Source organism: Gymnogyps californianus, chromosome 3, assembly GCF_018139145.2.
Source record: "Gymnogyps californianus isolate 813 chromosome 3, ASM1813914v2, whole genome shotgun sequence".
NCBI lineage: Eukaryota > Metazoa > Chordata > Aves > Accipitriformes > Cathartidae > Gymnogyps > Gymnogyps californianus.
In genome coordinates, this window is record NC_059473.1 from 69,271,811 (window position 1) to 69,415,989 (window position 144,179).

The 144,179-nt window shown below is 41.7% G+C and overlaps 2 protein-coding genes across 2 annotated transcripts in view; both read right to left on the minus strand.

Moving 5' to 3' along the window:
- Nucleotides 1-1,657: 1,657 nt before the first annotated feature.
- Nucleotides 1,658-65,859, minus strand: RNF217 (ring finger protein 217). The gene is made up of 6 exons (XM_050894373.1): nt 65,233-65,859; nt 31,198-31,431; nt 23,313-23,477; nt 15,721-15,922; nt 4,968-5,039; nt 1,658-2,776 (listed from the first exon to the last, which is right to left on the minus strand). The coding sequence occupies exons 1-6, from the start codon at nt 65,857-65,859 to the stop codon at nt 2,703-2,705; spliced, it is 1,374 nt and encodes a 457-aa protein (XP_050750330.1). The 3' UTR covers nt 1,658-2,702.
- Nucleotides 65,860-128,750: 62,891 nt separating this feature from the next.
- NKAIN2 (sodium/potassium transporting ATPase interacting 2) overlaps nt 128,751-144,179 on the minus strand; it is a 475,734-nt gene continuing 460,305 nt past the window's right edge. Inside the window, exons 6-7 of the mRNA XM_050894206.1 lie at nt 134,446-134,527; nt 128,751-129,043 (exon numbers count right to left, since the gene is read on the minus strand). Of these exons, the coding sequence (XP_050750163.1) occupies nt 129,034-129,043; nt 134,446-134,527 (92 nt within the window). The 3' untranslated portion in view covers nt 128,751-129,033. The remainder of the gene's footprint in view (nt 129,044-134,445; nt 134,528-144,179) is intronic.

Genomic DNA, 144,179 nt, shown 5'->3' on the forward strand with positions numbered 1-144,179 from the left:
AAGCAAGATTAGACTCTCATCTTTACAAGGTCAAAGATGCCTCATTTTGCTATGTGTAGAAAATGAAGAACCATTTCCCTTTGATTTAATCTGTTCCGATAAAATCAAAATGGCCTACATGAAATGATAATGTCGGAGTTGAGATGTGTGCTCCTTTCCTCCACCAACAATGACATGCCTTCTGAATATAAATAAGTGCAGATCTATTATCTTCCCTTTTATGCTCTTTATTCTAGCATCTTAATTTCAGATCTTACTGAACTCCCATCAGAAACTGAAAACAGCAAACATGGCAGAGTGAAAACAGCTACAAAGACTCTAAGAATCTCTCACATATTTATAAAGAACCAGGAAAATAAAGGAAATTAATCCACTGTATAGTTAATTACAGATAATCTCAAGTACTAAAATATGCTCAAGTGGAATAGTTTGACACCATATTACAGACTGCATTGCAAACCCAAATCTATCTATCTATATATCTCACTCTGAGGTCTGAAGGTTTTTCTAAATAATACAAAAATATCTTCATTATTTGACATTTAAAGAAAGGAATAAAAATCCCTGAGTAAGCCAAAGACAACTAATATGTATAGCCTCTGAAAACACTCAAAAACAAGACTGATTTTAAGGCAGCTTCCAACCTCAGACAGAACACAAATAGAAAACTGATGTGTCACAGAAGAAGAAATCTAATTAACAGGTGGATTTGCATTGACAATAGGCTTTGAACTTTACTTCTAAATGTCATTGCTTCCCCACTTAATTTGCAAATCTTAGGACAACAGGGTCAACATGCCCTTAAATTCAAATGGAAATATTGAGTACTTGTTGACTACTATGGTGTGCTTGTACACACTGTTTCAACAAGAAAAAACCCAAGAAAACAAAACCAGAAGCTGGCAGAAAACAGGCATACTAGCCAACTATGGTAAGCTGATATTTGTGTTTCCAGGTAAACAAAATTAATCAGTTTCTTCCACTGAGGCTTTGAAGTCAAAGTGAGTATCTTATAACAGTATTATGTTGGTGGGGCAGAATACTATTTACTTAAAAATTACAACTAGATTCAGAGTTAATAACAATTTTCAAAGACAGCGGTGCAAAGTACATCCTCTCAAATGATATGCTATTTGTGGGCCTAAATTTTGAAGTCTGTAGACTCTTTAGGACACTGCCCATCTCCCTGCTTCCCCCTCTCCCCATATATATACAAATATATATATGTGTATCTTCAAACACACACACTGAAAAAAAAAGTACCTTCACAGTACAAATCCAATCTTTTCTTAAAGATCAGCTTGTATTTTTAAAGTATAAAGTAGATATTTCTCTTATTCAGTTCCTTTCTTTATTGTTTCAGTGTTCTGCTTACACAAATTTATTTTATTCTATTTTTTCTTTTACGTTATATTTGTATGATAAATTTGGATTATAACTAAAAGTGAAAAAATTCTCAGTAGCTGATTCCTAACGCTGAATTACATTGCTCTTGTGGCGATGCGCTGAGAAAGAGGTCTGGTAGCAAACAGTGGTACTCTGAAGTTAGGAAAAAAAGAGCAAGGATAGCTATTCTCTTCAGATCACGCCACGAGGAGAAACACTGGAAGCAAAGAATAAGAATGAAATGGTCTCCTAAGAATTTATGACCCCTCCCCTTACTCCAAATTCACAGATTTTCCTCATGAGGCATCAGTGGATGCTCTAAGACTTATGTAGCCTACTTAAAACAAACAAACAAAACATGCTATTTAGGTTATAAAATTTCATCAAGTCAATCTTCACACAACTAGTGTGTAGCATGTGTATTATATGCCAAGTCAGAACAGAAGAGCAGGTTTCCAGCTTCCCTGCAAACACACTTCAGGGATATCCTGGGACAGAACAGGCCAGTGACACTTCTTGTTATCTAAACCCTTCAAATTTTTTTCTGTACTGGAAGAGTTTCAAAATGCTGTAGTCTTCTAACAAATCTGTCACCCCCCCAATCAATATTAATAGAGTGTCACAAATCAAATACTGAAGTGAAACCAATCAGCGTATTTGTAAGTATCACAGAGCTTCAATACTAAGGCTATTTCCCTCTGAGGCACTGCAGTTTGGCAGTGGCAATCTACACTCTTGCCCACTAGCAGGAGGACTCAGAAGATAACCAGCTGTCGTGCTCTGGCATGTGACGGGGTTTCGGTATGCTGAACAGAATGCTGTGTGATGGAAGTTATTTACAGAAGTAGTTTTTAATACCAAAAGTAGTATGCTCAGTATACAGTAAGAGTCCAAACACTTCTAAGCATTTCCCCCTTAAAGGCCGACACTGAAGTTAAAACGGAGCACACGTTAGCAGTTAAATGCTTTCTTCACAGGCCAAATCGGTAGTAGAGTTGTGGCTACAATACAGACTTTGATTGTCTAGTTCAGAAACTTAGACTCAAAAAACCCTCCAAAGTAATAATTAAAAAAACCAAAACCCAAAACATTTTAAAAGCAGCAGTCAGGGGGCCCATCTTGTTCAGAGTGCACCAGAGCAAAGAGGCTTTCTGGTCTGCAGTAGTGTTTTCGGCTGAGGGAAGATGGCAGGAGATGCCCCATTCTTCTTCCAGGGTGGTGGCTTTGATGCTGTTACCAGCACTGTATTGCTCTGTTGCACAAAGCGCGTATAGCCCTTGCAGGACCAGCTCAGTTCAGGTGAGTAAGGTCCATCCTTACCAGGGCATACCTGTCCGTGACCTTTTCCTCTGCTTTTTACAAAGGCAATAGATAGGAAACACAAACAAACCTGCCAAAAGAAGAAAATAAGAAAACTTTAATTAAATGCAATCCTTTGTGCGTGCATTGTGTTCTTTCAATGTATGTAGAGTATTCAGATGCAGCTTTCCATGTCTCGAGAATTTAGAAGAGGCATTTGGACAAGCAGAAAAAAATATTAGCCTGCAACAGTCTCTTCAGTAACGAGTTAAGCTACACTTTGTTTACTTTACAACAAATTCCTGCTAACCCTACTCCCATCTCTGACAAATTAATTCCCAAACCATGCTGTTTTGTATAAGATACAAACTTAAAAGTCTTAAAAGCACTTTAGCAATCCTTAGATCTAAATCCAAGGCTGATTTGATTAAACTAGTTTTCAACCAGTTTCACATGCAATAGAGGCAGCATGTTATAGATTTACTTTTTTTTTTTAAATATTATTTATTTTTACAAGCATCCTCATCTATTGTGAAGTAATACCAAATGTTTATCGTTGCCTGGGCAGGGAACTATTTATTCTTAAAAGTCTTTTGAGAGAAAGGAAGCTGTAACAAGAAAAATAAATAAATAAATGAGATTCATTCAAGTGAAAAATAGTTTGTCATAAGAGGTACTCTTTCAAACCCGAATGAGAAGCATCTCCCCCTTTCTCTTGCCACCAGCTGACTGAAATGGTGAAAGATTTCCTTTTCAGACACCACTACAGTAACAATATATAACAAAAGACTACTACAGTCACCAGGGTCCTTGCTTTGCTCAATAGCCTTGTGAATGGTGTAAAATGGTTTTCAGCTATGATACTGAGATTACTTTAACAGTTGTGTTGGCAGTAAATATTGCTGTAATTACCTCAAAACCAAAACTTTCCTATAAATAATCAATGTTTTTGGAACTGCTCATACTGCTGCTCTTGATCGTATCTTATCCAGCCATACCTAAGATGGGACTTCAATGGCATACTGGGTATTACTGCAATTATTGCTATTGTATTACTGCAAAACCCTCTTAATTTTTAATATAAGCAAAAGAGTGGTTTTTTTTTCCAGCATAGATTATACCAGATTGCTGAGTAAAATAAGCTTTACTGGCATTAAGAAGTCTTTATTGCCTACATTTTTGGCATAAAAATGCCACTAAAAAAATAAATGTTTAAGATAGGTATCTATATATATATATAGATACCTATCTTCAGTGAATCCAACTCAGAATATTGATACAGGAAAAAGATATGTATTCTTAGCCTAAATACTGAAATTAACAGCAATATTCCTTATTTGGCCAGATGTAGTCTAGAAAAGCTGTAATGGTATTTTGGTTATATGCTGATTGGTTATGTACAATCTTATTAATGTAACTATCCTGGTACGTTTTGGCTTTATTATATCAAAATGAAGGTGCCACATCCCAACATGCCTCAGGGCTGGCCATACACTGCAAATTTTCAACGGAGTAAGTAGTTTGGTGAAGAGTTGTGAAGCAGCATGATCCCCGATTGACATATTACTGCCAACATAAATAGTGGATATGCACTTACATGAGCAAAATTATACATTTATCGTTACGGCTCATTTCATTTCTGCGGCAGAATTGAGCTAAGTCACGCAAAGAGCAGGTTTGCTAGAATAACTACATCCACATTAATACAATCACATTAACAGAGCTTTGATACTGTATCAAATGAGTTCACAGTACCGTTTTTTTGTGATGGAATCCAATTTGGCAGCCTATGCACTGAATCAGATTTTGAGATTGACTCATCCCAATTTGCTGCTTTGTTGTTGTTGTTGTTGTTGCATCTCCAAGCTGGAGGGCTCTTGGGACTATGCCTAGTGCCCCAAAAATCTTGTTATGCACGTGGCCAAGATCTCCGAATTGTGATCCACTGGGGTCATTAAAGGGAGGGTCTAGGTCAGCCAGCCCCCAGGACTATGTTTAAATTACTCTGGCCTTTTTACTAGTTTAACTATACTAGTTAAAGATTTTGGTTCAGAAAACCAAATAATTGGGAAAAAAATAGTAAAGCTAACAGGCATAAAATGCAAGTAAGAAAAAAAAGATTCTAAAGACAATTTTTTTAGAAAAAAGGAATGTGCTTTATACTAAAATGATATCTATGAAATTTGTACCTTGTGTCCATCTTTGACGTGAAAATACTGAGATGTCATACAGAAAGTCACTGCAAAATCAGAATTAGACTCATTCACATATGTAACTCTTACCTATTACAACAGCTATGGCTCCCAATGCCAGTCCCAGAACCAGTATTAGGGGTGTAATGAGTAGTTTTCCAGCTGAAATGCAAAATTCATTAAACAATTCAAAGTAGGCATTTTATTTTTCCCTTTCCAACCATCCATAAATATTTCAATATCAGACTCCCAAAAGCTGGTTCATTTTTTTAAATACTTCACCAGGATTCCTATTTGTAAATTCATCCTACAAATCCACCTAGGAGCTATCACCACTCAGCCAGCTCCCTGCGCACATTTCTCTCTGCCCTCTTCACCCACCACAACTCTCAGAGCACAGCTTATTTTGTACATTAACAGTTAGCTTGCATTTACTTCTGTTTCCATTCTGAAATCCCTCAGGCATCGACAGGAACGTGGTAGCTATAAAGCTACTATCATTTGGCTTCTCCGGAATCCTACTGCACAGCAACCACCCTGGAAAGATGCCAAGCAAACCAGCATCTCGGAGAGTTTAGGTTAGCTCAAGGTGATGAGACCATCACCTCTAAATATGCTTCTGCTCGCTTTAAAAGGTGAAGTCCTCATGTACAGTTGTGATTTAGGTCTAAATCAAGCCACAGCCAAGTCTATTTTGGATCAACATTTAAAAGGATACGTTGCTGCTCTTACATGAGTAAGGCAGAGAGGTTGTGCAGCACACCGGTTAGAGCATAAGACTAAGAACAAATAAAGCGTGCTCATATTCTGTACTTCTGATGAGTTCGTGATCTGTAGAAATGCATGGAGGGAAGGCAGGGCTCCTTCTGAAACACTGAAGTTGAAACTGAACTTTGAATCCAAGTTATCTTTCTTGCATTGCATGCTTTCAACTGAATGGCAGAATCTCCCTGGCTGTGTTGGCCAAGTGGTTGGATCAAAGATGTCACTTGTCTCAGCTGTTTGAAAACTCAGCAGGGCAGGCATTTTTACTGATACACCAGCAGTCTGATCAGGGATTTGAAATTACGCAATTCTTTAAGTTAAGCATGTGTTTGAAAGATCACCTCTAGAAAGGGAGGAAAGGTGAGTTCGTTACCTCTCTCTTCCCTGCCCTTCCCTCTCAAGTCACTTGTATCAGATTTCAGTAAATGGATTACTTCATTCAACAATGATGTAAACCTCTCCATAACCTGAGCCACTCATTTGGGCAGTCTAAAGGAAAAATGAGGTATTTTGGAAATATTTACAGCAGTTAAATGAATTGGTCCTTTTCATGCTCTGTTTTGATAGCTTTTAAATTTCATAGGAGTGTTGTGGGTGGGAAACATTAATTCCTAGAAGAAAAAAATTGGCAAATATTATTGGTATTACGCTAGTTGCTAGGCATCCTAATGGTAGACCTTCTTGCGACTCCACTGTGCTGCATTCTATACACACAGAAGTTGTCAAATAAATTATTCAAGTGTAGACAGGAGAAGGCACGTAGAGTGATGGAAAACCTCAAGAAAACTCCAAAAATGAGCAATTAAAAACATTTAAAAACATTACCAGAGCCTTTAACAATTTCAAAGTAAAGCTTATAAAAGATTATTTTAAGGCATGAACTCTCTTTACTTTTTTAATAATCATATAATTAGAATGTTAGAAAATTATGATGTTTGGTACCAAAATTATTAAAAACTTAAAGCACTGAACTAGTGACTAAGTACACAGAAACGGAGTCTGCAGAAAGGGCTAAGCTAGCTTTTGACTGGAGTAATTTTGCAGACACAGAATGGTTCCTAAGCTAGTTCAGTTTAAGAACTTGTTTACTTACATTTGACAAACTAACTCAGAGTTGAAATAAAGCATGAGTGAGTGTCTTCCTCCTTCTGCCTGTGAACATGAAGTTACTAGCACTGTGTAGTTCCAAGATCTTATAGGATAAAATGACCTTTCATCGTCATGGGACAATATCTTCTTTTGGTTATCAATGCATTCTTTCTAAAGGTTAAACTTTAAAACCAAAACAAAATACCTTTTCTCCTTATATATCTACCACATTTAAATCCTGTATCTTTCTTTACCTTTGTAAACTAAAATTAAGGAACAAGTTAACAGGAGGTGAACAAGACTTGCACAAGTTACCATCAGTAAGAGTACAAACAGCAGCAATCACTGCAAAGCAGCAGATGTGTACATTTTACTCCAATCATCTTCATCAGCATTCTATGAAAATTATAAAATGCTCCATTTTACATGTCTGAATTGAACATTACTTTATATCCAATTCCAGTTGGACACACATAATTTGTCATAGTGTGAAGGATTACGAGGCTCTTAATCATAGAGGGAATTGTGACACACCAAGAAATGCTGCTGAGACTAAGGACGTTTATTGCAGGCACTAAACTTCTCAAAGACCCACTGTCCTATGTCTGTTAGCTCTGAGACTGCTAGCAAAGAGAGCAAATGTAAAACTTGCCCCAGAGCTGAATAAAATCTTGGGTCATTAGTCCATGTGGTGAACTCAGCAGTAGGTTATGATAGCCAGTTTGGTAATGTTCAAAGCTAGTTTTTAAGGATAACTTAAAAAGAAATGGTTGTAAATAGAACAAGCCTCAAAAGTGAACCTTTTTACAATTCCACCCAAATTAATGGTAAACAATTTCTCTACGGAGTTACTCAGCATGAAGATTTAGACATCTGTGGTAATGTATATCGTGGTTTAACCCCAGCCAGCAACTAAGCCCCACACAGCCGCTCGCTCACTCCCCCACAGTGGGATGGGGGAGGGAATCAGAAGGGTAAAAGTGAGAAAACTCGTGGGTTGAGATGAAGAGTGTTTAACAGGTAAAGCAAAAGCTGCGCATGCAAGCAAAGCAAAATAAGGAATTCATTCACTACTTCCCATCAGCAGGCAGGTGTTCAGCCACCTGCAGGAAAGCAGGGCTCCATCACATGTAACAGTTACTTGGGAAGACAAACACCATCACTCCGAATGTCCCTCCCTTCCTTCTTCTTCCCCCAGCTTTATATACTGAGCATGATGTCATATGGTATGGAATAACCCTTTGGTCAGTTGGGGTCAGGTGTCCCAGCTGTGTCCCCTCCCAACTTCTTGTGCACCCCCAGCCTACTCGCTGCTGGGGTGGGGTGAGGAGCAGAAAAGGCCTTGACTCTGTGTAAGCACTGCTCAGCAATAACTAAAACATCTCTGCATTATCAACACTGTTTCCAGCAGAAATCCAAAACATAGTCCCATACCAGCTACTATGAAGAAAATTAACTCCATCCCAGCCAAAGCCAGCACATGTAATAACTGTATTCGCAGGTGTCTTGGAGAGGTTACATTACTTGTGATACAGAGAATGATGTTTTTCTGCAAAGTGAGGAAACATTTAGGGAAACACAAGGGAAAATTTTTCCCTTGCATAACTTTGGGTTTGGTTGTGGGTTTTAGGCTAATATATACAAAATCCCATAAATCCTTACAGAATTCTTTGCCATGTAAAAAATTAATATACTAGTTTTAGAAAACAAAATTTAATCACTAGCATATGAGAAATAAAAAATTTTGTCTTCCAAGTCTAAATACCTTTATATGTTTAAGCAAAAGAGCCACTAAAAGTATCTACTTACAAATCAAAATAGTCACATCTACGTAGATTTAAGTTCTAATACAAGTTTGCATCTGTTTTTAAAGAGTCCTATGAAGTGTATCTAGGCGACTTCTTACAAATCAGACCGACTTAAATGATAAAGTTGCTAATGAAGGCTGGATCCTAGAAATGCATGCTTCCTTCTGTGTGGCTCAAAGCCACGCATACGTAAAGTGAATCTTGCACTCTGTCTTGGGACAGGAGTACATGTCCGTCAGATCTGGAAACGTGCTGCTTTCAGAATCCTATTTGAAATGCTGTTTACCATGCAAAAAATTTCATTTGCTTTAATAGCATCATTACATGTTGTGTCCTGTTATGTATCCATGAAGTACCTAGCAACTGATTTTGAATATAGTTCACCCAACTGAATTCAGGTGGTACTTAAGTGGCACCTTAAGTACATTTAAGACAGCTGAACATGTTTTACCTTTCTGTGCAATTCATCACTAACTCCAGTTATAACCAAACATTCTGCCTTCAACAACTTAGCCAAACAATTACTATGAGAATGAAACCTCTAAGTCCACTGGGACTGAAGGATAAAAGCAATTTCACCTTACTGTACTGGTCATAGGACAAAGTTTCTCTAAAAAATATGCTGGCTAAAGAAGGGAAAGAAATGTCATCAAATTCAGAGACCACTTCTGCTCCCATGTTATTTTCTTCTCCCTGTGATTTCTATTACCTTTACAAAACCATTGGTTTATGAAGAAAAGTATGTTTAAATTTATGCTGCCATAAATGCTTTTCCCTTATTTTTATTACAGAACAGTTTGTGATTGTAGGCACAAACACTTGCTTCTCTACAGAAACCATGATAGCATGCCAGCCTGCCATGAAGTGTTCTTTCCTTTCTACACACCCCACCCACCCAGATTTGGTAGAAACAAGCCAAAAAACCTTCACTCACAGGGCTACAAAATCACCACATTTACTTAAGTAAGTATTTCTTCTCCATAGCAAGAAAGTAAAAAGAGTCACAGAAGAAATTGTATCTAGCAACATCTTACCAGTCTCCGACTGACAGCCAAGATAATGTTCTCTTCATTTCCACTACTTAGCTAACGAGTAGAGGCATTTTACTACAAGAAATCCAACCTTTATTTCTTGCTACATGTTACTAAAATTTAAAGACTATGCTTTTAATGGCCTATCTCTCTGCTACCATCTCCTCTTTCTAACGTCTTCTGCTGACTCTCAGAACAGAACCAAAACCCAGGCTTGTACAGTAACACCTACTGATGATAATGCTCCCCTTTTGCCTGATAAAGCCTTAACATATTTACATTTACAGTTCTAGCTACCACGACATCTCTGAGCCTAGGCATGATCCCTAACTGGAATTAAACACTTCTTGGTTTTCAACTTTATCTTAAATGATTAAGACTAGGAAGCTTCGGTTCAAAACAAGACAGAAAAAAAAAATCAAAGATCATGACAAAGAAGAATCTGATGGAGGGTCTATAAAAGAAAAATATGAGAAGGTAAGCAAGCTATTATTTACTCAATTTCATGATAACAGAAGTAACCAATGAAATTATCAGGAATCAATAAAACAGAGGAACGGAAGTACCTTCTCCACACAACACATAGTGGGCATCTGCTACAGGCCACCTGACCAGGAAGACTGAGAGGATGAGGCCCCTCTCTAGACAGATAGGAGCAGCCTCACATCCACAAGCCCTGGTCCTCATGGGGGACTTCAACCACCCCGGTATCCATTGGAGGGACAACACAGCAGGGCATAAGCAATCCAGGAGGTTCCTGGAATGCATTGATGACAACTTCCTTCTCCAAGTGAGAGAGGAGCCAACAAGGAGAGGTGCTATGCTGGACCTTGTTCTCACCAACAAGGAGGGGCTGGTGGGGAATGTGAAGCTCAAGGGCAGCCTTGGCTGCAGTGACTAGGAAATGGTGGAGTTCAGAAATGGTGGATTTTAAGGTCCTAAGGGCAGTGAGGAGGGTGCACAGCAAGCTCGCTGCCCTGGACTGCAGGAGAGCAGACTTTGGCCTCTTCAGGGATCTGCTTGCTAGAGCACCATGGGATAAAACCCTGGAGGGAAGAGGGGCCCAAGAAAGCTGGTTAATATTCAAGAATCACCTCCTCCAAGCTCAGGAGCACCACATCCCAACAAAGAGGAAGTCAGGCAAAAACACCAGGAGGCCTGCATGGGTGAACCAGGAGCTCCTGGACAAACTCCAACACAAAAAGGAAGCCTACAGAGGGTGGAAGCAAGGACAGGTAGCCTGGGAGGAATACAGAGAAATTGCCCAAGCAACCAGGGATCAGGTTAGGAAAGCCAAAGCCCTGACAGAATTAAACCTGGCCAGGGACATCAAGGGCAACAAGAAAAGCTTCTATAGGTACGTCGGCAATAAAAGGAAGACCAGGGAAAATGTGGGCCCTCTCTGGAAGGAAACTGGAGACCTGGTTACCCGGGATATGGAGAAGGCTGAGGTACTCAACGACTTTTTTGCCTCAGTCTTCACCAGCAAGTGCTCCAGCCACACCACCCAAGTTGCAGAAGGCAAAGGCAGGGACTGGGAGAATGAAGAACTGCCCACCATAGGAGAACATCAGGTTCGAGACCATCTAAGGACCCTGAAGGTGCACAAGTCCATGGGACCTGATGAGATGCATCTGTGGGTCCTGAGGGAACTGGTGGATGAAGTGGCTAAGCCACTATCCACCATATTTGAGAAGTCATGGCAGTCTGGGGAAGTTCCCACTGACTGGAAAAGGGGAAACATAACCCCCACTTCTAAAAAGGGAAAAAAGGAAGATGTGGGAACTACAGGCCAGTCAATCTCACCTCTGTGCCCAGCAAGATCATGGAGCGGATCCTCCTAGAAACTATGCTAGGGCACATGGAAAATAAGGAGGTGATTGGTGATAGCCACCATGGCTTCACTAAGGGCAAATCACGCCTGACAGATTTGGTGGCCTTCTATGACGGGGTTACAGCATTGGTGGATAAGGGAAGAGCAACGGACGTCATCTACCTGGACTTGTGTAAAGCATTTGACACTGTCCCGCACAACATCCTTGTCTCTAAATTGGAGAGATTTGACAGATGGAACACTTGGTGGATAAGGAATTGGCTGGATAGTCACACTCAAAGAGTTGCAGTCAACGGCTCAATGTCCAAATGGAGACCAATGACGAGTGGCATTCCTCAGGGGTCGGTATTGGGACTGGCGCCGTTTAACATCTTTGTCAGCAACATGGACAGTGGGATTGAGTGCACCCTCAGCAAGTTTACTGACAACACCAAGTTGTGTGGTGCAGTCAACACGCTGGAAGGAAGGGATGCCATCCAGAGGGACCTTGACAGGCTTGAGAGGTGGGCCCGTGCCAACCTCATGAAGTTCAACAAGGCCAAGTGCAAGGTCCCACACATGGGTCGGGGCAATCCCAAGCACAAATACAGGCTGGGTGATGAGTGGATTGAGAGCAGCCCTGTGGAGAAGGACTTGGGGGTATTAGTGGATGAAAAACTGAATATGAGCCAGCAAATGTGTGCTCACAGCCCAGAAAGCCAATCGCATCATGGGCTGCATCAAAAGAAATGCGACCAGCAGGTTGAGGGAGGTGATTCTCCCCCTCTACTCCACTCTCGTGAGACCCCACCTGGAGTACTGCGTTCAGCTCTGGGCCCCCAGCATAGGAAAGACATGGGCCTGCTCAAGTGGGTCCAGAGGAGGGCCACAAAGATGATCAGAGGGCTGGAGAACCTCCCTTATGAAGACAGGCTGAGAGAGTTGAGGTTGTTTAGCCTGGAGAAGAGAAGGTTCCGGAGAGACCTTATAGCAGCCTTCCAGCTGCTATAGGGGGCCTACAAGGGAGCTGGAGAGGGACTTTTTACAAGGGCATGTCGTGATAGGACAAGGGGTAATGGCTTTGAACTGAAAGAGAGGAGATTTAGATTAGATATAAGGAAGAAGTTCTTCACTGTGAGGGTGGTGAGGCACTGGAACATGTTTGCCCAGAGAGGTTGTGGATGCCCCCTCCCTGGAAGCGTTCAAGGCGAGGCTGGATGGGGCTTTGAGCAACCTGGTCTAGTGGAAGGTGTCCCTGCCCATGGCAGGGGGGCTGGAACTAGATGATCTTTAAGGTCCCTTCCAACCCAAACCATTCTATGATTCTAAATCCTACAGCCCCTACCAGAAATGTTGTGCAAGCCAAAACTTAAGAACTGTATAAATTGATGAAGGATACATCTACTGATAGTTATGAAGCAAAGGTTCAGATACAAACTTTAACTAAGGAAGTGTCTAAAACAATGATTACTGGAAATAGACAGGGAGCAAGATCTTATTTCTAATTGACAACTGTTGGGAACAGTGGACCTTCATACTCACCCAATTAACAGGCACAGATCAATTCTGTTGAAGTTTTACAAAGATAGCTGATCGTACCAAATTTCCACCATTCACGATGGTAGAATCCACAAACTGAACTGACACTGTATCACCGTTAGGGATTATACCGTCTCGAAAGAAAAATGTCACAAGATATAATCTTACAACAATATAATGCCTTCTTAAAAAAAACGTGTGCAAACCCACATGTGCGTTTGTGTGGGGAAAAAAGTACAAAAATCTAGGCTGGCTCACATATGCCAATCATAGCCAAAAATCTAATCCAATGGAGGAAATTCCATTTCAGCTCCAAGGAGCTGAATTCCTGAATTCTAATCTGATGTAAATTGTTGAAACTTTTATTTTTTTATTTCCATGTGCAAGTTCTGTTACGGCTCTGGAGTGTTTTGGTAGTTATTCATAAAGTGTATCAGGATCAATATTAAAATTTAGAGCTCTAGAGATGACAGAGATTTAAGGTCATGAGTATCAATGCAGAATTCTTTCAATCACTGTCAATTTGGGTGTTAACAAGCTATTGTAAAAATGAGGGCAATTACTACATGTGCTGGCACGTTCAGCTAGCTCTGTCTCTATTCAAATGATGACCGTTCCTGTGAGAAATAGCACTGTATGATGGAGGTAGTCCTGGAGAGATATTTTTAACAGAAAAGCCTATGAGAAATTTAAGCTGAGGCTTTGAGCTTTGCTAATCTTTCTTGGTTTACTAATTAAGGCAAACCACAAGTATACTTGCAAACAGGAAGTGAAAGTAAAATATACCTTCTCTATGCACGTTTTTGTAAATATGAACAAATATGAATTTTGTAAATATATATCTTCACCACTGAACTTTAACTCATGTATGCACTTCCACATTTCTTTACTGCCTCCAAGTCACTGTTTGCAATTAAACTAATTTTCTTTCTTACTAGTAAAAGCTGTTTCTCTTTAAAAGGAAGAGGTTGTGTATTATTGTTTCCTAAAACAGGGAAAATAGAAAATAATTTTAATAGTTACGTACATGCAGTACATACACCTGTATTTTGGACTTTGTATGTGGCATTAAAACATGCCAACTGCATATTTAGATACCTGACATGTAAACCATGGCAAAAATTAAGACAATAATAATGGTTTTTTTGCAGATCCATGTTGTGATAAAACCCACTTATTTTATATTTGTATCTCCATTGTACATAGGTGGTTTAATCTTGGAATAAAGTTACCCATGGTTCTGCATGTGAGCAGCACAGACTTGGTAATGTCTCTGAGCACAGTCCCTTGCTATCACGGATACTAATTCCACCAAATGTACCAAGATCCATTTTAAAACAGCTTACATTGTTTGCCATTGTGGCTTTTACTAAAAGCTCTTTGAAACCTTACTCAGTGCTTTGAAACGGTTCTTGAATTTTAAGCCTAAATTTATTCATCAACAGTTTATACCCACGTGCTCTAGTGCCAGCATTGTCTTTAATCTAGACTAGATCTTCTCATGCGTTGGAATTTATCTCTACAAAAATATATCAGAGTAGGCACATCCAATCATTTTGAATTTTCATCCACTTTCCTATTTATTTCTGTACCTTTAATTCCCCTCTCTCATAAAGTTTGTTCTAAAGCCTTGCAAGTTCCTGAGGTCAAACTAACGGGCCTGGATGACTTATTGTCATTTGTTAAACAAGCATTCCAGGTTTGCGAGTCTCCCACAACTTTGCAGAGCAGTAACCAGGCCTATGAGTTTGTGTGCCAACTCTTGTGTTACTCTAAAATGGAAATCACCTAGCTTTTTTACTGGAACATCTTTGGCTCAGGAGTATTGTTTTCACACCACAGGTCTGCTGACTTCTATTTCCACACGTTCAGTCTCTTACCTTTACCTCTACATTCAACATCACCAATTCACAAGCTCAAAGCATTTCCTCATCGTAGGTGAATTCCAAGTCATCTCCAATTTCTATGCTTTAATTCAAAGTACAAAAAGTCCTATTTTCCTTAATAGGTCCCCAGTTTTTGACAGTTAATGCAACCATTTCCCATAATGTTATAGATAGCTTTACATGCTGTAAACTCACTACAATGACTGAACTTAATGTATATGTAAGATACCACATAAGGTAATAATCTACTTTGTTATCTATTTTTCTTGTGCTTCTATAGGTTGAGACAGGTATACATCTGGTTCAAAACCAAGTTAGGAGTGCCTTTTTTTTTTTTAAATAAAAAGAGTCAAGCTTTTGGCATCATATTCCTGTGAAAGTAATTAATGTATATAGTTGTATTTTGTTTTAAGCTGGATTTTATCTGAATCAAAGCTAACAAGATTTAAAAGACGTTAAAAGATAAGTGTCTTCCTATTTAAATGGGCAAATCTGAGTGATCTGGTTTTTCAAACCCCGATCAGGTTCAAATCCAAACAACGCTTTATTCAAACGGATCCTTGACACAGAGTTTCATTTAAAAAAGGTTCCTGCTCTGATCCATTTCTCCTATATGTTTTTAGAACAATGACCACAGCCAGCAACACGCATATTGACAGTGTTTTTCCAGTTTGCTTATGTATTATTAAAAAAGGTTAGGAAACAGAAGCTATCAGAAGATACAATACTTATTCATACACAGTCCATCAAGAAAGGGAGTGCAAATGCTAGATATTTAAAAAACCACCTTTGACATAACCCAACAACAGGCTGCCCATCTGATACTTTAAACCAATAGTTTTTATTTAACTATTATTGCCCCCTCAATCACCTCACTGTACAGCTCTCCACAAGGAACATTGATCCACTCACCACAGACAGAGCCTCGCACTAATCTCCTTAAATGTGGTCTCTCGGGGAGGTAGCGGTATTTGCATCCAAAGATACTGAGGTTTGACGTGTGATCTCCAAAGAACCGGAGCTGGCGGTATCTCTCCCCACAACGGTAACAGAAATTAGTGTTACACTGTGAACAGGTCATGTGGTCACACCCTTCTGTTCTCTGGATGTGGATCTGTATGAGTGGAAGAAAAAAAACCCAAAAGATTATTTTTTTCCCCACTCCCTAAGCACAGGAAAGCAGGCACTACCCGGTGCAGTCCATGCATCAGATGAAGACACCGCAAGCAACCCCCTGCTTAACTCAGCATTTGCATTAATTAATACTGCAGCTGTCCTAAGACAATAATGGTTTTCTAAGGCATGTTTCAGAGAGTCAAATACAAGTTATAGTTGTTTCCAGATTTCCATACATAATTTTCTATATAATCCTCCTTCTTTATTTAAACACCCTTTGTATCAGATGAGAAATCTGAGTGATCCTTGCCCTTACTGAAAATTTGTTTTTATTACTGAAGTAGACACATTACCACCAAACTTTATTAAAAATAAAAGCAGCACAGTAAATATAGTTATGAACTCTGTTTGACCCCTCCACAGATGGGTTTCCCTCTTATGCCACCTGTGGCCCTACTCCCTTTCCCATTACCATCACAGATTGATTTGGCATTTTGTAATAAACACCAGAAAGGCTCTGCTGTTAGGCTGAATGACTTGGGAAGTATGGGAATTTTTTTTTTTTTTGGTAAAAAAAAGAAAGATTCCACAAACCGTATAAAAGAATTACGCCAAGCTTTCATAATGCCTGCCAAGTACAGCATGAAGCTGGGCTGCCTAAGTTCTACATCCATCTTTCTGCTAATTGCCTGCATAAATAGCTCCATTCCTGTATCCCCATGCACTCTTCTGCAAAACTGGTAAATTTACCTACTTTGCACAGATTTGGTAAGGCTTCAGTTTTAAAGTTCTGAGAGTCTTAGGAGAGAGGGTAGTCCTGGGGCTGAGCATTTCACTAAAGCAACTATGATTACACAGCTACTAAATCTTGCCAACTAAAAATATAGCTAACGGGGTTATAAACACACACTTTTCCTAGCTCACAAAATTGCTAAAGACTCCCCTGTCCCGAGACCATGCTCCACAGTAGAATGGCAGATAAAATTACTTAATAATTGAGGCTGGAAGTTACTCTCGGAGGTCATCTGTTTTAACTCCTAGCTCCAAGCTGGGCTAACTTCAAAGTCAGATCAGATTGCTCCAGGCCTCATCCCACTAGATTTTAAAAATTTCCAAGTATGGGTATGTCACAGTCTCTTTAAGCAACCTGTCCCATGCTTCACCACCCTCCCTCGGAATACTTTTTTCCCCCCTTACATCCAACTGGAATTTTATTTGTTGAAACTTGCGACAGATGAATGAAAGCCTCCTGAAATTCTTATCCATATCTACATGTATTTATTTTGCAAGGAAGTACAGGTAAAGACAAGGCATCACCACTCAGTGGCCCTGCAAGCACCAGAGATGCTGAAAGCTCAGGTACAACTGAAGCCTCTCACCTCAAGACAGGCTTGTTACTCCTGGGGTATCCAACATTCTTGAGAGGGTCAAGTGTGTTTGTTCTCTGGTGCTGATCAGGGTTCATCTGGGATCTGAGAAATCTTGCTCACCCGAACAGCTACTGAAACTGGCACTTTATACATGTAACAAAGTGATGTTTTCCACCCGCAACACTTCTGGTAAAAGATTCCAGGGCAGATGTAGTTAACAGTAGTTCCAGGTACACCTGCCAACATCCCTCTGCCAACACTAGTGATCTCAGAATTCATATTTCTACACTTTCAATTGCTTCTTTTACACATAAGAGGGGAAAGACATTCACAAGAGAGGGGATTGGGCCATAAAACATTACTTTCTAATGGGCAAGTATTCTAGTGGACTTGCATTCATGCCATAGAAGGGATGCAAATAGACTGACCAAGCAATTATCCCCCTCTACCCTGAGGAAACCTGCTGTATCACAAATGCCATGTCTTCCAGAAGCACCTGAAAAAAATACCATTGCTGATGAGCTTTATAAGCCACTTGACTTCAAAACTTTCACATTTAAGCACTGACTGCAGGGAAAGTGGAAAGAAAAGTCTGCCAAATATTTTACCAACTTAAGTATAACTTCTGAAGTTATACACTATTTTCTTCTAAAAGGGATATTGTCAGTTTGACTTTTGCTTTTACTTTTCAGGTTTTATATGAAAAAATGTTGACCCTGCTCATGGAGCCATAGTTTATTTAATTTAAATCCTAAGAGATTAAAATTCCTTAATTTCAGTTCAAGTTAATAGTGACTTAATGTATTTTAACAAATTAACTTTAAAATTTAATTTCAATTAGTTTTTCAGGGACTGAAATTCAGACAGCAACTATACAGAATTTTGTAATTTTAGAGGTACCTTTCCTTATCTGCTGATTCAGTGACATATCTCCATCTTAAAAATGTAAAGGAGGGAATTAGATCTTATGACACTAATGAGAATTAACTGGTTTTCTTTTCTTTTTGAATCAAGACTGTTGAATTCTCCTTTCTCTTCTCCAACCTACCAACCCAATCTATTAAGTTACCATCCATCCTAATTGAAAATCTGTACAAGCCTGGAGCCTATAAAAACCCTAGATGTAAACCAAAACTACTTCACATTTCAAAAATAAATTAATTTTCTTTGGTAGTAAGAACTTCAAGGAGCTGCTAGCAATAGCTTTATACATTCTGCCACCAACACCTTTCAGAAATATCCACCTCTTGGACACTGCCTGCCATCCTTCTACCCACACTTTCCTAGAAGCATCCCAGCTCCAGTTAGCGAGGCACCACTCCTAAATCACTTCTGAATCTACTTGTTTCTGCTCTAAATCCTCCAGACATACTGTCCTCTTAAAACATTAAGAAGTTGATAAAGGATTTATTTTCTTAGAGACTCATATTGCAGTTACATGTACTTTATCTTTGCTTTTCAAAAAGTAAAGTATTAAAAAATTTTTAGTGAATACTTTCCTGCACATATATAACTGTCTTCAAAAGCTGCAAATTTGGAACAACCGGTTGTACTTGCCTGTATTTTTTGTTGCAAAAAACTTTCCCTTTTTTAGTGAGGAGATACTTCATTAAAAAAAATGAAATAAAAAAACCCAAACACCTTAGATGCGGGGCTTGGACTCCCTATCATATGCACACAGACTGACAATGCCAGATGAACTCTGTATGATTCAGTCAGGCTGCTTTCAAGCTTAAGACATGACATCTCACCAGATCAACTTCAGCTCTGGTTCACATGGGCATGCCTCTCTCCCCTCAGGATAATCCACTGACAGAGATGGATTACAAATCTATAGGTTGGGAAAGCGATCACTGATGGGTCAGATATCACACGTGTGTTCCTGCTCCGCTGGCCATACCGCGGCATGCAGCAGGCAGCCGGGGGAATGCACGGGGCTGGGAATGTGGCTTGCTATAGTTAGCTGTGGCTGTGCAGGGTTTGGTGCCTTGTAACTGCAGGCTCCCCAGCAGCACGGTGGGGGTGGAGCAGACAAGGTAAGACCACGACAACTGCAAGCCCAGTTTCTGCCTCCAAGCATTCAGTCAGTGTTACTGGCTTCATCCTGCACCCAGAGCCTGCTCAAACCCAAAGACATACCCTCACCTTACGGGGAAAGGTTTCATCATTCAGAAACACAAGAACGGCTCCCAGAACAAGAGGGGTGAAAATTACACACCAACAGCAAAGCACACAGAGCTCAGAGTCTTACGGAAACAACTGAAGTAGCACAGTGGCTATTTCAGACCCTCACTTTACCCCCTCTGCATGTTACATGCCCTCTCACAGAAATGTTCCAGGGAAATCACTTCTGAGAGACCTGAGGATGAGAGCGGCCATTTCCTCTCCACTCCTGAAGAAAACTTGGTGCACAGCTTTATCTTTTCATATAGGCAGGAGAGCAAGGACTCTCCTCCCTCCAGAGGATGAGAAATAATTTGCAGAGCACCTTCAAAAACTACACCGAGTTATTTGGTAACGCTCATATTAATTAGAACAGTGAATCCAAAGATAAGTAGTACATACTCCTTGATCGGCATTGACATCCTTGTTTACTTAAATTTCTGCTGCTGTTCGAAGCTTTCTAAGCTAGAGCCACTGTTTGGTGTTTCCTCAGACAGTGTTGTTTTTGAAATCTGTGGTAAGATAACACCAACATGAAGTACTTCCTTGGTTTGCTGTACTGTAAAAACACTTGTAAAAACACTTGTGGAAAAAAGGCATTTTGCCGCAAACGTGTTGTTGCAAGAAACTGTAAAACATAAAACCCTAAAACAGTAATGGGGAAAGACAAATAAGGTTATAGATTTTATGAAAAGGCATCTAACAATATGTAGCAAATTTGCACTCATTAGCCAGCTCTCTCTAGAACAAGACCAGCACTTTTTGGACAAGTCTTGTTGAGAAAAATGGTCTACGCTGAGTTTCTCAAAATGGTGTATAATAAATTTGGAAAAGGCTCTATTAATAACAAAAATTATGTAAAAAAATATAGTTTTAAAAAGTAGCATTTTGTAGTATTTCCATACTGACATATAGTCACAACATGAATCTACAATTATGTATTTTGACAGCGTGTAACATTTTTATTTGCTTATGTAAGCATATCTTAGAGAGACCCGGTAAATATAAGCTATTCCTATTAGATGCACTAAAGCTGTGTCCACCTACAGGAAAAAGTAATCAAGTTTAAGCTTATGTAACAGTGCCCGCTAATATTCATATTACAAAGGATTATGTTCTTTCAAAGCACTTACCAACACCACTGAAAAATTTGTGAATACTTGCCCAGAGATCTGCCTATATATACACACACCCACCCCATAAGCGTGTTCCTGTTTTCTGACCTGCACACCCAGACAAGATAATGATTGTGCATTCTGCTTATCCATGGTACGGCTACTTAAAGAAAGAGTCTGTGTGTATATGTGTCTGTGTGTACATATAATTATCTCCAGAAGACATCTGTAAAATATGGTCACAGTTTACACTGTAATCAGTATCACACTTTGGAAGTTACCAGTAATTTTACAAGTTATCTCAGTAAAGAAATTCTACCTCTACTGAAGTTTCTACCTTTAATTTCTGTTAGCTTCAGTTTTAGCGTAAAGATTGAATACTAATATTTGACACTTACAATTTAATCTTGACTTTTCCTCAATCTGTTTGTCAATTTTGGCTGCTGCAAATTTTTAATCAAAACATGAAAGAGGCTCCTTAAGTAGAATATATGCACATATCAAAATAAAATATGTTGTCACCTGAAACATTGCCTATGTGGATCTAGAACAAGAATAAATCAAATATTATGTTACCAACTTTGTTCTGCCTGTCACTCTTTTCTCTATTTTATCTGGAAATATGATAGTCATCTGATTCAATGTTATTTTCTATAGAGGTTTTGGGGGGATGGCTGGAAAGAGAGGCAGAGAAAGTATTAGCTCCAGTCCCCCTGACTCCAAATTGTTAACTGTTGGTATGTTTATCCCTGTGTGCCCAGACATCTATTAATGCTTTGATGAAGAATGCTGCATAAGATGTATTTTTTATAACTACTCAATAACTGATTAAGAAAAAAGAAAAAGAACAGTACCACTAACCACTGGCTGAGTGGTTCTTTTGATTACTTGCTAGTTATAGATTTGATTTAAAAACAGACAAACAATATGTTGATACAAACATTTTGGACATTGTGGGCAGGAAGAATTTTTTTCACCTCTGAAGAAAAAATATCAGGAGTGGGGGTACCAATACAGTTTATAAAAAGGTTGAACTCCCTCTTCAATATTCACTTATAATACCACATTACCAGAAAGGACTTGTTAACAAAGGTTCTTTTTCTGTGCTAGTTTCATAACTTTCCATACTGCCTCCCGCCATGCAGGAGGTTTTATTTTCTTCTGATTAAGAAAAGAAACCTAAAGTCTTTTTCTAACTAATAGCCAAACTCATGCAACTTTAGGCTGCAAAATTAGTGTGTTAACCCGCATAAGTTTCAAGTGTCCAGTCTTTTCCTTTGAAGACAGTGAAAACCATTAGACATTTGGTGTTTTAAATTTAAAACTTAAGGATAAACGTGTTAGGATTAGTAGTTTTAGTTCGTTCCTCTTTCCAGCTAGCAGCCCTCTTCCCCCTGCTTTTCCACATTCATACTTTCTTGCTTGATGCATTTTCTTCTTTTTTTGGACAACTTATTTCAATAGTTACATTATTCGCATTGTCATAAAATCTGAATCTGGACACGAGTCAAAGAATTAAAAACAAAACACATACTTCTTCCCACTCCAAAAGGAAGAAAGTTTCTAAAAGCATTTTACTGTAAGACTTCCCAGAAAGTGAGCATTTTTAGAACTGGCTCAAACCTATCAACTTTCACCAAACAGCAAGCTGTTAAAATGTGACATGTGTGTGGGAGGAAGGGTAAACAACTGACTGCTGATTTCAGAGCTTTCTGAATTTTTCTTAGTGTTTTGAAATCTTTCAATTTCAAGCTATGGCATCACAGGCATTTCTTTCCCCAAGACCAAAATAAGATAATTAGTAAACTGATAAACATTCTCTTATTTGCACATGGTAAGGCTCAAAGTGTGACAGAAATACACTTCAGACATTTAGAAGTAAATCTTCCCATTCAATATTTATTTCCTACCAAATGTTCCAGTTTCCTTACTTTGTCCTCTCCATGAAGTAGATGCAGACCAATAGATAAGTTCAGATTAGCTACTCCCTTTCAAAAGAAAAAGAAAAAAGACAGTCTCCCACCACCATAGTGCTCTCAAGGTTTTGACTTACTACAGCAGTAGCTGGAGATAAGTGTTGTGAAAAAACATAGTGAACAAACATAATGGCCACCTTCATTAAGGGCAGCTGAGGCAGGGATGTGCAGGGCTGTTGCATCTCATTTGAGTAGTGGGAAATATTTACTATCCTGGAAGAGATTAATGACATTTTTAGGCTGTGGGACTGCACTTCAGTGTTGAAAATTAAACTAATTCATGAGAAAGGCTTGTAAAAAGCTGACATTTAATCCTAAAAACCTTCTGGTTTTGCCAAATCTTAAAGTCTCCCTTAGTTAACTTGTTGATAGAGTACTTTCTGCCTTACTCAGAAATTGAATTCACCGGAGCTCTTTGGAAAACCTGACAAAGGGCATCGTATTTCTCTAAAGCTTTACATTTCTTTAAAGCTTTATTTTAGGAATAATTTATTCTGTAACACACGTTCATTATAAGCATGCATCAAAGCCCCCTCTTATGATTTCCATAATGTTCCTTTTACACACAGAGATTCTGCAGAATCAGTGCGGGAACCAGCAGGTGAAATGTCTGACCTGTTTTTCTCAATGGGTCATTGACAAGAATCTGCACAGTAAGCGTGAATTCCATTTCCAATGCCGAGCAGAACCTACAAATACTTACTTTAAATACATATTTAAACCGTTTGAAGCCACTACCTACAAGCCAAGGGAGAGCAGCTCACCTTGCATTTTGGACACTTCTGGGCATTCCTCTGCCCGTGTTCAATTTCGTTGGCCCAGTGACGCAACAGCTTGTCTCCCTTCTTGTATTCTTTGCAGTTAACGCCTTCATGCCAGGGAGAGTGGCACTTGAAACACCAGACAAATTGGCAAGATGGACACTGGATCTGTACAAATGAGAAAACACCACATGTTTGCAAGCTGGGTGCTGACCCAACTGGAAAGCCCGTTTTAAAACCACTGCTCTTCAATTAAGAGAGTAGCTGCACAGCAAAGGTCTAACATCTTTTGAAGGGTCTGTTTTAAAAACACAAGAAGTTGTGGAAGCTAACTTCTTCTCTTTAAAAGAGAAAATACAGAACTAATTGCTAAAGCCAGGAAAGGCCCCAATAAAACAAAGCACAAGTAGCTTGGTTTAGCATAGGAACTGCTTCCCAAATTCACCGTGTGGCTCAACTGCCAAAAGGCAAAATCCAGGAAGCTTATTCAGTTGCCTCCAATACATGTGTGAGATCACCTAAAAATTAGCAGCCAGTTTTCAGTGTGGTGGATCTCAGTCTTCTAGTTATAAACGTTGCTGCCAAGACTATTACCAGGGAGTACCTGGTCTTCTGAAGGGGCTCTACAGAGCCCAGAATGGGTTATGAAGCTTATATTAGAAATGGTCCTGGGAAAAGGGGCCAAGAGCAAGGGTCTCAACCAAGGGCCACAACTGCCACCTGAAGTCAGGCACCTCCTTTTGCTCTTGATTGCATAAGGGCGAGCTGAGGCTGTGCCAAACAGCCCGCTTGCTACAGACCACACCTAATGGCAAAAACCACAAGCCAAGCTCCTTAAATTGAGAAAGGATCTATTCTTCCCACTCCCTGGGTTTTAAGTCATTGCGTCAAACAGGTACTGTCGTCATGATGTCTTCCTCCAGAGTCTGGCTATTTTTTTTTAAAAAAGCTATGGCAACTGCTGTGTTTGTAGAAGTAATAAATAGAGACATGTTGCAGGTACTTATCTGATGCAAGAGAGGCCTCCTACCCGGATCATGACTAAGGAAAGCAAGAACTAGAAGCCACATTAGACAGAGGCACATCTAGGCTCCTGCAACATCTTCACTTCTGCTGTGTTTGGCAGCAAAACGTCTCAGCCTGAAAGATGGGAAGACACATCTCAAGCAACTGCTGAGCCCTGTCCACCAGCTCCAGTTGCAGCCCATGCCTGCACTGCCCTGGTTTTGTACCAGCTGATGGATGGGACTGAGGAATTCAACCAGCCAAAAAAAGGCTTTTTGGTTGTATCTGCGTTCAGACCTGGTTCAACACCGAACCACGGACTTGTCTGTGCCGGCCATGCGTGGTGTGGGGGTGCTACTCAGGATACTACATCCTAGGGTGTAGTCACATATGAAGCCCCCAAAATGTATTTCTGAAGTCCTCACTCCCAACAGTTGCCGTGCCCTCTGCTCAGACGTGCTGAGTGGTGGTGTGCTGCCTTGGCTCCGGAGTCCAAAGTAGGCGTTCTGATCTCCCTTAAGTATTTTGCTGGGGGGCAGCCAAAATTATTATTTATATGTGCAATTCCTACATCCGTCACTACCAGCACGCTAATACAAAGCAGATCTGATCTCTGATGCATGACTGAGAAATGAAGCCGTCTGCTACCCTTAATGCTATTCCCCAAGTTCCATGCACAGAGATAGCATTTAGTTTTTTGCCTTTAATGTTTCACATTAAAAACCTAATTGACACAATGGCTCAATCTGAGATTTTTATGATCCTAGCTGAACCATTTTTCAGTGGTTGTCTTTAACTTCACCTGTAGAAAGCAAATTTGTTTTGGTTTGGTTTTTTTTACACTGCAGCAGTGTGTAACAGTCATAGCTTCATTTGTATAAAGTGATGTACCTCTGTCTGTGCAGCACGGTTTAACCAAGTATTTTACCTTTAATAGTGGACTATGTGACATGCTCAGTGCATCACTTCAGCTTACCTCTTTATGCCAATCCACATCTACAGATCAGCACGTGCAAGAATGGGAGTTAATGGTCAAGAGGATTAATAATTTTCCCACCACCCATAAGACAGCATTTTCCTCTCCAGGATCCTTTGCCTGGGCATAAGGCTAAAGCGCAAAGAAGGGAAGCAGCATCAAGAAATGGACAGATTTTCTTCTTATTCCAACACGTTAACATTTTAGTCAGTTACCATCTACTAGTCATTATCCTTGTAAAAAAAAAAATCATACGTGCATTTAAGTGTTAGAATACATACATTTCCTTCCTATCAAGCAGACTCAGAGTATAATAGTAAAATGGATGAAATTCTGATATCCTGTACCCGGTGCAAGTATGACTTACTACTTTCTGTAGCCACAAGGTGACATTTTTGCGAAGGCACACAGTAAAATACCTCACACAGAAGATCACATGCTTCCTGTCAATGAAATAAGTTACTGAAGACACAGGTAGGCAGCACAAAACCAGGAAAGAACAAATGAAACTTGTTTGTAGGGGAACAACACATTAAAGCTGCAATGTGTGGATTACAAACATTATTACTTTTTGCATGAAAACACAGTAAGGTCTAATGCCAAGACGAAGTATAAAACAAAAGCAATACAAAATATAACCGGTGCCCTTTCTCCGATTTGTTGGTCTACTGGCCCAGATGCTAAATCAAAGGAAACAGGCTATCCTGCATCTCTGCTTCCCACATGAATTCTCCTAATAAAAACAGTTTAACAGGAAAGAGGAAAATTCCCACTGAAGAACGTAAAGAATAGCACATTTATTGCTACTAACCAAACTAACACAGAGCACTGATCTATGTTTCCACAATACTTTAGAAACCAATATGCACAAGATAGATTAGATTACTAACGACTATCCTGCCCAATATCTCCGTATTTTTTTTTTTTTGCCTTCTCCCCCCACCCCCGAGCTTTGAATTTATGTTTTTCAATAATGCATGTCACAGTGACCTACTGCTAGGAAGACAGATTATAGCAAGTATTGCATTGTATTACTCAGTATTTGTTATGCCTCAGCCAAAGATGGCACTTGTAGCCACAATTAAGTGTTCTGCAACCCGAAAGCTTTTATCAGTTGCAGTATTCAGACATTTGAGATAGAACATGAATGTTAAAAAATACAAACCCAAACCAACAGATCTGGGAAGCTGCAAGTTAAAGCTTCTTTCTCAAACAAAATGCCAATATAATTTAAAACGTAATTTTGTGGGTTTGGTTTTGGGTTTTTTTTTGGTGAAAATCTGACACAAATTCATTGCAGGCTCTATCCTTCTATTATAGCATCTATATAATTGCAAGAAATATAGCAGCCACAAGGATATATATTTAATCTTACACACGCACACTGACATCAGATGTTTCCAAATACATTACTTAGAAAGTACTGAAATACAGGATGAGGCTATAACCACACGAACTCAGAATAACATTTGTTACCATGAATGGCCCTGACTAACTGAAGTAAACTATTAGGAATCGTCTACTTCATTACCAGGTTTGGAGTTTCTAGTTTCCTCTTCCACCTGCCGCTCCTGACAGCACCTTCCTCAAAACAGAACTGGTAAATAGTTTTTACATTTTGAAAGGGCCACTTACTTCTCTGTTGTTCAATACTGTCTGAACATACATTAAGCAGGCAAAGAAAAGTATGTTCTTTTAAGTACTTATGAACCTTATTTTCTTGGAACTTGTGTCCGCAAAACAAAACCCTAAACCTATTCAAACTTGGATGCAGTGTGACATCAGTGTGCTTAAGAAACAGGAACACAACGGGGCAATTACAGCAGTCTTTCAGATTCTTATTCCATTCTTTCTCTGCTTTTCTGAAAGAAAAGTCAAATATGATTTGCTTTATGCTTCAGTATTAGTGTATGAAATAAACATAATGAGGACACAGAAATGCTATCTACATATAATTTAAAGCAGTAAAATATATTACAGTCCAGCAAAGCAAACTATACCTGAAAAAACCCCAAAACATTAATGTAGTGTTTTTTTCAAATATGTTTTTCCTCACACAAACATTTTTCCATTTATTTTACAACTTCCATTCCAGCTGATCAGAATGGAGAGGATGGATATATACAGAAACTTCTATGCCATCTGGAGGTCAGTCTCCCTTGAAATAGAAAAGATTAAACAACTTCTCATACTAACACTTTTGGTTCTCAGCTTTCTGAAACACTGACCTTTGAGGCTAACATTTTCCATTTTCTTAGCTAGCCTCTTCTAACTGTCATTTTCCTCACCTCCCAGGAAAAGACCTTTCAAAATTGGTAGGTAACTTCAACACAAAACACTGCTCGATGTGACACAATGATAGCAAAACTGACTGCACATTAAAAATATTCCAAGAGCCTGAAGCTGCAAAAAGTTTAGTGGGATTTTCTGCTTCTTAGTGGAATGCTAGCTATACAATAGGATGGCAAAATTAATCGTGCAACTAACTGATTACATGAATTACAATCTCTAGCTACAGCTACACAGTCACTTTATTCCAAAATAAATATGGGCTCCTGCCAAAACAGCTGCTGCCTCCTCATCACCAACCTGTCCCCTCTCTTGTACAAGCTGAAAATAAGCAACAACAAAACAAACAAATCTTGTATCCCATTGGAGCTGATCTTTGATCCAGCTCCCAGTGTGACACCAAAATATCAACACGAGCAAAAGCAAGCTGGCAGGAATGAACAGCTAAGAGCAAAGAGGGAGAGCATGGCAAAATCACAACGTTCGCAGCAGTTCAGGCTCAAGGCAGATTGAAGTGATGTGTAGCCATGAAGATACCTGCTACTCAAGGTTAAAATCTGATCCAAAGAGAGGGGAACTGATTGATATGAACTACACAGATCCGCTCTATTACAGCATCTTTGCAGGTACAGATTCCTACTAGTTATAGAGCAATGAGTTTTAGAAACTCTTGAGTAGTTCAAGTAGTTTATATAACATTTACATTTCCAAAGCCAAGCACTCAAGCCCTTCTTTTATGTGACATGTATCTCTTGACAGAAGTGAACAAAACTTCATTATGAACCTCACAGGTTGATAAAGCAGAAATAGAGTCCAAGAATCAAGAATTGCTTCTTCATGGCAGGTGGCAGGTCAAAGAACTAATGTTAAAATAACAGGTGAAATCCAGGGCTTAGGGAAAAAAAACCCAAACAAACCACACACACACACCCCCAACCCCCTCACAGAACAAGACAACACACTCACTCTTGTGAAACCCGTATCTGTTCCATGCATAGGAACTGAACTGCCAATTTTTCAATTTTTGCCCATGTCCTTTGCACTTTGGCATACCAGCTTTGACCAAAGGTTTATCAGGATCTTGTCTACAACCAAGTCTTACACTCCCACTTTAGGTCATAAGAGAGGGGGCAGGGGTATTTCCTTACTTAAAGTTGAATCCATTTGAGATACAAATATTTGATACAGGAAATTAAATAGTCACACTGCTGTACTGTGCTGTCCTAAGTGGCACTAATGGGAGAAGAAAGGTTTGCATAGCAAGTTTTCCTTTTCTTCCCCTCCTCCTCTCCCAACATACATGCACCAGCTAACTTTCTAGGCTTAGCACACCAAGACTTTGATCTCAAAAATGAAAAACAGCAGCACCAAACTGAACTGCTGGGCTCAGATCAGTTTAGCTGACATAAAATAGCTACAGTAAGCAAAAATTAATCTAATAACTTTGCTACCTCTTTAAATTCAGATGTTATTTTAAATAGTGTATCAAATTTTAGGAATGCCATTAATAGCATTTTTAAAGTATCTGTTGGCAAATGTACGCTTGGATTTCACAGTGTTTTCCTGTTGCACTGTATAGGAGAGCGGGAGTACTGGCACTGAGCCCTTGTGTGCAGTGATCCTACTAGCAGGCTTTTGCGTAGACCTTCCCCACACATGACTCAATTCTTCTGAAGGCAGCACTTCCAGTGCTGGCGCAGAATTCATCTGGTGCAATTGCTGTTTATATTGCTTGCATATGAATATGTGAGTCTCCCAGTCTCCAGTCAGATGTCTCCTATGCTATATGCAGAAGAAAATGATTCTTTGCCTCCAAAGAGCCTATAATTCGAGGCACAGACAAGATACATACAAGCAATCACATGAGAATCTAAGAAAACTGAGATGATAATGATCCACAGCTACATGTGTATGTAATTACTCACATATACACAATCTCATATATAGTCTTCTTTTTAAACCTTATCCCTGCAGCAAAACTCTTCCTTCTGCTAAGCTTAAAATAAGTCACTAAAACTGTACCTATGCCAGAAAACAACACAGGTTCAGGTAGTAGGCTGAAGCCCTGGACCACGATCCGTCCATACTGTTTGCTAGCACTTTCCTAATTATATTTCTGACCAGCATCAAGGACACATTTTGCCAGAGTCTGCTCCCATGAGGAGACTTGAGTTCTGCAGATCAGAGCTAGACATAATGCATCACCACAGGACCAGAGAACTGCTTCTGGCTTGCACTATTTCATGCATCAGACAGCCTCCCATTCCTTCTCATTATGATTCGTAGGGAAGTGGTAGGAACATTTTAACTATAGCATTTTAACTCATAAAAGAGCACTGGTGGGCAGAACAACCCATTTTGCGCCTTCAGGAACATTCTCAGAGTTGGCATGCCTGTGATACAACAGCTGCACCACCCGTGACCCACATTGGTGGGACAGTAACAGCTTCTGGCACCTTAAGAGAGGCTGCTGCAGAAGCATTACAACCTCTGATCTACCCTGGACTCTACATCCTGTCTGCATCTCAGGGAATGCTAAGCGGATAGGTGAAGGAGAATGACTGTGGGCAGAAGGAATTCTACCTGCAGTTTTGAATTTCTCCACCTCTGCCTAAGATGCCAAAAATCTGAAAAATGTTGAGTCCAACAGACAGTGTGGCATATAATTCATACACTGCACAGCTATACATAAGTAGCTTATAACTCAGAGTTAGCTTTACCAAGGTTCCACCTCCACTGGATACACAACTGTCTACCTTTTAATCTCCATACTGGTCTGAATCTTATGCTGTGTAATTAGGGCTATCTAAACAGTCATCTAAACTCCTACTGAGGAGAACTGGTTTGTCCAGGAAAGGCCAGCTCAATCATGAAATTAACCACAACAAATGTAATAACCGGATGGAAAACTAACACAGAGCACAATGCTGCAGACAGAACCGCTGTCTTCTGGAACTGAGGTGGACCTTCAGCAGCTCAAAGCTTCTTCTAACTGTCATTTCTTGCTTTTTATCTTTGATTGAAATCACAGTATAAGCAAATCTGCTACTAAAAGAAATGCTGTAGAAGTGGTTTTTTTCCTAAGTCTCAAGTTTTCCGTATTGTGAGTGATGAGACTAATAATGTATAACCTCTAGTAAGGGACTGAAGAAATCAAAACCAAGAAGCAGGACAGACAACAGCTCTATTTCTAAGGAAGGAGCAAGCCAACAGCCTAACACCATAAATGCCCAGAATTAATTTGCCCAGAGTTTTAGAGAAAACTTATCTTTGCTAGAGTTGTGTGTCTAAAATTATCATTTATAGTGATAACTCCCCTTCCCCAGTCTCTTCTGATCGTGACCATATTGTTTGCATGTCAGAGAGAAAACACTCTTTCAATTAAAATGTGTCAGGACAAAATTACGCCACCTGCCAAAGAAATAAGGGCTGAAGTTCAACTGCTTGAACTGTTAGAAATCAATTAAGTAGTTAATCAATGATGTACTACAGATTCATATTCCTAAATCACAGCTTACACACAGCCCCAGTGATGCAAGGAAGTTCATTTAATGCCCAACAAATGCTGTCCTACTTTTGCAGTGCCATCTAACTGACGGCCCTGGCAAGCATGCTCACTTTGTATTTGTTCTCCAATTTGGCAGGGGTAGGAATGTGGCCTCTCCTCCGGAAGGTTGTAAAGTGCTTGCACTGAGGGCATGGCTTGGTGCTGGAGTCAATGCGGCTGAGTTCCAGGAAATATTTATACTTGATGATGTCGTCGTGGGGCAGGTTATAGAGGACAGTTGTTTCATCCAGGTGTTCGCTGCACTCTGTGATCGGGCATTTTATATCCGCTTGTCCCAGCTGCACCTGCATATGAGAAAACCCAGAAGAGCTGTATGACCTTTTGCTTGGAAAAGTTAAGCAAGCATTTGTGAATTTTGTGAGGAAATTTAATTTCAAGTACTGTAACAATCCACAGACTATCAAGCATATCATCTTAAAATTATTTTTACTTAGTCCAAGCACACTGCAGTTTTTCCAGAGAGTATTTTCAAATCCAAACAGAAAAGCTAATTATCCTTACGACAACTGCAGTTATTAAACATATAGTCTCAGTGTATGTACCATGGCTATGTACTCCACGAAACCAGAACACAAGTCCTAACTAGCAGCACCCATTCAGCACTCCATGCTTTGGGTGTAATGGTCAGCGCTCCACTATCACAGCTCATACAGGCTGTGAGAAAGCAGGCAATGGAAACATTTGTGTATTGTTTCACTGCAAAACGTGCTGGGAATCACAGCACAGAGAAATTAAAGTCAATTTAGGATCATCAGAGTCTAACAGCTCTGACTCAGTGCTAGCCCTGAGCTGGTTCCTGCTCAGCAAGCTCAGTGCCTCTGCAGTCTGCTTCCAAGAAGCTCCTTACATGCCACACTGCATGCGCAGAAAGTGTTAGCTGAGCCTGGGGCTGACCAAGCTAATAAATTTTCCCAGAACTCAGAGTTAAAGTTTAAAAACAATCCCCAAAAAACCAAAAAACCCTTAAAAAAAAACCCTAAAAAGATGACCAAAACAAAAACAGGCACAGAAGCAAGCTCAAGGTTAACAGGGCTGAAACTTTTGTTGATCTAATGAGCCCTCATGGTCCCAAGCTGATCCATATGGTCAGATATCTGCAACGCGTTTCCAGAGCTCCTGGATCCGAGAACAGTGCTGGACCCAGGTCTGCACCCTTCACGCTTGGCAGACTTTAACAGCTCAGACTCCATGCCAAAACAGCAGATCCTACTTGGTCTGCGAGCAGCGGAGTTGCACTTGCTTGGCACTGAGCCTGAGTTAATAAACCCTGCTGGATCTTGAGAGTCTGCAAGGACCCAGCTTGAGCATGTTTATGTCTGCCTCAAGTAATTGTGAATGAATGAGTGTTGACTGTACAAGTAGAGCTGACCAGCCCAATTCCTTCCTTACTGAATATCTGTGCAGAGAAAAAGGGGTTTAATGGTGCAACCAGCATCTCCTTCTAGGAACTACTGTTTCAAGGTTGGCAAGTTTGATTTCCCTAGACTGCTTATTCTTTAATATGCTCCATTACGGGAATCTGCCAAACAATACACTAAATATGATAGGAACACCTCAGATTTGGATGCAGATCTCACTGCTGCATAGTGGTACCAGAAGACACATCAGAGACTCCACTAATGCAGTATTTAAGCTAAGAAAGGAGGAAAAAAACCCAAAACCAACAGAACACAACCCTGTCATTGCTGCCTCAGCAATGTAGCCATATGAGCTCTAACTGAATGATAATTAATTTAGTCAGGAGCCAGAGGATTAGAAGAGTCATAACAAAATACTATAAAACCCAAGGTTCATACTGACTTCAAAAAAATCCCTATGGCACTACCTTTATTCTCCCAGCAATGTAGCTAAACCTAAGCAGACCAAAGACGTTAGGTATATGTTAGAGAGAGAAAAGAAGGGTGAAGATGGTGGCAGCCCATCCCAGACCAGAGCACGGCAGAGAACACCTCAGCAAGCAATCACTGCCACAGTATCCTGAGCAGCCCCAGCTCAGGGTGCAGGCAGGTCAGGATGGAGGCAGATCTGCCCGCAGTACAGAGGAGAGGCAGCTCCCCGAGCAATGCACCCACTCTTAGGAAGGAACTTCCCCAAATTTCATTTCCAGCCCTAAAAGGTGAGCAGAGCTCTACCACAAGCAAACAAGGCTAGGCTCAGTTTGGCTTTTACACGGATCAGTGTAAGCAGAGTATGTACTCAAAGGTATTAAAAAACCAAACCAAACCCCCACAAACTACATGCTGGCAAATGTCCACATTTTATACCTGTAGGATACTAATTCACCTGCAGCAGCATGTGAAAATTGAACTCGAGCATATGACCACTAGGGTGACTCTTCTCAGAAGAATCACCCAGTATATCATGGAGCTGTGCTTAAAAAGCAGATGATCAATCTAGCACTAGAGCACTCAAACACGCTAAACTAGGAAAACAATTTGCTACAGAAATATAAAAAGCTATTGCACTACTGCAAGGATTAGTACAATCTTCTGTTTAAAGAAGTGTAGGTACAACAATTTAACACTAAAGTCAAATTAATCCCATCTACAACTACTTCAGGATTTCGGGGGTTTTTTAAGCATTAGGGAAATATTAAGAGAGGCAAGCCCTTTTGCTAAGAGTAAACTAATCTACAACAGAGTAACACTTCACAGTGAGAAGGCACATTGTATCTGGCATCTAAGCTGGTACTTAAGAAGCACTGCTTATATTAAATGCTAGTTAGAACAAACCTGCATTTATAAAATGAAGGAATACAAAGCTGAACACTTTCTATATTTCATGCCCACACAGAATATTATTAATATATGTGGTAAGAGTCAAGTGTGGTTTCAGTGTTTATTTTGAAAATATGTTTTACACCCACTTGAAGTAAATCATTTTTATCCTCTGTAATAGTTTCAGCCTTTCAAGTCTGGCAAAGATTGATCCTTTTCCTGTGTTTTGAATGGGACTGAAGTGAACAGAGCTGGTTTGCTTATTAGCAGTAACTTCAATGCAGCCTTGTCTTACCAAAACAGTCCATCTTTGTTTGTGCATTAGCATCAGCAACTGATGTAAGTACAGCTTTAGAGGTAGCCTGTTAGGCTACCTGCTTCTGCAGACCCAGGAGGTGCTATGGAATGAGAAAGAAAAAAGGGAAAAAAAATTCTCTTATAACATGGGTAAACATAACTGGTTTTATTCTTTTCCTTGATTTTTTTTATTTTGAAGAGCCTTATCCTTCAGTATTAGCTTATCACAATGTCAAACCTCCAAGTTTTAAGAAGTCTTTGAATTTCAAAATACCACTGTGTATTAAGAACTTCAGTACTCTCAGTATACACAACAGCATGGTGTATTTTCACAGCATGAGGAACGACTCAGATATGTCTAAAAGCAGCTGAGCTGCAGTACAGTGTTAAATGTCAGGCAGCATCCAGTTCTTATGCCCAGCTGTGCTTGGCTTCCGTAAAGCATCTCAGCAGGGGCTAGCTCTGCTTACAATTCATAACGAGAAAGCAAGCTCTCGTGACTTTCATCCTACAGAAAGGTAACATTTAAATTATCAGGAGAGCAATACATACCTTCCCCCCTCCCCCCCCCCCCCCAATTCTTGACATTTTATTTGAAAAGCGTTTTTTTTTGAGGGTGGGCAGAACCAGACTCTACACTGATCCACTTACTGCCCCAAAATGCAGTGATACCAGCAACAGAAAACAGAAACAGATGGCATGGTACTTTAAGTCAGAAAATTATTTCCACCCCCTGAGCCTTCTTCTAAAGGAAACCTTTGTTAGCCACACAGAAAGCAAAGTTCAAACTACACCAGAGAAGCACTGATTTATACCTGTCATTTAGCCTGGCCCAAGCTGGATGTAATGTAACCTGTGCAGGCTGTACTTGGGCAGCTGTATTATGGCTATATTCCTTAAAGAAGGGGCCATTCTACTTTAAAATAGACACATACAAATGAGCATTTTCTAACTGAAACTTTACTCTTGGTTCAGAGATGCATTTGCTAAATAAACCAGTAAATTGTTCTTACTTCTCACCTACTAATACTGAAAGAAAAGTGAACAGTGCCATGTCTCATCTGCACCTCTGTAGAGAAATTCAATTTCTACCAGTGCACCAAATTCTTCCCTGTAAACTACCAAGGATGTTATGCATAAAAAAAAAATTTTGGAAATGCACAGATGTAAATGAAGGGACAGTCTGGTCTACAGGACCTTCATACTCCATAGGGGAAGAAACAAATGGATTAAAGTTCCTTTTATTTATAAGCAAAATCCCATTGCTTTCTAGTTTACTGGGAACACTGCTCTTTCATTTTTGCTGGTAAGTTGCAAATCAGTGAAGAATTACTTTTCTTGTAGGTTTGGGAAGTGGAGAGTAATTTTGAATTTACTTTCTTTAAAAAAAAAAAAAAAATTTGTGGAAAATACCTGAAGGGCTCACCATGGCTCAGGACTCCATAGTGGTAGGTGCTAACCAAATGAAATCTAAGTAGACATGATTCAACATGTGCAAACCAAAGACAGTGCAAACTTTTACTAAGCATTTCGGACCTGCCTTTAAGGTTGTGGTTCCATGACCGTTTCTATGGTCTGAGTACTAACTTCAGCAGTCCGGATCCCCTACCTCTGATTTGTGCCAGTGATACCCTGGCATTCTCCAAACTCCTTTTACCAAAAAAAATTCCTATGAAACAGATTCTCTTTTTCAGTCCATCCGTCCTCTCTCCTTACTGTCAAATGGTACAAATCCTCAGTGCTGCAGGACAAGCAAGAATGAACACCTAACTGAACTAGTTACTGAACTAACAGTAATTAGAGCAGGGGCTATTTATGTTGTGTCACCACCAAATAGGAAAAAACAGACTGGGTTTCTTGTGTGAAGATGTCCAGTGGAGCAGGTGGCACACAAGTTCTTGCCTGTCATTCATTACCTCACAAACCATATTCCATGGAGTACGTTTCACTTTTATTCCCCCTTTTATTCATTTCTCAATACAGCAGACATTGCAATAAATTACTTTCTGAATCCCTTTCTCATTAAGTCACCCCACCGTCTTCTCTGCCAACCACCACCTGTAACCTCACTCTAGTTGAGAGCCATCACTCCCCTCCTCAGGAGTGAAGGGCTTCACTAGCCTTAGTGCGGCATATATTGCTGACCTCAAAAGGATCCAGAAAGAGTTCAAAATGGTGAGGCTCTCCTGCACGCTGGCATTGAATTAATAATTATTTTTTTAGTTTTAATTCATATTTTTTGCTATGCCAGGAAATATCCGAGTGACCACCAAAACAACTAGAATGACCAGTCTTTCTTCATAGTCAGTGGAGAATGAGGAAGGTGATTGAGGCGATTCAAAGAAGGTGGCAAATGTCAACAGCACCTTTAAGATGTCTAGGAGGGGAAAAAAAAAAACCCAACAAATCTCACTTTTCCCCACCTCAGGGACTAAAAGTAGCCCAAGAAACCTAACTTCTTCCAGCACCAATGTCTCACAGGTACTCAAAGACAAAAAGACCCAAAGAATTTCTATATATATTTGTGACAGATGTCCATTTTAAATGGCCATTTTAAATACAACTTTTTATTAATAAAAGTACAAAGACTTCCACTAAAAAAAAAAAAAATCAGACTTCTATTGTGTCACAAGCTGATGTAGACCAACCCTGAAAAGGTCCATCAGGATGCCCTCCTTCACATGTCCTCTGAGGACACAAAGTCTTTGTTCTCCTTTCACATTGGTACCACACATCTGGATGAAGCCACGACAATGACGTGGTGGTTCCTGCTCCATGTGACACTCAGAGAAAGTGACTTGGGCCCAAACACTGCAGATGTGAGCAGGCACCACCTCTTCTAGTCACATTGTTAATGAGATTTGCAATAACTATCACATTGTCAACACTAAAAAAGACACAAAAAGAAGCAAAGTCTCAGGGCCTTTGAAGAACATGTTAGTATCTCATCCTTCAGGAGAAAGGTACTCAAAAGCAAGAAGCTGGGAAGGAATCACGGCATACGTAACCACAATCCAGCCACCACCAGTACATCAAAGGCTTGACCTTTCTGCTCCAAAAACATGTCTTCTGAATGCTTTACAACACATATTTAAATAAGGCATCAATTTAAATTCTCAAAGCTCATCTAGTTTTCACAACCTCAGCCACAGGCTGAGATTCCAGCTTCATCCATAACACTCTTGAGGACCACTTTCGGGAGCGCACTTACACAAACCCACATCCCCAGTTGTGCTGCAGGATGGTGCAGCCACACACACCAGTAAGGGCCGCAGCCAGCATCACCTGCGCAGGCAGCAACCAGAGTGGCTTTAGCGCCAGAAACCAACCAAAATCTTAACTTGCAAAAATGGCCTCCGCAGCCTGTAGCAAAACCCCAGAGCACGGTGTCTGTTTCCCATTCAAACTCTTCTTTTTCCCTCCACAGTCACATACAGGACTCTTCTAAAAAAACTGTGAGGATAAACTAGCACGATATTCTTCAGAATATACCTAAACTCAACCAAAACCTTTTTCTTAAAGGCCTCTTAATTTGCTTTCTCATTTGACAACACACTGACATGAAGCTCTACTCCTTCTCCCTTCCTTCCACAGAACCAGGTGCTACCTGCTCACATGGATTTGGTATCAACAGGAACATTCAGATTTTATTTGTCCTGTTCACATAGGGATAGGATTTATACAAAATTACTTGTAGAAAAACAAATACTGAAATTCTCCTTCATGAGACGTAAACAAGTAATTATCAACCTGCATGAGCTCCCCCTCTCTGCCCTTTCATCTCCTGTTACTTTCACTAGCACCAAGTGAATTAAAAAAGGAAACTATTTTACCTCAGTAATCCATTTAGCAAAACTACACTGCATTAAGTCATGCCTCTGCCTGCTACTACTCATCAAACCTCGGGCATGTCATCAGCATGTACAGAGGTTATGTGCTTTCTGCTGTGTTTTTTTGGCATCCACGGTGAGCTGAAACCCACAGCAGAGGCAATAGTTAGTCCCATGGCTGGACAAAACCGGGGCTGGCACACCCGGACGGCTGCCCGTTGAGCTGGGACACTCTCTGACAAAGAGGCACACCAGAGTTAAACTGAGATCAGCTGGAAGAAAGCTTTCACAACCTCTGGGAGCCCTGGAGCGTGCAAGATAAAGCAATCTTTCATCTATCCTCCCAGGGTGTGTGGGGGGCAGAGGGAGGGGGAAATCCCAGCAGAGGAAGGTAACCTGGGAGGAAGTGTGGCAGAAACTGCAAGCCTTGGAGGAATCTGACACAAACCCACAAGTCTCTCAGCATTCATTAAAGGGAACAAGGAAATGCACCAGAGCTTTCTTATTTTGTCCAAGTGTGCGTATTACCAATGCTAGCTAAGTATGGATATGGTAATTTTTCTATTCCTTAGAAGACGTATTCACTTTTAGTGAAAGGCCCAAAGATACTCATGAAAGAAGAGCTTTGAGGACAGCAGACAAAGCCGGATACCTGCCCTTTTTGGGGTGGAAAACCGAGGCAGTTGCTCCTACCCAGGAGTGGGACCAAAAGACCACCCTAAAACCAAGCAGGTGTGGGAAGGGATTACAGAAAGGAAGCAAGGGCCAGGAGACCATTCGCATACCTTGATACGCTCAAATAACCTGGCGATCTCAGGAGTGAACACTGCTCACAGGGGATCAGTAGCATTAGGAAATACAAGTAGCGAAGAAGCAAGACCTTCATAAGGTAATGTTTGTTGGGCTTCCAGCATCGGAATAAAAATGTCACAGCCAAGTAACACAGAACCAAAACAAGCCAACTCTGACAGCTGGTTCTTGTAAAATAAGACAAAAATCTATCAGTTAACTCTTTAATTGACAGCCTTAAATTCAGAGAACAGCCTGTTCTCCTACAGCCAGCATAAGACTTGTAGAAACTGTCATCTGTGTTTGAATTTGTTACCAGCCACGCCTAACCCAGGTCTATCCTGCCCATCTCAAGTGCTCTGGTAAGGCACAGACAAACTGCGAGAGCCCAGACTGACACCCCGGGAAGGCAAGGAGTGAACAGGTCAAACAGGATGGGATGCAGGCACAGTGGCAGCCACCAGCCGTGCAGTGCAGGAGCCTTCCCCCTGCCATGGGGCAGCACCCCTTGCTTTCAGCATGCCTGACCTCCCAAAAGCAGGAAAGTCATGACCTGAGTGTTTACTTCAATTCATTTAAATACTTACCTCAGAAAACAATAAATTAGAAACAAGGACAAAGAAACACCAAAAACCCCAAAATCCTGTTCTCCCTTTCCAATTAAAAAGATTAAACCAAAGTGTGCTCAGTTACTTAAGCAGATAATTTTTATGTATATCCTGCTCTCTTCCAGGAGCAATGTTTAAAAACGTACATAGCTGTTTCCTCATCTTGCTTACAGCAGAAAGTCCTGAACAGTCAAACTCCGACCTCCACCGGGTTCAGACTGGATTAACCCAGATTCAGATCAATTCCAATGGAATAATACTGTTAACTATTAACAATAATTAGTATCACAACCAAATCCCTTCCCATGTTTTTCTTAAAGATGGAGAAAAAGCTAGCACCCATAAGCTGTCATAGAAGAGTGAAAATACATGGTCCCAGTCTTCATTGAGAAACATTACTTCAGTCTTCGGGTGGAGCCAAGCAAAATCCATCAACAACAGTGACAATTTATCCTTCAACTATTTATGTTGAAAGAGGAGGTCAATAGCTCATTCTGCTACTACTAAATAGGCAGGGTCCCAACCAGACACAAAAGCTGGAAAAGGCTCCTGAGTTTGCATTTGCCAACCAGCATTCCCCTTTCAAATAAAAGGGGGCCCAAACCACCATATATTTGCACAACTTATTCAGTAATCTGTATTACTGAGCCCCTAATACAGATAAGCCCAGCTGGTATCATCACAAATAGTTAATCACACCTTTGGTTTCACCAGCAATGGCTGCTGTTACATTTTACTGTTGTACCTACAGAAACATTCCGTGGTGCTTAATATTTTCCCAACTGAAAGTGGTGTTTAGCATAAAATAAACAAAAGCTCTCATAATCGATGGAAGGAGGTAGGAAAGAAGAAGTATGCTTCTACCTATCTCACTCCTCCATCCCAGAATATGGCTACAAAACCTAACAGAGTTGCCATGGATGTGGGTGATGACTTCAAAACAGCAAGAACTTCTAACATAAACCTCTCAACTATTCTCTTGACCACCCTGATCATCTACATTCCCTGGCCTGTAGAAAAAAGGACAGGCATTTTATAGCGATTCTTAAACTGTCCTGCTTTTCTTAAGAAAACTACCTACAACTATTTAGTTTCCATGTCTTTGCTAGGTCTGAGGTTGTAGGTGAGTTCTCATGCACGTATTAATAATCAGTGTTTTCATTCTTGACTATCAGACATGAAACCAAATTGTGCCCTCTTTACTTGATAAATTTAATATAGAAACAGCAGAGTTGCACAGGTGTATGCATAAGCAGAAGAAAGCCTGAAAAGTACTTTTTAACTGGCAGATGATTGTCAGGAATGATAGTAACATACCTCATTTCTAAGATTCAAGGTGGAATATATGAGGTTAAGATACCATCACTTGGCTTCCCTTACAAACAAGGTAACTTAAAGAAATTTGTTTATGCAATCAAGTTGTTACAAAATAGCTAAGATTTGAATTATAAATAGTTATTCTGCTCTGCCTTCCTGAGAAGAGACCTATCTCATCCTACCAGTACCTATCCACAATAAACAAAGCTGCTTTTGGTAAAAAGCTATGCTATTAAAGCTACCACAAAGTGAAACAAATTGATAACTTTTACATTGCTTAAGCAGTAAGAGGACAGGTGTGCATGCTGACCCATTTTCAGGGATAAATACTTCCTGGGAAAGGCTAATGCAGAATGGACTTCCAAGCTTCTCCCCACATACCATCATTTGGACAAGCCCCAGATACCATGCTAAAGCTCCAATTTCACATTACTTTATGAAGTTATTTCTCATAATGCATTGTAAGTTTAAACCACATTTTAACACACATTTAATGCAATGACAGATACAGCCACAACAGGGAGCAAACATGTAAGATCAAGTGCAAACAGCACAGCCTTCTCCAGGCAGCTGTCTGAGGCAAAAGCTTAAGCAGTAGTTCTGATCCATACTTGGAGAAGCAGAAGTGAAAGCAAAGCAAAAGTGTCACCACAGTTAGGCGCAAATTACCCATCATCAAACAGTTAAACTGTTACCTAAGATACCTCAGCAGAAAACTATGGCACAGAAGAAAAATCCTTTTATGAAAGTTGAAAGAACAGTTCTGCCCCACAACTGATCTAATCCAGTAAAGAGCTGCACCTGTCTAGCACGTTGTGATTTCTAAACAGTGTATTTAACAGCCAAACTACCAGAGTTAATTCTCCTGCTGATCAAACTCTGGTTGTAATTTGGGGGTTGTTACCACATCAGGTCAGTCTGCCCAAGAGTCTGCCAGAATTGGGTCCCAAGTGAAGCTGGAAGACAGCCTTCACCTCCATTAACAGAGAGTGTTTGTGTATTGATTGCTGCAGACTTTGCATGTCACAAGCAGCTAGAATCTTTACAACATCACAAAATCATTAGAAACAGCAAAACAAGGAGGGAAGCAGACAACACAGACGTTTTACACCAGGAAAAACAAATGATAACTGTGTTCAGAACAATATATTCTGCTTACCAGTTTTTCATAAAGCAAAGAAAACATGAAGCAAGCTCATTTAAATTCCTAAGGACAGTTCTATCAGCTGATTAGGCTGTTAAAATACTCATTTTCACATCAGGTTTGCCACAAGAGAAGTTACAACTTCCCATTTGTTCCAAACTCTCTTTAAAATTCTCTCTAAACCCCCCCCCAAAAACCACTACTACTTATTCATCTGCTGCTTATATATGTAAATCTATGTTTAAAAAAGTATAACAACAACATAATATGACCTTTACTACAAACCCTGTCCTAGTTCAAAACAGTGATACAGATTTGACAAACCTGTTGCACGTAGCATCGCACTCCGAGGGCCTGCTTTTGCTGTGAGGCACAAATGAAGAATAGAGGTAGAATAAGTCAAAGTGCCCCAGGTTAGACTCCTGGCTAAAATTTCAGAGTTAACAGTGAGGAAGAGATTTGATTCTTGCAAAAATACTGTTGTGATCAGACAAGGCTGGGGAAATACTTGCATGTAGGAGAAAAAACACAAGGTAAAATAAGGCTTCCCTTCCCTGCCTCATCATGTTTTTAATCACTTTTGCTCCTTTGAGGGTAACAACAGTCCCAGTCAGCGCCTGAATATGAAGAGAAAGGTGGAAATAACTGTTGTAATCACTGAATTCAGTTCCCCTGCAACCATCCTTTTTGGCTGGTTAGAGAGACTGGCCTGGAATAGAAAGACAAAAGACAACTTCTACCTACACAGACTTCTCTTTCTGGATGCTATGCCAGGCTTACCCTCTATCACCAGGGGTTTAGCCAAAGATCCCCAGTTATGTGATCAAACACCTACATGGGTCTGAAAGGTTTGGGGTGCACGTCCAGCCAGACCTCTCACATATCAGCTCATCCAGGTATCCCTCCCCAGGTCTCAGACCCCTTCAGTCATTCCATCAGGTCACAGTCAGCCAAGACTGCCATTATCTCAGACTGCACCCTGCCTAATGGCTAAAAAATTATGGAAGCTATAAAAAAAAAAAAATTACAGCTTTCCCTTCTCCCTGTCTGCTTTAGAGAGCAATCACGAGGCTGCAAGGAGAGAAGCTTCAGCTGGCTAACACAGGAGACAGAAGTGTTTTTAAATTAGTTTTCCAATTGATCAAGCAGCTGAATTAATTCTCCCTGTGACATATGATCATTAGTTTGCAACCCAAGAGAAAAGTGGGAAATGTACGGCCAAGGAGAGAGACTCTTGCAGAGGTAGCTGGCCACCAGTCATCTTACCTGTCATGTCAATCGACACCTTCAGATCATGTACCAGGTACTTCTCGTGTTAACTTTGTTTACCTTTAAGAAGCTACAAGCCTGAAATATGCTCAGCAGCTCCCCTCAGTAAAAACTGTTAATGGCAACTACAGTACCAGGGTTGGAGGGCTGCACCTGACCCCTTCTCCATGTGAGTCTATGCATCAGTGTTTTCTGCACACATGTCCTAAAATTACTGTTCTTCAGAAAGCAGCCTGTATTTTAGCATAGGGAGGTGATTCTTAGGTTTATGAGTACTAATGTATATTCTCCCATTCTGTACAAGTACTTAAAATGCTCAACGGCATGCATGGAAATCCTTCACTGAGCTTCAGGTCTGAACCCAGCATTCTGCCCTGACACCCATCCCGTGGCCCTTCAGATGGTCTTCATACTTTCCACTTCTCTGTTGGCACTATTTCTGCTAAAGCAAAGAGAATAGTTATAAAGTAACTAGGCTTTTTAAGATGACGAAATGCATTACTTGTAATGAAACAACTAAGTTAATAGGTATCCTCAGCAACCAAGAAGCAGGGACGAACTCTACCAACAACTGTCACACATGCTACAGAACACTGTGAAGCAGTTGACTATAAGAATAAAACAATGATTATAAAAGATGTACTATGAACAGGACACCTCATTAACTTGACAAACTGCAAAGAACTTTTACTAAATACATTTCATTGTTCTGTTCCAAGAGTAAAGACATCACCTACAGAGACTCCAACTTAAAAACAGTCATGGTAGGAAAAAACTACTTACAACTGGAGGAAAACCACTATTTATCATTTCTGTAGATACTGCCTACCTATTTACATACAAAATTATTTCAAACTTGTCTAAACCCTCCCTCAAAAACAACAACAAAAAAAATCAAGGATTATTGACTACGATGGTTTGTAAAGTGATGGAACAGGTTGTTAAGATACCTTGAAACATCACTTCTGCCAGCATTAAACTTTTGCAAGGCTCCAGAAACTGGGTTGCCACACTGAATATTTAAAGAAGCAGCTTTGTTCCTACCAGTAGCTATCAGAGTTTTCGAACCACCACCAGTAAGGACTGCAGCTTGAGGACCAGGGGGTGGGCAGGTGAAGCGAGGTGAAGGAGGTATCAAGTCAACTATATCCATCTCCACTTCTGAAACCACAGACTCCAGTAGTAATTGAATTCAATACTAGTTGAGGAAATTCTAGTTTCATTAATTATTTCCAAAGAATATATATAGTCCTCAGTGGGAGAGAGGTTAACAGGTAGGAACTGAAGCAGCACAGGAGAAAGGAATCATTACAAAGCATGGTAACAGAGAATGCATGAGAGGGCTTGTACGCAAGGACACGCATCTCTCCAACTCCAGATTTTGCAAGACCAGAAAGAAAGGATCAACAGCTTTCGTGACAAGGAGACAAGAAAATAGACAGAATGTTTGTTAGCAAGGAGATGAAAACTTTTCAAAAGTATCTGATTTAGCATTTCATTGATATGGAAACACCCCACATGACATTAAACACCACTGACCTTTCTATCCAAATATGACCTCTCTTTATTTTAGATTTTTAATAGGATAAGAACTATTTTTTTTTTTTTTAGAAAAATAACCCAACAGTTCTTCCAGAGCAAATACTTCTACGTAGTAGTTGCAAACTGCAATTACATTCTATGGTTAAGCAGTCACTGACGATCATTTGCCACCAATACACACTTCTGTAGAGGCCTGGCTAGCTGCAGTGGTTTACCTTGGAAAGGGGAAAGCAGTCACGGCTGCTCTAGCTTGTTTGGGGAGAGGAAGAAGACGAGAAGGGAAAATTCAGGAAAAAGAAAAGAGGCACCCACTTCAGCCTTTCCTAGGAAGTCCCTACCTTTCCCACAAGTCACATCTTTTCTCTCATTCAGTTTTTCCCTGGAACATAATGTCCTCTTGCCTGACATACAAGGGGGAAAAAGGTCTACTCTTCAAGATTTTCTGAATCCACCTGATTTCCCTCACTGTAATAACATACATACAGAGGCTGGCTACCCTCTGAACTGCTCCTGCTGCTCTGTACCTTCATCCAGGGAAGGCTCCACACTTGTGAAGTCTCCTTTTAACCTGCACCTGTACCAAACAGCAGGAGCTGCTGCTGAGAACTGCCATTGCTGCCGCCCAGGAAACTGCTGCCCCAAAGCACATTGATTTTCTGTGCAAAAGAAAGGCAGTAATATTTGTATTTGTGACTTTTGTGGTTTTGGGAGCACACCCAAACACCAAGATAAGTGATGCGTTTGTTATGCACTTTTCACCAAAATGCTGCCTGCAGTGAGGGGCACGGCTGGCATCCTGCTGCAGAACTAAGTTCTGAATTGTACTGACGTTTCTCTAAAAGCATCAAAACATCGGTGCATGAGAACAAACATGGCTGTGTTAATTTCCTAGTAAATTCAGCAATTTTGGAATTTCTGTCCGCACGCGCCTACTTTTGATTCCCCACCACCACCCAAATATGCTAGAGGTTTTTGAACCAGAAGTATCATAAAAGCTGAGAATTTCTGGCAGCACCAGTAGGAAGAAAAACAGCTTGACAGTCCCCAATAAAGGACTTCCCCCGACAGCTAAGATTTCTAGTACTTGTTAAAATGTGTCTCAGCACTTTCCTTGGTGGCAAGAGATCAGGCTCAGTGACTTTCCCACTCCCTTATTCCCAATTGGATAGGGAGGGATGGCAGAAGCATCCCTCCAGAGGCTAGTCCCTGGCTCTCCTCCCTGCCTAGTATGATCAGCTGACGTCCCACTGTGTGCCCATGCAACTCCATTTCCTACAAACACATAGGCTTACTAAACTTTTAGTACCAAGTAACTAATGATACTAACATTAAGACGGTACCTCTGAAATCCAGTGGTTAGCTGAATGAAAGCCACTCTTTCACTTTCCTCCCTCCCATACTCTATGTATTCCCTACATAAATTGAAGGTGACAGTTGAAACAGCTGAAAGAACGTATAAAAGGCTAATTTTTTTGTCAAACTTCATTTGTGAACAGGATAATTTACCCAAACAGCAAGGAAAAAAAAAGTAACTAAGCAAATCTGTTAAAATTTATATTAAAATATAATCCTTTACAACTGGGTCACTCAGGTAAAAATGACAAATCTGAAAAAGCCAAAGGATGCTTACACTTAAATCCACAAGCCACTAGCTGTCAAAAAAATGATAAGGCAGTGTCATGGTTTAACCCCAGTAAGCAACTAAGCACCATGCAGCCGCTTCCCCCTTCCCCCTCCCAGTGGGGTGAGGAGGAGGAAAGGGAAAAAAAAGTAAAACTCGTGGGTTGAGATAAGAACAGTTTAATAACTAAAGTAAAATATAATACTAACAACAACAATAATGAAATATAATAATAATAATAATAGTAGTGAAAAGGAATATAACAAAAAAGGAAGGGGGGGAAGAAAAAAAAAAAAACAGTGATGCACAACGCAATTGCTCACCACCCGCTGACCAATGCCCAGTTAGTTCCCAAGCCACAATCCACGCCTCCCGGCCAACTCCCCCCTGTTTATATACTGGCCATGACGTTCTATGGTATGGAATATCCCTTTGGCTAGTTCAGGTCAGCTGCCCCGGCTGTGCTCCCTCCCAGCTTCTTGCACACCTGCTTGCTGGCAGAGCACGGGAGACTGAAAAGTCCTTGGCTTAAGATAAGCGCTACTTAGCAACAACTAAAACATCGGAGTGTTATCAACATCAGTCTCACACTAGATCCAAAACACAGCACTGTACCAGCTACTAAAAAGAAAGTTAACTCTGTCCCAGCCGAAACCAGGACAGGCAGTATCAAGAGAACGTTTAAGAACATTTTATGAAATAATTTAGACTTAATGAAACATCTTTTATTAAAGGCAAAATTAATCCTTTGTTGTATTCTGGTACATAGGGTATCCTAATTACAAAGCCATTTTTAGTAACGAGGTCTCTGGAGTCTACTTTCAACCTCTACTGAAATACATGTTTAGTACAAATATTTTAATGTAAGTATGCTAAGAATTACAGAATACAGAATAAAAGACTTAGCACATTTTGTGTGCTAAGTCTCCAAAGTACAAATGGCTATGCTTAAAACTAAGTGCAAATTACAGTTCCATTTGATTTCTCATTTGCAAAACTGTAATCAGTAAGAAAGAACAGGTTAGTAAGTCTTTCACCACACAGGAAGAATGATAAAATAGAGATCATACAAGCATTTTTTAACATGCATCCTCAGCTATTTCTGCACACCAAACCTCTAAAGAAAGTTATTAATTTCTCTTTATACCATATGAACATCTTGCAAATAAGAATGTCTTTTTCCTAACATCACCTTGATTTACCTCAAAGCATAGCTCCTAGTGACTTTGACTGCCAAAGGTGAGTTCACAAACTGAGTCACTGCAATAAGTGGTCATCTGTGAGAAGTCTGGATTAGGGGACTTGGCTAGGATCACCCCGGAAGGCTCTAATACTGCCAGGAAAAAACAACAACGGAATTCTCCTACCTTAACTATTACATTATTCTCTCTCATCTCACGGCTCCTAGACTCATGAAACCTGTAATAACCCTCCTCCTCAAAACCAGTTGTATGGGAGAGTATCGGCTTCTACACACTTCGTCAGGAAGCTGGAAGTCGATCATCATGTATAGAGGAAAAAAACCTGATGCTTGAACTTAGGGAATAACCACTAGCAGTACTAGGCAGTGATTTTATACTGATCAGCTGCTAGAGAGAGGTCTGCCAGAAGAGATCTCATCCTAGGCAGAGCAAATACAGACAGCAAGTAGATCCCTGCAGCCTCAGCTGCAGCCTGCAGGCAGCCTGCCCCAGCTGGCAGACACCCTGCCTCTCTCCCCTCCCCTGCCCCACTGCCTCTGCTTCCCACATCTCTTCTGGTCTCTCTGCACCAGGCCTCCCCACACCAAATTGTTCTTACTCTTTGCCAAGCCAGCCCTGGTTAGCCTTCATTGTCCACATCAGAAGCCTTACAGGATTGCCATTGGCATGCAGACTGCCTTCAGCTCCCACGTCGTGGCACTGCATCCAGAAACATCGCTTCCTGTCCCATTCAATTTAATTCCTCTGCCACCTCCATCCTGTTGTTCTTGCTGCATTTCTGTTCACCCACTCCTCCTGGACAGTAGGAAAGGAACATGTACACACACCAGAAAAGGGCCACCCTGCTCCGGGATCCACCGCAGGGTATTGCAGGGGTCTAAAATAGCCAGGATGGACAAAAAGTGAATCTTGCTCGTGTCCCACAAGACTGGGACAGCTCAATGCTGTCAGAATTACTAGTGAGTTAAGCCACCTAATGAAAAATCTGCACATGTTTAACTGTAGTTTTTCATCATGTATCATTTGATTCCCTGTGTATAGCATTTGTAAACATGAAGACATACATCCTGCAATGCTGAGTTCCCCACTCAATCACTGAAACACTAAAGATTTTTAGTGAAATAGCCTAAATGTGATTTTTTTTTTTTTTTTTAAATATACTGGTAGGAACAACAAAGTAAGTGGGTTTCTCCGAAGTTCACTCTCTGAGGTATCCAAATCCACTCTTTGCTAGGATTTTCCCCACAGATTCAAGTGGGATGGAACATTTCCATTTGGAAGAAACCAAGAAAATCTAGAAATCTGGGTTAGGATTGCTCGATTCTAACAGCAGGCAATAAATTGCAATTGTGATACATGGAAGATACTTTTACTCAAGAAAACATGCACTTGCTGAATTCACATGGGATTTCAATGGTTTTCCTCCTTAGCTATGACAGCAGATAAACATGTTACGATGGAAGGTGGTGGGTTCGTGTCCTACATGGGACTAGACAAACTGCATACATGCAGTATTGACTACTGCACAACACAAGTACTTTTAAGAGACACTTGGAAAGTAAAACCTATTAAGCCACAAATTTGAGTGCAGTACAGAAAAGAAAACCTGGCCAACCAGCAGAAACTGCTCAAGAGATCTAACCAGAAAAGTGGAACAAAAAACAAAACAAAAAACCCCACAAACAAACAAAAAAAAAGTGGAGCGAAAAGCCCACGAGAAGAGACTAGGACTGTTTTATTTAACTGCCACTAAGATGTGAGCATCACAATTCTGCCTATATTCCAGGAGTGTTACAATTTAGTGAGGTGTGCAAATTCAGAAGGAAATTAATAGCAAGAGTCCAAACAAAAATCCAAAAGGAAACAAGAAAGGAGAAAGGAAGCTATGCAAAATGTATATATTTCCTCTTTCATGGAATGATCTGTAATTTAACTTCAGTATGAAAGTTTAATTGTCATCACAGATATTTGTATTGTTAGTCAGTGTCATTCAATACACTGTTTACAGGTTCAAGGAAATTTCAGCAATTAGGTACCACTTCCCTGAAATTACAGGGATAGAGCAAAAAAACATTTTTAGAATTTTGAAAGTTTACAACTAGTTTCAGATGAAACCACACCAAAAACTACCATCTTTTCCCCCAAAACTTGAGGCAAAACTGATTTTTAAGGTAGTTTAAACTGCAGTTAAAAGTAGGCATGGTTCCAAGGTTTTTCCATTGTGGTCACTATAGGACAGCTAAGACTGATCAGCTATCCTAATTCTGTATTTTTCCAGTTTAAAAAAAGCTATAAGCAATTTCTTGTTTGCTTGTGTTTGCAACGTAGTATTAGCACAATTAATATATCTGTTGTACAACCCAAGACATGATATATGCAGATAACTTCTCTAAATCCTAAACTCCCCAAAATATCATTTCTAAAATGGAAGTGGTCAAAGCAATGGTACACTAAATCAACGCTAAATTTCCTACTGCCATGTGATGTGTTCTCTAAATTGGGTAGTGACAGCTGCTCTTTTTTAAATAAAGCCCATTTTCTTTCTGGTCTCATTAGTGCAGCCCTACCTGCCCAGCCATATTAGTAACTTCCTGAATGAGCACTTGAACACCTATGCGGAATCAAAACACCTCTTATGACATCCAACACAGTACACAGGTTTAACTGAAACATTAAAGCTGCAATTGAGCAAACCTGTCCCCTGTTCCATCACACTTACGGGTGTCACTTGCAAAACACTCTGGATAGGAACTCTACTGCTTCAGGGAGACTAACTCCTTTTCCAAATGCCCTCCCACCCCCAACCAAATTATATTCAAAGAGAAAGAGAGGAGGAAAAGCAGACAAATGAAGTCTTCATCTCAGAGTTACTCCACCCTCTTCTCACTTCTAGAGCTTGAGACACAGGTAAGAAAAGGGAGAACAAAATCAGTAACTCTTCTGCTACTTGATGGAGGGGGGGTGTCTTCAAAGCTTTTTGTAATGATCAATGCCACAGTAAGACAATCTTCTGTTACAGGCTTTTATGATTTTATATTTCCAAATTTCACAACTGCTCCACTTTACCACCAAAAATATCTGTATAACAGAAGCACAAGGCTATTGAGCTTGATCTTCAAAATCAGCATGCTGAAATCACAGTTAAGTAACAGAGTAATATAGGCTAGTCCAGAACTTCTCCAAGCCACAAGTAACAACGCTTCCCATGACCCTGCAGTAAGGGGGGGAAGAAAAAAAAAAAAAAGCTGTAATTTCACTGCTGTGAACACAGTGCAGCTCCCCCTCCAGAGGTGTACAGGGATAGCAAGGAATGGTGAAGAGCTGCTTAAGCCAGCTGATGTGTCATGAAGATTCAGCCTTGGCTTAAATGTCTTAGTTTAACGCTACCGAGTGACACCACCAGTGCAAAGCGTGGCCAGCTCTCGGAGAAATCTGCTGCATGGATCATACTTGCTCAAAAGCAGCTGGACACACAAAAGGACGTGACATTTGATTACGAAGATCCTCCTGCAAGGAAGTCTTTCTCTTCTGGTCAATTACACATTGTCAGGAAGAAAAACAAGACAAACACTCCAACAACATGACAGAGATAAGAAGAGTCCATGGCTGAGTAACAGTTCCTTCCCCCAAAGTCACACAGCATACAACTGATATTAGACTTCCTCCAGTACAAAACTTTCACTTTAATGGCACTGATGAATAATCTATAACGTGACCAAGTTAGTCGTAAGTTGTATAAACCTCTACCTTTTCAGAGCACGACTGCAAATACTGTAAGCAAAAGGATCGCTATGGAAAGGAAATAACATTCTAAAAAGCTCCTGACAGTGGAAAGGAAGCTCATCCAGGAAAGGGAAGAAGAAAGAGACCAAAAGTTGGAAGCTGGTAAGAACAGAGGTCGTTCTCCAGGATCTTTACAGCACTCATTAGATAAGCATATACCTTTTGAAGAAGCTCAACTTCCTGCCATAAATAAAGCTTTTATAACCCACTCAAAATACATATCAGCCAGCCATTTACTTCATTTCATCTGCCTTCTCTTATTCCTTGGGCAGTACTTCTGCATTTTTCAAGTGTCTCAATAGACCATTACACAAGATATACTATTATTTGATATATTCCAGATATAGTTCTCCTCAATTTTTCCATCATGGCTTACATATATGAAGTAATCCATTAAAAAAATCATACAGCTTTCAGAAATATTTTTAAGGTTTCAGTGCCTGTTGGTGTCAGCATATATCAGCCTTCATGTTTGTGTAAGGTTTGTTCAAATCCAGAAGTAGGCTTGTCACGATCAGATTAGTGCCTGATACTGATTTTGGAGCCAAAAATGAAATCAATTAGTGCTTCCATGAAATTTATCTTCCCAGACAGACTTCACTGGTGAACTCAGAGACACTACATGAAACTAAAACCCTGCAGGAGACCAGTTTAGTCTGGTATAAACCTAACTTAACAAGAATTGAATAAAAATATTCTTTAATGCTACACAGTCTTCAAAAGTGCAAACACATAAAGGACATTAAAGACTTAAGACACATGTACTTGGCTACCCAGCCTCTACCTCTGTGCAAGATTTGTTATTTTCCCTGTGGATCTAGCTTCTGCATATAGCAGCTATAAAGAGCACAACAGCTTCAACAAGTTCATTCAGGCAGCTTGCAGGTATATTTTGTGATGAATACAGAAACTCAACATTTATTGCACCTCAGCAGCAAAGCTCTCCCTCTGTACACCAGGCCAGGCACAGAGCCAGGATGGATTTCACCAAAATCCCAACAAATCATCTTGCAACCACCTTGAGCACCAAAAGACTACCTGGCAGCCAACATAAGTACTTTAAGGATGCTAAAATCCTTCCACAAAACTTGTCAGATATTGGTATCAAAAACTGGAAGGAAAAAACCTTAGAATGAGACATCAGGAGATAAATCCAGAATGATGATGCCACCTGTCAAGTGAAGCATACAGCTAAACTAAAGACTAACAGACAAGGAAGTTCAACAACAACCAGCTACCACCTTCCAGTTATTTACAGCACATTTGCCCAGCTGGTAACTGTAGTTTCACCAAAAAAAAAAAAATTCAAAACAAACCCCACACCCAAACCACCCAATTTCAGAGGCTGTTTTTCAATGTTACCCAGCTTTTCTTTGGTACCTTAACCATCTGTTCTGTTCATTGTTTTCACGTAAAAGCAATCTGTGGAAACTAAAACAAGCTATCACTGGTCTTTGCTAATTGTTTTTTCTCTCACAAGTTTCTTTATACAACAGCCTGCATGAATTCCCTTGGAGAGTGATTTCACAAGGGCATCCTCTATAGCTTAGGTCAACTCAGGTAACAGCAACGCAGTCCCTCCTCCACCAGCGGAGGGAGGAAACCACTTGGAAATTGCTCTGATCAGGCCAGATCAGTCTAACCAAAAACAGTCTCGAAAACACAGTTTTGAAATTTATTTAAAAGCCATTTCTCCTAAAAACAGTGTGAGGCATTTGACTTCAGATTCCTTACAGACCAAAAAATGCCAAACATAAAGCATGGTTTGAAGTGTACTTTGCAGATACATGTTGGGCATTAGAAAATCCTTTGCTGTTTTCAATGGTTAAAAAAAAAGTAACACTAGACAATAAAACTCTTCTACCATTTCCTCATTGGACTCAAGCTTCTCAACAGAGCGCACTCTAAAAAAGCGTGTGTGGCCTTCCCATCCAACTGGGCCAAATTCAGCACATAATGGTGCCACATAGTGAGTCCTTTTTGACAGCATCGAAGGTGCTGGCTTTGAGAACCACTCAGATACCGTGCCCTTCCTCCCAAATTCAGAGACTGGAAGGGCTCTCCCAGGTCCCTCCCTTTTATCCCAAATATACAGGCTCACACTGATTTCTAGCCTAACTTAATTCCTTGCAATTTTTATAGTTTGTGTTGTGCCAAAACTTCTTTAGAAGTGCCTACCCAATTTACCCCCTCTTGCATTTAGAGAGGGCAGTCATTTCTCCTCCCGGTTCTCCTTACGCTAAAATAAACAGTTCTGCACCTGCACGACAGCACTTTTCTCCTTGCAGTCCTTCCTGGTTCCTGCCATTTTTCTTAAACTCTGGTGCCTGAGATTCCAAATAAAGCCTCGCCACACACACCGGCCTCATTGCTCTCCTCTCTCTACTACATCCTCAAATTGCATTCACCTTTTTAGTGGTTCCATCATTATGAGCTGCTCGCATCATCTGTCATCATTAACCCAGATTTGCTGCCTCCTACTAACGTTCCAACAGTCAGGCGAGCTCCTACTTGAAAAATGAAAATAATCAAAAAACCTCTTCCTTGCTCTTTCTTTTCACCATAAGGACTGGCAAAACAAAATTCTTCTAGATCAAAACTCGATACAGAAGCTAAATGGTAAGCTAGTATCAGAAAACTTACCATCTGGTGCCAGTGCATTATTGAGGCACAGAGAGGAGACCCTCTCCTTGTCTCCCCCGCTTCTCCCAAACAAAGATCTCCATGCTTCTCAACAAGAAACATGCTTCTAGCTTGTGAAAGCCATAGTTACAGCCCATTCATGCCAATGCACATGCCAGAAGCGTGGATTACATACAGCTTAAAAAAATCCTATATTCATTGTAAAAATAGGCTTAAAATTTTTATGGGTCAAAAGCAGTACACCTACAGAAACACAGAAAGTCATTTAGAGTGGAAAAGAATATACTGGAATAGTAATGAATTGATTTTGGTTGTCTTCTTCAAAACAAGTTTATTTTTTTGTACTTGTACCAAGAGACTGTATGACCAAGCTCAAGAAGAATCTTCACCAGCAAAGATCTCTACACGATGCATATCAGTTCTTCCATGACGGTGCTGTACCTTGTTCTGTTGTGCATTTTAAAATAACTTCATATTTAATAACAGTCTTCATGCATTTTGTGTCTTTGCAGAAAAAGAAAAAAACAAACACACCCCCCAAAAAAACCCACAACCCACACAATAAAAATCAAAAATCCTATCATTTTGAGCTCTGCATCTTCTCACTTGTTATTCAAACAGGTAAGGAGCAACAAGGAACTTCTTTTGAGAGCTCTCTGGTGCAGGAAAAATTTCTCTCAAGAAAATAACGATCATAGTTGGCACTGCTTGGCTGCAGCAAACTAAGCGTTGAAACAAGCAAGATCAAAAAAGAGGTTCCTCATCTGCAAGAATATTCACATGAAAAACTTCACTTGTAAAACTGCCTCAGGAATAATCTGTTCTATGTTATAGAACACTTGGGGATGCTTTAGAATTCCAGCTAGTTGAGAGCTTCTTATTTAATGATGCCACAGGCAGCAGAGACAGGACTAGTGGGTACCAGCCTGGGCTGGACTGGGAACGTCAGTGCTGCGAGCAGCTCAGAGAAATGCTCTTGACCATGCCACCACGCCTGCCCAAGAGCTGTGGGTGCAGATGCACCTTCAGGCGCTGGACAAGCCATGACTTCCATCTGGATTGTGAAAGAGGAAGTGATGCAGCAACAGGACCAAATTGCAGGTTTGATTTCATCGAGCTCCAATGAAAACCTCCACGTGCCGTCATCTTGAACATGTTCTGTCCCCTTCCCTCTCACTGCCTTTTCAATCGTTTTGTTCTGACAGGCTGTCACAGTTGCCAAAACAAATGGCCCTGCTTACCCATGGACACTTTATTCCGTAGCGCCTTGTGGTGGAATAAACATTTGCACGCTGTGCCTGAGACAACTAGGAACTGGGTAAGACAAAAAAAAAAAAAAGTAAAAAATGGTTGTGAAAGGTTACTTTTAAACCAGATCATTTTTTTCTGCTGGTGGATCAGATGATGCAGGAACAGTAGGAAACAAGTTGCAGGTTGGGGTGAGCAGCACTGCTAGCTAAAATGACTGTAGACCTTCAGCTTTAAACAAGGTCTGCTTTTCTTGATATAGAAAGAAAAAGAATGAGATCCAGAACTCATTTTAGATCCTTAAATTTACCAGAAGTGATGGCTTGGCCTTGTCCGACTACCTGTCTCAGCTTGAGTGAGGTCCTCATGAAGCATTACATTCTGGGATACTTCAGGCAGGATTTGCAGAGCTACTCTCACAAAAAGAAGGACAAATCAAGCCTTCACATGAAATACTTACTTCACTGAGGCAAAAGCACTCAGCAATGTCCATCAGTAATAGTCACAACCCACTGCAAGGAAGGCTTACATCTTAGAGACTGGGAATATCCTAGTAATTTAAAATGAAGTTACAACTCCAGATAATGCCTTGAAAGAATGGGCATCTTCAGAAGTTTGAAAATTACTCTTTAAGTGTTAGTTTGAAAATTACTCTTTAGGTGTTACTGAGAAATACAACAGAAGCAAGGCTGAATCTACTTTCCATTACACAAATGGGTGAAAATTTCTGAGGTTACTTAATTTCCACTGACCCTATGTAAGGAAAATGGGGACCATAGATATGGGCATACTTTGAAATATCCAGATTTTAATAATGTATTTCACTTCGGCCACTTTGAGGTCTAGATGGCCATGTATATGTCAATACCCATAACTGTCTAACAGCAACAACACTTAGACAGAACTCCAGTGTTTTACAACTGATTTTCTGCCTTAATCTGAGTAGGATTAGTTTACCACAGTAAAATATACTATCACCACCATAATTCTACCTGGAGTCCTAACATCTACATTTTGTAGTTGGTATGCAACACTTGGCATCTAAATACGATGGGGCATGTTTGCTCTTTTGCGGATCCATCCATTCCAAAAAACTTTTAAGTTGCACATTCTTTCCCCTTTTTAAGCTGCATGCTAATACCATAAAGTTAACTAAGCAGGCTTTCCAAGCTATTGCACAACTGAGCTGCACATCCACTTGAAAAAGCACCGAGCAGTTTACATACTTGTTTCCATAAGGCATCTAAAGGAGTACTTCTAAGGAGACAAATTATACCTGGCACTGCACAGGTGTGCTGGAATGGAAAGGCATAAGGTGTCCTCTCCCCAAAGCACATTCACACAGCGAGCAACATGAAAATAGCTGAAAGCGTGAGGAAGCCCTCCCCCACCATTTCTTTGCCCCATACAGCAGCAATAGTACTGACAATAGTGAAGCACTTCTTTTTGCCTGTTCAGGAAAGCGGCACCTCTCACAGCACCTCTGTAATCGTGTCACAGATGACACGCTGCACCTACCTACCCCACCCCTCTCTGCTACCTATAGGGTATAAAAGTCTTCCAGCATCCAGTAAAACACAAACGCATTATTTTCCTCAAAGTTCTACACTTTAAACTGTGTTTAAAATAGATTACTTTTTTTTTTCCTTTTTAAGGTTAGATTTATTTCGTGGTTTCCCATTGGATGGGGGCGGGCAGAAATACAGCTAGTCCCATTTCACTTTCTGGACACCATTTACCAGAATAACTGGCCAGTATTCAGCTGCAGGTTTAAACAAAGGCTGAAGATCCACCTTATACATGGAGGCCACGAGTCTTCATGATTCTCTTTTTTTTTTTTTTTTTTTTATGAAAGCTTAGCCTGAGCAAGCCCACCTTCTGGGGCAAACCAATTCTTACAACATCACCAAGCCGTTCCCATCCCGGCAATCATCATCTCGCTCTTCTTCCTTCCTTGTATTGTGTGAGCAACCCCACAGAGCCACATCACAGCTGAAACAGTTTGGATAGGACTTCCCTTTCCTACAAGCTGAAGGGACAGAGTCATTCAGATCCCCATCCTACACCCCCGAGCTGATACACCACCATTCCTATGAAATCAGGAAGCAAACCAACTAAACCAGAGAGGCACCTGCCTTTGCTGCTATTCGTATCATGTCATTGGTAGAAAACAATACACAATGGCATCAGCATGACTAGGCTTGAGAAAGTTAAACTTTGCCCCTTCGATTTTCCACTACACTATCCAATATAGTTTGTACTATACTTAATAAAAACACCACTGGGGAAAAAAGCCCACAGAAGGGGAAAGGTACTTTTATTATTATTTCAATCTGATATTCCTTATAATAGAGACATGTGCAGTTTTGTAAGTGCACTACAGTCTACTAGCAAGCTCGTAAGGAAGTGGGATAGCTTTAGAAATTTCTTTATCTTTTCATGAAATTGTAATCTAGGAAGTGCACAGCCTTTCTCACAATTAAGTAAATAAACAGGAGCAACTGTACATCCCAACAAGCTTGTCAATGAAAATATACACCGATCTTAAATTGAAGCAGTAAGGTAGCTACTAACATAAATGTGGACTCTAAGCCATTTCAGGTTCCATTCGAAATCTGGCTCAAACTACTGTTAAACTTCTGACCTTCTGCACTGAAATCCATAACGTTTTCTTGTCTACAGGTAAAGTCTTGAATTTGGTTTTCATCCTAATTTTTTCCTATTTCACTTACATTAAGCAACTGCTCTCACAAGGCTTACTTACCTATACAATAAATGTATGTGTGCCGTAACAGAAAGACATATATTTAAGAACTGTCTATTCAACAGGAATGCTGTTATTTTTATGTTCACGTTAACTTCCAAATAGAATTCATTTCTTTGCCTTTACCAAAAATTTTTCAAGCACTTAAAAATGGACTCAAAAGCTAAATAGCCTCTTCATCACCAGACAAATTTGTCCCTTTTTCTATACTAGAAAAAGTCATAGGTATTTGGCTAATAAAATCCTACAGACAAGGATTTTTTAATATAATTCGTAAAGAAAGTATTAAAAAAAGATAAGAGAAACATAAGTGCAAGCAGCTAAAGCATACTGAAAGACAGATAAACCAGCGTAACCGGGTGGGTAAGTAATGCCCTTTTTCACCAGTTTAAATTCTTTTGAAGAAATTACATCCCTTACAACTCTTAATCATTTTGACAATGTACTTACATCCTGGCCATGTAAGATACGTACTTTCCTCGAGCCTGGCTGCTTTAGACAGCAGGAAGCAAGATATTTGTACAAGAAGAAGAGAGGAATGAAGGGCCAAGAGGCCCCAGAGCAGTTGGAAGAACAGTTGTTCTGAGTGGAGAAACAGAGGAACAGGGCAGAGGTGAGCTGAAGGCCTTCCCAACCCCCATTTAACTCCTTCATTTCTCTGTTTGGGCAATTAAAACCCAACAGTTCAGTTTACAACTCATTTCACTTTAAAATCACTGGACTGACTCCATACCTGTGCCTGGTAGCTCCTGGGAACAGCTGGTGGGAGCAGTGGGAGGGAAGGCACACGGCAGACGATCTCCTCATGGCTCAGCCTGCCTATGGTCCCCAATGCCAACACCACAAACCTACTAGTGAGGTGCAACACTTTGGCTATGGGAGGCAGCTGATAAGGAGAGGTTCTGCTTCACAGAAATGCTGAATTTTCAAAATTAGATTTCAACCCAAGCTAAAACAAAACCGGTTCTCCTTCATCTCCTGCTGCAATTTCACATTCATAGGAAGTCTTTAGCCTTCAAAATCAGCTTTACTATCAACACCAACAAATTCATGGCACCACTGTGGGACTTGCCATTTACCCTCACCCCTTGCTACCAATATCAACAATTTCATGACACTGTTTATCCTCACCCCAGGAATTCAGGCTTACCCCCATTAGCAAAATCCTTCCTGCAACTGTTCAAAGGTGACACCACCTTTTCTATTCCCAACATCTCTGATCCTACAGATCAGAGTTTTAACGGAAATCTTCTTAGCTATAAGAACAGCCACTCCTTCCCTTTCACTCCACAGCAGCATGGCTAAGAAACAACAGCCCTGTATTCCAGCTCTACATCTGGCAAAGACTTATCCAAACAAGAGGAAGTCATACCTATCCATGTAGAGTAAGCTTGCAGCTACTTCTACACAGGGAACAAACATACCACACAAAATGGTGGTATGTTGACAGAGTATCTAGGCCTACACACACTAGGACAACTACGCAGTATTATCATTCAAGAACATTGCTCAAAACTAGTTTTCTTTAAAAAGAATTTAAAAGTATTTCCAGCAATGCTTGATTTTGTAAAACTTTGTTCCAAACTTAAGTTTTGGCCCAAACTGGATCCATCAACAAGCATTCAAGCATGACTAAAAGCCAGGTGTATGCCTAGTCAACTTTAAAGACTAATGCTTACAATCTTAAAGGTATTTGTGTGTCATTCTGAAGTGTGACAGTAACCCTTGGACAGCTGGCTATGCAGCAGCATTTCGGCACTGGCACTGCATACAACATGTCAGGAGAACAGGACTTTCAGAAGCTGTTTGCTGAAAAAGACAATGAAGAAGTTGAGGTGCTCCTGCAGCTTACAGACTGCTCACAGCTGATGGACCAGGTCTATCTGCCACAGCCACCGCCTGCTCCTCCTCCTTCTACTCAGGAACGTAGCCACCTTATAGTGGCAAAGGTGGCTGGTTTGGTTTAGAAAGCCTGTAATCTAGCAGGTAATATATGCTCTTCTCCTCCTGCACCTCTCTCCCTCCTTTGGAAACTTCTGTGTTCTTGCAACATCAGCTGGAGGGTGGTCGCTCACCCTGCCACCACCTCCTGGTAGCCAGTCTGCAGCCGTCCTAGCAACTCACTGAGCATGTTTTTGGATTAATAACCCTTGCAAACACAGACCTTCTCCCGCACTGAATGACAGCGGCCCTTCTGAGCTCTGGTTTGACTCAGGGCACAAGCAGCTCATTAACCATCAGATGATTCAGCACTTGGTGCCTACCTTTCTGTTGGCTGGTTTTCATCAGCAACCAGACTACAGCTTTGAAGGTGTATCATTTATATGATACCATCAGACACCTGAAGAGGCACACAGGTGTCAAGTCCCTCCGGCTCCAAGCCGGTACTAGTTTTAGGCAATACAGCCTACTCCTAAATTCTCCTCTTTGCTACGTGGCTTTATAATCACATTCCCCACAAAAATCCCGACTGTAACAGTCTGCTGCTTTTTTCTCCAGGTCTTTCAGAAGGAGATCATGCACAGAAAAGAAAGGGGTCAAAAACAAGATCTCAGGTCACAGAGAGAGGAAGACTGGCAAGAGGTCCCAGGCAGAGGGATGACGATCTCTACATTTCATGCTCAGGAGAGCAGAGCAGGATTTTAGTCCCACCAAAACCAACCATGCACAAAATGCTGTTGGATGCGGCCCCTCCCCACCCCCAACAATCCTTTCCGATTTACTCACGGCCACTAATCTCATTAGAGTTCCTATAATTAAAGCACCATAATATCTGATCGAGAATATAGTATGCTGTTTAAATTAACTCAAAGTCCTTTAATATAAGAATGCCTGCTCCAAGAAAATTACAAGATTTACAAAATAAAGCATCACTAATGAGCAAAGGATCAGAACTGGATTATCAAGTTTCCTAATTTGCATGTAGAAAAAGCAGGCAGCCAAATCACCAAGGTTTCTATAAAACTTTTACAGCCACTTTATAGGAAGAGTGAAACAAGTATAGATACAATTATATATACATAGCTTCAAATATTTATTAGAGAACATATTGTACTTTATAGATGTTAGGAAACAGCAAATGTTATTTTGGTCTAGTCAATAGTTGCTAAAAACTGAGGAGTGAGATTGCTGTTCTGAATAGCACTTGTCAGGTTTACAGATTAGGGAGATGAGAAAACACATATAAATCTTAGCCTCTTTACCAGTCAGGGATGAGTTAAATATAAAAACCTAGTTAAACTTTAGGTCTTCTCCCTCTCAAGTCAAAATTCTTCCCATACCTATTTGTTTATTTTTAAAGAAAATTTCCAAACAAACCCCACCCCAGACACACAAATGGACAAAAACCAAAAGCAGGCGCAAATACTCCCTCTGACTCAGACATACAAGCAGCCAGGAGAGGTTAGGAAGTGAATCACTCATTTAGCAAACCTATGCGTGCACACAGTTTCTGGAATAACCCGGGTTTGGTGCCACGTTAAATGGAGAGGAAGATGGGAAGTGAAGGAGATGTGAATGCAATATTACATCTGTGAGACTGAGTGCCCCAGTTCTTCCCCTCCTTGTCCCCAGTTTGTATGCTGGATGCACAAGCATAGAAGCCCACAGCTCCAGCCGAAGGGGAAACAATTCTTCCAGCCTTCTGACCCTGACCTCACTCAGCACATACCTGAGAGCCCACAGAGATGGCCTCCGTGAGCACTATGGTCCTGGAAGAGCACTGACATTTCAAACATTCACACTCTTCAGCCTCATCCGTTTTACATTCGTGATTAAGCATAACAACAAAGAACAGCTTTGGGCTGCGCTGATTCCTGGACATGGGGCTTGTTGGGACCTGATCAGGCTCTGTGGGACCCACACCAGGTCCTGAGGTGCAAGAGCCACAACCTCTTTCATGCTAACCCATCACCCATACCTACCCCCCTCAATTTCTCTGGGTCCATGAGAATAAAGTAATAGAAATTTTTTTGTGAATGGTAGATAAACTGCTTGTAGTGAGGCCCTGAAAAGCCCTGAGGGGTCTGCAAGGATTAGGCCAGGAGAAGGAACAGCTAAATTGAGGCAGAGGTAAAGTTACGCAATTTACCAAAAGTCAAGCTCCAGATCAGCCTGGGCACTCCAGGCTTGCCTGCTAAGCTTCTGCTCCAGCCATTAAATCTTTGAAAAGGATTATGCAGCAAGGTGCTGGTGATAAGAAAGACTGGATTTGACCTCTAAGGACCTTCAGATGCGACATTCCTAAATCAATCACCCTCATTTTCCAGCATGCTGGTAACACTACTAGAGAACTCTGCAGTTGGAGTATTTTCATCTGGATAATCTTCTCAACAATGCCTAGAACTTCAGTTGATTCTCTGATCTATAAAGGGCTCCAAGGCAGAAGTTTTGATGCTGTTATATGTTTGCATAGAAGAGGGCAGAGTGCATTAACAGGGTTTTTACTTTGCTACGCCATTAAGCATCATTTCAGAAATCACAATGAAACCATCATCAAGAATCCAGCTTTCTTCAGCAGGAAAACACACACAGACATTAAAGGCAACATGAATTATTTTAAGTGTTATACTTCTGCCAACATACTCCACATTTTCAGCATGAAAGACCACTCCTCCAGAGACTTAGAGCCAGCCAGTGTCCTCTCAAACAAAGGGCACAGATTGCTACTTCTCTGACAAGGAAACCAGATCTAAACAATGCATATTGCTGCTTGGGGTTTTGTTTTTCAGTTTTTGTTTGTTTTCAATTTCAGGTACATTCCTAAATCAAGCTGACTGTATCCAAACTGAAAATCTGTTAAAATTTTCAAACAGCTTTTCAACGTTTACTCCTTTTGAACTTTTGGTACATTTTCTTTTGAGACTTAGCACTTCGTGTAGCAAAGAAAAAAGACGAAAGGCGACTTTATTTTTATCCTATACTGCCTTTTCACTCATCCTTCCCAGAAATTCCTCTAATGTAACTGACATGGAGAAGTCTTTTCTCTCTCCTCAGGATGAGTCACAGGGTCCTTGCACAGCACAAAGGAAAGATACATCACTTCTTGTTCTTCTCAAAGAAACATAATTTTCATTTCTTTTAAAAAATGGAAGATAGGGGAAGAACACATTGGACTTATTTGAGGGTATTTTCTTTCCTTTTTCCCTGAACAAATTTACCAAGCAACTAAAATTCTGCCTCGTCACAACAGCATGTGTAACAACGTGCCCACAGAAGTGCTCTGTGAATCTCCCTCCTCAAGATCACTATCCCTGCTGCAGACATCCCCTCCTCCACATCTGTATCCCTGCCCCACCTTTTATGTACAGGAGTAAGTACCCATATGGCTACCTGCGAAGCAGACCTTTTAATAGCTGCTGGGATAAGCTTTGCAAAGTGCTCAGCAATAGTAGCAGCTTCCTTGAAGAGGGCATCCCTGCATACGTATCCAACAGCTGGCCAATGCTAAACCCACTTCATGGGGCATATAGCTGGCTGGCCTGGGAACCAGGTGTTTCAGCCACCAAGCTGCCAGATCATCCTCCGAGAGTCCAGCCTAAACTAGGCAGAAGAATTCTTTGGTATGGCTTTAGCTACCAGATCACATAACTTCCATTAGATCACTGTAAGCTGCAGGCACCTGCAGAAGCTAGACAGGACCACCCTGACATCACACTACTTTGCAATCTCCAGCTTCAAAGCAAGACAATATTCTGACATGCCCCCAGTGGCAAATACGAAGGTGGCACAAACGTGCACTGGCAATATACTCTAAAAACTTACTGAGGGTTTTCAGTCCACCACTTAACTATGAACCAAACCACTCTGGGCTCTGTGCACAAAGTCTTGAGAAGGCTTATTAAGTGTTCCTGAGTTTCAGTGTTACAAGAGACATACAAAACACAACTCTGCTTCTCCTATCCATCAGTTCCCATGTTAAGCCCTTCCCTGTTATCTAAACATAACGAAGGTGGTCCATAAAAACACTAGTGAGTTTACTATTAGCCAGAACAAACGCTACCAGCACTAGTAAATGCTACATAGGCTACCAATGAAGTGAAGCTGGCTGCTTCACTTCAGCCAGCACGTGCAATTTCCAAGCAGTGAAATGTTCCCTGGTCAGAACAGCCCGACAACTATTTATAGTGCGTGGGGGTAGCTGTAGCTATGCATCCCATCCCTATGCACGCAGCCCAGTGGGAGCACAGACTGCCCCAGCACAGCTCCCAGCCCCAATAGGTGTAAAAATTCATTCTACCACCACACCAGCACCTCTCCAACGAGCACATCACAAAAGTTTCTGTTGAATAAGAACACAAAGGTGGTAACCAAAGGGTTTATTTGGTTTTGTTTTTCCCCACATACCCATACTTCTCCCATTCCTCTTTGGGTTTAGGGCATGCCTACACTAGCAGCAGAAACAATGCACAAGTGTGTTGTGATGCTAAACTAGCTACTAAAAGCACTAGCGAAGACAGAGCTTTGCTTTCAAGCTGCCGATTTCGGTTTGAAACAGCAGTTCTGACTGACAAAACAGCGATGAAGATATAAGCAGCCTATACCTGAGTAGCTATCTACCCAGGATAGAAGAGTTGTTGTTTTGGGCATTTTTTCCCCTAAGTTCTTGTTTACTGTTGTAACTGTGATTCTTCACGAATAGTCACACAGACTCGCCCCCCATTTTAATCTTACATAATTGGCGTAATACCAAACGCGATGTATTCTCAGCAGAACAGGCCGAGCGGCTGCACCGAACACCCGCACGCACAAGCGGCAGCACAGGCGCCGAGCGGTGCGGGGGGTTTCGGGATGGCAGCCAAAATCCCCAGCCCCTAACTCCAGGAGTCGCCTCAGAAGCGGCTGCTAACGCTCCCAAACTCCGTTCCTTATCATTCTTTGCTCTCCTCTTTAAAGGAAACTGGTGCCAGCCACGTAACAGCAAGAGTCTGACAATTCAAAGAGAAAATCCTTTAGAAGATGGGAAGAGCCTGAAAACACAAAAGCGACCAACCCGACAGGCTGCGTAACAACGCGCAAACACTTCGGGAACAAACGGTCATTAAATCAGCAGCTCAGACGCAGGCGGCTGCCAAGCGCGTTCCGTACGGGATGGGAAAGGTTCCTACGCCACGCCACGCCACCCCACCCGAGCTCAACTCGCCAGGGGCGCAAGCCGCGGAGCTGGGCCCGGAGCGATGCTCAAGCCCGCGACCCGCGCTGCCGGCGCCTCACGCCCAGCAGCCAGCAGCAGCACGGCGGGCTGGAGCTGCGACCGCACCGCCTAACAGTCTTCCCCCTCAGCACAACTTAGCAGCGCCTGCCGGGCCGTACCTGGGAGCTGAGGTACCGCTTGAGGCACTCCTCGCACACCGCCTTCTTGCAGCAGGACAGGGGCTTGATGGGCTTCTCCTCCAGGCACACGCGGCAGCTCAGCACCAGCAGCGGCCCGAACTCCCCCGCGATCAGCCCGGAGAAGGGCTCGGGCAGCAGGTACAAGTCCACCACCTCGATGTCGCCGCCCGCCGCCACCCCGCGCCGCGCCGGGGGCTGCCCCACGCCTGGGCCGCCGCGGGGGGAGGCGGGGGCCGCCACCGGCCGGTCGTTCTCCACGCAGTAGACGGTGCAGTACACGTGCCGCCGGGGGGGGCGGCGGCGGCCGTTGCCCCCCTCCGGCTCCGGCCCCTCCTCCGCCAGGGCCGCCGGCTCCCCCGCGGCCGGCGGCTGCTCCGGCCCGGCTGCCGCCTCCGCCTCCTCCTCTTCGGCCCCTCGCCGCTCGGGGCTGGCGGCGGGCGGCGGCTCCCCGCTTCGCCCCGGCCCGGCCGCCCCGCCACCCGGGGCCGCCTCTCGCGGCAGAGGCGGCTCGCCCGGGCCGGGCTCCCGCGGGCCCCCGGCCGGGCTCGGCGGCGCGGCGGCGGCGGCCGCCCGCGGGGCGCTCAACGAGCTCTGCTGCTCCCCCATCGCCGCCCGCCGCCGCCGCCGCTTCTTCCCATCCAGCCGCCTCCCGGCCCCGCTTCTGCTTCCGGGTCCCGAGCCCCGCGCGCCGCGGCCCGCTGCCCCGAGTCCCGCGCCGCCCGCCCGCGGGCGCCGGCCGCCGCCGCCCGGCCTCCTCCCTGCGGGGCTGCGGGCGCGGGGGAGGGAGCGGCGGCAGCGGCGGGTGCCGCTCAGGTCAGCGCCGCCCGCGGGGTCTCGGCCGGAGCCCGACCCCCATGCCGGGGAGGACGCGGGCAGCCGCCCCTGGTGCCGCGGGGCAGCGCGCCCGGCCGCGCCTGGCAGCCGCCCCGGCCCGCCCTACGCGTGTCACCGCCCCCTGCCTGCGGCGGCCGCCCCACCGGGCGCGCCCGCCTCCCCCTGCCTGCCTGCCCGCCGCCTGCCTCCACCCCGCTCTGACGCAGCGCTCCTTGGCCTCGCCCCTCATTCAACCGTAAACACCGCGTGCCTGCCCGCCCCAGCCCCGCCCCGCCCCGGCCTCGCGCGTTTCCCTGCGCCCCGGGTCGCCCCCGCCGCCGTGTGCCGGTACCTGGGGCCGGGCTGGCCCCCTGCCCCTCGGCCCCTTCTCTCCTCCCGCTGTGGGGGCAGCGTTTACCACCGCTCCCCTGAGGTCTTCTGCTCGAAAGCACGGGGAGCGGAGTAAGAGGGGGCGTTGGGAAGCAAACACCCGTTTAAATTTCATAACGCCTTTATGCGCCGAGAGTAGCGTCTCCTGAACACACTGTGAGCATCCAGTGAAAAACCATCCCCAAAGAAAACAAATCGTAGCGAGCAGAAGCAGCGCCGCTGTAAGAGCTACCCGCTAAAACCAGGCGATACGGCGACAGTCACAAAAACAATTTAAAGAAATAAAAACAGGTGGATCCACATGGGTCCCAAATGGTGTCTGGTTGGTCGGGTACTCGCGATTAAGGGGATTAGAGGAACGTCTGCGCGTTCTGCTCTGAGAGTCTGCCAGGATGCCTGTGCCTCTGCTTGAAGACGGTATCTTCAGATCATCATCAGTTACATCATCACACAGGGCAGATGTCATGGAGCTGATCCTGCAGCAACTGAGTCACTTAACAGGGACTGTGCAGTTTCCATCCCGAACTTCGTCTAGAGCGTTAATCAGAAGTTAATCAGTTGCTCTGCTTGAGAGGGCATGGGGCTGGGCTAACCAGAGTAAGGGGAGGAGGAGGTCTGCAAGTGGGGAGATGACGGTGGGGGATACCAGGGGTGGCTGCGTGCTGTCACCTCAACCCCAGTGAGGTCACTAGCTCAGGCTCACGCAGGACCCCTAGGACCCGGAGCAGCTCCACGCGTTTTGTCTGGCTCCGTGCTTGAGCTCAGCAGCCCTCCGGCCGGCCCAGAGCATGTGGGGTGTCGAGGACACTGGATGGGGCCAGCCCAGCTTTGGAGGGCCCTGGGCAGCACTGAAGTATGTGTGCGCTCTGGAGAGGAGCTGAGCCTCCCAGAAAGCCACCCGGGCAGCCTGCCCTGCCCTGCCCTGCCCTGCCCTGCCCTGCCCTGCCCTGCCCTGCCCTGCTGAAGGCTGGAAATGGAGGACCCCCCAGGCTCTCTGTGTGGCAAATGGCTTGGGGGCTCTTCGGCTTGAAAATGCTCTATTTCTTCCAGACCCAAGCTGACCTGAAAGTCAGCGTGAATGAATTTGTGCCATGTCAGACTGTAGTTACCCCCTGCAGGAAAATCATATAGCGGAATTACGGAAATACGGTCCTGGGGAATTCAGGACGACAATGCTAATTGCTGGGCTGAGGGGAAGCGTTAGGCAAATACGAGTTACAGAATTGCCCATGCCCTACCAGCCTATGGACTGAGGACAGTTCAGTGGTCTGTGCCGGGCCGTGGGTCCTGCTGGTCCCGACTGTGAACAGTGGGCAAACATGCCGGCCCCAGCTGCCCCCGGTGCCCCCCATCCTGCCCTGCTTCTGGCTGGGATGGTGGGACCAGCCCTGGCTGATGAGGTCCTGCCTGGCAGCCCCCGAGGGGGCCCCGCCACTCTGCAACATGGCTCCTTGACATGTATACTTTGCAACAAGTCTTTGCCATATTCTGGATATATTCTCTCAGGCATATTAAAAAAGTATGAAATTATATAGTAGTAGACAGAAAGAAATATTGGGCTGAGGTAAACATAACAGGACCTGCTAGTACGTACTGACTGCCTTTCCCACCATGCCTTCACACAGATTCATATTCGAACGACCTCAAGGAAGAAGAATTTTCAAAAAAAGACCACCCTAACCCCCCACAAGCCCCCAACAATCTGACAAAATAGGATGCTGCGTTGCATGGCACTCGCTTACTCCCCAAGAGAGCTGGTGAGAGAACAAGCGGTCAGCGAGGGATGCTGGTTCTGTTGCTCAGTGCACTGCTGGTAGGTGCCTGGGTGCGTGAAGCAGGAGCCCGTACAGGGCTGAACGCGTGGTTCCCAAACAGGCTGCTCTGCTGGCTGACTGACAGCCTACATGATGTATCTTAGGATGGCTGTTGCCCAGGTTTTGAGAAACCATGAGTCAGATTTGCATCCAGAATGACCTTTGCTAAAACCTTCTTGTTTTAAAATACGATTTTAGATCCACACATTTTACACTCTCTGTAAAGCATGTCTAGACTTTAAATAAAACCTTATGGGAGATATTAAAAAGATAGCAGCACTACTGGATTTGCATAAGATAACAGATTAAAATAAATTATCCTACAGAGATAAACCTTTTTCTTGCCAAACTGTTTGGTTTATGAGAACTTCATCGTGTTTGAGCACAGTTGTGTGGAACTGAGTCTAGTTGCGTGAAAGATTACTTTTCTCACTGTGATGTAATGCCAAGTCAAACTCTACAGAGATTCACACATTTGAGCTCTGCAAATGATGTATGAGGAAGCAGCTGGCAGGGCATTCATTCTCTGTGAGGGATCCCCAATTTTGGAAAGGTCTATCCACCATCGTCCACAAGAACCTGGATTTGCTTACGTCCGGGAATGCAGCAAAATCCGTCATTTTTTTCTTCTTTGTTAAAACTATTGAAGGGTTTGGTTTGGATAGGTATATTTACAGGTGGTCCTTTTGCTCATGCCTGATTTTTAAATTCCACAGCTGAGATCCAGGGCAGGCACTTGTATTTTCAAACCATAAATGTAATTGACTGCCACAGTTCTGGTGATACCTGAATTTAGGGTTGGTTTTTTTTATTCACACTGAACAAAGAAGTTGTGGTGGCTATTGCACCAATGAATTCAATTTTTCCCAATTTGTAAAATTTTACAAAGTATTGCCTGAGAATTTCCATCCTTCCTTATTTTCCCTCAGTTCCTTCTTTCCTCCCTTCCTTTCTTTCCTTTAGTCAAAGAGCACAAGCTTACACAAAACTTCAGCAAAAGAAAGTACTAGGCTATGCAGCGTATAAGCAAACTGCAGAATTCATTACTACGCACAATCACTGAAGCAGTTCTATAGTGAATTTGAAAACTGATTGGATACTTTTAGCAATACAGCAGAGCTAAAGCAGGCTGTGCTGTCTGTACCAGCTATGTATATACATCTATATATATCTGTGTATGTGTGTATACACATACATAAAAGGAGGACTCAATTTCCCAAGGTTGTAGTTCTTGAGACTTCATGAAAATTACTTTTACTAAAAATAATTAATATTTTTAGGATGAGTAATTAACATTCATTCTTCTGAGCTTATGCTGATGGCCTCTGAGGAAATTTGAAGACTTATTTTCCTATGTATAGCAGTAAGTAACTGGCAGCATGGTACCTGGTCATTGGGTGTAGAACTTACTTTTTGGGGAGGGTTCTTTTTGACCTTGCTGTTAAATGTTTTTTCAAAGTATTTAAAATTTTCATTTTCTGTTTTCCCTACCATTGCAAATGTATTCTGAATATTTTATGAAATGTCTTTAACAAAATGTTTAGATTTATTTTGAAAATGAAATAAAAATTCAGGTTCTCCTGTTTGCCCCTCAACACTTGCAATTCTCACTACTCTGTACACTCCACATACAATATATTGTCTTACATTCTCCAGAATATATCCTGTATATACCATTTACACTCTGGACATGGTCCTGCTTTCAAAAGTTATAAACTGGCTATGCTGGCTTGACAGTTTTCACCAAAACCTATCTATAACCTTCTGTGACAAAAGCTTGTGGCAATGGTATAGCAGTCACGACAACAGTTTTCTGGGACTGCTCAGTGAGAACAGAACTCTTAAAGCTTCTCCTTCATGTGCAGTTCTGAGTTTAGGTGGGATACATGGGCACAACTTATTTGGTGGTAAGGATGATGTAGTCACCTAGAAAAATACTCCTAGCATCTGAATTACAGTACGCAAAAGAAAGTATCCTTGACAGTACTTGGTTTTAATAGTTATGCAGTATGTTTCTGCAGCTGGAAGGAAAATATAGTTATCTCCTTGGGCTTCTGTTCATCTTGTGAGGTGAAAGAGTCATGTATGTTCTACAGAAAGTGTGGGTTAGAAAAAGGCATGCGCTAGAATAATTTCTTATGAACTTCCTAATTGAATCAGGAAGAATGACTGTGTGCCTAGTTTAATTGTTAAAGTACTTACTTAGAAAACAGTCTGTGCCATTATTTTTATCTAGCACTATGGAAACAACCTTCAAAATATAACTATGTATCTTGAAAGTATCTCCAGAAATTCCAATAAATAGCTTTTGCATATGCATTCATTAGAAAGCTTTGGGAGAACATAGTCATTGGCACATCACTGGAATTACAGGACAGGTATATTCATGTCTGAGTTTCTTCAAGCAGAGAAAGCATTGCCTAAATGAATCAAACCTTTTGGACCACGTATGTGCTTACTATCCACGTCTGGGCTAAGGAGAGAAAATGCTTTTCTGAAGTTTATGGATCTTTCCAAACAGATCTTATCAATGTCTCAAGTCATCTTTTCAAGGGCATCTACAACCTCAATGGATCCTCCATAACGCTTCTCTTGGAATGATGTATCCTACACACTTCAAAATCCTCCTTTACACCTGCAACACTGTTTTTTTCTTAGTTCTCTGCCTGCATCACTAATTTTGAGTATCTTTCTCTTTTTTGCTATCACATCTTTTCTTCCTAAAAATACCACAAAGCTCTGTGTTTAGCCTACAGCTTTGTAGACAGACTTCATAACCGTGTTTCTGTTCCTGATCTTGCTGAATCCAGTCTAGCCATTGAGGGCTAGACTTACCAGCAGCTTAAGCTGATGGAAATGACTTCCTCCTCCTCACCCAAATCTTTTATTCTTCCTAGACTTTCTTACCACATTATCATCCCTCATGTCACCTGGGTTCATAACTTGGGAATCACTTTCATCTTCAGCAAATGCAAAGAAGCGCTTGAGTGAAGGAAGGTACTTAAACATCAAATTTTTCATAGAGCACAGCAGTATATATTTTTAAGTTCTTGAGGTTAAAACTGAGAGACTGAGCTGGGAATCTCATGACTACACATTGCTTCCCCAGGTGGGCTTATTTGCTGTTAGTCCCAGAACCACACCTGAATCAAGCTACGCTCCATGTATCCCACAATCACCAATTTTCTCCTTAACAGCAGACAACACCCGACTCATTTATCAGCATTAATCTGGAATGAAATGCCTCGATGCACAGCTGGATCCAATGCAGTCATTTTGAGGAAGCTGAAGTTATTTACCACCGTCAGCAGCAATACAGCCATGAGATCGTTCCAAACTACATCAGCATTTTTAGACTCTCCCAAAGAAAGAATCCTTCGTTACTGCATCATTTTTATTAATATGCCTTTGAAGTTATTTTTATAGTAATAGCTGGCCACAGGATTACCTGACAACAGCACAGCTAGAGTAAATTCTGCTGAAGGGCAAATATATTTTATAGCTATTATTGTTTTAATTAACTATGCAGAATGACACACAAATAGAATGTTTTATAAAATGAAGACTTAGCAGCTACATTTTTGAAAATATCGTAATTCTCTGATGTGAAAATTGCTATCTTTTCCTTCTTAGCTTCAGGCCTCAAAAGCAGTTGAACATTTGTTAAAACAATTGTTTGCCCTTATTACAGGATTATCAAATTATGCTTTTATCATTTTTTACTAGAGGGTTTTTTTTACAATGTGAATAATTTAAAAGGATTTCAGAAAACAATCAACTTAAGTAATTAACCTGATCAGACAGTGGGGATACATAGAGCTATTCAAATTAGCTATTTTTTAATTATGCTTCTTTAATTCTTAAAGCCAAATTTCAGAATGATTTTGAAGGCTTCCTTACACTCATCTCTGTAATTCAACAAAACCCGCTGTTATCAGCAGAAGCTCCCATTACATGCTTTGTGACTCCGTTGAGACTTACCGCTTCTGCAAGGAGCTGCTGTAACAAATCGAGCTGCTTTTGCGAGCCGAGCAGGGATGGGCAGCACGGTCTCGTGGCGAGGGCACTGGAGTGGGGGTCTGGGGGCCCCCTTTCTAATCTCAGCTCTGTGACTGACCAGCCGCGTGACCTTGGATGAGATACTCCTATATCTCTGTTTCCCCTTTTACCCTTTGCCTGTCTCAATTATTTAGACTGTAAGCCGTGTGTGACAAGGAGCGTTTGCAGCTGCGGTATCGCATGGCCCAGGGAACCCCTCGGTCCTGGCTGATACTCGAGGTATTGCCCTACCACAGAAAAAATGCCGTCATTTCAACATCCAGCGTGTCACGTGAAATTAGCTAATTAATAGCACATTTTACAGTTAAAGGTAAAATTATGTATGTTCAGATACTTCTCCCTATTTTTACTTCGTTTGACTGGGGAACACCATATTCACGAGAATTTGTCTGCTGGGCTGTAGTCATTACTGAGTAGCACATGTGTGCTGTGAGGGTTTTACACGCAGAAGCTAACGCCAGGAACTTAACCCACCTTCAACCTCACAGTCTCTTTGTGTAAGAAGCAGGAATCTAAACATTTTCTCTTGCTCAGATAATGTGTCCAGATTTCCAGTGGGATTTTACCTGGTGTACCAAAGCAAATATTTGGTAGGACGTGTGACAATTCTACCAAGGAAAGAAAGGCCAGAATAAAATCTAGTTCACTAGCAGGAGCAAAATACCGTAATTCCTCTTCATAAACTTATTTTTATTACTGCCTCAAGAAGTAATGTGTGCTTACACTCGGTAAGTCATTCTGCAGAATAAGATGATGCCAGTTTTGTACCACCATGTGTCAAAATAAAGGTTCATTTGGCTTTGACCCTAGTTTGCAAATCCCCTGTGTTTTGCAGCCTGTAAGGCTAGCTTCACTGTAGAGGTGCCATGCTCAGAAAATCTTCAGTCGGATGGAAAAAGGAGGCTGAATTATGATTCTGCAAAATTAAAGTAGTGGTATATTGATTATATGTTGCATTGATTATTCTATAGATAGTTTGACTATGGTGCACTGCAATGGGGATCGAGAAGCATCAGAAATGGGAACAGGCAGTAAATTGCCTTGACCAAAACTTAACAGTTTACTTCCTGCAATGCACATCCAGTATATGACACAACACAGTGTCAGGTGGCACGTCTTTTCTGAAGGGCTACTAAGACACAGCAGTTAACAGGGAATCAGTTAAATGATTTCCTTGAAAGGTGATTTCACTATTTTTGCTATGGACTGTTTGTATGGGGCATTCTTTGCTCCCCCATAGTTAAGCTAAAGGCTGATTCTTAAAGACTTCATTGCATACGTTGAAAAAAGTGTTGGTAAATGGCACACATTTTGCCTTAGAAATTACTGTATACAGCTGAAAACAGCCATACATTTGTGCATACGCCAGTAATAAGCCTGCACACAACATCATGTGTCTTTTTGCCTGTAGTACTCAGCAACCTTGAAAAAACTGTTCCTAAAAGTCTTTTCCTATATTCTCTTATCTAACATGTCTTGTTTTAAAACAGGCCAAAAGTAGTAATATTAAAAAGTGCAGGCCAGCTAGGGCAATCTACAGACTGCAATAGAAAGCTGTTTTTAAAGAAAAGAAAAGTTCAGCTAGGAACTTGATAAATATAGGTGAGAAATGGTTTGCACTCTCCCTACAAAAGTTGGTTTTTAGTAGCCATTTTAGAAGCAGCATTAGTACGTCTTGCCCTAACAATAAGGTTAGTTGCTTGGTTTGCAGATTAAGTCCTGGATGGAGTCATAAAAAGAAAGAGAGATTGTCCTGATTTTGGCTGGGACAGAGTTAACTCTCTTCTTAGTAGCTGGTACAGTGCTGTGTTTCAGATTTAGTGTGAGAATGATGCTGATAACACGCTGATGTTTTAGTTGTTGCTAAGTAGCGCTTATGTTAAGGTAAGGATTTTTTCAGCTTCCCATGCTCTGCCAGCAAGCAGGTGTGCAAGAAGCTGGGAGGGAGCATAGCCGGGGCAGCTGACCTGAACTAGCCAAAGGGGTATTCCACACCATAGAACCTCATGGCCAGTATATAAACAGGGGGAGTTGGCCGGGAGGGGCAAATTGCTGCTCAGGCATTGGTCAGCGGGTGGTGAGCAATTGCATTGTGCATCACTGGGGTTTTTTCCCTTGAGTTTTATTTCTTTTTTTCTTTTTTTTTCTTTTTTTTTATATATTCCTTTTCATTACTATTATTATTATATTTCATTATTATTGTTGTTAGTATTATATTTTACTTTAGTTATTAAACTGTTCTTATCGCAACCCATGAGTTTTACCTTTTTCCCCGATTCTCCTCCCCATCCCACTGGGAGGGGGGAGGAGTGAGGGAGCAGCTGCATGGTGCTTAGTTGCTGGCTGGGGTTAAACCACGACAGAGATGTTGAAACAATCCCTGGAGTAATGAAATAGCATCAATAAACCTCTTATCCTAGGGAAGCATAACTGGGGAAAAAAATGTAACATTTGAAGATACTGTCTGGACAGAAAAAAAAATCCTTAGGTGGTCAGAGTGGAATACGAGACTGCTGGCAAGCCAAGGTTGCAGTGAAAGCCCTGCAGTTTGTTTTGTGGATCTGATATGCTTATCAGCAACATAAAAAAAAATCTCAAAAATGCCAAGCCTATCACAGAAGCCTTCCCAAGGAGCCACTCACGTGCCTGTCTGCTGGGCCAACAGCTGTGATGGGTTCTTGCTACGTGAAATCTCTGTTCATGAGGACAGGAACCAAGACTAACTCACTTGATGTAGCTTAGGAGCACCAGGATAAAAAGCATTGGTATAACTTTAAACTTCAGACAAACTTGAATTAGACTCATGGAGAAAATTCTCACCATCATATTCTTCAGTGCCAAGTCAGAAGTTTCACTTTTATATGAACAGTGGCAGATTTTATAAAAAATAGTAAATATAATTGCAATAAAAAGTATTGCTTATATTAATTAGATCAGGAGGTATCTGACTGCTTATGATTGCTTGACTTAGTGTGACTTCACCTGCTACTTGGAGTGATTCGATCTGCTCGTAAGAGAAAGCATAAAAATACAGAAAAGAGATTTAAGTTTTTATCACCTATGAACTTTTCACAGCTGAGAAGATCTGATGCTAGAAGACTACTGGTTAAGCAATTCATATGTGAAACAGCTGTAGGTTTTCTTTATGCTGCTGATACTAATAAAGTGTATTTATTGAGTACTTCTTATTTTCCAGCGAAAACATTTATCTGCGGTTCCTTCAGGACACAACTATAATGTAAAAGGTAAATTTTTGTAAGCTAAGAATTGATCTGAACACAGCACTAACAACATGATTTTAAATCAGTGAAATTAAATTGATGCAATTCAGAGCCAGTGAAGGTAAACCGGTATAACCTGCGTCAATGCTGATGAAACAATGCCCAAACCAAGACATATTTATTTAAATAAACCAGTTAGCAGCGTATGTTAGCATCATGGACCTCTAGATAGTGTCTTCCCAGCTTCCTTAATCACATCAACAGGATAAGAAATTGGTCTAAAATGTCTAAAACTGACTAAGTGTGCATGTATTTAAAAATGGGCGAAGCGTTTATCTTAATGCTGCATGATACTCTTGTTTTAAAACACATCACATTGCAACAGAAGTAGTAGACATGTGAAACAGATGAAAAACTGGTAACTGAAATCAAGAAGTAACTATCGGTAGGAAAGGAACATCAGGTGGGGCTGTTTCCAGTAGAGTTCAATAGGGATTAGTGTGAGTCCTGGCATTGCTCAGTAATTTCATGAGCCGGGTGGAAATAAATACGGTGACTAACAATAAGGACAGAGTAGTTGTACAAAGGAGTTTAACTTGAGTGCGTTAGCCTTGTTCAAATAAAATGTCTTAATATAATAAAAAAATAAACTAGTACATCTCAACAGATGTGATAGATTTTGTAGTGCTTAAAGTCTTCAAGGATGGATGCTTTTCTAGAAGTTATCTTTCCATCAAACGTGCATTATGTACACTCTGTACATATTACATAGGTAGGAAATAAGACTCAAACCTATTAGAAGAGTCCTTTCTGGTGTTGGCTTTTATGAATCCATTTGTAACCAGAGAAACTTCTGCATGTTGACCAGACCTAAAAAAAGCAGTTGTTTGTGCCACCTGAGTGCTTAGGCATGGCACTGCTGCAAGAGTCCGCACTTTTTCTGTGTGATTGTGTTAAGCATGAATTAGGGTCCCAGCCTTGCTGGAGCACTGAGATACATAGAAGTGTTATCGGGAAGAATCACAGCAATTCCTGCAAACAGACCATTAAGGAAGCCGACGTGCTTCTTCCAGGTTAACAGCTTTGCTTGCAGTGCAATTTTTTGCCTGGGAGTTATACTGATGCAGATTCTAGGGTGAATGTAGGTATGTTGGATGCTTTTATACAGGAGCGGTCTTTTCTCTTTCCTATTATTTAGAAAGCTTAAGCCTTTGAACTGGCAGAACTGCATCCATGTGAATGGGGTTACAGCACTTAAAGGATTCCAGCGCAGCTGTTGCTTTGCTTTCATTTAGGCAAGGTCCACGCTTCTTAGGCTGCTGAAAATGGATGTCTTGAACTTTCAGTTCAGAAACTGAAAAGATGCCCTAGGCACGCAGTCATACCATTTTAACTCTGCTTGGTTGTGCGGTACAATGTGAAGTAATGATAAAACGAGACTATCTAATCTAAGCTATTATTCAGCATTTAAATATGTGAAGCAGAGAGAACACAGCTAACAACATGCCAATAAACTTGCCATGAATTAAGATGCCTGTTTTCCCATGTTTCTTTCTTTGGGGTGGAGAGATGCACAGAAACATTTGAAAACTTGGGCAGAAAAATTTTTACTTTCACATTTGTGGATGCTAACAAAATTTCAGCTTGTGAGCTTGTTCTAGGTACATTTTGAAATCTTTATAGCCTGCATTAAGAACCAATTAGAAATTGAAAGTGAAGAATAGTAAAGCTTAATTTTTTCTACATATTTCTTATGATTAATATAAAAAGTATGTGTGACAGAAAAGGATTACAGACCAATAGCACCACTTCCCCTGTAATCTTTATCCCTTTCCTGACTAAGTGCTATCTGCTAATACAAATCCCCAAGATCCTGACCTCTCTTTTTTGCTTTCCTTCCTTGCAAGCGCGGTGGAGGAAATGATTCCTGTCACGTAGCCAAAGGGGGCATATTTATGTGGCTCCACATGATGTGACGAGGAAATCCTGTTGCAGAGAATTCAGGAGGAAAACAAGTAGGTTGCCTGTTCTGCCCCTCTGTTTTGGAAGTCCTGCCTCCGCTTCTCTACAAGTTTGCTTCCTGAATCGCCACTTCTGTGACTTTATCAGTACAGATCTTTTTGTTTCTCAATTTTCTTTCTCCATTTTTAAACATGGAGGTTTCCAGGACATTATTCTCCTTCCTGATATCTTGCCATTTATTAAGTGATTGTGGTGTTGTCTGCTACGGATTTTTGCTTTGCAGATTTTGCTTGTAGTACACGTATTTTTTTGTTCCTCCACTGATCATCTTTAAGCTCTGCACCAAAGTAAGGAACCACTGTAAGTGCTTTAATTCTGTTCTCTTCTGGGCTGGGGGAAAAAGCCTCCACTGCAGACAGGAGGCTATTATAATTTCAAATCCTAAAGCATTCAAATAGCTTTGGCTGCAGCCTAGAGGAAACCAAACATAGAAGGGTTTAACGTTTGTTTTAAAATGCATTTAGTACATATATAGTACTGTGGTTAATATTTTCTAGATTATATTATAAACAATATATGAAAACTCAGTGTGAGAGCTTTCCTTCACCTACCAAGTCAATACCTACAAGGCTGAATTCGCTTCCCTACTGGCTCTGAGATCTCTAATCAAAATCATTAGTGAAACACATCAGTTGGCTAGAAAGGAAACTTTTAGTGAATGTAGGACCCTGTGTAAAATCAACATGGAGCTTATGCAAAAAAGCAATTTTATTAAATGCATGTGATATTGATAGTAAAAGCTACGCAGCAGTTGTTAAGAAAGCATGATGCATGTGAGTGTCATTCTGCAGTTTCAAACCAGGAATATGCTCCTTCAGGGGCTAACTGCTCCTTCAGCTGGCAGCCAGGTCGCGTGTGTTTAGAGCTGGATCTGATCAGAGACCACAAGATTAAGAACAAAAGCACTTTTCCATTGTAGCATTAGGTTTGTCTCACAATGCTGTATGTTAAAAGCTTTAAGCTTTGGGAACATTTAGGTCTAGATCCTGCTTCATGCCTCAGAACCATTGCTAGTTTTGTACAACGGACCATAGGCTATTTTAAAAAATCTCTGCTTTCAGAGAGGAGTTTATCTAAACAGAAAGATTTTATGTTTTATTCCAAACCCATAATTCTACATATATCTTTTGGTCTGTGTCTCCCATTTGTACAGTCTTTCAGAAGGGCATAGAAGGCACACAGCAGGCCTCCAGTGATTAAATAAAATTTACCAAGATCAAATGATGGTGCTGTGTTCTGCCTTTTGCCAGTCTCAGGATATGGAGAGTCAGATCCAATTTCCTAGTCTGGGATCTCCAGCATGGCAGTAATTTAGAAACACAAAGAACTAATGGTCAAACCTTGTTATACCAGTCAAAGAGATTGTGCAATCATTATTTGCTTAATTTTTTAGTGTTTTTCGTCTTTCCAGTAATAATGGAATTTATCCAATGCCAAAACCATTTTTGACCTGCTTAAAGATATTTGGGCTGAAAACCTGACATTTTGTGTTTAAGGTACAACTACTAGAAAGATACTGGTGGGGAACAACCAAGTCAGACTTCTACAGTATAAAAGTGTACAACCCTATGGGATAGAAAGCTGCAGAATATGATAAATGTTTCAGGAGAAAAAGCAAATTTTCTCCTTAAAAATAATAAAAACATTTCAGTTTTCAGATTAGGAAGAGCCAAAAGTACTAATGACCTCTCATTCTGTAGTGCAGCTCTTTTCCCGTCTCTTCTTCAGAATGCAATGTAAAAAGAGGTAGAAGTGGAGTACAAGGGCAAAGGCAAGAAATATTATATGCATAAACATTCTTTAGGTTTTTCTTATTTTATTGAAAAAACCCAAAACACTCAATAAATGTAAAATTCCTGTTGCAAATTTTTGTTTTATTAACAGATCTCTGTGCCTCAGAAGGTGAATGAAGCTTAGAGATGAGGAGACAATTAAAAAAACACAAGAGCTACAGTTCTAGTCCTGCCTTACAATTTTAAAGGAAAAAAAAAATCTAGTATAATTATGGAATGTCAAGTCATCAAAGATTATATGATCAGGGTTTATTCCCCTCCCAATTTACTGTCAACAATTATGTAGGGAATAGTGAACACCCTGTAAATACCTGACTTGAATAAGAAGCCAACACTACGAAAAGGTTGACTAACACTGCTCGTAAATACAGGACCTTGACTATTGGGTCTGTGATTTGGGGTGTTTGACACATGCCGCTGGGACATGGGACCAGGGCTCTGTGGCTGCCCACCTCTGGGGATTGTCCGTGTGGCCACCTGCCCCACGCGCGGCCCTCAGCTCGCTCAGCAGTGCTGTGGGACAGCAGCATCTGCGCTGACTCTGCTCTGGTGGATGGGATGCTGCAGGATACAACACCTACATGTAGTGGGATGAAAGCTGACAGCGCGTGCTGCTGATGTTTTAAAGCCACATAGGTTTTCTTGTATAGATTTGCTCAGTTAAGCTATGAAAAATACAATTTCTGCATGTTTGACTGCTACTTTATGAGGCCATCAATTTTTAAGAGGGTTTTATGAAGTCTTGATCTGGGCAAACATAGTTATTAGGTAACTTCTTTCTAGTTTTAAGAAGAAAATAAAAACTACAAATCAAATAATAAAAATGGGCAATAATAAAAACCCTTAAGAATTTTGTGTGTGCGAGGTGAAGATTTAGGTTCGGTTTTGACTGACAGCAAGAGAGGGAACTGTAGATCTCTAACATGAATCATTGTCCCTTGCTCATCATAAAGTTTAATTTTCAAGTAGTTTAGCAATAATAAAAACCCTTAAGGATTTGTGTGTGCGAGGTGAAGATTTAGGTTCAGTTTTGACTGACAGGAAGAGAGGGAACTGTAGATCTCTAACATGAATCATTGTCCCTTGCTCATCATAAAGTTTAATTTTCAAGTAGTTTAGCCTCAGATTACCGGAAATAATTTCTGGTTCCACTCTAGATAATGTTGATGAGACAGCTGTAGATTTAAGGGTCATTAAAGAATTCTTATTCACAAAATTATGCACTTACCTTTAATCACATATTTAATTCTCATTGAAGCTAATGGGGTTTAAAAATGTTCTTCAGTCCTTTTGCTTTCAATGGAACTTTAACATTTTCTTCAACTGTACATTTCCTTAAATGTTTTTCTTAACTGGGGACTTTCCCATCTTCCTGCTTTGCAGGATCAGCCTCTAGGTCATTCCCCCATGGCAGGCACCAGCCTCCCAGGTAGGGGGGGCAGAGAGAGCCAGGATCTAAACGGGGAGGAGGGTGAAGCTCTATGGCCTCTCTTTACTCTGTAATGGGAGAGACGCTATAGGCACCACAGGGGATAGTGTGTGCACATATGGGAGACGGTCTGGAGCCTCCCTGGTAAATCCGTTTCTGAATCACTGCACCTTGTTGCACAGGCAACAAGTACTGCATCTTGTTTTTCCTGCTGCAGGTACAATTTAAGAGGGGTTTCCCTGTTTTTCTACATATTTGGACGGGGGGGTGGTGGTTACCATTAATATTTTTCTGCTTTAAGTGCATTTTATGAGGAAGCATCAGTTAGGATCTGATAGATGATTTCCAGTTGTTTGTCCTTAGCATCCTCTTGGCCCTGGTGTGTTTTCTGCTTTGTAGGGGATTTTCCATTTCATACATTCAGCTAAACATCCCCAAAAGCACACAAGAGAGTAAAATCTTAATATTTCATTTTAGAAGATTTTGTAAAGAATTGTAATGATGATTATTGTTCACTATTTTATTTAAAGGAGAAGCTCCACTCAGGAACAAAGAAAACAACCCATTTGGTATAACCGGTCAAATGAAATTCCAGGAACGTTAACGTCACTGGGGGTCCCTGGTGACTGAAACTTCAAAACGTTTGGCTTCTCTCTGTTTATTTAGTGACAGAAAATGTGGAACGCTTTTGCCAAATTATTTGGAAGAGACTTAGCGGTGAGTAATCTGAGTTTTCTGTCTGTTTTTCCATTCCCTGTGAAATTCACTAGTAGTACCTAAACTCATGTGTGGTGTACTTCTAGCTGCAGAATAGAAGAATAAATGAGTCTGTAGTAAAAATATCTGAATATGTTTCGCATATAAGACCAAGGTGGAGAGCCATGGGGTAGCCAAGGAGAAACATGGGTAAATGGATTTTATCTGCTTCAGTGTAGAGCAATGAAGAAATGATTTCTTTCTTGCTAACTGTCAAACAGGCATGTTTACCTAAGTTTTTATTTACCAAACAACTAGTGTATCTTCTTTTTTTTTTTTTTAAATTTTATCACTACATCACTGGAAGGAAAGAACATAGTTTAATTTTATTTTTCTTTGCTAGCAAGTAGAAATGTCCTAATTTGGTTTCTTTAAATCTGGAAAGGAAGGAACATAATACTAACAATTCTTAATTGTTATATTGCTTAAGCATTGGAAAGAACCATAGCTATAGCTTATCTTAAATTACTAAAAGAGTCCAAGAGTTAGAATTATGCCATGTTTAACTTTATAACAGTCATACAGATATCAGTCTGACACTAGGTACATTGCCCAAAATAATTTTGCTAAGCAGTGCTGTTATTTTATTTAGAAATGAAATGAAAATGGTTTTGTAATTCAAAGTTTTGTCAAGACTTTGAATGTAACAGCTCTCAATAAATCTCGAATTGCTTTATGAGTGTAGGTAAATAATATCATCGTGCATGTCCCATGTGTATCCGGGCACAAGCATCCGTGTCTGTCCTACAATCTTTATGCTGCATTAAAATGTCCAGCTGGACTCACAGTGCTGTTGTGGCTACCAGATATTCCTCTCACCCTGGTTCACAAACGTCCTGTTAGCACAGAGAAACACTCGTCTGCACCAAGGTCAGCCTGTAACTGAACGTGCCACCTACAGAACTGGCTCTGCTTGACCTCTGCCAGTACCAGCCTTTACTTGGTGCTGGTAGAAGAAACTCGGGGTCTTGGGGGGGTGTCTGTTTTTCCTCAGCAGTTTTCCTCAGGACCTGTCTGTACTTCCATGTGGTGAGTGCTTGCTTTGCAAACCTAGCTGTCCCCCTGAAAGCCCAAGGACCAGAGACCTGTGGGGTCCTTCTCTTATTTCCCAGGGGACCCCACCTGGTACCACTCTTAAACGTATACCCAGGCTTGGGCCAGCCAGACCTGACCAGTGCCAGGAACATGGCTGTGAACACCTCCCTTGGGTTTACAGGCAGAGTAAGCGTGGGACGGCTGGGGCTCTGAGCACGAGTCCTCTCCTCAGGGTAGCAAGTCAGGAGACAAGTGCTGCGTGCTATTTCTGGCAAGAGACAAAACCTGTTGTTGCTGTTCAGTTCCCAAAATAGCTTTGTTCTTTTCACCCACAGAGTCTGAGGTGAAGAAGATGTCCCCCATGCTGCAGAGAAGAGCCTCCCTGCAAGCTCCATGCTGGAGGGTGGCGTAGAAGTCACACCAGCTGCTTTTGACAAAAGAGTTGCTGAGGAACTCTAGAATAGCCTGAAGCAGGTCATTTAACAAGAAAATAGAGCAGGCCTTAGGCTTAGCACGTTTCCAGGTTTGGCCCTCTGAAGAAACCTCCCTCGCTGCAGGGACAGCCATGCTCCTCCACTCCAGCCCACCCAGTCAGCCCCCCGGAGGCATCAGTGAGCTCTGCCCAGGGATCCACCCCCCTCAGCTGCCTCCAGCAGCGCTGCAGGGTCCTCCAGGGAAACCTGGACCTGTCACCCCTCCTGAAGGGCCTTCCAAGCCCTTCCTGTCTTCTCCTCTGGTCCAGTAGGAGCTTTAAACCCTCAGTTACATTGAGCGTTTAGAGGGATGCCATCCTTAAGGCATCCCAGGGCAAGGGCTCTGCTCTCTGTTTCAGCAGTCTGTATGGAACCAAAAAAGAAATACTAGTCCAAAACCTGCTCCCCTGCAACCCCTATATTCTCTATATATCTTCTATATGTCCTTGCTCTCCAGAACAAGACTGATTGCCTGAGAGGACTCCCTCACTCCCAGGAATGCCAGTGTAATGGTTGTAAAGTCCTCAGGAGAAGAGGACTTTACCATGACTAGGATCCTTGCCAAAGGCCAGCGGAGGAAGAGGAGGGTGGTGAGGATCAGGACAGAGCATTTGATAGTAGGTGGCACTTACCACTGGTGGCAGTGGAGTGGGGCAGCATGTACATGTCCTGGTTTTGGCTGGGACAGAGTTAATTTTCTTCCTACTAGCTGGAATAGTGCTGTGTTTTGGATTTAGGATGAGAATACCAACACAATATTTTGTATCCAGGTAAAAACCATGGATGTTAGGCTTGTCCCTGTGTGAGTATTCATGCATCTGGGCTACGAGCAGGGCTGGTATCTGTTTAAGGTGGCCAGCTGGCCAGAATAAGCTCCGATGACTTTTATTTTCTATTGGTCTGGCGGTGGGAAGGAAAGGAAAACAAGGAGCTGCTCAGGAACAAAATTAGAGTCAGACGCACACACTTGTGGGATGCCAGCCAGTGAGGTACGATGTTATTGTCTAGAGCTTTTCCAGCTCTGCTGAAACCGTCTGCCAGGGAGATTTTGTCAGCTGATTATCACCAGTAATGGAGAAGAGCTCAGGATGGAGAAGGGAGGGGAGATGTTGTACATGTGAGGCGAGCGAGGGGGAGTCCAGCCATTGCAACCACACTACCCAGACAGGTCTCTGCCGGCGTGGTAGTGGGGAAGGCACCTTCTGACTCTGGCCATAGCCCGTCCCTGGTGAGAAGAGCATGTTGGCTCAGCTCTGGTGAGCAGGACATCTCCGCACAGCTGTTCTCCTGCAACTGTGCGTGGCAGGGAAGTGGTACTCTCTGCTGTCACGCAGAGCGTACGAAGAGGCTCAGCAGCTCAGCACGTGTGTGAGCAGTGGCAGTGCTGGGGTGCAGACCCAGGCTGGCCAGGCTGTGCTGCTTCATGGATCCTTCAGTGGACTTGGGCTTCTGTCACTCCTTAAGCCTGTCACTCCTTAAGCCTAGAGGATGTGCAGACCACCTCAGAAGGTGGAGAACTAGGTGCCCTCAAGGTTTTTTCCCCAATAATCAAGTTAGAATGCTCTTTTTGTGACTCCAGGTGGCTAGATGCAGTCAGAAGTTGCAGAAGTTATCCTTGAAAGCACCGGGAGAGACAGCCTAGGAGATCATATCAACCTTGTAATCTCACCTTGCTCCCGTGCTTGCATACCTGCTTGTATACTCTCTGCCATCTTTTACTTTGACTGCCATATATATTCTGGTTTAGCAGCAGACCAAACATCTAAAATACAGTAACTACTTCTACGGTACCTACCATAGAAGAGAAAAGATAAAAAACTTGTTTAGGAATAGGAAACAGAATTGGAAGAAACAGTCAGTCCTCGAAGGCAAGAGGACTTTACAAATGTAGTTCAGATCCATCCAGAGATCTGTACTGTTCAACATATTCTTGGACAACTATAGTTCAGTCAGTGGCAAAGAAAGATTGTAGATGACCTTAATTTGTTTAAGGTGGTAAGGCTAATTGTGGGATGCAGGAAGACTTCACAAGACTGACTGAGCTGGCAGCAAAATGGCAGATGAAATTCAATGTATGTACATGTAAAGTAAGGAGGTGATTCTTTCTACTTTGAGACGTGGATCTAACTTCTCAACTAAAAGATGTAGATGTTAAAACGGGAGCTGGAACACATTCATAGAGGAGATACTAAATGCATAGAAGCTATATCTAGCCCTGAAAGTCCCCAAGCTGGAAATAATTGATGGCTGGAAGAGCATTAGAGGTATGCAGTGCACATACTTGTCCTATTCTTACTCTTCCCTGAGCAATCTTTTATGACTACTTTTGGCAAAAGCACAATGGGCTAGATGGTCTGTTACATAGCAAGCATTATACAAAATAAACCATGAGCATGGGTAGCATAGTGCTTACTGTTCCTTCCTGTCTTCCTGCCTTCCTTCTTTCCTCCTCTCCTTAGTGCAAGAATTGTGTAAAAATGCTGAAGGTTAAACAGACCTTTAAAATTTTCAGCAGCTGCTATTTGGAGGAGGGAGGAAAACAAACCCTTCATGATCACTGAAGGTAGGTGTTTCCAAAAGGAAACTTCTAATCTCCTGTGATGCTCCCTTAGCATCCATTGGATGCAGACATGGGCAATAGGGGACAGGGTTACATTCACTGAAAGACAAAAGGCAGCCGAGGCAGAGAACAAATTGCTCCCTGTTAGTGGGATGATTTAGGGTTTTATTTTATACAAATGGCAACACTGTTGTAATTGTGATAGTCTAAGGATATAGATGCAGCAATTTTTGAGGAAGAAATAATACCTTTTGTTAGACTGACTGATACAGCAGCAAAACCCATCGGGCAGCGTTGGTGCACAGGCGCTGTGACCTTGGGCACACAACCCTTCCTCTGGGCTCGGACAGATGCCTCTGTCTGGGACACACAGGCCTTTCTTTACTCTGAATCAGGAGCTTTTCCCTGATGCGAAGAAGGGCTTCTGTGCCTGAAAGCTTGCTTGTTTTCTGCAGCTCTACCAGCTGGTCTAATACAGGAGATCATACCTCACTTAACTTGCTTGTATCTGTTACGGATCTCGTAGATGAGGTGCTAGGAGATTGCGTGCAAGAGATTTCAGGACCGTTTTTTGGATACTGCAAGACTATTTAAATTTTTCTGCAAACATCTTCTGTGCACAGTTTACATTGGGGCTTTATGACAGGGACTTCATAAAAATAAAGAATAGGGAACCTAAGATGAGAAAATGCCAGCAAAAAATATTGGTATATTCAGTAACCAGTCATAGATAGATTATTAAGTCTCCCCGTCAGACAGAGATCCGGCCAGCTCGGGCTCAGGGCAGCCAGCATGTGTCTTTTGGAGCCTCCTGGGACGAGCAGTCTGTAGGCTACATCTGAGCTGCTGGCTGTCTCAGGAGGTGGGGAGATGCTGTGACAGGTGGGCAAGGAGTCACAGCTTGTCCTGCCTTCAGTTGTCTGAAGTTTACTCTTTCAAGCGGTATAAGCATAGCCATGACAGTCCCACATTTGCAAAACCATTTTGCAAACTGAGGAATGCAGACAGGGAGAAATTAAGGGATTTACTCACCCTGACGTAGAAAGGCAAGTCACAGCTCACAACAGCTCCAACATCCTCAGTTATGTCCAAGATCAAATACTAGTAAAAGATCTGTATCCTTGACTGTCTTGTGGTGTGTTTGATTGCCTTAATCATACTATATGATCACTTGGCCTCATTGAAACCGCAGCTTAAGAGAGCTGTACTCATAGTCATCATGCTGTCAGGGGCGGCAGCTTTGGCTGCCTGCTTTTCTGTTTCCCACTGAATCGCTTTGATGTGGATCCCCCACATCTTGAGTGAGCTATCTAATAAGTCACCTGCTGTGTAAAAGCTGGGTACAGTTCCTCCTCCCACTATATTTTTTAATGAAAATAACCACGGCATCTGCTTTAGTCAAGCCTTCAGGGAGGTAGCTTGTCTCATCTCATAATAGGGCTTGGGAGGAAAATAAGAGCCAAAATTTACCTAGGTTACTGAAAAAATATGTAGGGAATTTTTCAGTTCAAACAAGGTTTGATTTAGCCCTGACCAGGAGTTTCATTTCATCTAACATTGGTCACCTAAAAGGGAGGCATCTGGTCTAGTCCTGACTTTCTCCCAAGCAATGGACAAAGTACCTTGCAAGAGGAAGGCAAGTCATCCCCTCTCATCTAAGTCCCTGTTTAGGGATGGGGTAGGAGGAGCCGACTTTTCTTCACTTCTGCCAGTGTCTAAAGCAGGTCCAGGACTACCTTTCTATGCATAGAATTTCACTGATGCTAAATATCCATTATTCAGATGGTCCCACAATTATGCATTGTGAGTTATAAGTATGCACAGGCTGAAAAATATAAAGGTCAGATAAAAAGCAACCACGAGTCATTACTGGTCTCTAGGAAAAAATGCAAAAAATCCTCAAGTATTCACTCTGAGGTAGAAAAAAATCCAAAACACTTCCATGAATTAGTTGTTGGCCAAGCCCTTCAATCAAGAGCACCAGCTTCTCATTACCATAGAAGATAAAGTGATAAAACCTGCAAAAACTACAGCTCCGCAGGGTCAGTTTTCTATGGAAAACATTTACATTTCTGTCTTTTCTGATTTTAAAGACAGAATGTCTGTGATTCCAAGCACATCATAAATATTATCAAAAGAGATCTGTAATATGTGGTTTAACTCTGATAATGGCATCAGAGGCACCTGAAATGCAATGCCAAGGCTGCATTAGAGTCTGTAAGTTGGGCACTACAGAAGACATAGCCTCCAAAAGCTCAGTTTGAGAAAACAGTGTCCAAACAAGACAAAGTACCCTGAGTGTGGAAAACAAAACCTCAACACATATATTACAGTTTTGGACAACAGTTCAAGTTATTCGTAAAGTCATGATAGGTACACCTGGTAAATATTGCTGGGAGCTTTCTTTTACTAGTTCTTTTATACTTGAGGGAGCGTTTATAGTAGATTCCTATGTTTAAATCTGCTGAAGCCATCTTCTTGGTTCAGTTTTTAGAATATCTTTCAGAAAGTTATCTCATGGTGCAATCTTTGAGCCACTGTAATCAGATTGGGGATAATCTTACAAAAGTTATAGCTTTTGGGGGATGCAACTATTATTGCCACACTATTTGCAAATTAAGTGTAAAAAAGTCTAAAGAGAAGCAACCTGTAACAGACCTCGTGCACACAAAAAAGTGACAAGAACAGACATATTAAGGTAGGAAAGTTATTTTTCTTTTTTATCTCTAAACTCCGCGTCTGTACTGGATGAACGTGAAATTATCCTGATTGCTCTCCAATTCCCATCTTTTAAGCTGACCTATCTCAGCAGTTCCACGAGCCTGTTTTCCACTTGGCTGCCCCTTCTGCACTCACCAACACATCACGCTGATCTCATAATCCTAGAAGGTGTTTATGTCACATAAAGCAGTCAAGAATCTTTGTAAAGTATATTTCTGCAGTTGGAACATACAGGTAAGATTAAGAGCATTCATTAATGTTAAAGTCCTTATGTCTTGGCTACATATAACACAAAACTATTTAGAAACATTTAAAAAAAAATGGCTGACATTAAAGTTCAAGCTATTTTCTCGTTATTTCTATGTTCCTTTAGCCATCCTCATGTGTTCAGCTTTGCAAGGCTCCTTTAGTGAAAATCAATCTGGTCCTACAGCCCCCTCTCCTGTGCATTTATCATCAGTGCAAGAAATTCAGCAATTTGGTCAGCTCTGTAACATTTGTTTCTTGCATACTTATGTAGGGACTTAAAAGTTTGCTCATTATTCCAGCTTTGAACAGTTCGTAGCTAGTACTGAATTTGTAGTCATCGCACCTCAGTGCGTTAGAGGAGTACTATTAAAGTGAGCAGCTAAAAAGGAGGCAGAAGCAGCTGCATTTTTTCAAAAACTTACGAAGATACAGATCAGCACCTGCTGGGTTATTCAGAAATGCCTGAGCAGGCTAAGTATCTAATTTTCAAAGGGAGTTTATTAGAACCAGTTTATGCTTATTTGTCTGCCTGCTAAATGCCAGCCTTCACCCTGGGGCTTCTAAACACCTTTGACAGTCTGCTGGAGAAGAGCTGCATGTCTAGGCTCCAGCGGAGGCATTAAACTAGTTGAGAGCAGGATTTCATTTTTCAGTGTCACTCCGAGGTCGATCAGAACTTGCCTAGTAGAATCAGAGATTAAACCAGGGATTTAATCAGGAAGCTATCATTCCTTAGGTAAAAGCTGAAGCTAATTTTATAGTTGCATTTACTGTGCTCATGACTCTGCTTCAAAAGCTGCCTTTGCCAGGGAGTCTGACCTCTCTGTCACACACAGTTCGGTCAATACTGTCGCTGCAGCTTCCTTCACCCCGACAGCGCAATAGGCAGCACAACAGTGGCAAACTCCTGGCCAGCCGACAACCAGTGGAGCCTTTTGTTCCCTGGCTGAAGCTTCTCTTATGTACCAAATTCATCCTAATTTACCGCATTACTTATTCTCCCATTGTTTTCATGGGATGCTTATGTGTGTGACATACAGATACATAAAACAGACCCGGTGCCACGTGCCTTCTCAGGTCTGGAGCTGTCCCAGCTTGCAAACAACTGCTAGAAGTAGGTAATATCTGTAACACTATATGCAACTACTGCTTGGGTCAACAGCACTACCTTAACTCTTAGCTTGGTAGCATCAGCATTACTTAGCACTGTTCAGTATTATTCAGCCTAAAATAGACTCCAGCCACACTGATAGACTTCTAACCCATTGTTATATACACTCCTTATAAGAAAGTTAAATCCAGGATTCCCACAGAAAGACCCATCTTGTTGATATAAAGAACAAAAGAGAGAGTGAGAAACAGAGTACCAATGGACGAGGTGATGTATGGTTGGAAGAAGAAAGTGTCAGAGGTTAGCATTTCATGTTTCTGCAAGCCTGGCCCTGGTTGTCTGATGATGGCTAACCAGAAGAGAAAGATATTGGGCACAATGAGTGCCAGCAGTGGGCAACTGGGTTTAAATGCCCTGGTCAGGATCACATAAAGTCTGTGATGGAGGGTGGTACAGAATCCATTTCCCAGCTTTGAAGCTGACAGAATTAGGGCAATGTTCAGTTCCCTTTCCCATGAGACCACCCTGTCCCTTCCTGCAACTGCCAATCTATCTCATTCACTACACACTGTTTCAGTTCTGAAGCAGAAGATTTGTAAGGATACCACTACTCTTCACCGCACTGTCCCTCAGAGGTCTGTCCCTTATACTGAACTCTGAGGAAAGAAAAAAGAGTGGAGGAACAAATATGGAAAACAGAGATGAAATAATGTCTTTTCTCTTTTCTTACATCCCACAAAACCCTGGCAGAAAGACTGCAGAGAAACAGCAGACAAAATATAATACAGTTACCGTAGCCCAAAATGGAAAAAGATTTTTCATTCTGAGAACATGGCATACCAAATCTGGTAAGTAAGGAAAAGCCACAAGGAGATAAGACATAACCGCTGCAGGTGGAATATTCAAATTATTTGGCTAAAAACTCAACCGTCTTTGCTGTACTTGTGGGTTTGTGATGGTCTTCTTATAATTTGACCAAGTTTGGAGGAATTTTTCACAGGAATTATCAAAGATAACATGTTGAGACCAGTCCTCACCTGAGACCTCGGCATCACTGTAGTGTCTCAATAAAGAGTTGTAAAGACATTTCTAATACCAATAAACACATTGTCACCTGAGTTCATTTTTTTTGCTGCATAAAAAAAGTTTTCTCTTTTGTGTGGAAAATTTAAACAGAAAGTTTCTTAATGCTTTAATCAGCTGAAATAAGCTCTCTCTGTTAGGAAGATTTGCGTACATCTAGCTACACCAATACCACTAGCTCTGCTTATCTGGCTTCACAAACTAACGAACTGTATCAACAGAGCTACACCCACGTACTCACCTACTGCCAAACAGCGTGCATTTTGTACCTATAGATCGAGCAGACTGGCATGTCTCACTGCACATTTTCTGCAGAATAGCATATTTTGTAGATATATCTATTCTAGTCTAAAACAAGATTGTCTCTTAGACATCATCTTATATATTTTGCAATTCAAATAATCTTGCCTTTCTGAATTACCCTTGTGCAAAATATTATGTCTGTAGAGGACAGTTGTTAAAAAAGAAGTCACCTTTGGAAAATAGTCACTCTGATGGGAAAAAAGGGAAACAGAAGCATTTCTCTTCACCATTAGTGGTAGAAGCACTATTGCAGATTAAGAGTTTCAGCATTTTTCCATAAGGAATTTGTGTTCTGACTGTGTCACAGTTTAAAATAGAGGGGCCAGCTGCACTCCTATATATGGCTTTTCCTTGCAATATACAGTTTATAACTGTCGTGGTTTAACCCCAGCCAGCAACTAAGCACCACACAGCCACTTGCTCAGTCCCCCCTGCCCCCAGCAGGATGGGGGGAAGAGAATTGGAAGGGTAAAAGTGAGAAAACTCATGGGTTGAGATAAGGACAGTTTAATAATTGACATAATAATAATAATAATAATAATAATAATAATAATAAAATTGTAATGAAAAGGAAAATAACAAGAGAGAGAAATAAAATGCAAGAAAGACAAGTGATGCAAATGAAAACAGTTGCTCACCACCAACCGACTGATGCCCAGCCAGTCCCTGAGCAGCAGCTCCCCGGCCAACCTTCCCCCTAGTTTATTGCTGAGCATGACGACATATGGTATGGAATATCCCTCTGGTCAGTTGGGGCCAGGTGTTCTGGCTGTGTCTCCTCCCAGTTTTTTGTGCATCCCCAGCCTACTTGCTGGTAGGGCAGTATGAGGAGCAGGGAAGGCCTTGATGCTGTGTAAGCACTGCTCAGCAATAGCTAAAGCATCCCTGTATTATCAACACTGTTTCCAGCACAAATCCAAAACATAGCCCCATATAGCTTCTATGAAGAAAATTAACTCTACTCCAATCAAAACCAGCACATTCTCCACCCCTTATTCCAAACCATTTATGTCATGCTCAGGTCCCACACTATCCATACATCCTCATTAACCACCCCCCCCCCCCTTCCCATCCTTTGATACAACACACAGATATTATTCCCTTAGTCTGTGGACCACCCCTGTGAAATGTCTGTGAAATGTCTGTAAAAAGTCCATAAATGTCCATAAAATGTCCATTGAGTTCATTTAGTCCATGACTATGGGCTCCATCTGTTACGGTGGTCACTCAGGACAGGAGAGGTGGTGTGTCACATGGAGTTATTGGGCACCAATGCCAGCTCAGGTTGGGTCACTGCTGCACTTACACTGTTTCTTATAAGACTTGTCCTCCATTAGTTCAGGTGGTTCCTGCTATAGTAATTCCTATAACAAGCAGCTCAAATCATGGGTTACAATTTAAAGGTATATCCATTACAATCTCCACCCTTGGTCCCTTTGGGCCAGGTTATAGGGTTTAACATTGCAATGAACTCCTCCCCTTGCTTCTAGCCTGGCTAGCAACAAGGGGTTCCTGCTATAGTAATTCCCATAACATGCAACTCAAATCGTGGATTATTTTCATCCAGGATTAAATCACCTTGAGGTACACATTGGACTCCCCCATCCTTCTGCATTACCCACCAAGTGCACCCAGGTGCTTGAGTAAAAACAATCCCACTAATAGGTTTACCCTTTCCTGAGGAAGGAATAGCCCAGATGGTTTTTCCCAACAAGTTCCTTCTATGTACTGTGGGGATCTTATCTCCTTCCATGGTGTGCAGGGGCTTTGATTGGGCAAGGCCAGGCTGACTGGCAGATCCCCTAGTGTTAACTAGCCAAGTGGCTTCTGCTAAATGTGTATCCCAATGCTTGAATGTCCCAGGACCCATTGCTCTCAGTGTAGTTTTTAACAGTCCATTGTATCGTTCGATTTTCCTGGAGACTGGTACATGATAGGGGATGTGATACACCCAGTCAATGCCATGCTCCTTGGCCCAGGTGTTTATGAGGTTGTTTTGGAAATGAGTCCCGTTGTCTGATTCAATTCTTTCAGGGGTGCTGTGTTGTCATAAAACTTGCTTTTCAAGGCCCAAGGTAGTATTCTGGGCAGTGGCATGGGTCACAGGATATGTTTCCAACTGTCCAGTAGTCGCTTCCACCTTTGTAAGCACATGGTGCTTGCCATGGCGGGTTCGTGGTAGTGTGATATAATCAATCTGCCAGGCTTCCCCATATTGATATTTCAGCCATCGTCCTCTATACCAAAAAGGCTTTAGCTGCTTAGTTTGTTTGATTGTGATGCACGTTTGATATTCATGGATAACCTGTGCAATGGCATCAAGAGTCAAGTCCACCCCTTGATCACAAGCCCTTTTGTGTGTTGCATCCATTCCTAAATGTCCTGATGTGTCATGGACACATCAAGCTATAAATAGCTCACCCTTATGTTCCCAATCCAGATCCACCTGAGCCACTTCAATTCTAGCAGCCTGGTCCGCCTGCTCGTTGTTTCGATGTTCTTCAGTGGCACGACTCTTGGGTATGTGAACATCTATGTGATGTACTTTTACAACCAGGTTCTCTACCCAAGCAGCAATATCTTGCCATAATAGAGCAGCCCAGATGGGTTTACCTCTGTGCTGCCAGTTACTCTGCTTCCATTGCTGTAGCCACCCCCATAGAGCATTTGCCACCATCCATGGGTCAGTATAGAGATAAAGTGCTAGCCATTTTTCTTGTTCAGCAATATCTAAAGCCAGCTGGATGGCTTTCACCTCTGCAAACTGACTCAATTCACCTTGTCTTTCACCAGTTTCTGTGACTTGTCGTGTAGGACTCCACACAGCAGCTTTCCACCTTTGAAGTTTTCCCACAATACGACAGGATCCATCTGTAGACAGGGCATATTTCTTTTCATTTTCTGGTAATTTATTATACAGAGAGTGCTCTTCAGCACGTGTGACCTCCTCTCATGACACTCTGAAGTTTCGGCCCTCTGGCCAGTCCATGGTCACTTCCAGGATTTGCGGGTGGCCAGGGTTTCCCATTCGAGCCTGCTGTGTTATCAGTGTGACCCGCTTACTCCATGTAGCATCAGTTGCATGATGCATAGAGGGGACCCTCCCTTTGAACATCCAGCCCAGCAGAGGCAATCGAGCTGCCAAAAGGAGCTGTGCTTCAGTACCAACTACTTCTGAAGTGGCTCGAATTCCTTCATATGCTTCTAATATTTCTTTTTCAGTTGGAGTGTAATGGGCTTCAGATCCCATATATCCCTGGCTCCAAAACCCTAGAGATTGACCTTGAATCTCTCCAGGTGCTTTCTGCCAGAGGCTCCAGGTGGGGCCGTTATCCCTGGCTGAGGTGTAAAGCATGTTTTTCACATCTTGTCCTGTCCAGACTGGCCCAAGTGCTACTGCACAAACTATCTCCCTTTTAATTTGTTCAAAGGCTTGCAGCTGCTCAGGGCCCTGTTCAAAGCCATTCTTCTTCTTCTGGGTCACTTGGTAGAGAAGGCTTACAATCAGACTATAACCTGGAATATGCATTCTCCAAAAACCCACAACACCTAAGAAAGCTTGGCTTTCTTTTTTGTTAGTTGGTGGAAACATAGCTCTTATTTTATTGATCATGTCCATTGGGATATGACGACGTCCATCTTGCCAGTTTGTTCCTAAAAACTGGATTTCCTGTGCAGGTCCTTTGACCTTACTTTGTTTTATAGCAAAACCAGCTTTCAAAAGAATCTGGATTATTCTTCTCCCCTTAAACACTTCCTCCACTGTGTTGCCCCACACAATGATGTCATCAATATACTGCAGGTGTTTGGGAGCTTCACCTTGTTCCAGTGCAGTCTGTATCAATCCATGACAAATGGTAGAACTGTGTTTCCACCCCTGGGGCAGTCAGTTCCAAGTGTACTGGATACCCCTCCATGTGAAAGCAAACTGTGGCCTGCACTCTGCTGCCAGAGGTATTGAGAAAAACGTGTTGGTGATACCAATCGTTGCATACCATTTGGCGGCCTTTGACTCCAGTTCATATTGGAGTTCTAGCATGTCTGGTACGGCAGCACTCAGTGGCGGTGTGACTTCGTTCAGGCCTCGATAGTCCACTGTTAGCCTCTGCTCTCTGTTAGATTTTTGCACTGGCCATATGGGACTATTAAAGGGTGAATGAGTCTTAACTGATTACTCCTTGACTCTCCAGTCAATGGATCAACTTATGGATGGGAATCAGGGAGTCTCGATTGGTGCGATACTGTCACCGGTGCACTGTCATGGTAGCAATTGGCACCTGCTGTTCTTTAACCTGCAGCAACCCCACCACAGACTGATCCTCTGAGAGACCAGGCAAGCTAGACAGCTGTTTAGTCTTCTCTGTACTCAAGGCAGCTATACCAAAAGCCCACCGGTACCCTTTTGGGTCTTTGAAGTACCCTCTCCTGAGGTAGTCTATGCCAAGCATACATGGAGCCTCCAAACCAGCCACAATAAGATGCTTTTGCCACTCATTCCAGTTAGGCTTACCTCAGCCTCCAAAACTGACAGTTGTTGGGATCCTCCTGTCACTCCAGAAATACAGATGGATTCTGCCCCTCTGTAATCTGATGGCATTAGAGTACACTGTGCACCGGTGTCCACTAGAGCTTTATACTCCCACAGGACTGATGTGCCAGGCCATCAAATCCACACAGTCCAGTAAACCCAATTGTCCCTTTCTTCTGCCTGGCTGAAGGCAGGGTCCCTCTATTCCTGGTCGGAGTCTTCATTACTTGACTTCTGTAACTGCGAAATGGAAGTCCCTTCATCAGGGTCAAAAGTACGATCAGCCCTTCTACTCTGCCCAACAGACATTGGAGCAGTAATTTTCCTGGATGGATGCTTTTTTTCTGTTGTTTTTCTGTGCAGTTCCTGTACCCAAGCTTCTAGTCTCCAGGTAGGTTCAACATCCCACTTCCTCATGTCCTCGCTCCGGTCACACAGGAGGAACCACAAGTTTGCACATGGTGTGCGTCACCGGTACCCTTTCTCTTGAACAGAAAAAGGCTGACTGTTAATAGGTGAGGCCTTGGTTGGAGTGCATGAGGAAGACCTACCCTTCTCAGCTTGCTCGGACATTTTTTGGGTCAGTCTGTCCACAGCTGAGACACAGGCCCTCATGGAGGAAGCGAGATTATCTTCTTATTCTCGGAATTGTCTGGCCAGTTCATCTACAGTTGGTGCCTCCATGTCTGTCCAGCTCATTATTGCCAGCGTGTGAGTGTATGACGTTGGTGCATTTTGTACAAACTTTGGCCACGTGGACTTTGTGCACCGGACTTCATCTGGGTCTTTGGATGCCTGGTTATTATCCAGGTTGTTATGGATCACCTCCAGCATGGCTAATTCCCTCAGATACTGGATACCTCCCTCAGTGTTGGTCCATTTGCTTCGGGAATTTGCAAGTTCTTCCTTGAAGGGATACCTGTCCTTCACACTTGACGGGAGTTGCTGCCAAAGACTGAGGACTCCTGTCTTTTTTCCAGTCCCTTTGTCAATGGCCTTATCCTTAGCGAGGCATCGTAGCTGCCGGGCTTCCTTACCCTCTAATTCCTGACTGCTGGCTCCAATATCCCAGCATGAGAGTAACCAGCTGAGAATTAGCTCACTTGGTTGATGACTAAAATCTTTTTGCATATCTCGCAGCTCACTTAGGGATAGGGATCAGGTGGTTTCTGTCTCATTTATAATTTCAGTCTCTTCCTCCTCCTATTCTTGTGACTGCTCTGCTGCAGAATAGGCTGCCTCTTCTGATTCTTTCTTCTGCTCCCTCTTAGGAGAAGCTTCTTCATCCCTTACTAAACGAGCTGACTTCCATTGTTTCTTTTTAGTAATAGGGGCGACTGATATAGTGTCTGGTTTAGCCATAGTGTCTGTTGGTTTGTTTTCCCTCTCTTCTCCCTGAGGGTGCTGCACAGTATTGAGCAATGTTTGGTAGATGCTGGCCAGGGCCCAGCACAGTGCGGTAACTTGTGCCTCTTTGGAATAGACACGGCATTTTTTTTTCAAACATTCTATCACTTCATCAGGATCCTGTAGTGGTTCAGGAGTGAAGTTCCAGACCATTGGAGGTGAGAAGTTCTCTAGCTACCTGCCCATATTCTCCCACATGCCGTGCCATGCATGACCACGTTCTCGCGGAGCCTGGGTGATATTCTTAAATTGCTTGTTAACCTTAGACAAAACTGAAGCAATATTCCTAAGAAATACCAATAGAAGTATTTTAACTACCCAAGGATGTTCAAGATACTGAGAAGTTATTGTAACGAGGGACAAAACATCACAGAAGGTAGAAAAGGTGCCATTCTGTATTTCCTCCACAAAAAACCTCTCAGAGGAAGAAGTATAATTGTTAATTTTCTCCATGAGATGGTACCCGAAGTACAGTAATGACTTCAGTAGAGAGCCCAAATACCAGATGAAGCTCAAGGTCAGTCTTTTAATAACAAATCTCCCAGGCAAAACATCACTAATCACTACAGAGCACAGCAAACTGCAAAAGCCAACACAATCTTTAACACGTACAGCAAAAAAAAGAGCATGGTGCAGGTCAGACAAACTAATATTGAGAACAGATGAATCAATATTGTGACCTGCAACTGTTAACAGATATAAATCCCTTCTAATATGCTCCGGTCAATCTGTTATTATCTCAAACCCTTCGAGCCTCATGTTGGGTGCCAAAAAGGACTGTCATGGTTTAACCCCAGCTGGCAACTAAGCACCACGGAGCTGCTCGCTCACTCCTCCCCCAGCAGGATGGGGGGAAGAGAATTGGAAGGGTAAAAGTGAGAAAACTCATGGGTTGAGATAAGGACAGTTTAATAATTGACATAAAATAAAATAATAATAATTAAAAATTGTAATGAAAAGGAAAATAACAAAGAGAGAGAAATAAAACCAAAGAAAGACAAGTGATGCAAATGAAAACAGTTGCTCACCACCAACCGACCGATACCCAGCCAGTCCCTGAGCAGCGGCTCCCCGGCCAACCTTCCCCCTAGTTTATTGCTGAGCATGACGACATATGGTATGGAATATCCCTCTGGTCAGTTGGGGCCAGGTGTCCTGGCTGTGTCTCCTCCCAGTTTTTTGTGCATCCCCAGCCTACTTGCTGGTAGGGCAGTATGAGGAGCAGGGAAGGCCTTGATGCTGTGTAAGCACTGCTCAGCAATAGCTAAAGCATCCCTGTATTATCAACACTGTTTCCAGCACAAATCCAAAACATAGCCCCATATAGCTTCTATGAAGAAAATTAACTCTACTCCAGTCAAAACCAGCACAACAACCATAAGTCTGTCCATGCTGTCACGATTTCCCTTCTTGTTTTCTGTTGCTGGAGTAGGGCAGTGCTATTCTGCTGGGGCTGCAGGATCGCATGTGACTGCAAAAAACAGACTGTCTTGCTTTGAACAAGGGAAGTCTTGACCTACATTGAGCCTGGGTGTAGGACACCCTGACAGAGACTCCACTGGTAGTACATGTGGATCTATATGAAGAGTTGCAAAGTGCCATTTCAGTTTAAGAAAGCACCAAGGTAGAGAAAAGCCTTGTTGTGGCCATGAAAAAGTTGTGATTTACCGCCTGTTGTTGGTAACTGGTTTATCACCACTGCTTTTGACCCATGCATGGCCCTAAATGCCAATGAGGACAAACCATGGTCAGTGCTAAGACAGCTCATTTGATGCTAAGAGCCAGTGCTGGCAGCCAGGAGGAAACTGCTGTGACCTGGAAGCTCCTGCCGCGATGCCACTACCTGACACCGAGGCTTTGTCGCTTCTGCTGCTCACAGCCACAGCGAAAGTGTCCCCAAACTCAGCTTTGCCAGCTAGCTGGCAGGACAGCCAGCCATGAGGCTCCTGGACCGGGGGTCCTCCTGCTGCTCCCTCCCAGGCCTCAGCCTTCTTCTGTACCATGCATCCTGAGAATCCCGACTGCAGCACAGAGATATTCTGGTTAGTATTTGGAGTCAAAACTATTTTGGAGAATGTGACTTAAGTCAATAATTTTTAAGCAAAAACTAGACATGAACTCTTGAGTTTTCTGGAATGGAGTTTTTCATTTTCCGTCTTGTCCATCAACCTCAGGAAACCCCCAAACTCGGTGCTCCTCCGTATGCCTGCACTAGTGAAGCTAATGTGATAGGTGATCTCCAGTGAGGTTGCAGGTACACTGGTTAGTCCCCTTTTACCTTAAAAATCAAATGAGAAGAGAACACCCTCATTTATCTAGTAGTAAAAGGGTGCTCTGGGACACAAAAGAGTGCCCTTTTCTGCCTGAAGCAACACAAGCCCCTCCCTCCAGAAACATCTGGCCCAGGTTGTGGAGTGGTAGTGTACCAGTGAGAACAACCTAAATCCCTCCTGTTGAAGTTACGCTGCTTCCTATGAAATAACAAGTGCTTCACAGGAATCAGAAGACAAAGAGAGCACTGTTGTAGCTGAATCGTTGGGATAACCCCATGGTTTCCCTTCTGGGTTCCAAGAGGTGCTCACTGACTTCATACTGGCATGAATGACATGAATAGAGGGCGCTCGGAGGAGAGACAGGAACCCAGGGATTCCTCTGTCAACATCTATCCCTATCATGTTTCTTCTGGTTTTCCTTCCCCGCCTTCCCCAATGTTTTCTGCTCCTTTTCTATGCTATGACTGAAGGAAAAATAGATAGGGGACAAGTTTCAGTTTTAGTGAAAGCACTGGATTTTGGGAGGCTGAAGGTGTTCAATTACTGCTTTTAAAAATCACTGCTTGGGAGAAAAGCCATTGTAAAACCCAAAGTCGTTGTACCATTTAAACATTCTTGACCAATTGGACTAGTAATTCATGTATATAAAGAAAACAATATCTCTATACATTATACATTATGGATATCATGGTATTCATTAGCAGGGAAAAAAGCACATAGCAATGAAATGTTGCATTAGGAACATTTTAAAGACTTTTTCATTTGCCAAATAAGTACTGCAGGGTTTTTGTGGAGGGTACAATTTTAGGACACCCTCATGATCTTTACTGAGATTGGGGGAGGTGGGGGAGAGCAAATGTGTATTTTTGTCCTTCTTAGTTTTTATTTTCTTATGAGTCATTACTCTCTTCTTAGTGCTCCTTATGAGAGTCTACATGAGCTGTATATAATACTATCTTAGCTTATTTATGGATGCATTAAGTATCTTTTAAAGTTCAGTGCATTCTCTTCCCTCCAAGCTACTCAAGCCCTTTTATTACTTTGTTCTTCTGAATCACTAACAATATTTTACCCTACTCTGATCATTATACAAAAGTAGCTATTATATGGAAACAGAGATATGAGGAATCGCTTTCTCTTATTTTCCTGGAATGAAAGCCTCATTAACCAGACTAATTCTGCCTTGGCAACTGCTCATTTTGACCTTGGTCTGGAAATATATAATGTTGTGTGTAGTATATCACTAAAACTTGGAGACAGAGTTTTGTTATGTATGATCCCAGTGGGGTATCTAGCTCAATGGGACTCTCATACCTGCTGAGAGTCTCTAATGTGATTCAAAGACAGAAGCAGAGTTAAAAGCTCAGAAAAGAAGTATCATCTGTTGTATTTTATCACTGCACACAATCAGATTGGGTGGGAATAAGCTAGCCATGAATAGATTAAGGTTTTCAATTAGTAGAAAGGGCCTAACTATGTGAGTGGAAAGGTTCAGAGACAGCATGTTTTGGCAGCAAAGCAATCTGACCGGTTTTAAGGAGTTTGATAACTATTCAATCACTTGGGTTAGTGGAGGAGTAGGAGAGCTCATCTGCTGCTCTGTTCCTGCTCTGTGGATGCTCCGTGTGGCTATTGAAGAAAGAGTTTCAGCTGACTCTGTGCCCTTGCCTTGTTTCCTCTGCCTCCATGCTGATTTTCTACATGGGTCGAGATACTGCAGTGGCGAGGTTAAACTGTTCTTCTGATCTTTCTTAGTTGCTCAGAGTGCATTCCCAATTCAATGTCTGTCAATATCTTTCTCTCACAAGACTTGCACTGCTCTCAGATCAAGCCCTGGACTGCTGCCTCCTGTGCCCCTGGGGTTACCTGAGAGGTCTGACTTACTCGTCATGCCTGCAACACTCTGGGAGCAATAACTTTGCTTCAGAAAGAAAAGTTATTGCATAATTATTTACTATACAAAATCACAGACCTTAAAGCAATACAGTCATGCACATTTGCTCCTAGTTTACAACTTTCACTTCCCAAAGCTTTGAGTCCCTGAATGCTGCCTTACATAATGGCAAAATTGTCTCTTTGCTCTGGAATTTATCATTTAAAATCTAGCCCAGTCCTTTGATCTCTTCACTTAGATAAAGCCACCACTGCTTAGCTGTCTATAGCCTTCTGCTGTCAATGACTACCTCCAGCAACAGTAAACAAGTCCTGCAGCGTGATGGAGACAGAATGGAAGAGCTGTGAATTGAATAGCTCCTAACATTGTTTTACAAGTGTACATCAGAAATCCCACAGCCTTTATGCTTATCTTTCCAAAACTTTTTTTTCCTCCCTTGTTAATAGGTAAATAAAACCTTTCAGATGGGAAGTTTTAACAATTCAGTGAAGGTATTCGTTGTCTCTGACCAGAGCCAGGGCAGCAATCACACTGAGGTGTCAAGGAAAGAATTAAATGGAGGTGTTGAACAAGTGGCATTGTATTGAGTGGCTGGATGGTTTTCAGACACATGAGCTCAGGTTCCACTCCAGATGAAGGCATCTAAATTCAAATGTCTACACATGAGCTTGGTGTCTAGACTTCTACTATTGTCAGAGGCTTTTAGGGTGTCATTCAACAGAGCAAACACAGGAGTCTCATTTGGGGCAAAGAATCAGCCAAAAAACTCCACAGATGGTATTGTCTAGTGCCTTGACTCAATTGTCTGAGCACAGGAGTCTAATGTTGCTTGAGATGTTTGCAATGGTTTGGCAGATATGACATGCCAGCTGCAGAAACCCATGCCCTTCTGGAAGAACAGCTGGAGGCCAGTGGGGCACTCCTGGATTTATTACTTGACTCTGTGCATGAATGTTTCAGGAAAAGTACTGACCCTTTGAATTCCACCAATAGCTAGCTCACGTGCAGAGGCTTAAATAGGTTTCCTAATCTGGAACCAGTTCATACCTGTAATGTTTCTTTCCTGGCTATGAGAATACTTGGTGAGAAATGAAGCACAGCTAGATGGCTGCAGTTCTCTCCTGTGTGGAGTGGGAAAAGTCTCCTGCCATTCGACATGGATCCTGGGGGAGTACTGACCCCTCCATTCCCTACTGACATTGAGCGTAAGGGAGAAATGCTACCAGGAATCGGGTGGCTGCCGAGCCTGTACAAAGGCATACGGTGAGCACAAGGACAGCTCCTGCCTCTTGCAGCTCCCGGGAGATCTTCCGAGTCTGGGAAGAGGAACAGGCATAAAGCCCAACCTCAGCAGAAGTACCGTGGAGGCTCTGCAGCCGGTTCCCCCCTCCTGTGCTGTCTAGCTGAAGGTCATTGCATGCATACATTTTGCAACAAATGCCTTCAACTTTTACTCTTTCATCAATAGATGGCACTAGGCAGTTAGCAAGAACCACGTCTGTTTATGACATTTTTGATCAGTAAGTAGACTGTCTGTTTCTGTACTCGGTACCACATACTTTATATGGCTTGAGATCATGTTTTCACAGATTCTACCACTCTTTCAAAGTTTTCTTAGTTATAAAGGACAAAAGATGTAACAAGAAGCTGGCAGTTCTGACAAAGAGCCTCAGTAATGGTAGGCATGAAGATTCTTTAATCAAGATTGTGCAGCATGGCCTGCAATGGTCGTTTTCTCTGTGAAAACTCTGACCCGGTCTTGATTTGCCTGAATTTTGTTTATACCCATAATTTCAGATCAAGCTCCTTAACACTGTTCTGAGCTGCAAGGAACACTTTGAGGCTATTGACAGGCTACATTTTCCAGTTTAATGGTGTATACTGGAAAATACCTTATGAAGAAGGAGAGGGGGAAAGGAAAAGGTCATAGTGGGGGAATTCCATGAATTACTGATCCCATGAATAATGTGAATCTATCACATGCGATCAGGAGGGTGAGCAGACATGGTATCACTAGGTTTCTGAGAAGAGACAGGTATTAAAATCTCACCTGTAACTCTACAGCTTTTTCCATCAGGTCAAAGTAGTTAATCCCTCTGCAGCATGTCTCATTGACTGTAACTGCGTGATTGTTAAAGAAAAGCAAGGGGAGAGCTGATAAGATACTTTTAGCTCTTGTAAAAAACATTTATGGACCAGGATTAAGATTTTTTTGATGGGATCAAGATAAAGTATGTCAAAACCCCAAAAGAAGGTACAATAGGACCAATGGGAGCAGACCCTTCTATTTGTGTCTGATGCACAAGGTACAAAGTACTGTTTAGTCTGTGTAGCCTGGGTCTGTTAACAGACCCAGCTGTTGTCTCAGCAGACTGCATATGCAGCACTCTGTTAATGATCCAAAGCTATTTTATCCACGCAAGCTTGTTTTATGTATAAAAAATACTAAAGCAAATTTAATTTTACTTTCCCTCCAAACTAGATTAACACATAATACTAGGAGTGGCTGCTGGTGTTACATTTTCTGATGAGGCCGTCCCATACGTTTTGGTCTCTAGGGCAGTCTAATCTGGGTGTTGAAGCCTGACTGCATGTCAGATCACAGGCACAACCCTGAGTGCAAAAGAACCTGGAATCAAATAATGAAGAGCTCAGTGGAAGGTGTAAATTTCACATTTCTTTATTTTGCCTACTATCTTAGTACGGCAAGGCGTTTTGGTCTGCCTAAATGCATGCAGTGCTGGGCTGAGAGATAACTCTTCCTTGTCCCAGCTGCTGCTATCTACAGTATGTGCTAGGGACTGTTCCTGCATTATGATTTAACACTGATGACACTCTGGTGCTATTGTGAATGATGGAGATCAAAAAGGCATCTGTAGGTGCCTTCTTTTGCTTATACTTGCTGGGTCTGGCTCCTCTCTTCTTCTTGTATAAAAGAGCTACAAGCAACAAGCAGCCTTAGTTTGGAAGGAACACACTTTGCCACAGTCATTACCTGCTTTTAAAAATAGAATCACAACATTCACGAGGGAAGGAAAAGCTGTAGATGCTCTATGTTTGGATTGCACTCCTGCCTTTAATTACGGTGTCGCACAAAATTGTAATCTCAAAATTAATTCAAATTGAGTTGGAAAGGGAAACTTGTCATGCAGATGGAAAGCTGACTGCAATACCATAAACAAAGGGTGATAGTAAATATAGATGTACCCCATTCAAAGCCAAAGGCTCATGGTGATTCTGAGGACTGATATCATTTAACAACTTCGTGAATAATCTAAAGTGAGGAGCAAAGGTTATAATTGTCTTTTGGCTGAAACTCAGGACTGGAACAGAGAGTCTCTAGGGTTAAAACATGAGGTTGCTACGCAGCCTGAATTGTAGATGGGGGCTGGAAACAACCCATCTGCTCTGCAAGTTGAAGTACCAGGGGAGTTTTTATCTTCCATGCAGCAATGGGTTACATTAATAGTATACATACTGCTGAGATATGTAGATACTGGGAATAAATGCAAACACCCAGGAAAACAAAGAAAATAATGCTAACAGTAATAGCAACCTAACCCCAAATCTCATAAAAATAAAGGAGATTGTGAGGAGTGTATGTGTGTGTGAGTTTGTTTGTTTGTTTAGATTTTTTTTAACAGCCTTTGGTTGGATCAGGCTAGGAAAACAGCAAAATACGATTCAGAGTAAGACACTGGGGAAGCAGGTGGGTGTGATTTAAAGCACTTACAGTGGGATACAGGAAAGTGGGAAGCGCCACAGCTGAAAGAGAACCATGGGTGAGGGCGGACAGCAAAAGTGTGCTGCTGTGAGGGTCTCACAAGCTCAGGCTACATACATGACAGTGCAGTTGTGAAACAAGTCATTTCATAAAATGACCAAGGCATATTCTAGGCAGAACATCCCATTTTTCAATACACTCATTTTTTAAAATGTTTAAAACATTCAGGCACTTCATGAAATGACTGATTTTACTGTTACAGTCAGGTTGTTCATCCTGATGCTATGACCATTTTGTCGTGCTACTGCTGTGAAGAGTCAAATCATCATTGGGAAACAGTGTCCTCAACAACTTTTTACTGAAATAAATATGCAGACTAAAATTTTGGCAATATACAAAACTTACATAATATATTTTGCAACATGTACTTACCACCCTTGTATTACAATGTCTCCAGCTGTATCTTTCAGGCACCACATCATGTCTAATGTCACAGAGGCTAGTTTTCAAACAAATTCAGAAGTTTTCACTTAAACACAGGCTGCAGAATTGCTTAAGCCTTGTTTTCTGAGGTAAGCAGGCTAAAGATGATCACAAACTGCAAAAATGAACTATGCACATGTCTCCAGATGATTCTGCAGGCAGACAGGAGCTGAGGGAGACAAATTAGCTGAAGTACCAGTAGATGACAACTATGTAGCCTTCGTTCAGTTTGCAGCATGGACAGAGTTTGCTCATGGATGCCTGCAAAATGCCTGGAAAATTCAGAAATCACGCAGAGGCAAGGAGTATGACAGAGGTCTGTTTGGTCAGAGACCTGACTGATTGGCATTACTTAGCCTGGGCCACAACATAACATGACAACCCTTTCCAAGTGATTTATGCCAGAGCCCTTTAAATATGGAGTTCTCCAAAGGCTGTATTAAACCGTAGAGCAATCTTGTATAAAATAGCAGGGGAGCCATTGCTAGAAAATGTATTATGGGACAGAGTATTAGGAGATACTAATTTCAAAGTACCTGAACACAGTGCATTTGTAAGCAGGCTCTTGGATTATGCCAAAAATAGCGAACTCTTCTCCCAGTCATTTTGCAATCTGCAAACGCATGTGCCAGGGCAAAGGTGGCATTGCACTGTAAATCCAGCAGCCTACGTTTGAACTTGCCTCTGAACTCATGCCCAAAATGTCTTCCCCTTTTAGCCAGGAGAAAAGAGGTGACTGGGTGATTCAAGCAGGTTGCGAGGTGACACGGGGCACAAAGGCGGCTGTGGCTGCTCCCCGCTGGCGCTGAGCTCCCAGCCCCTTTGGCCACGGGCTGCTGCTGCCAGCGCAGAGCTTATGGGAGCTGCTCCTCCAGAGGCTGGTGGTGGGGTGGCACTGAGCCAGCATGTCCCGCGTTCACCTGCATTTGCCGTGTAGATGGATGATTCAGAAAAGCCCAAGAAAGCCCTCTTCTCCCTCCCACGATATCCAAAGAGGTTGAATAAATCCGATATCAAACTGATGAACAAGTCTTGAAATGGTGGCCTGCCTTCTTGTGCTAAATAGATTTACAGATAAGCACCAACCGTTTCTTTTGTGAATCAAACTCCTTGACACTAAGCAAAGCAATTGTAGTGGGTCTTCTGGGAATTAAATGTATTTACTGCTGATGTTTTTAAAATAGCTGTTTACAGGGTGTCAGATAGTAAGACTGTGTATGATTCATAGTAAATAGCAGCATACCAGAACTTTACACTCTCCTTGCATGGTAATTTGCCTGCTAGCTTGGTTGGATGGAAGGAGAATATTTAGCTTTCTGCTGTAAATATACTTTACGATTAGCACTCTTAAAACAGAAAAAGGGAAAGACAGCATAGCAACTTCTGTTAAATTTTATATAAACAGCATTAATCAAGTGCCTTCTGTATTGTATTCTCCTTGCATTTATGCCCCAAATTGACCGTTCTTTTCATCCTAGAAAACATTTTCTGTTACAATGTCTACCCTGTGTTGTTTTTTTTTTTTTAAATGTATATGGTTTGAATTCCATTTCAACGACCTTCATAGACATCTAGGACATTTTGAAATATGTACAACCAGTTACTTCATTATTTATTGCACTGTAACTGCCGAGAAATGAATGGAGGATTCCGCTGTATTTGCCATGGTACTGTTGATGTAGAATCTGATTAAACCTGCTAGCATGATGCATACATGGCTGGACAGCTGTGTTGAAATTTTTTTGTGTCCTTATAGAAACTGCTTATGCACAGTGTGGCGGCTGTGTTGAGCGGCTTAGGCAAGAGAGGCGTATACTAGTTTTTTGTAGGCCATTTTTTCTTACCTATTGGAATGAAAGACACCTTCTGCATGGGGTAAACATGCCATATACTCTTTGTAGAGCTATTTAGCTGCTTCCAAGAACACTTTCTATCCTGAACTCAGATCAACGATGGTAGAGGTGGTCTAGGAAGGTCTGGGAGAAGGTATCTGTACCTGCTTCCTGGTCAGTGGCATCATCAAGGGACCAGAAAAGCAGGGGTGGAGAAACTGGTGTAGGTATCCTAAGCCTTCCTGTAGACAAAATCTATTTTACATATTATACCAGGAGCTAGAATAAAGACTGTGGATCTATATCCTATTCCATGCCGAGGATAAGTTTCTTCATTTTGCCAACCTTTTAAAAGATCTATATACTCGGCTGGCTATTGGACAGCACTGAGATGAGAGATGAATTGTACTCTTGATAGACGTGTCATCTACAACACTTTCATTAATTAACTCTCTTTCCCCTGCAACATGCATACACGTGCACGGATGGACAAACACACACAATTTCTGCAGATATTTTCAAAATCTTTTTGTGTAGGCGTTGTTCTTACTTTGTATCCTGCACAGAGCGTCTTTATTCACCTTCTGAGGTTAAAATACCTCCATGAAATCATAAATGGATTTAACTAAATTTTGCTTTTAAATTTCTACTGCAAATCAGAGCTGAGGTTTGTACTTGTACCCATGAGAATCTTTGACCTCAGGACAGACTTTTAGATCTCCAAAGCACACATCACCATAACAAAATTAAAGCACTATGGGTTATGCTGGAACTCAGAATAAAGGCAACACTTATCTAAAATTCGTCCAGTGAAGTGTTTGGTGTGTCATTCTATTTAACAGTTACAGTTTGCAGAAGTTCATTTGTCTACTTTTTTTTCCTAGTGAAAGAAAAATAAAAGCAGAAAGATAGCTTTTAAATTGGTACCTAAACCAGTAAGAGGAATATGTCGTGAACTAGTTTTTCTGCTATTGTAGTTCTAAATATTAAAGTAACAAAAAGTATTTCTTTTTCATTAAATTAATTTATTTCCATGTTTTTCTCTCTTTTCCTCTCTCATCCCAATTATTCTTTTCTTTTTATAATGCTCTTGTTAAGTACTTACAATCCAACTGTAATCTGTTGCCACAGCATTTGTACAGCTGAAAAGAAAACATTACTGAATTGTCAGCATGTTTTCAACTTCATTAAAGATGACAACCTGGTAATCAACTGTACAGACTGTATTACCACAGTTACAGGGAAATCTGAGCTGTTTTCCTGCCATTAAATCATCCTAACAGCAACCGACATACTCCAGAGTTGATTTGCTCAGCTCACGCTTTCATGTTTCCTAATCAGTTGCTTTGAGAGAATTTGGAATTTGCTTTTGTACGTCTCTCTGGAACAAAGACTGCTCCTGAACCGCTGTTTGAACTAGTGGTAGAGTGACGATGTAACTGTGATAAGTTTACTGGGGATGACTGGTTTTGAGGTAAAGTTTGAGCTGCTCTTCCACTGAATTAAAGAACTGAAATTTGTCAGGGGCCAAAAGTCCTGTTCAAAGAGAACTGACTTTGTGTAATGCTCGTTAAATTTCATCTTCATTTCACTAAATTGTGGTCTTTTGGAAATGTCGTGTGCGCACAGACAGGTCATTTTGATTTTTCTGTAATTCCACCAATACAAAGCATAATGCTTCCTTACAGAAAAGTTTTGAAAGAGTGCAGAGACTGAAACTGGCACAAATGACAAGCAGTGCAGTCAAGGAGAAGGAAGAAAAACGGGAGAATGACAATAACATGAGGTGACACCTACATAAGTCAGAATACACAGTTTAATTTTTTTCCTTAAAAGAAGAAGAATGATCTAATTAGCTATTCATGACTAGACCTTTAGGACTAGCGCAAAAGTATTTTAGGCAGGATTTGGTAGAAGAAAAGAAATGACTTGATGCCAAGTTTGGAGATGTCCATACAAAACTTAAGGGTTAGGATGGAAAAAAGTACAAAGGTGCTGATGAGAGAAAAATCTAGTCAGAGTTTGTCAAGACAAGTGTTGGTGACAGAGCAGAATTGAACCATGGGAAAGGAGACCAATTGTTTGTCGGATACAGGCAAGGTGATATGTTCTATAGGAAATAGAAAGGAAATAATCTGAAGGTGATGCAAAGAGGCTTCTTGGAACAATTTAAGAGATAGGGTCAAAGAGATATGTAGAAGTGATTCGCAGGCACCAGATGAATTTAAATGGGAAAATATGTATAGAAGGAACAGAGTGACAACAGCTGCAGTAGTCAGATGAAACATCTCTAAGAGAAAAAAGAGAGCAATTTCAAACAAGGGAGGACACAATGAATATATGAACAGAGAAAGACAGGAAAGGAGCCAAAGATGACTTCCTGGGTCATAAGAATCATTCATGAAATATATATGATGGAGAGCTGTATATCCAGAAACCAGATGTATAAATGAAAAAAAAAAGTATGAAGGCAACATCAAGGTATGAAAAGCAGTTGAAGGAAAGCATGTGGCAGAGCACAATCACAGGAAGCAAGTAGTGTCTGCCAGACCGCATCATTCAAAGAAAAATGCCCTGAGCACGGCTTCTTGCCAAACAAACAGTTGCTGTTCCAAGACCAGATAAATTTGCTGTTGGCTAGAGGCCTCGCATTTTTCTGATCAAAAGTCCCCAGACAAGAAGCATACAAATGCAGTATATCAACAGCAAGCATCTGACACATTGTGCATGTGTTGTGCAATGGCTGTGCATGCACTGGTTGCCCAGATTTGCAGTGCATGTGCAGATCAATCGGACAGCGTGTGCCCAGTGGTTTTAATGCACTTCGGTTACGTTGGACTTGCTCTAAGGAGGAGACAAAGCTACCCTGTGTGTGGACAGTGACCATTTGTCTAGGATTTCAGGACATCTGCCAGCCCAAACTCATCCTTTTCTGGAAGGTGGAAGAGGCAATAGAGGAGGAAAGCTGTGCCAGTGTTGTCAGATAAGGATATTCATGAAGTGTGTAAGAGCAAAGCATTCTGCACAACTTAGGCCCAGAGAAAAATACAGTCCAGGTCCTTGCAGAGTAGAGATGGAGAATTTAGCAATAGTGCAGCCACTTTCACTTTTGCTGCAATGCAGTATGAGGAAATGTACTTATATCACGTGGTTACGTTACTTGAACTGGTCTGCCAGAATAGGCAGAAGAACTCGGAACATTGAGTCTAAGCCACGACGTTCATATAGTATATATCGGCAAGGCTGATAACGTCATGAAGGCATACTGGGGAAATGCAGGTTTAGATGTAAGTATTTGGACAAATTTTGATGCCTGTGTGATAGCTATGACAGCAGAGCCACTCCTAAGAACATTTGCCTTAGCATCAGGAGGCATGATATCAATTTTATAGTCTATGGGTTGCCTATGAACTCGTCTTCCAGCAGAAAAGATCGAGGAAGATTTTCTTGGTGCGTTTAAAGGATACCTGGTGCCTCCCAGGCTCCAGGGATTCGGCTACTTCCAAATGCAGTGTGACTAACACACGTGCCATAGTGACTGCCATTAGTGACAGGGGACGGCAACATACGGCTGAGCATAACTGAAAAAGGGGGAAACCTCAGCAATTGAGATTACCAACACTAGCATGAGATAAGTGAGCATAGGCCTTCTGTAGCTACCAAAATCAAGTATCAAAACTAAGGAGACTGTCTCTGCTGAGCCTGAGCTACCGTGCAGCTGTGACTCTTCTCCCTTTTTCTGCTAGACTATGTGATCACACAGGACACGACCCTTGGGGCAAGTGTCTCACTTGTCTTTTCTTTCTCTCTACAGCCCAGCTACAGTCTAACCACCCTAGAGGACATCACTTACAGGCCCTCTTCAGCAATTACAGTCTGATTCTGGACAGTGTGTCAGATGATTGGACAAAGAAGGGTTCGAAGTACACTCACTTGTCTGTCTTGAAGACGGCTCTTCCAGAATATGCCTTCTGGTATATTCATATAGCATCTGCACAAGTCCAGAAAGGGTACAGTGAAATATTAGATGGAGTAGGAATCCTTTCTGTTGACAATCTAGTATATAGAGACACTCAACAAAAACCTAATAACACTACTCATAAGATGGAGTGCCATCTAAAACTGAATCATAGCAAAATAAAAATTGGTGTTGTGCGAGTTACTTTGATCAGACCTTGGAAAAAAATACCTCTGGACCTGTTCAAACAAACTGAAAACAATAAAGCATTTTCAAATCTCCAACTTCTTGGTGGAAAAATCAGAGTCCATAATAATCATGGTGGTTTACCTAGCACCGATTAATACAGATCCTTGCTATGAAGCCCAAAATAAAAGGCAAAAAGCACATCTTATTGGGAAAATTTGATGAGAACTTTGAGAACACAGGGGCTGTATCATTTTTAAACCACAATAAATGGCAGCAACAAAGTCACTGGATGTGTTCCAGGGTACGTTCCTAGAAATTCAGGTCACAACACTGAGAGGGTAGATAGGCCGTAAATAGTGGACGAAGCAGTATTTTGCAGGAGACACTTTGGGGGCATAAGGATTGAAAGTGTAGAACTATCACAGGAAAATTATACTCAAATAGAAAAGAATTTACCACTGTCAGTGGATGTCAGTACGTACTGTGCAGTATAGCTGAAATAGATCACAAACCTTAGGGGATATTCTTGACAAATCTTAAGCTTCTGCAGCATCTAGACTTCGCACATGATCATAAACCTACAAAGGCATGACTTCAAAGTGAAATACAAGCCCAGAAGAGAAATTCCTGTAGCAACATGTACTGGTGTCTGCAAAAAAAGGAGCAGAAATTCTGAGGAAAAATAGAGAGCATCAATGTGATGAATCTTTTAAAAGAATAGGTCAGGGTGGCTTGCCCAAAAACAAGTTCTCCTGGCCTATCAGGACTTCTGGAGTGTAAAACCCCAAAGTTAACCTGGAAAATGAAAGGAAAGAAAGCAGTGACACTGAAGAAAATTCCTTCCAGCATCTGAAAAGATTTATGGATCTGACTGATGTTATGGGAAGTCTGAGGATCAAGCATACTTCACCGTTCCCAAATGTGTGTGAAAGACATGTGGTTAGGACATGCTGACGACTTGTATCTTTTTCTTTCATATGGCAATAAAATGTGTATAGCAACATCTGAAACATTTGAATAAGCTAATCTGCATTAATGAATTAATAGAGACTTCCATTATGGAAACTACTAGAGGCAGAAGCAGAGACTCTTATACTAACAAATGATGTACCTTAGAGAGCCCAGGAGCAATGGATAACTGATCTAGAGGATATCCTTAACCTGATGCTAGATTATTATTACAAAAATATTTTTGAAGTAGCTCCAATAGACGATGCATCGCTGATCTCTGGACTGGGTGACACAAAGGTGATGCTCACCAGCTAAAGCAGCAATAACGACCTCACTTCACACAATGAACCACAGCACACATTTGAAAAATTTCAAAGCACTGGTGTTTCATTTATGCACAGGCACACACAGACGAGCAGAGGCAGACCCAGCCACCGGCACTGCCCACTGTCCCAGGGGCTGGCTGAAGTGCACACAAGTCAGCAAGCAGATTCTGATACTGTTTGAGGTGGTCAAGAGTGCTACCTCTTTGTTTATTAAGCTGCTAAAACGCACCTGTGGCATCAAACATTTCATCTTCACAGGCTCTAGCAAACAGAAAACACAAAGCTGTAACCCCTGTGAAAAGTGTCTTTTCCTTTCCAAAACTTCATGTCAGGGTGAAATAAAACACCTGAATTAACATAGGGAAAAGAAAGTAGAAATACTGTTCATGATAAAAATGCCAGTATACAAAATCCCTTCCAAAACAGGATTATAAGGGCCAGTGCGACTTCAGTGAGATAACAACTGAACACCCTGGGCTGGGTGTTAGTGAGCCAAAGGAGGGGTTCTTCTCTGGGTGAAATCGCAAACGCTTAGGAGCTGCTTGTATCGGGATGAGCACTGCAGGTCGTGACCACACAAGCCCTGTGACATGTGGAAGGTGATTCCCAGCAAGCCACCTACCTCTGGGAGAAAACAAGCAACACAGCTCACAGCCTACACACTCCATAGCCGACCTAGTGGCAATACATAGGAATGCGCAGAACAGACCTTGATACATACGTGGGAGAAAATCCAAACTTAAAAGTCAGGGGGACTACAACAACATCTGCTGATGTGCCTCCCCTCCATGGCTTGCCCATACTGATTCCTAGCATCCTAACCCTGATTCAGACCTTGTGGTTCCCTTGAGCTTCATCTTCCCTATGAAAACATGTATACAGAGCTTTTGCTCAGAGACTCCAAAGATGTGTTTACTGACAACAAGAGACATTTACTTTACACAGCAAGCTTCCTAAATGCAATGTCCCATGCCTGGGCTTGTGTTACCAGTGGAGGGGGTGAACTTCACTGTCACACCAACTGAAACAAAAGTTGTGTCCACCTGCATCTGGGTAAGCAGTGAGGCAACTCATGGTTTGGTCTTGTAAAACCTGTCCAGGCTCTCTCTTGATTATGAAATATGCTCACCTGGTTCACCACCTGCTCTAAAGCTCCTTCGTTCTTTAAGGATCTTCCTCTGCCATGCACACATCTCCTTTCTAACACTTGCCTTCCTTGTTTAGCTGTTGATGACCTTCTGGTACCCTTCCTAAGAAAGAAGTGGAACAGCACCAGCCTCATCCTCAGGGTGTCTAAGAAAATTCAACCTACACAGGAGCTCAAGATCTAGCAACTTGCTATGATAAGGTCCTTCAAATCTCACAGGCAGGATTTGGGGTACTATCTATTTCAAACACCTTACTGCCTTGAAGCTTGAATTGTTTCCTATCACCGTTTGTGCATTAAAGGCAGGTACTGAGCTGTATTCTGATTTAAATCTTCTACAAGCAGTGATTCTGGCACAGCATGTTTTACAATTTTATATGCTTAAACTTACGTAACAGGGAAGTATATAGACCCTGAGTTTGTAAGAAGAGCCATGCTAGTCTTATATGAAGAGCTCTGCTTACTGGCTGCCCAGAATGCCTGCTGCTGCCCAGCAAGAAGACATGTTTCCCTGAATCACAGAACAGCTGAAGTGGGAAGGCACCTCTGGAGATGGGCTAGTCCAACCTCCGACTGATGCAGGGTCACTGACAACAGGTTGCCCATGGCTGTTTCTCATTGGGTTTCTGAAGTTCCTTTGCATATTAGAGGTTTACGTTGTGACAGACAGCATTTCATTAACAAGAAACTTCAGAGCTGGTATCACAATTTTCAATTAAGTACCAAAATTAAAAGTGATGGGATGAAGGAAGGGGTGCATTTCCAATCCAAGGGATGCTTTGCGAATAAGAAGATACAGCAGCAGATTTTTTACATCAGCTTAGGGTCTTATTTGGAAAGACAATACCCAAGAGAGGTGATCTGTCTAAGGAATTAGGCCCTAATTCTGATGAGTGTAAAACTGTCATGTCAGCTTTGCCAGCTGAGCAAATCAGACAACACAACCCAAGACTTAGCCAGCACATGAACCAGTTTTAAGGTGTGCTGTCATTTCATTTCTTTGTACTCACTTCCAAAGCCGGTAAATAGTTCCCTGACTTTTCTCCATCTTTTCTAGAGTAAATATCTCTTCTTTAACGTTATGTTTTCTTCCATTTCAGGAGCTATTTCAGGCTGGCCTGATAAATATTAGACATTTTACTCTTCAGGTTGGGAAAGGTCCCTGGAAGATGACAGTTTTATCTAGGGCACTTCTCTACTAACCAACAAGAACTGGTAACAAAGGCTGCCAAGCTGGTGGCTAGAAATATCCCTTGCTATCAGCCAAGGCAGAGAGCAAGCAACGGGGAGACGCGGAGATGGCCTGAGACCTGAGCGTTGTACTGACTCCGGCACCTAACCTTACTCCTGGCTGACAGCGTGACTCACTGATGTGACTCAGACCTGCAAACCCATCACGGATGTGTAAAGAGAGCAAATTCCTCAGCAACAGAGTGCCCCAAAGTCCCAGGTTCTGCAGTGAGACTCTCCAACTCCCCACGTAATACGTGCCACCTCAGTTCATCCACAGCAATGCGAGTGCTGGCATCTGCAGATTTCGTGTTTGTTGCAGAGTGTGACAGAATACAGTTGTATTGCAGTAATTCATGATGTTAGGTTTCTATAATGCTACTTTTTCAAGAGAGGCATAGTAAGCAACCTCTAAATAGTGTTTCTTGGTTGCTATCAGCATGTGCCAAGCCTGAGCTGCTAATAACAGAATGTTTTTTAAGTCTTTATTAATTTGAAAGCCTGTTACATTTATTTCAGGCTAGTCTGATCCTAGATCAGTGCTCCCAGAAGCCAGTGCAGTAGGAAGGACAGTGAGACTGTCAGCTGTCACAGCCAAGGGGATTTGGAAGGAGACCTTTGCTCTGAGCCTATCATTGGAAGGGTTGATAATTTGTTCCTATGCAACACCGTTGATCTCCATTCTTTTCAGTGCAGTTAAGACCAAAGCCTGGTACTAATCTAGATGGAAGTTAGGGTGAAGTTAGGCTGTTCAAGATGAGAAGATAAGAGAAAAGACTCTGGACTCTTAGTCCAGACAGCTATTCAATGACCTGGTACCTGATATTAAATGGTACCTGCTACTTGGAAAAATAAAATACTACATATGCAGTGAAAAATGTTGGAGGATTCTGAAAATATCTTTTAAAATTTTGATTCTACAAAAGTTGGCAAGCCTTCTTTGAAAAAGAAAAAAAAATCTTTTTGTTTTAAAAGCAGTTTGAGCTCACTGTTTTCTGTTTTAATTGCCCATACCATACTGTGGCTCCTGTACATACTACCTGATATCTTGAAATCATCTTCTCCAGGACACCAGAGTGCATGTACCATGCTCACATGCACGTGCCATGCCCCTAGCTTTATGTCCCGTTGCCAAGCCTGTGAGTAATCCAGACCTTCGCACAATTTTTCTCTCTTTAACAGAAAGTGTCAGCAGCAAACCACACACGTGCCGGTGGCATTTCTGCAGATAGCTGCACACAAAAGCCAAAGCCTGATGGTTACCATGGGATTCTCTCACTAAGCTTTTAGTGAATATACTGCATTCTTCACTGTCTGTTAATCTTTGATACTCTTCCCCCCCTTCCCTAATTCTCTTGCCCTCTGTGCAGGAATGTGAATTGTATCAAACCCCAGCAAGGGTAAGAGAGCTGCTGTGCTCCGGCACCCGGCAGCAAGGTTCCACAGTCGCGTTCGGCTTGAGAAATCCCGTCTTTCAAACCCTCGCCAAATCGGCATTGCTCTGTATTTTGGAAAAAAAGAAAACAGCTATTGCACCTGTTCTTATTTATGAATAATAATAAAAAGCTTTGAAGAAAGAGGGTACGTAATCTGCCCTCTTGCTGAGTGTTGTACCAGGTTCTTGTTTTCACTTATACCCCTTTGTGCTCCTTTAGCAAGTGCAGGAGCCTTCAGATGGGTGTGCTTTACACTCTCACTCCTGTGAAAGCCCACTTACGCTTCCAGAGAGGTATGAGAGTGTCCCAGTAACGAAGACAACGGTTATTATTTCATGTGAAGCAGTCCTTTCTGGTTGACACGTGTATCCTGTATGCCCAAGCTTGCAGGAATAGTCCCTGGGGAAGACTTGGCTCTGCAGAAATGCTAACTGTACCTAGGCGTCTCAGCAGAAAGATTTCTGTCCTTTTGGATCCTACAAAGAGCATGGTATAACTGACTATACCGAAACCTCCAGAGAGGCTGGCATGACACTTTAACGCATGCCCTGTTTTACTTAAGGGTTTTTTCCCACTTAGGTGCTCAGGTAAAGGAGCCCGAGTGACAGATTTTTCCCTCTGTTGTCCAAATCTCCAGTATGCTCCAGATACGTTAAAAAAATCGTCAGCTATCGCACTGCTCGCCTGCTATGGATGTGCCTGTTTCGAGACAGCTGCTAGCCTGGATCAGGCCGCCCGCGCCGGCCCCAGGTGTTTCGTGGGCTGCAGCACAACGCCGCACCTGCTGGAAGCCCGCAGTAGGTTTTAGAAAGCTGGGAAGGGAATTATAGTGACTTGCTGCTGGCACATCCCTGTTAATGTGTTTGCTCACTTTCTTCAGGATCTTATGAGAATTACCAGTGAATTCAGATAACTGACAGGATCTTAGTTATAATTAGTAGCAGCTTCTCTTCTGACACATGGGAAGGGCTAACAACATTTTTCTTAAGGCAGAGTTGTTATGCTATCCTCCAGAGAGGTATTTTAAAAAAATGCATTTTCTGGCAAAAAGCCTCTCCCACTTGTTTAGGACAGATGGGAGAGGAAGGGATTCTGAAGTGATGGAGTTAGAGGATAACAAAGTATTGTACAAACTGTCGCAGTGCGTGGGCTGTTGCACATCAGCTATTTTTGTTATTACTGACATGCATCCGTTATATCAGGAGCTCAAACAAAAGTCACCAGTGGCAAAATAAAAATACCAGCGCAGATGTGGATGAAGTTTCTGTTTCTCTCTCCATACAAGCTGTGAAAAATCTCAGGGAAATTAGCAGAGTGTAATATATGTGGAGGCCTGAAACTTGAGAGCTGAATCAAATTACTGCATTTATTTAGCCTGATGAGTGAAGTGTACCTGTCCACAGGGTCTAATCACAGAGCACTGATTTTCTGTTCCATTTCAGAGGAATTTGAAAATGAAAATAAACATTAGTGGGGCTTTCAAAAAGGCCTAAGAAGCTAAATACCCAAGAAGAGTTTAAGATCTGCTGACTTTCAGTGAAACTGGGCGTCTGGTTTGAGGTTAACTCTCCTTACGGACACCACAGAAATAAGGTGCCTGAAGGGACAGCTTGGGCTGCTGAGTCCGATTCTTTACAACTGCAAACAGCCCCGTAATGTTTGAGAAGGCTCAGCCTGAGGGACCCTTCCCCATCTGTATTTCCCCAGAAAGTCCCATAGTTTTACATGCCAGCAGGTCCTTCTAGGAATCAGTCTGGTCTCTCTCTCTAGGTTCTGTTACAGACAATAGAGATGAAAAGTGAAGTGCAGAAAAGGAATAATGCAGCGACAAAAATTGAATAAAACTTCCATTTCACAAGCCTGGAGCCCTTAAGAGAGCAAGCTACAGCAAAGGAGATAGGACTGGGAGATGATCTGGGGGAGTGACCGGTCGACCCAGTTAAACAGAATTTAACAACCTGAGTTAAACAGAGCTTCTGGCCATAATTTGGATGGCTTCCAGAACTAAGTTTTTTTCAGTGTAAATGGTCTGTAGGTCTGAGTTTGGGGATGGCTTCTGAGATTGATCCTGATGGTTAAGTCCTCTGCTGTTGTCTAACACTTTCATGTCAATTTGTCCTGCTATTTCCTTTGATTTTTCTAAATGTAAAATGTTCCCCACAGAAATGAGGAATTATAAAATAATAAATAAATAAAGCAGGTAAGTACATCAATAAGCAGTAGTAAAATGACACAAAATAATTATGCATGTGACTCAAGATGTCATCCATAAAAGAGGCCTGAATATGTTCAAGTTCAAACAGTGACTTAGCTTTTCTCACCTAAAGTTTATTTTTCAGAAGCGCACCTGAGCTATAACTTTCCTAATGAGAAAGTTTTGGAGTGTTTGTCCCTGCTTGCCAAAACTCTTTCCTCTAATTGAACTAAATCTTTAGCAAGTGCAAAGTCTCTGAGGAGTGAAGCAAGGCAGGGCTTTGTCACCTCAAATATAAAAAGCTGGAGCCAGACAAAAGTGACTGCTTCTCCTACAAGAAAGGCATGATCAGAGTTAAAACAGAGACCTGGGAAGAGATTCCTGCAGATCCAGACTTGCTTTCCCTGCTGGTGCCAGGAGGACGTGGCCTCTTGAACGGTACCGTTGGTCACCTCTGGGAACTGCTGGTGCTGGAGCCAGTGCTGACTGCGGGTGTTTGGGGCTCTGGCAGGAGCAGGGAGCAGGGAGCAGGGAGCAGGGAGCAGGGAGCAGGGAACAGGGCGGTAGATCTTGCTGCCCTCCCTGGCTGCCCCTGCTTGAAGGGCTTCTCCGCTTCACGTGTGCCTGCAGCTGGCCCTGCTCAGGTGGCACAGCACCACTGACACCTTGGATGCTTTGTCACTAAGGACATAGACACCTTGCTTATTTTTAATTGGCACTCACCAGTGGTTCAGTTTGGTTACCCAACATGGTCGTGAGAACTGAGACTGTCATGGGGCAACAGTCTCAAGCATCCAGGTGTGAGAAAGACAAACTCAAGGGAACAGGCCTGAGGAAGCAGTGCTAGTTTCTTACATATTTCCTTTCGTGGAGCAGAATATGGGGTTGTGCATGTCAGTGACTGTCAGGGCGGAGGTCTCACTTGGACAGAGTTTTGTCAGGAACTACATTTCAGGCTGTGAATTAATGAAGGAAAGGCATTTTTTTGCACAGGAAAAACTCCAGACTGAGTGATACTTTTGGCAAAAGTACTGGATTTCCAGAAGCACTGGATATTACTAGCCAGTCTTTTGAGGTTGTGCTTTATCTTTCTGTTTATGTGCAAAAATTTCCCTGCTGCTGAATTAGTTTGCTCAATGGAAAACTTATCAAGTCTGAAGAGCTCTGTGCAATTGAGCAAGAAGCTAGAAGGACGTGAAATACTTAGACTGAGAATTGTAGGTTACAACTAATATTTAACATTTATTTATAAAGGGAAAAGAGGTCATGTAGCAGATTCCCACTATCACATTGGCCAAATAGCTATGCAAATGTCTTTTGATTCCTCCTTAATACTCATGTTTGGCAGAAAGTCTGCCAGGGTGCTAATCCCCTGGAGTGATATTCATTCACATGAAATGAAATACACAGAAGAGTGGGAATGATAGAAAGATTTTACTGGCACAAATGTGGCAATGAGCAAGTTATGTAGGTCAGCACAAATGAGTATAGATAAAATTTTTTATATCATCAGACCATGCATTTCACAAATGCTGAGCATGAAAGGGGAAAAAATCAGAAATTTTGTAGAGATATTTAAAAATTATTGGGGGTAATTGCTGTGGGGTTTTGTTTTTCAAGCAAAGCAAATATTCAGGCATCTTAATTGCAAAGAGTGAAAACCTGAATTCTCACTGGAACAAACAGCAAAATTCCTACTGACCTTAATGGAACTGGGATTTTATCCAGGTAGCCAACTACAGGAGACTCAGAGAAAGGAAAAATAATAACCAACACATTTTGGAAACTGATGCTCTTCCTGAAAGCTTTTTTTAATACAGAAAACTCTTATTTTCACTACAAAGGTTAATTCTGAGACTCCCTCAGCACAACAAGCAAGATATTTGCATCCTTTTGAGATGCCAGGAATATTTCCAATGGAAAACAAATGCAGCTTAGATGAGAGGTGAATCACAGTCAGAGAATGGCTGAGGCTGAAAGGTGCCTCTGGTGATCGTTTAGTCCAACCCCCCTGCTCAAGCAGGGCCACCTACAGTAGGTTGCCCAGGACCGTGTCCAGTCAGGGTTTGAACATCTCCAAGGATGAAGACAGCACAACCTCTCTGGGCAACCTGTGTCACTGCTCGGTCATCCTCACAGTAAGAAAGTCTTTCCTGATGTTCAGAGGGAACCTCCTGTGTTTCATTTTGTGCCTTGTGTTTCATTTTGTGCCCATTGCCTGTGGTCCTGTCACTGGGCACCACTGAGAAGTGTCTATCCCCATCTGTCTGTTATAAACCAGACCTGGGGATAGAACTAAACATTTTGTACCTAAGACTACAGCCCATTTTATTTGGGGGGGGAATTTTCAAACTTGTTAGGAAGCAGGAAATAGCTTTTGATCAAAGCTAAGAACAAGAATTCTAGCAACTATTTGCATTATCGGAAACAATCTCAAGAGAACAAAACTGGTGGACAGAGAAAAATGGGAAGACAGAGGCAAATGGTGCTGGCTGTGTGTTACATGGCTTTCTGAAATCGTTGCCTGTGTGTTGCCACCACCTACAATGTGTCCATGTGCTGCCTTTCTTGATCCCAGATCATCTTTGCAGACACAAGGAGCAGCACAGCACCATCGTTCATGCAGTCCAGGCACTGTTACACCTTTAAGTCAGCCAGGGGTATCTGGTATAGGGCTCAGCCCCTCGTTCATGCTGACATGGTTTCCTGTGACATCTTATCCTTGTTTTTTGCAGTCATCCTCCCCATTACCTTTGCAGCACAAACTTTTTGATTGTAATCAGACTTGTACCATGGTTTCACTCTGCTAACATCTTCATTAGTCTTTAAATGTTGTACTTTCATTTTCTTGCCTCCATCTTTCTGATGCCCTCCAGTTTAATAGATAGGGTGGAGTTTTCTAAATCCACTGGGGAAGGCCATCACACGATGCAGGCTGCCATGGCTCTTGTCACTGGGACTGTGATCTTTTACTTTTCCTGAGAAGTTGTTCCTAGCCACCTAAAAGTGGGGTCAGATTTTGGCCAGTGCTGAAGATGCCTGAAAATCACACCCATGCTACTTATATGTATGCAATGAACACATGAGAAATGTGTTTTTTTTATTTAGAGGTTCAGTGTTCCTGATATAGTTTAAAATAAAAATATTTGTCCAAATGAGACTCGGCACTTTCAAAGCATGGTTTCCTTTCAGTTTCAGTTCTTCATCCTTCACAAACCTCTGTCGTGCTCAGCATCTGCCATTTTGTAATCTGTGATTTGTTCTAATTTGGCCATTTCTATGTATTGACTTTGAAGCATGTACTATGACAATATTAAAATAGAGAAGTTATCTAATCCTATGGAAAACATAGTGAAACTGCTGACATTCTTAAAACATTCTTGCGTTGTTTTCCTGGATTTGAACTACAAAATATAAGGCCAAACCAAAGATGAAACAGTTATTTTATGTAGCATCAACAGTGTTCAAAATGTTTTTCATAGTAAGTTTCTGTCTAAAGTTTAAGCAGGTACCCACATGTTACGCTAGGCAAGACCTTACATCCGTGCCTTGTTGAGCAGACAGTGAAAGCAACGATTAAATGGAAAACACATCTTTACATTAATTATAGATGCCTAGTATTTCTCAGGACCTGAGGGAAACAAACAAAAGTTCTCAGCTACTGGAGGCTTGGAGTCTCTTGCTTTAAATCAGTAAATGTGGACAATTTACATGCGTAACATGCCACATATCGGCATGAAAATATCTGTCAGAAATTGATGAATGAAACAAGAAGAATAATGAAGAAAAATGACAGTACACATACCCTCCAGAGAGCAAAATAAACAATGTAAGTGTTTGGTAAATAAATCCCTGCAGAACTCTTAGAAATGACTTACTGATTAATTGAATCAATCCATCAACCTTTTGTGATGGCATCAATTTGCAGTCCCTTCAATGTTGTTCTTCTTCCATAGCTACTGCTTTAGATGCCTTTAAAATGTAGGATATGATACAATACATCTATATGGAGCTATCATAAATTAATTGGATACTCTAGTGAGATATAATTGGCTGATTCTTTTACTCAACTGTCATATGTACATGCTTAAACTAACTGTATCACCTTATAATTGTACTCCAAGTTCCATTTTGCCTGCCCTTCTCCTTTTCATGAATTTTTTTGGCACCCCACTTTTTTGATTAATCAAAATTTAACAGCAGAGTGGGACTGAGATAATATTTTTCTTTTTCTTTTTTTTTTTTTAATTTAAATGTTCTCATTTACTTACTTTATTTAACATATAAACTCTTTGCAGAAAAGACTGTCTTATTTACTGTGTTCATAGGTTGTACCATGCTTGTACATCCAGTAAGTATCAGAAATTGTAATTTTTGTATACAGAATGCCCATCTGAAAAATAAACACTTGGGACTTTGAATCTCTTGAGAGGAGGGATAGGAGAAGCTAAGTAGAGAAGGGGAGAGACTGTGTGTGTGGTTTTGTATCCCCACCATGAAATATACTCAAATAACAGGTATGTATGTGTGTGTGTATGTATGTATGACAGAGAGAAATGAGCCAACATTTAGTACAAATGCACATAGATGCATGAATACTGAGAATCCCATGTAAATTAATAAAATTGCACATACTTACATGTTCTCCTAGGAACAAAAAGTTCACTTGCGTGCATAGAAACCAACCATCCAAATGTTTGCAAGAGGAAAAAAAAAAACTGAGACAAATTTGAAGAGACTGAAATGTGAAACTGATTCAGTCAACGTGTTCACAAACACATTTTCTATGAATTTTCTTCTAGTACACCTGTGCCTTTTGTAGCTCTGGATATTTATGACTCTCTGTGTATGCACTGAACTATAGCTTTAGCAAATGTAATTGCACATTTGAAAATGATTCCTACTAGGGCTTGCTGTACCTCTCAGCTTCTGTAACGCTGCCAGCCTTTACTGTTCTCTTAAGTGTCTCTCTGTGTCTGGGGCCTCTGGAGGATGTACATAGCCTTTGTGCTTCCTCTTCTTCCAGTTTTGCACATATCCACAGTGACACCGTCCTCCATGACTGTCATCACCATCATTATGTGAACAGTTTGAAACAATGGATGTGACAAAGAGCAGTACGTAATTTTGGGAGGGTATTTGGAGTGGTGTTCAGGCAGAGGGGGAGAGTAAGAATGGGACAAGAAGATAGTGACAGGGAGAAAGAAATGAAATATGTATGAAATAGCATCCTGTGTGGCAGAACAGAAGACTATTGAAGAGCACAAGCTGAATATGAACATGCTTCTTCACGTTTAGCTCCATATAACCTATTTCCCAGCAGGACAAAGGCAAAGCTAGGCAAGTGGTTAGGTAACAGATGGCAGCAAAGATCCTCTTCCACTGGTGAATGCAGAAGTCTGGCTTTTGTACAGGAGACTTAATTTTGAATCAGAGATGATCACAAGCAATTTTTTTTAATTCTCAGGTTTCACAGTGCTCCTATCTATCCAAAACAATAATCCCAAGGCAACTGAAAGTCCCAAGAGCTAAGTCTTCTACTCAACAGAGAGCAGAAAAGATGGTGTTTTGACTGCACCTGATGAAAAAACTTTTTAGTGACCTTGGCAGGATTTGGAAGACAGTTGTAAAAGACATTATCTGTCTCAGTTTCTGAGAGATAAAGGAAGAGTACATTTTAAAAGACCCTTCTTTTGTACATATGGAGATGCGCAACAAATGCATGTATGATGCTACTTAAAACTCCACATTTGGTACAATATCTTTCTTTCTATCCCACTCGGCTATGCAAAGGTCACAACTCCAACTGGCTGCAATTGCCCCTCTTGGTGAAGGTCTGAACAGAGGGACTTGTCAGGACATGAGACCAAACAGAGCCGATTTCTCCAATCCATGGCTGGGGATGAAGCGTATTAGTGACTACAGGAAGGAAACACCTTTTACTGACTCATTCTGTGCTGTGCCGTGCCACTTCTATACGTGAATGAATAACTACAATCTAAAGGGCAGTTTCTTTTATGCATGGTAATTACATTTAATATTGCACATAGTTTGGAGCGGACTGATTAGCATAACAACTGTCTACATCTTTCTCCAAGGAGCAGTGGACACAGTGCTGTCTGCAGTATTTCTATGCATCAGTTCTTCAATAAAACCTGGCTCACCTTTAGTGTCTGTTGCCAATCCACATGCACTGGGAAGAAGCCAGATTCAGATTAGCTAGAAAACAAGCTCAAAAAGTCTATCAATTTCATCTCAGCTATGTTGAAGAGACTCATCAGTGGAAAGCAAGCAAGCAATACATATACATAGACTATTCATGGGGCTTTCCATCCTTGTGAGAAAAATCCTCATCCTCTGAGTAATTGCGTTTAAAAATAAAACAGAAGACTGGAAATGAAAATATTACAAGCTGGAAGGATTCATGGTGTACGGAGTTTTGCTTTGCCTGCTATCAGTGTGCTCAAATGGAGGGTGAGAATGCAAGTGATCAAAACCTTCAGACACTGAGTTAATAGCCACTCCTATCCGGAGACATCCAGGGATCAATACATGCTGCACTAGCCTTTGTCAAAATGCTGTACGGCAGTTGAGTGTTGCAACCAGTACTTAAATTAAGCAAGTGGACCACAAACCGTTTCTCCTTACCTGACTGAAAAGTATCACTTGCACTATAATTATGGCATAAAAAATCCTAATGACAATAATTAATGAACTCTCTTTCTAAGGCATAGTCTTAGGAGAGCAGGACCGAGTATCTCGAAATGTATACTCTTCTGCTCCGCCTTTATTAAATGACCTCAGGCAAGCTGTCAATGTATGTGAGCTCTATAAAGACGTTGCCTAAGACAGGATTTCATCATTTCAGTGTAGGGACAATGAACAGCATATAAAAGAATATTAATGCAATGGAAATATCCATGTTGCATAGCTCCTTCTTAACAAGGATTACTTTTGCAATACTTAACACTGCTGGCAACTGTAAACCTATCATAGGCTTAAAATTCCTGATGAGTGGGCAAAAAAGCCCCGTTTTCTAAGTGAAGAGTCTATTGCAGTCAGTCTTGTAAAAGAAACCTTTTAGTGTCAGTGATAATGAAAATATCTGCTACCTATGACAGAGTTAAAATGGTGTCATGACCTGGCAATTTCTTTTCAGTGCTGTCACATCCATGCACTGCACAGATCGGTATTGTCATCATGTAAATGTAATAGGATTCTTTATTCTGCATTGTTGCTCAGTTGGGAACAGTAATTCTAAGTTTCCTGTGAGTTGTGAATAGCAGCAGGGGGCCATGAATAGCTTGGAAACCTATATTTTTTCCATTTATTTTTTTTTAAATGCAAATTACACTAGTAAGTCAAAAAAATCACTTTTGTTAAAAATACATTCAGAATTAACAAATGCCAAAAAGAAAAGAAAAAAAAGACACATTTGGATTGTATCTCTTGCCTTCTGAATATTTAAGTTTATAACAAAAGCCCAGCCTAGAAAAATAACATTCTTTACTGGATTTTGAGGAGGATACAGCTGTACAAATCAAAAATGTCATCCAGATATTCTCACATTACTGTGCTCTAAACTGCTTCCAGAAGAGATCTGTCCACTAATCATTTAGTTTAGTAGTCAACAGTCCTAATTTCTTTTTAATGGTGGTGCTCTAACTGCAACTTAAGCAGGGTTATGAATACCAGCTTCATATACGTATGTATGTGTATATATATGTATACTGTGTGTATGTGAGTGTGTGTATATCTACTCTATATGTAATATATGAATACGCATTTATATTGTAATCCTTAATAGTTAGATGTGCTTCCTATTTCCTAAGCACTTCACAAACACTAACTATTCAAACCTCACAAAAAACCTGTGAGGCACATATTATTCCCGTTTTATAGATGGGAAGACTAAGACACAGAGAAAGTAAGGCCAAAATTTTCTAGATTAAAATCAGGCCTAAAACCTACGTGTAGACACTTCATTAAATTGTCTGACTTCTAAAATTGCTAACTACCAGTAGCCACCATTCCATGGGAAATCACTGAAAGGTATGAAAAATTGTCTTCTGAAAATTGGATTGCTGCTTAGGTGCCTAAACTGGTTTCTTTTCAAGTTAAAAATTTTCTTCTAGAAATGTGATTTTGATTAACTGGTATACAGGAAAAGCTAAAATACCCTGTTATGACATTTTCATTCCATTTAAACCTCTACATTGTGTTTAATACTATACATCTGCTATATTTAATACTACATAAAAGTAGACACTTTCAAAACTTTTCAAGTTATGGGAAATTTCAGCCTGGCACTTGGAAGTTGCATGATTTTCCAGGGGGTGAAAAGCAGCGCTACCCAGAATGAACTCAGAATTTCAGGTACCGAAGTCTGAAAAGTTAAATTTGAGATCCAAGTCAGCAATGAATGCTTTATGGGATCAGGCCTGGTGGACATGCTTGATTCAGGCAGGAAATCCCTAGCAGGATCTGGGCCTGGAGCTCTTGGCCCTGTGCATCAGATGCTTTCTGGGTTATGCAGCCCCTGTCAATAGTTATTCCTGTGTATTTTATATACATAGACATACACACACACACACACACACACATATATATATATAAAAAAATCTCACTGAATAAATGTACGTATAGTTCCTGAACATGTCCCATATCTTATTTTCACTGGTGAATGCCTGTTCCTCTGTCATTGTCCAGAGTTGTTGCTTGTGACACTGTACATCCATGCAGACACAGCAAAGGGCACTGGTTTGTACAGGGATGGATGAGTGGCGTGAGCGCGCAGGCTGTGGGAGCTCGGGAGCCGCGCGGGTGCGAGGGTTTGGCCAGCAAGGAAAATGGAGTTGCTCGGGGGCATCTCGAGCCTTTCCAAGTGCTGACCTTCCCTTTTGCCCTCAAAAGCTACGTGGTCACCTCAGGTGTGGTAGGTGCGTACGTTTGCCTATGCAAGGTCTGAGCAAAGAAACAATGACAATCCAAGTTTCCGAAAAGCCTGAGCAAAATATTGGGTTTTTCCTAATGAAAGCCACCTAAGTGCTTGAAAATACAGATCAGATGTAGAACAAAACATATGTTCCTAGGAGTTCAGAGTATTTCATATACACATTGACCTACTAGCAAAATTCCCAAAGGCATCTTGTTGCCAACTACGTAACAGCACAGTTTTTTTTTCAGCCACAATAATACAGGAAGATAAAATACACATTCTAACACACAACAGATCCCCCAAATATACCACAAAAAGGTCTCCAATATTTCTTCAACTCAACTAGTCCCTCCCCGCCCTCCCCAACTGAAACAAAAAAATAAAATATATGGATCCCTTATGGTGCAATTAGAAAAAAAAAGCTCACTTACAGAGAATTTTCAGTTGAAATTAGATATAAAAGAGTAAACATAGCTAGTACATATTCAGTTGGCCTTTGTTGATAGAAATCTGCAGATGTCTCTGTAGTTAGTAAAAGACATTTAGAGATAGCTATAAAAGCACCTACAGTGCGATAAATAAAAACAGCGGGATTAAGAAGCACTGTTTCTGCTGCTTATTTCCAGTAGGTTCAATTATTAGTTTATGTTACCCTTTTCCCCACCCCGACCCCCAAAAGGTCTCATTTCTTTTTTTTTCTTTTTAACCATTATAAACTGTTTGTTTCTTGACCACTGTGGAGCCTCAAAAGTAAAGCACTTCTCAGACAGCTGGCAGTTTTCTACTTGGTCGCTCTGGAGCCGTGGAGCAGCAGAGCCTTATTCCCTGACATGAAAACAAAACAAAACCAAACAGAAGAAAACCACTGACTTAGAAATCGTTCAGAATTAACAGCAGCATGTTGAGCCTAAAGGACGTTACTTCAGAAAGCTTGCACGGAGTTTCTCTGATGTGCAACGCAGTTGGGTTAAGGCAAGTATGAACTGTACAGCCTTCAGGGCAGACAACGCGCTGTCTATTGACTTCTGCTGCAAGGTCATTCTGGTATTTTTAGTGTTGTGTTGAGTAAGAGGACTCAACACGGCCAGGAGTGCGGAGGGGGCTCTGAAAGCACCGAATGGGCTGGGTTCATTCTTAATCCAGATGGGCTGCGCTGGCAGTGGCCAGGGTAGGGAAGAGCCAGAGGATGGCACCAATGCTCTGGCCCTCTGGTGCTGGGAGGCAGGAGGTCCAAGGTGGAGGTCTGGGGCATCTCCCTTAGTACCTGTTAGAAAGAAGGGCTGAAGGTGTCTGTTGTTTTTTGTCTCACTGTTCAATCAGCTTGCTTTTTTTTTTTAGCACACAAACTGGATTTTTTTTGCTCTTTGAAGAACCAGAAGGCCATCCTGAAACAGTTTCTTTGACAGGTCCTCCAGCCCACGTTGCGTAGTGCCCATGTTTACTTTGACCTAGAAGAAAGACAGAAAAAGAATGATACTTATAATCCACCATATACCTATCTGATCACTGCCCTGCTGCTCTGGTGCCCTTTTGCAAGCAAGTGTAAGCCACCAACCAGTAACAGTTCAGCCACACATGGGATGAAGAGCACAGAAAGACAAAGTGTTTGCTCAGGTGATCGCTTGGCTCTCTTTGGAACATTGTCAGAGAAGTCAGCACAGGTTTTCTAAACCATTCTAGGCAGGAGTGATATTTAATTATAGTCTTAACTAGATATCCATGGGTCAACTGGAAGATGACCTGACCTACAATAATCCATCAGAAATGTAGCTGTCTTTGTAAAAGCAAGAAATGACACAGTATGAGGACAGAAGGGCTGAATCGCAGGTGCCTGGGAAAGCCACCCAAGGCTCACTTGCAAAGCAGACTGCATGTGCGAGTGCCACAGCCCTGTACTCCTGAACAGTGTTGTCCCAAACCTGTGTTTTGTAACTCCAGCTTTCAGTCTAAAACAGACAAGATGTTGTTGGTTGCTAGACAAGGCTTAGCTGGTAGTTTATTTAAATGAAATGTTGCCCATAATGTCTGAATCCCACAAATATGAGGAGATAATAATGCAGCAGATTTGTACTGCATGAACTTGCTGAGTGTCACGGTGGTTATACTTTATGTGCTGTTTTTTGCATCTTGCTTATGTTTCATTTATACTTCAAGTGAATGGTAATGTAGGTAGTACCTTCAGTATGTGCAATTATCTAGACAAATACCTGCAGCCTCAGACTGGGAGACCATGACCAGCATAATGCACATGTAAATACAACAGAGAGAAAAGATGGGACCAGGTACTAAGGCAAATACATTAACCCCTCCTACACTCCTCTGTCCCTGAGTTATTGTCTTGAAATCCCTCTAACATTTGGTGAAAGGTAGGATCCCATTAGCCAGAAACTATCGTTAAGTGCCTTCTAGTGAAAAGCAATGCCTACAATGTCTTGTGTAGCGGAATACACATAAGTGGGCATATATATATACACACATATATGTAAAGGGGTCTGTGTGCATATGGGTGTGTGTGTTTCTATGCATATATAGTATGTGTGTATACATATATATAATGCAAAGATTCTCAGACTTCACAGAACGCGAGGAGAGCAAGCTTCACTTCAGGGCTGAACTGCTTTTGAGCAATTTCTCCAGTGCATTAGGCATCAGCATCAGACATGCATGCTTTTTTTTTTTGCTTCACTTCTTCTTTTCTTGAGCAAACAAGTTTACGGTGAAAAACGTAAAGAAAAATCTCTCTCCCCTCCCTCCTTCCTACTGTTTTTAGAGCAGTGATCATGCAGTGCAGTCTTGTTCCACAACTATAACTGTGTTTTTTCATGTGCAGCAGAATCAGTGCCACGGAGTGTTTAGTCACCTTTCTTGGTCACCTCCCAAGAGCAGAATTTTCTCTTGACAATTGATTTCCACCATCTTATTGTGTTCTTGTCCCATGGTCTGGAAATGAGCACTGGCATCTCCTGCACAGAATGCCAGGAAGCTGCTTTTTAGTACATCAGCTGTGGTCACACTGCAAGGAGGTACATGAGCACCAGTTTTGTCCCATTCTCTTTAAAAAGCGTATTCATTTTGAAGGGACTGTCTAGGCTTCTTGGCTTGTACAGCATAGAGCACACTGTTGGCACTTAAATAATAAAAAAAAGCCATTTATAACAGGTAGATAAACGTCATGATAAGAATTCTCCCCCAAAACACCAGTGTTTTATTTAAAATAATTTAAAACTACATATATTTTTCTCTTTAAAAAGTAAGCTGATTTAAATTAAATGTGAAATTGGGAGACATGATAAGGAGAGCTGTGACTGGAATTCAAAGCCTAAAATATAGAGAAAAGAAACAAAGTGAGCCTGAATCTAATAATTCTGGACTATTTAAGGAAACAGTAGCTGGAGATAGTCACCTCAATTCACTATCTACAGATAATGCTTCTTTTTCATAAATCAAGATTTTTTTTCCTTAAGTATCCTGTTCATTTACGGTAGTTTTGCATAACTGATGAAATTCCACGTGAATGTACTGTGTGCGTTTAAACTGAACTGGAATATTCTTATAAGTAGACCTTGACTGAAGTCAGAAATAAAAAGTAATAATTCTTTAGATAAAAAAGTCCTGACACAATAGAAATGTAAACATGAGGAGCCTGAATAAATCAATATAATTATTTAATTGCACGTGTAAGTTTGTGTAGATTCAATATAACCTCCAAATTAACAAAATGAAGTGCTAACTTTAGCACACAGGAAGAAAATGGTTACAAAACAGTGTGTCTTAACAGTTAGCAATTACTAAACCCAGCATTCCTTCAGGATAATAATTAAACTGTGCATGTATAAAACAGTTAAAATTGATTTAAATCACTTGGATGTAAATCTATCTGGCTTGAATTGAAATAAAGGTTTGTGTTGATGGAATTCTGTCATTGCAATCCACTAAATCAATTCATGTCAGCAAGCAGTATGTGGGTGATGACTGAGACCTGTCACACAACTCTACATGTCTTTAAGATTTGTACTATTTCTGTATATGAATCGATCAGGGAAATATATGGGGGGTTCTCTGTGCTTATTACTGCAATACATGTTGAAATTTGCATTTTGACAGAATCTGTACAACCATTAGAAGCTGATACTGTTTTGGTAAGCTCTTCAAAGCTGAGGTCATATGATCTTCTTCACTTTTGTAGCATGCCTAGCACACCTATAGGTACTACCACACCACAGACAACAAAAAGAGGTGTTATTGTGCCTTTGGATATAGTTAGTAAGCAGATGATTTAAAGGCAACTGTCTCCTATTTCTCTCATAAACCCGGAGCTCCACATGAGTTGCACCCCAGTGTGAGCCTGAATAACAGAGGACGCAGAGGTGGCAATAAGCTATCTTCATATTTTCTTGATCTTGTGCAGGAATTAGACAGGATAGTGCTTAATATATCCTCCACTGCCTATGGATTCAAAGACATTTTGTAGCAATTGATAAAGGTGTGGAAATAGTTATATGAATACAGCTATACGGATATGTATGGGTATAGTTGTATCCTGGATGGATATGATTATACTTTGGACAGCGGTGAGAGTATGGCAATGGACTCCATAAAGCAGAAGGTCTATTCTCTCTCCTCTCCTCTCCTCTCCTCTCCTCTCCTCTCCTCTCCTCTCCTCTCCCTTTCTATGTTAAATGATTCTTAGCTTTTACTCATCCCCTAGAGATGCTGAGCATTGTACAGTGCAGGTGACATTGGCCAGAGAGTAATGTAAAGTCCTGTTTTTTTTTTTTTTTTCCCCTCCTTGAATACTATGCAGGCTAACACTGATGTTCTTTGGTGAACAAGATGCCTAGGGAACCAAACCCTTCCTCCCAACAAATAAAGCTTTAAAACATCAAGTATGGCCTGCTGTTATCATATCAGTGTGTTTTGATTTCCAGTATGCAATATTACTGTAAATAGTGCTACAAGCAGATCAAACCACGGCTTGATTAATTTGACATTCGAATTTGTCACTCCACTAGCTAATGGTCTGCCTACATTTACAGAGCAACTGCAGTGTGAATACATATGCATGTGTTCCTGGTGCGCCTCAGCTGTAAACAACAGAAAGGTATTACAAAATGCTGTAAAAGCCTCTTAAGGACAGACTGTAGCAATTCCAGAGAACCTTGTCAAATACTATACAGTCAGAGGGAAACATGAAATGTCTTTGTTTGACTGTGGCTGGGACATGGCAATACTTTTGTGGGTTGATTGGACAAAATGTCAGCTCACATACTGATTTCTGTCTCTCAGTTAAGACACCTACACTCCAGTGAGAACGCAGCATTGAAATAAGGCGGAACACAGTTTACATGGAATAATCATATATCACTTAGTCTCAGCTACAAGCTTAAAAATATTGCCTTCTTTTTTTCCACAGGTCTAGCTTTCTTTCCAGTCAGTATGAAGATGCTCAGTAAATGCAATCTGCTGTTCTGGAAGAAACACTGAGAGCATAAAGAGAATGGGATAATATCTCAGCTAGAGGGCTCCATATGTTGATGACAAGGTATGGTATACTGAGAAAGAAATAGGATTAGAATTGTTCTAAGTACCTATGAGCCACACATAATACTAGGAAGGAAATAACGTTTTCTAAATGCTCAGCACTCTGCCAAAAGTGCAGGTGAAAAATCTTTACTTGAGCACAGACAGATGGGAAGCTGAAGTTAAGATGGCATTGGAGATATGCACTGTTGTAATTTGAGATTATTAAAAAGCTCCTAGCAAAGCTCCCAAAGGGCCCAATCCTAAGCACTACCGCAGAATTGATCGTACCACTGATAAAGGAGTAAATGCCAGTGCCATGCAAAAATCCACTAATCCATTAGCAGACTTGTTTCCACTAATCAGAAGAAATGAAATTACATTCAAGGGTGAATGGAAGTGTATGTTGGGATGGATATTGTTTGCCTGTATTTAGTTCTTTTCCTCAAAAGCGATGTTCAGAAGAGAAACAAAGGAAAAAAGTAAATGTTGCCCCTTTGTGAGCTGTTCTGTGCTGTGCTTTTACCATGTAGGCCAGTGATGGTAAATAAAAAGCATTTCAAAAGGCTGCAGCAGTGAGGTAAGATTTATCTGGGCAGTCAGGACTGTTCTGAATTGCAGTTGGCATCCGTACAAGAAATATTTGGAGATGATTATTCCTGGACTGGTCTATGCTTGGGTGTTAGCTCTAGTGTGAATGTACTCCAGTTGTGTGTATGTGCTGAGATTTGATTACCCATTTAATCCCCAAATATATCAGGCTGCTCTTCTAGGCAGTGGATGGAGTTGTCACTCACTGGTTAGGTAAAATACTGTCTTCCATTCAAACTGGTTTTAAAAGCCATGTGTTGTTACATTTGTTTTGGTTTTTTTGAATGTGGAGACTGGAAATGAGGTACAGAGGTGCCTCAGTGAACAGATGCACTGGTAAGACAAATGTTAAATGCATCCACTAAATAGGCAAGTGGCTGAACTTTTGATAAATCTTAATTAAAAAAACTTTTTTGCAACCAAGTTTTGTCAAATCGGACTAGTTTTTACTACACCAAATTCTCATTGCCTCTGAGTGGAACCAGCTTGAATGAAAATGGGGGAAAATCAGGTGAGAGGTGGGTGTTACTTAAACAACTGTGACACATTATATCCCGCCCTAAGAAATCATTATAGTTGAACAGAAGAGTAATTTTGGTGCTTAAGTGTAGCTTGAATTCGGTCTATCAAAAAAGGCTTCTGCCTATTCTGAATTTTTAAGTCACGTCATCTTGCAGCTTAATGAACCTTTAATATCAGCCTGCCACTCTGCAGAATATCTCAGAAGTTAAGTACTTACATATACATGGGCTGTAGCTGTAAATGAGATGTCTTCTGTGGACCTTGATAGCCGTAAGAGTCAAATCCACCTATGAAATCAACTGAAAGGGGGAAAATTGCTTTCATTAGCAACATCTTTTCAGAAGTGATAGGCACTATCATTCAAGAACCACTGAGCACACAGACTATTTTTGACGGACCCCCTAATAATCTGTTAAAATTAGACCAGCTAATTGTGGAGATGCAGAAAAAGGGTAAAAAAAATAGAGAAAGGCAAAGTCCCTTTTTTAATTTTAGAATCAAATTAATTTTAAAATCACAGAAAGACAATGAGGGATTTATAACATCCATCTGTCTATCAGAAATAGCCACACATCCCTCTTTTTCAAGTAGACCACCTCACTGGAGTACAAAACAACATGCTATTCAGATATTACAAATGCTGAAAACCATTTATTTATTGGCATGAATGCATTGCTTCTGACTGTGATTACTGTGTCTGGCTTGCTGTCATACTGTGGTTCAGTGATGTAGAGGAGAGAGCACATTGATCCGACTCTGTCTGAGAGACAGAAGTTTCTCTGATTCCCTGCTTTGACATTTGGGTTGAAATGCATGAACAGAGGGTTGGAACAATTTATCTGAGCTTCAGAGATGAGGCTTCACAGATCTAAGGAAACCAGCATTTCTCTCAAGGCGCTGGAGGTCTGCAGGAAGGTTGTAGGGTGGGAGTTATTTATTAATTCACACCATTGCCAGTTCCCGATGGTCTTCTCATGTTTATTTTAAACAATTTCCAGTGCAATTCAATCTCATCTGAGCCTGAGACCCCTGTTTCTCTGCTATAACACTTTCTTTACACAGGTAAAAGCACACCCTTTGCTTCCTTTGCACCAGGAGACCCAACTGTTGGCTTTTGGGGGTTATTTGTGGGCAGCTCTCATCCCTGAAATATTGTCTCTTACATAGCAGATGTGAATTTGACTTTACTTCGATAGAAAAGGGCCAAAGAGTTCAGGTATGGAAGTGCATTTTTCACAGGTCTGGGCACTGCTACCAACAGACTGGCTCCGTGTACATTAAAAGTAAAAAAAAAAAAGAAAAGGTTCTTTGATAGAGGATAGCTTCTTGTGGATCTAAAATGCAGTAACATTCACATAAAAATCACAAAATGTAAATTTATAACCCTTGGTTTGAGAACTTTCACAGTGGTTGGAGTCCTTAAAACTTGCATTTATAACGTTATTTTATACTAAGGTACCCCACACTTATCAACACAGTCACATGCATTCCAGACATGTTACAAAATCAAATTCTTGTACCCCTCTGTCCACCATTTGCTTTGCAAGCAAAGAGCCACCGAAACACTAGACTGGACCGGTACAGTATGTCTCTATTGCAGCCACAGATGTGTTGAACCTGTCATCCACCTTCTTCCCGAGCAAGAATGGCCCTTGCAGAAATCATTTAGCTGATTCTGTGCTCTGTGGCAGCGTTACGTATACTCCTATCCCAGAATGATGTTTTACTAAATTAATCCCTGACATCTCTAATGAAGGAGGTTCTATAGTCTCTCTGTGTTGCCTTTCCCTGCGCCTAACTTCCTGATGTCTAATTTAAATGTAATTTCCTGCAAATTAACTACTTTTCTACATTTTGGCCTTTTCTTCCTATCTATATGAAGACAAATGAGCCATTTTTTTTCTTTTATAACTACTTTTAAGCATTTTCAAGAAGTATTTTCATACTATCCATCTTTTCCAGATGTAAGCATGTCTAGTTCTTTCAAATTTTTCTCACGGCCCATGTTTTTCAAGCCTCTAAATTTCCAAGCCTGAAGATCCTTCTTCCGTCTACTTATGTTTTTCTTACAGTGGGGTGCACAAATCAGGACTAACTGGAACAACTGTCATGTCTTCTGTACATTACCTGGAATAACATGGTGGGTTTTTTGTTTTTGTTTTTTATTATTTCTTTTTTCAACAGCATCATACAAACGCTTAATAACCAGATCTTTATTTTTATGTTTTGACACTAACTGGAGTCTAGCCAAGTAGTCCATATTTTATCTGAAGACACCTGATTGATTCTTCCCCACAGGAGTTCTTTTGCACTTGTCTGTATTGAATTTCATCTTCTTGATTTCAAGCCACTTCTCAAGATCATTTTGACTTCTAATCCTATCTTCACAAGTGCTCATACCCCTCCCAGTCTGGTTTCATCTGAAATTTTTACAAATGTTCTCTCCTCTATCATCCTTGCTGTTAACAAAAATAATGAAGAGAAGTATTTCCCTAGCCGAGGTCCCAGTGGGATCCCATCTGAAATGTCATCCCAGCTGGCTGATAACTAAATTTCAAATAAGAGTTTTGAACAATTCTACACACAACCTGTGATGACTGCATCTGGACAGTGCTTCCCTGGCCTGCTTACAGACCTTTCCTAGGGTCAAAATCTTGCTAAAATCAAGATAAATGCCATTTGTGGCTTCCTACTTACTCACTGTCTGTAATCATCAGAATAACTTTATTACAATGTGATCAAGTCTTTGGAAGCATACTATGTTTATAGGCACAGAATGAAGAATTCACTATAGGCATATTGAGTGAAGTGCTGGGTTGGGAGGAAATAAACCCCCTCTTATTCAAATACAAAAATTGCAGCAAAAAGAATGGACATGTCTTTGCTGCAGCTATGGTTTGTTGTTCTCTTGCCCAGTTTTCCTTTTTTTCTCACTCTTGACCTCTGACAACATAAGTCAGAAAATACCTGTGTTGGACTGAGTGTCTCACTGGTGTCGACCCATGTCACTTTACGAATGTTGCTTGTATGCATTTGTCCTGCTTTGCATGTCTTGTGTACGTCCCAAGATCCTTCAAGCAACCGGTAAACCACTATTAGAAGGCTGCAGGCATAGATACCCTGTTTTGCAGTCATGGAGCAAAAGGTCTTACGGGTGATTTTAGGGTTGTTTTCAGAAAGCTAAACCAATGTGTTAAGAAAAAGATTTCTTTGAGCAAAATGAGTTTGTGTGGGCATGAGAGAAAGATGCATGCTGAATATCTCTGCATGCATTGTGTCTTTGCCCTGTTGCACAGGGTAAACACAGAGTGTTAACAAGCCAGATTGTCAAGTGACAAACAAGGCAAGCTTGTAAAGACATTTCTGTGTTCAGCTGACAGTGGAAGTTCCCATGTGTGTAACCAAATGATGGTAGGGCAGAGAGTACTACTGTGACCTTGTTGTAGGCATACAATGGCTTCTTACATGCAACAGCAAACTGTGCAAGGTAGGTAAAAGTAGGTAATAGAAAGTGAACTCCGATACAAAAGGATTTCAGTAATTTCTTTGTAGCAAGGTTTCTTGATGGTGGCAGTTTCTCAGCACTGCAAAGCCTGCGGTGTCCAGACTGTGCTAAAAGCTCCCTGTGGACTCTGAGCTAGTTTCTTAAAGCATGCAAAATGCTGCCCTTTCTGCAGGCATTTTATCCTGGCTGTGCCTGAAAGGTCACTAAAAGTGTCGTACAACTGATACATTCCTGGCAGCAGTAACATGAGATGAATAAAACAAGGCTCATTAGCTGAATCGCTACAGAGGCTTCCATCCTTAACCTCATCCGTCAAACACATTTTTTACTATTCTATTTTACATTCATCTTACATGTCACTGTTATCAGAAGTGGCTCTTTTGTCATGTTTTGCTGTAGTAAAAGCACATGTGCATATACAAACAAACACAGAATCCCATTCCTTTGAAATATTGGGTGCTGAGATGCTTATTTTCCTAGCCGGACTTGAATAGGATAATAGCAGTGCTATTTATCTGTAAAATGTGTTATAAGAAATTCAGCCTGAGTATTTTCTTCCTTTGCTGGTGTTAAGGGGCTTGTCAGGCATATGACTGTGGTTACAACTGTAACACAGACAGGACATATGGCTCAAAATAGGAACATATTTTCTATTACTAAGCACTCACAGGGATGTGAAGTTTCAGCCTCTGCTCACAGTCCCAGTCCCCACTGTCTCCGGTGTATGTCAGGACAGGATAAGAGGCATAAATGGGTTTCTCATTTTTCATTTCTGGAAGTTTGTGATGTATAGAGGGACCATTAAACTGGGATGCACAAAAAAGACCCTATTAATATGGATGTGCATATGGGAGAAGGGACTTTCTAGAAAGTTTGCAGTGAGAAACGTTGAAACTGATGAAATCAACAGATGGAAAAAGAGAAAGGAAACAGCGTGGAATAAAAGCAGTAACATCTTCCTGTAGAAAGCAAAAGGAAAGATATTGAATAGAAACCAGAAGACTAGACACTATTCTACTTATGGAAATTTTCCTCTGTAAAGTATAAATACAGAAACACAGGGATTCAGATCCTCAGCTAATATATATATATATTTAGCTTCAGTGGCTTCATTGAAGCAATGATAATTTATATTAGCTTAGGATCTGACCCAAAGAGTCATTTAGGACATATAAGTATAGAAATGTGATGCTATGGGCTTCCTTGCGTTTTAGTAGGTATGCAAAAATCAGTGCAGACTAGATATGAAAGGATATAGAGTTTAGGAATGGGGACGGGGATGGGTGGCTTTATCTGCAAAGAAAAGGAAAGGGAAAGGTTGAGAAACAGCCATGTACTTGGCCAACCTGTGACCTGAAGCATGGATGACTTCTTGACTGCTTTCAAACCCTCTCCTTACTTTGTTCCTTTGCTACTGTTGCTTGTTTTGCTGATTATCTCATCCCTGCCCTTGATGTGTGAGGCCCTGCCTCTCACAATGGTGAATCTACTGCCAGCACTCAACCCTGCCTTCACCACCACATCCGCTTCCTGCCCGGGCTCCTTCTTCAAAAGTGAAAATGTCTTTGGTAATAATTCTGTAATGAGGGTGACTTCTCTCACTGATTCCTCTCTCCTCCTTCACTTTGTCCATCTCCCTAATGAAACAGCTTGGCTCCTCGAGCTTTATTAGTTCCATCCCAGACACCCCCATCACCTCCTCATCCGCTTCCCTCCTCCTGTCTCCACTTGTTTCTCTGCACACCATCTCTGCCATTTCTTGTATGACCAAACTGATAAAGTAGTCCTCCTTTCTTCAGTTTGCCAGCTTTTTTCACTCCTTTTAGCATCCAGTTCCCCTTCTTTCTTACTACAGTCACAGGAATTTTGTTCCGTAAAACTTCTGCTTGTCCCAGTGACAGACTCTTTCTCTTGATCTCTTTTTTTGCATTTCCCTCCCAATACAAGTACATGTAAATTCCTTTCATAAAAAAATCAACCCCACCCTTATCGCTGCTTGTCCCATTCTCTCTCTCTCTCTCCCCGCCCCCCCTTTGATGGTTTCAAACACTTTGTGGAGCTACTTTCCTCCGTTTCTGTAGAAGATTTTCTCCCATCTTGTGTTCTGTCCCTTGCACGCAGCTGGAACCACAGTCAGATCACCTCTTCCTATCCAAATTTGGGTACTGGTAACCCAGCGCACACAGTCCTCTCCATGGTCATCCAGCTGCGTTTCACACAGCTGCGAACAAACTGCAGCTCGTAACATCACTGGAGGCACTGTTGGTGCAGAGGTGAGTATGTGAGGCAAGAGAGAGCTGTGCACAAGTGCTGGTAGCTAAAAACTGACCAAACTGAGAAAAAATGGAGGCGAATAAAATTAGGCTTGGTTTTAACAACTTTGGAAATGACATATGGGAAAAAATATAAAAGAACATATGGGGACACCCTTGCTCCTGCAGCTTTGCCAGTATCCTGCTACCTGCCTCGCTGTTTGGTGAAGACACTTCCAAACACTTTAGTGCTGCTGCCTTTTTATGCTGTGAGCATGGCCTGGTGGCTGTTCCACAATATAGCACACAGGAGGAGGTTTGCTTGAATACAATCTCAATAAAGTTTGTTTACAATGATAATCAAACGTTAATGGTCTTTGTGCTGAGTGCACAGTGATTTAGACTCACAAAATGGGATAGAGCCAAGCACCGGGAAAGCAGGGGGAAGGAGGGCATCTGCCAATATGTGAGGCTGTGCCCTTCCTGCTGGCACAGGAGGGTTCAGAAACAGCGTAGGGACTTGGACAGTAGGTCTGATTCTTGTGGTGCAATGAACTGCATTTCTGCCAAACAGCCAGTAACGGCCTGTGAGTGCTCTTAGCTCACCCATTTGCAAGGTGAAACTAAAACCACAGATTTTTGAACCATAACCTCATGGCATTTCTGAGCCCTACGATGGCCACAGGACCAGCCAACGGAAACCCCTACACAAATTTTGGTGGAGTTTCTCAGCTCAGATTCTGCCCCACTGCCACTATCTCCATGCTGTTTACTTTTATGATAGTCAAAATTATTCTGTAATTTTTTGCTCGACAGGGGCTTTTCCTCCAGCTTCTTCTCCTCTTATCATGTTTCTTGTTGGATAAGGGCCTGCAGCATCTTCTTCTGTCTCTGTTGCTGCTGATCCCCTGGCTAATTCTTTGATCAGCCCTTCTGAGACAAGATGTAGGACTGGGGAGGTGCGCAGGTTTGTGAAACCTGATAAGCCCCACCTGGTGTCACTACCCTTACAGAGCTACTGACAGGGGTCTCAGCCTGTTACTCCCTATACTTAGGACCAAGCAGGGGTGCAGATATTACATTCAAGGCGAGTCCAGTTCATGGTTGTACCCAGCAGAAAATACCAAGATGAATGGTGCTGAGGGTCCAGAAATTAGAGAAAGCCAAAAGGCATCTCAGACTCCCAGGAGGAGAAGGGGTCTGGTCAGTGGCAGAGCCTCAGGGCAGGACGCGAGGAAGACCATGCTCTGGAGCAATGCCTCAGCAAGGCAGGGCTGGCCAACAGCAGGAACTGTGTCAAAGAGATGGGAAGCAGGGTCATGGCCGAGCAGAAAGGAGCCAGGATGAAGGCAGGCAGGAGTAACCAAGCAAGGGCTGGGAGGCTCGAGCAAGGCTTAGGCAGCTGAAGGCAGAAACAGGGACCAGGGACAGGGCAGGCAAGGACAAGAGCCGGAGGCCAGGAGGAAATGGCTGGAGCATAGCTGCAGCAATGAAAAATACTGGACTGAAATGGTCAGCACTGCCTTTTATGTATGATAAATGCAGCAAGCCATCTGTCAAGCTTATAGACCTGGAAATAGGGTTGCAGTCAGGTAGGCTGCCGCTTGACCTCTGCAAGGTTTTGCAAGGCTTGTCCAAGCTTGCAGTGGGGCTTGTCCAATGCTCAGTAAAGAGTCTGCAAAAGACCTCCAGTCAGCTATGAGAACATTAATAGTCTGAAGAATATATTATTTTTCTAAACTGGACAGACCTGGACACTGCTGGATAATAGCCATTTGCTTTCAAATTTTCATGCTTGAGTACTGAGCAAAAAAATATAGCCCTGCAATAGTTTTTGACTGACGAATCATTCTAAGAATTAAAGAAAATGTGGAGTAGACTGAATTGTCATAGAAGTTATCAAATGAATCGTTAGGAAGAATTGTTCTTAGCCAGATCATTGCTAGGGGCAAGCAATAAAGAGAGGGAAAAAGAGAAAAGGAGGAAAAAGAAAATGCCTGAGGCAATGGCCTCCAAGCGTAACCACCACACTAATAAATTAGAATAAGAGTCATTAGTAGGTGCAAAAAAGTGGAGAATTAAGGCCCAAATCTATGAAAGTTAACAATCCAATGCTAATGAAGACCTATCTAGATATTTAAAAGGAAAAGTAATAAGGAAAACTTTAACAGCAGGCATGCTGATAAAAATAATTTAGTACAAAGCTATGTCCCAGCCATGTAGGAAACTACGAGGAGCTCACGTTGACTGTCTCAGCGAGGAAGACACTAAGGCTGTGGGCAGGTGTCCTTTTCAGGGCCACTGGAAGTGGTTAATGAGTCTAGTCCACCCGCAGCAGCTCATCACCGCTCCTCTCCAAGGCGTTTGCTGTCCTTTAGCCTGGACTGATCTTGGCTGGCCAGGACCTGCGGCGTTACACCTGCTTGTTTTGGCTGAACCCTCAGAGGCTGGGAAACCGGGGTGGGGAAGGGGGCCGGCAGCCCCGCACGGCCACCTGCGGGCTGCTCCTCCGCCTGCGCTCGGCGGGGCCCGAGCTGCCCTCCCTCCTTTGGGGCGAAGGAGGAGACGCTCCCCCGGGCCCAGCACAGGAGGGCCTGCCTCCAAAGCCTGCCCTCCACGTTCAGTGCAAAGTAGCAACAGACCACTGACATCGAAATGGAGTCTTGCACCAGCACCAAACCAAAACACAACAGTCCGCCTGAAACAATTTTCCATGCAATTTTCAGCTTGCGGAGAGTCTTGGATTTTGTAAATTTTTCCTGATTTTAATATGAGTTTTGTTTATTTTTAAATGTCAGAACATTTCCATGCCTAGTAAGATCACGTCCTATTCAGCTGTGGCAACAACCTGAGCGTCTCTTCAAATCACCTGCGGCTTTTTTTGTCAGAACCATCACTAGTTACTACCTCATTTCTGCTACCGGTTTGATGCAACCGTGTGGGACAACATTGTTTCATGATCTGGACTTCTTTGTGTTCCTCTCCTGAAAAAATAAGTTCATGACAAGACAAGTAATATTTTCAGAATGTTTTGGTATGAAATGTATTGTTCTTCATAAAAGAGATGTTAACTGTTCATTCCCTTTTCACATGTGCGGATCTTTTCCAACACTTCTGCAACATATCTTTCTTGAAAAGATAAAACATGTGTGGTGAATAGTTAAAAAAAGATGATGCAAGGTAAGTATATCTCCCTGGCTGTTACAATGCATTGATTTTATTAAGCAGTATCCCATTGTGATGAGCTGCTGGAATGGAAATGTTACTTCCTTCAAGCTTTACACTATGTTATTTAGACATTTTTTAAACTTGAGGTTGACAATCCCCACAGGAGGTGGTGATGGATGCAAGGGGAGTGCCAGGGAAGACAGTGAGGGAGAACAGAAATTATCATAGATGGAGCCAGCAACACCACCATTTTCACCCGTGTGATTTTATTTATGTATTTGCCTCATACCACAACCGTGTCTCCTAGGGATTCCTTGAACATCAACTTCATTAGTTACGAAGGCAGCAATCCATAACCAATTTTCTTTTCATGTCAAGCTTGTTCATGTATAAACCCAGCCCTTTTGTTGGAAACATTTGCAATTAATCCCACAAACAAAGAAAATGCAAATTGTACAGTCTACCCTAAGCGACCCTTCTGACTCAAGGCTCTGACCACCATCTATTACACACTAAAATGAATTGAAATTCCCACTTTGAGTCTAACCTAATTTTCTAGTGATAATAGGCATGGATTCCCAGAAGCATTCTATGCATCTAGATAGTAACATCCTAATTTCCTTTCCTGGTAAATGTTTTAAATAAGATTTTAGCACCAAAGGAAATTAACCTTTAAATTAATTGTAATTATAAAATGCCATCACTGATTTTGTCTTCAGACTAATTACTTGCTATTATTTAAACAAACTGCACCTCCTCTGAGCTTTAAGTTTGTTTCTCTCTCTGCAGTGCAGTGCCAAATGATCACAGACCAGGCTGTGTAACGTCTGCCAAGCCCTATGACACCTTGGACTGCTCATGTCCATTTGCATCTCAAATGCAGCCAGTTTCACTTGTCATATCTTCCCACCATAGGCTTTCCCCCCTGCGCTTCAGCCTCACACTCTGCAGCTCAGACATTTTTCAGCCTGTGCTTTCGAAGCAGCAAGCATGCCTTGTAGGATGCGGAGTGCCTGTGCTCTGTGC

What these genes read in the sequence shown, in the direction of transcription:
- RNF217 (XM_050894373.1), bottom strand. Translation starts at nt 65,859, where the DNA reads ATGGGGGAGCAGCAGAGCTCGTTGAGCGCCCCGCGGGCGGCCGCCGCC. An exon ending in AGCGGTACCTCAGCTCCCAG is followed by an intron (nt 31,432 to 65,232) that starts GTACGGCCCGGC and finishes TCTCATATGCAG; the next exon opens with GTGCAGCTGGGACAAGCGGA. An exon ending in AGTGCGAGGCTCTGTCTGTG is followed by an intron (nt 5,040 to 15,720) that starts GTGAGTGGATCA and finishes TTTGCATTTCAG; the next exon opens with CTGGAAAACTACTCATTACA.